At 33.2% G+C, this 144179-nt stretch overlaps 1 protein-coding gene across 2 annotated transcripts; it reads right to left on the reverse strand.

Moving 5' to 3' along the window:
* Positions 1-22113: 22113 nt before the first annotated feature.
* DTWD2 (DTW motif tRNA-uridine aminocarboxypropyltransferase 2) lies at positions 22114-115894 on the reverse strand. 2 transcript variants are annotated; one of them, XM_039848510.1, is made up of 6 exons: positions 115557-115890; positions 96085-96175; positions 92119-92213; positions 89732-89924; positions 26415-26543; positions 22114-22745 (listed from the first exon to the last, which is right to left on the reverse strand). In XM_039848510.1, the coding sequence occupies exons 1-6, from the start codon at positions 115772-115774 to the stop codon at positions 22575-22577; spliced, it is 897 nt and encodes a 298-aa protein (XP_039704444.1). In that variant the 5' UTR covers positions 115775-115890; the 3' UTR covers positions 22114-22574. The 2 variants fall into 2 exon arrangements, with proteins under 2 accessions (XP_039704444.1, XP_039704445.1); XM_039848511.1 differs by lacking the exon at positions 26415-26543 and having other exon boundaries at positions 115557-115894.
* Between the last annotated feature and the right edge of the window lie 28285 nt (positions 115895-144179).

Consider the following 144179-nt stretch of genomic DNA (forward strand, 5'->3'; position numbering starts at 1 on the left):
GGCTATAAAGGAGGATTTTCTCAAAAACCCTTCTGAAGGAGCAAGATATGGAAAAAGCCCAGAAAGAAATGGATATGTCTGCACCAGAGGAGATATTGAAAGCTGCCCTTCCTAAACCTACTGAACAATAGCCTGAAATTCTACTTTAGGATGATCATTCCTTTGACTTAAGTGTAAATGGTCTTTAAGTGTTTGTCAAAATGTCAGCATCCTTGGGAAAAATAATATATTAAGCATTATAATGCATTAATACTTTAATTAGGCTTAGTTCCAGTAGTGACAGCTAGCTGGGATCCAGCCTGCAAGATTAGGAATCTATTTTATTGAGTTTAGATTATTGCTTGGGAGATCTAAAAAAGGACTTGATGCACTGCCTGGGGTTAGAGGGCCTTAGCAGGCAGAGTAGGGAGGAACCCGGACTGCAGAGTGGCATGAGAGCCCTGCATATCTGGAGGCAAGAACAGGTAAAGAGTGAGGTTCAGAAAACAGAAGAGCAACTGCAAGGATATGTGAGGGCCCCTCGGGCAAACCTCATCTGTATCATAGTTCAGCGCAGGGCCAGGCTCATCTATTGCTGCTTTAGATCAGGTCTCTTTGCCAAGAGCGAAATAAACATGCATTCACTCAGTGAGTTTCTTCAATCATTTGAAAAATTACTCTTAACAGAATATCTGAAAGAAAACCAGTTGTTCATTCATAAAGTATGAAGTCACTAAGATTAGACTGTTTTATCTGAGGTCCTTCTAACTAAAATTTAGATATTTGCCTTTTGCAAAATGCAAAGACTCAATCTCTCTTCACCTTTTTTCCCACACCCAGAACCCAGAAAATAACTAGAAAATAAGGACAGGGGAAACACCCAGGAAGCCAACCTAACTGCCCCAAAATCAGTGCTGTAAACATATGCATTTGAATTCTGTGTGAGCTATTTCAATATTCCTTATCTTAGAAACAGAAAATAAGAGGGAAGTGCAGGAGCCTCCTAAAAGCAGATATACTGGTAGTTGTAAAAAGTGACAGTTATCAGAAATAGAGAAATACCATAAAACTGAGAAACCCTAATAACATAGGGTCATCTACACAGAGATAAAGAGCTCTAGTTGCCTAGAAATCCTTGAAAACGCTGGAATGTTAAAGTTCACAATTAAGGCAGAGTTATTAAGAAAAGATAGAATGGTATTAGATGACTTTAGGAATACTTACCTCCAATTGACCATCATAATCATTATTATCTGCATCCTATATTGGTGTCCTTCTAGTAATTGAAATTATTTAATATCTTAAATGTATCCCTAAGCATAATAGTTAATAAAAATTAAACAACCACTGAATGCTCAAGTCTTGAACTGATGAGTAGCAAGTAATCACTGGAAGGTGCTATGCTAGGAAAAAAAATATGGAAATGATTAGTATGTAACATAAGTCCAGACATGAATGGGACTCCAGTATCTCTCAACAAACATGAAGACAGAGAATTTGTTAAAGAAATAACATGATACAAAAAGATTCCAGATTATAGTTCAAAGGATTAGAGAATCACCAAGCTGACCTATCTGCAACAGTCCCTCACTTCTAAAGCCAAGAGGTGGAAGTAACAGCATGGAGGCTCCTAAATCAGGTGTTTGGGCCATTGAATAAGAGTCTTCATATTCTACTTCACCTTCCTAGATCTGACTCTAATTTAGGTACACTCTGATAGGTACTACACCTATAGAGCGTAATCTACCATCCATCTGAAAAAAGCTCATTCCATCCTACCCGGTGGGTTCACATAAAAAAGACACACTAGCTCATAGAGCGCTGTCTGTGAGAGGTGCACTGGGATTCCAAGGTCTGACAGGATACAAAGTGCATTTCCTATTTAGTCTACTCCATTTCAATAGTTTTAGAAAAGCCTGTATGCAAAAAATAGTAAATATGATTACCTTCACACAAGTCAGCAAAGAAATCTGAAAAGCTATCTAGTACTGAGAACAGTAAATTTTATTGATCCAGATAGAACTGTTATAAAATATTATTTCTTTTTTAATAAACTAAGAAAACAAGAAAATTATGTGTTTTTAAGATAAATTTTGGTACATGTGGTAGACATTTATCATTGCCCTTTCCAGCTTCCATTAAGCCTTCTTATACCCTTATTCTTCATTTGCAAACTTATCCCTTTCTCTATCTCAATTCATTGGACTATTTAGGGCTCCATAGGTCTCAAGGAAAGTCACTGACCCAGGCCTAAGTCAACCAGTGTATACAGTATATTTCCCAACATCACAGTCAAGGTTCGAAGGTAGGCATGTCATATAAATCAATTCAATCAGAGTGAATCCCAGAAACTCTACAGGATCAACTGTAACAGAGGCAAAGGGTAGTGCAGCTCTGAGACCGGAACAGCTGTTGCAATGCTGCGGACCACAGAGGGGAGACAATGTAGAGGAAGCAGCAATGAGAGACGGAGAGAAGTGGAGTCTTGATAATACCATAAAAGCCCCTTCATCAAATAGCCCTACTTTTCACTTTCGACGGCTATTCAATTCTCCTTTTCCTTTTGTAGAACAGAAAACATTTGTGTTAGTTTTCTGTTAATAACCACTAAAATCACTGGCTGTAGTGATTTCAGATAAATGAGATGCTACTATACAGAAATGAATATTTATACAGCCGATATAATTGTGCATCAGTTAATACTTTTCACTTGTATCTCTAGATCTTGTTTTCCTCTTATGCTAAACCTTAGGAATTAAGAATTCTTCCTAAATATAGGACTCCCAGTTTTTGCAGCTATAATCTAAAGCACATTGAAATATTTCTCTTGCTTTCTTATGACCTTGACATCAGGATTATTTTTTCTCACTGAATTTTCCTTTAAATTTCTCACTAAAATTTTTTTTCTTAAAATTTCCGTAACTTTTTTTAGTGAACTCTACTATGAAACATTTTCTCAAAAAAAAAAAACAAAAAAACAACTTCCCCCGAAAATTGCAATGACTGAAAACAGTGGGTTTGAAATGTCAGATTCATAAATTATTCTTAGGAATTTGTCTCAAAGATGAGTTTTACATCTGGCTTATACAACATTAAGTTGTGTATAAAATATAAAGAGTTTAAAAAAGCCTCAATCCAAAACAAATAAAAAAAAGAAAGAAAAAAAAAACCTGCCTGTGAGTGCAACAGTCAAACCTATTTCAGACATATCCTGCATCACCAATGTGAGTCTAACACAAAGAGTTGCTCTAAATTGACCAGGTATTAAGATGTCAACTTCAAATGCAAGTCACCCCATATCAACCTCAGAGCCAGTCCTGGGAGCTGTCAGCAAGGTTAGCCTAATTCCCCTTGGCTCAGCCCAGGCTGGCTCTGTCTCTGCACAGCAGTGCTCACTCACCCTAAAATGGAGAAATCCTTCAAAGTGTTTCTTATGAATGGTTTCTATTGAAACCAAGAAAGCCTCCTCATTGTGGAGCTGACCTCACTACTCTGCCCACATTCCCCAGAGGTATAGACAGTAGCTGGAGCTGAGGAAATGTCATTCAGCGGTTTTGCACAAATGAAATTTGAGAAATTTGCACGATACATGTGGAGCCCATTGTTCCTATCTAAGCTTATTAGCCATTTTCCTCCAGAGACCACAGAAGTGTTACTAAGAGTGAAAAAGAAATCCCATCAAATGAAGGGAAACCTGAGGGGTCTCCCTGAGGACCCTTTGCTGCAGGCCTCATTTCACTCCAAATGACTTCAGCTGAGGCCTACTGAAAAGAGGTCACAGGCATTTACCTTTCTTCCCCATCTGTTTCAATCTGTTTTATGAAGAAGGGGAGAAAATGCCAATGCTCTCCTCATTCTTGAGCCCTCAACACATTCATTCTGCAGATTTTTTATGCAAAGGTAGACTTAAAACAACAAAAGAAAATGTCACTGGAATAGACATAAGCTTTATCCACAAACTTACTTCTTACCTTAGCTACACTGGATTACGTCCACACAATCCTGTCATTTCTTACAAGTGATGCTTTGTCAGAACAGAAGAGTGGTGGCATTTATAGCCTAACGCATCCTTAAATAGTACCAGCCTCTAATAACACTGCAACAACGTTCACATAGAGAATTGTACAAGGGGTGAGATGATGATGGAATAATATCTTACAAATGCCGTTATTCAATTATTAGGCTGATGTATGTACAAATACAATATAAATACTCCAAAAGAGTGAATGTTCCAAAATTCATCTTGTATATTTGGTTAAATATGTCTGGTAATTAACTTCAATTCATGTATTTGTTTTCATTCAGTAAACATTAATTAAATGCATACTTTATGCCAGGCACTGTGCAGGGTGCTAAGTACACACAAAAATAAAAAAGGAGTATCTGCCTTCAAATGTTTCTCCCTCTAGTAAGAAAAAGAAGAAAATTAAGTAAATTACATAGAATATTGAGGAAAATTAACATATATTCAGCTACAAGTGTTAACAGAACAGGTCACATGGCTAACTGCCAAGAAGCTGCTCAGAATGGCCTACCTTGGTAAATTTCCACGTACCTGGCCTAACCGGCTCCCTGGAAAACTCAGAAATCTGATTTTGACAGCACATTAACATACATTAACTAAGCCATTACTAACATACATAACATACATTAACTAAATCAACACTAAGGTGTAACCTGGGATTCTAATGCTAATTAACTAGTTTACAATAAAACCTGCATTGTCTGCCAAAAAAAAAAAAAATGGTTTAGAAAAACAGACTCCTCCCTTGTTTCAGCTGTTAAGATAAAAGCTATGTTGGAAGAAGGAAGGAGAAGAAGGGAGGAGAGGGGAGAAACCTGCATTGTCTTGAGAATTATGGACAGAGGGCTTGAGATGACATGGCCAGCTCATTCCACTTCTGAAGACAGATCTACCTACACATTCTCAACCTCAGTTATATTCAGAAGAATGTTTAGATGAGTATAAAGCCAAAACTAGGGAAATTACTTGAATGCAACACCTGTTTGGTGACTTCAGGCTACTATGGCATAAAGAATCCATTTCTACACTAGTGAGACCTGCTGAGGATACCTGAATAGTTAAGACAACAGCTTTCACTAATCAATCTACTTTATTAACTCACTTTTTTTTAAGTTTTAATATATCTAATTTTAATGTATATGCATATTTTTCTGATTTAAGACAAATTAAAAACAAAATTAAGATTATCTATAATCACCTCCTAGCTTTTGGAATCCATTTTCCCTCCAATCCTTAATACATTTGCAAAGATATAGATAGACAGAATCATACACACACACACACACACACATCCTATGGTAAGGTGGGGGCTCTGAAATATTTAAGTCAGCATCTAAAATAATTGAAAAGTAACTTAAATATTTCTGATAGTCTTTTGCAAAAAAGGCAGAAATATATTTATCAAAATTCTTTAAAACCCTTTTACCTCATTTCACTTAGTCTCTCAATGTTTAACACCTAAAATTATCTCCCACCTACAAAAAAAAAAATTTACTCCTTTCAAATCTCATTCTTTCTTTTCAAACAAGATCGTTCGCTCACTGCATTTCTTCTTGGTCCTTTTCCAGTGTAAATTTGGCTACTACCCCATCAGCGCAAGCACTATTCAACATTTATTTTCCCCACTAATCTGTAAGCAGAGTGAGGGAAGTGAACATGTCTTTCCAACTGAGCCCCAGTGCCAAATAGAATGGGTTTAATACATGTGTTGATCACTGAATACACATACACACACAACTATACAAACAGGGATTTACAGAATTGAATTAATCCTCTATACCTATGAATCACTTACATTTTGCCTTGTGAACAATTTTTCAAGCCATAACAATGTATTCCTATAGACCACTTCTTATTGGTTGTGCAATATTCCATTACATAACTGTTCCGTAATGTCATCATTTCCCATTTTGGATTTTCCCTTTTGCTGCATAAATTATGAATTAATGAATATCTTTGCACAAAATCATCTCCAATTGCTCCCTTAGAATGGTTTTCTAGAAGAAGAATCATTGGACTTGACTCAATATGAACTTTCTAAGGTTTCTATACAGACTGCCAATTGCTTTGCAGAACAATTACAATTTCAATTTCAATCCCACAGCATGCGTGTGCCCTTCTCCCTGAACCCTTACCAGCAAAGAGTATTGGAGATATTTTGCTTTTATCTTTTCAAAATTGAAATTTCAAAAACCATATATTTCTTTTGAATATATTAATACCTTCAGTAAGGACTGACTTGACTTGGGAGACAATATGTGTTAAATCTTATGTGTTATACAGTTAAAATTTCCAAGGTGATCCTTGCCCTCTATTTCCAAGTTGATCCCTTAAATTTTTTTTGGAACAAGGTGAAATATAAATGAATACATTGTCCAAGTTCTGAATGAGCATCTCGCTGCTACTCCCAGAAGGAATAATTTAAGATTACCCCAAGTGCAATAGAAACATGTAAGAAAAGCGCTGAGGAGGACTTGGAAGGCCTTTTAGAGGACAATGATCAAAATGAGCTTTGAACAAAAGTTCTTTAACAGTTAGACAATAGAGATAAATGCACACGCTAGACTGTTACATTAGTAGCCCCCAAGGAAGCATGTATCTTGGCACTCAGGCCCTTACATAGTCCTTTCCCACACTGACTCTGAGCTGGACCACATGACCTGCTTTGGCCAAGGGAATATCAGCAAATATGACACTTCAAAGGCTTTTTAAGTACCTGTACATTAGGACTTACCACTATAATGTGAAGAAGCCCAGATGAAAGATCACAAAGAGAGGATCAGCCATTCTACATGAATAAGACCATATTAGACTCTCTATCTCCAGTCAAGCTGCCAGCCAACAGCAGCCACATGAGTGAGCTCAAGAGAGATCAACAGAAAAACTGCAGACAAATCTGTGTTGCTTTCATCCATAAATCTAGGGAGTTTTTTATGTAGCAATTGATAACTGATCCAAGGCATTCTAGGCATAAGAAACAGCATGCATGCAACATTTATGGAGTACTTACAGTACACAGTACTGAAAGAGAGACACGTGAGTTAATAAAAAAATAACTATATAGTTATTTTTAATAGTGTGACAACGGCAGTAATATTTGACAGGTAGTGGCACAAAGGAAAGAGTTCTCTATCTTGGTTAGTCAAAGGTTTCACAAAAAAGAAAAAAGGACTAGGCAGACTAAGAAGAAAAAGATTGTAAAAGGTAGAGGAAATGATGGTATAGAGACGAGAAATAAAACAGGATATTTAGGGACCTGCACATGATTTTATCCAGTAAAAGTACAGACAGATGTTGAAAAGAAGCAAAAGATGAAGTTCTTCAGACTCAGATGAGGACTAAATAAATTCTTAGTTCCTCCATTTTACAGATACTACGTAGGAGAGTCAGAAGTGAGTTATGTTCTTCAGCCTACACAGTCTTCCCTTTCTAAAATGTCCAACTTATTTGGATCTAAAATGCACCATGGTTTATAAATGTCTTCAATTTAACCTTAGTGTAAGGTATCAAGTTGGGAAGAAATATTCAGCAGTATAGAATTATACCCTATTTTGGACAGCTCATTCAGCAATAAATTCATTACAATGAATTCCTAATTCTATCTCTAAAATCTAACATCACATTCAGCTGGATTTTAGAAAATTTTTCTTAACATTATAATGGAAACTTGATATGACATAATCCAAGAAATAAACATTAGATGATCAGATGATAGAGATCCAAATAATATCCAACAAATACCATGAAACCAGCGGCATTAGACTTGTAAGCGTACTAATTGTTTATACTAATTAAAGAATTAAGTCCAAAGTTGTTTTAAACAAGCCGCTAAGTTTTCTGATACAAAGAAACTGAGAGTAAAATGAAACAGCACCAGCTAACCTTCAGTTGGCAAGAGTAATTTATTGTCTCTAAACTCCCTTTCTACATATAGACAGGATTTTACATTAGTAATAATATAACATAGAAAATTCAAGAATAAAGTGAAGATAAAATCAAATTTTAATTTGTAAACATCTGTAACGGTGTTGGCTGTCCAAAAAGTTGTTGTATGTGTAAAAGAGAGAGCCATAACTTATAATGTGGTCTTGGAAAATGTGCTAGCCACCAAGCTCCATACATGACCCTCGATGCAGACACACTATGAACAATGGCACCAGAATAGATGGAGACCCCTCTAACCTCAGCAGTTGTTGATATTTACAGAGGAGTCTCCCTCTCGTTCTAGATAAGGAATGACAGACCATGCAACAAAATTAGTGAGGGTCAATAGAACAAGAGTCAGCAGTTAATCGATTGCAGAAGGAAAGCAGGCTTCAGTGAAAGGAGCCAGACCTCTGTTTTCTCAGGGTAATCAAATGCCTGACTCACGCAGACTCATAAAATTGACTTGTTTTTTCTTAGTCTAATTGACTGATGACATAAACCTTAGGTGTCCCCAAGATAGGGCTATACTGTACTATACTACTAAAGCCAGACATCTAATTATTTTGTTCCACATGAAAGATAGCCTAGTGAAATGGATGGATGTCTTTCCCACTAAGACGAGCCTTTGCTTTGAAAGTGTCAAGGAGCTCTGTGTAAGCCCTACTGAGGAACACCTTCTGTAAGTCATGCCAATGAGATAAATCTTCATCTGTAAAACAGTAAAGATAAAGTTATAACTACAAAATACATTATATACACAACTATTACTCTGAATTCTGTTTTGCTTATTCAAAACTGACCCTAGTATGGCATTTTATAACTTTACATTTGACTTTAAATCTACAGAATATTAGACATAAGAGTGACTTTAGAATTTCTCTAGGCTAATATAGTACCCAAAAGAGAAACCTCATATACACTGTCTATGGAAATGAGACATAAATATACATAATGAAAGAAGAAAAAACAATTATTGAAGTAAAAATAAAACATCAAAGTGGCACATTTCATTTTTGAATAGTTCTAATTATAAGAAAATTCTCCTATAAACTGGGGCTATATAGGATTCTTGAAATTTCCACCCAATGACACCTTCTGGAAATGTATGTGATTAGTCTAGTACATTTGCTTTTGTGTAAATACAAAGCTATATAACTGAAATTTGTTATACTTTGCTCTTGCTAAATTTTTAGTATTTTTGATTTAATGAAACCTCAGTTCAACTTCTATATTTATATACAAATATTTTTCAAAAATTTAATTATGTATGTTTAAAATGAGTAGTTTCTACATGTGTTTTATCCAATATCCCCATCAGAAAATATTTTTAACACAACTTCAAATATAAATTTATGAACTATATACATGTTTCTTTACTATTACATTAGTATAAGACATGTCAATATAAATTTTTCATAAGATCATTTAGAAAATTGAACAGTTCTAGATTACCCATTAAACATAGTGGATTATACATACAAATTTATCACTACTCTCTTCCCAACCCCACAAAACTGACAGTAAAAGATTTAGAAATGAGAGAAAACTGCAATCTTGCAAGTAACAGAGGAAGGGGAGTGAGGGAAGTAAAGTTACTAGAAAAGTCAACTCGCAACACTGATTTCAGGACTTGGAAACTAGAGGCACTGTGTAGAAGTCTTAGCTGGAACATGAGGACTGGTTGGAGGATCCCATCTCCACTCTATGTGGCGAAATGACTTCCCTCACACCACACCCTAACCTAAACATTCTGGCAGAAGGCAGTAAGTTTACTTTCTAGAAAGCTGCGCATGGTTGAGTGAAGCACTGTACTGAGGGTGATTAAGTTAAATTCGACACACAGAAAGGTGAGACCTCCAGCCCCTTTTCTTTACTCAGCAACCGGAATACTAGAAGTCAAGTTTATTCTATCCATGCATGAGACTGGAGATTACTCTGAGGAAATTAAACTGCTAGAAGAATAGCTATGCTATTTGGCTATTCCAGAATGGGGGAAAAAAAAAACCTGCTCATTGCCTTATTACCCTATCATGAAGCTCACCAACACATAAGCCTCAATCATACACATAGAAATTTCACTAAGCTTTTTAGTGTCTCATTCTTTATAATATGAACAAAGAGCCAAGTATCACCAGGATTCAAGGAAGGCCTCTGATATGAAAAACAGAGATCAAAACTAAAAGAGAAAAAAGTCACTTAGAAAAAATAGAGCACAAGTTTAAAAAAACAAAAAAGGCAAACAAACCAAGAGCAATCTATAATCAGAGCTCTAAGAGAAGATATTCATAAAACAAGAATAATGTGTTATAATCAAAGAAAAGTTACAGAAAAAGAAAGACCTCTTGGAAATAAAAATGTTAGCCAAAAAATAGTTTAATATAAGGACCGGAAGATAAGGGTGACAAAATACACCTAAAAGTAGACTTAAAAATACAACTAAGAAATAAAGAGATAGAAAACAGGAAAGAAATAAGAAAATTACAGTCAATATGGAAGTTCCCATATCTAATTAACAGGAGTTTTAGAAAGAGAGAATAGAGAAAAAAGAGGGAACTAAAACAAACACGAAAAATTCTTTCAAAACTGAAAGAAATGAGCATCAAAATTGAAATAACCACCGAGTGCTCTGCACAATAAATGAAGAAAGACTTACAATAAGGCATATCATCCTAAAATTTCAGATCACAGGAGGAAAAAAGGAACATTTATAAAAGTTTCCAGAGAGTAAGAAAAGGATCGGGAATCAATATGGCATTGGATTTCTTGATAGCAACTCAGGAAGTTAGAGGTAAATGAAACAATGCCTTGTGAAGAAAAAAAAAAAAATTTCTAAACTACAATACTATCGACATCAAACTGTCAATCAAGGCATTTAGAGACATGTAAGTTCTTGAAAAGCTTCCCTCCCACATGCCTTTTATCAGGAAGCCATTGGAGAATGGGATCAACCAAAATGAGGGGAGGAAGTAAGAAAAAGGAAAACAATGAGAAATAACATAGCAGGAAACCAACAAAGAAAAGAGGCAAGATGGTGAAGAAAAGTCAAAGGATAATAGCTATGCAGCATATCTAGAACGCAACCAATTGCCTTAATAATGTAAACTCTAAAAATTAAATTAAACAAAATTTTTATATAATCATACTGAGACAATAAGGCAGTAAGGCAAGGGTATGAGTAGGCAGAATATAGGACAACAAAATCCTCATCTTTCATAACAGAAGTCAACAGATAATGTCTACAATAGAAAAATCAAGAAATAGTAATATGAGTGTACAATTTAGAAATATAGGGGTAAATGGCAAAGGAAATAGCTTCTAGGGAAAAGGAATGAGGATGGTAATGGGTGTAATTGGGAAATACTATTTTTTTGTTACAAATTTTTTAATTTTTAAGCTTTGTAAATGTATTTCATTCACAAAAAAAATAAGTGAGAGGAAAATTAATAGTTCTAATATTTTCTTCCTGGAAGTGAGAGGATTATGGACTCTGAGTATGCACATGTTACTTTGGAGACCATCATTTTGTACAATAAGACAAATAAGATCTTATTTCAATAGCAAGGCTTCCTAGGAGCTCTGCAAGTGGGAAGGAGTCACAGAAAAATGTAGAATTCAGAGAGAATGATCTAGCCCATCTCAATCCATAAATGACATTTCATATAGAATCAGGCAGTCTGCCTAGACTAAGTCAGTTAGTTATAGGAATCCAGAAGCCGTTTCTGCTTCCACAGTGCTCAGGAAAATCACCTGGAGCTCTAGTTGAAAATGCACACTCCACAGTCTGCGTGGCACCACAGATTTCTATTTAGTAGAAAATGTAGCACTGGGACCCAGGAATCTGTATCTGTTACAATTGCCACAGGAGATTTTATGTCAGCAATGCCCAAAACTTGAGAAAGAACACTGGGGTGTTTTTCCCAGGTTCCATGCTTTAAGGTCAGAGTTTGCCAAACTTTTTCTGTAAAGCGCCAGGTAATTAATATTTTAGGCTTCACCAATCATACAGTCTCTATTGCCAAGTACTCATTTCCACTGTTGTAGTGTGAAAGTTATGACAATATGTAAATAAAATAATGTGGCTATGTGGTAATAAAAATGTAGTTGTGAACACTGAAATTTGGATTTTATACAATTTTGACATGTTCCTAAATATTACTCTTCTTTTGATTTTTCTCAACCAGTTAAAAATGTGAAAACCATTCTTAATTCCAGGGCCTTATGGAAACAAGTGGGAGGCCTGATTTGGCCCTCGAACAGTAGTTTGCTAACCCTTGCTGCAGGGCACTTCACAACCATTGAATGAGCAGTAACCACAAGAGGAGTGCACAGGGAGAAGGAAGATCCAGAAACCAGAGCTAGACATAAATCAGGGCCATAAAAACCTCTGTTACAAACAAACTGAGCAAAATTGGAGCTTCCTCCATTCCATATGTATTCTATCAGGGAGAATGATTTATAACTTCCTCTCATTCCCTATAGTCTTACCCCATTCTTTCAGAGCTTTCCCTGTAATTATATTAATCTGATTTCACCCAAATGAAAATACTAGGTGGGAAAGGTGAAGTTCACAGACTTTCTCAAAGTCTTCTTTCCTTCTAAGATTAGGATTTTTCAAGAATCAGGCTTTCTAGAATTGTCTTAACTATATGAATTATCAGGTTATCTAAGTAAGTCAGAGTTTGGGGCATCCAATAATATGCTTAAATTCTAAATTTCTCTGAATTACTAGCTACCATCACACTGAACCAGATTCTAAGCATCTAAATGAATCACTCATTCTTCATGTCATTAGTTTGATAGTATTTATTGTGAGACTATATAGGACACAAGAGTTTATAAGATTTATATCATTACACTAGAATCTTGTTTAGAGAAATCAGTCCCTATAATTGAATATGAGTTCATCAACCATGATAATTTCTACATTATTTTATGAGGTGCCAGAAGCTTTTTTTGACTGGGACATTAGATGATTCTTCTCTCAGGTTTTAGGCTTCCATTAAGATGATCTGGCACCTGTAAGGTTTTCTCTACCTCGAATTTTTTTTCCTTTCATGAATCCACATTTAGGTTAACAACTAATTCAATTAAAAATTAGCTTCTAAACACCTTAATTAAGTTTTCTCCCCTTAAGGTTTAGTATAAAAATACACAGACCAGGCTGACGCATCATATTACACTGATTACCATTAATGTGCTGTCGTTATTTTAGATTGTTTTGTAACTAACCAAATAAGCTTATCACTATATTTTTATATCTTCAAGTCATAAATTGGAGTATTCTGCAGGAATATAATCATTTAAAACTATTTCATAAATAAAATTTGCATATCAAGAGCTCAAATTATATATTTTTGATTTCATCATGAAAGGCAATTGATGATTCCAAAATGTAGTGCAACTTAATGGTTTGTTAGAAGTTGAAAATAAAAAGGAAACGGATGCTTCTGTATAATGTTTACAGACTTCAGTCAACAGTGAAATAATTGCATGGCCTTGGATATGAACCGTTTACAATCTGTTAGCAGCTCTGCCCCATTTGCCTCTTAGACGCCACTTCACATTTAGTTAAACAGTTTTCAAAAAGTCAGTTAAACTGTGACTTGCCCCATCTTTTGAGTGATTCTTACTGATCTGATCAATTATTTTACCTTGAAATTCCAAATGTCAGTAGCAGCCAAGAGAGCAGATGTGTAAAAGAGAAGACACGTCTTTGGCATTTCAACCCTATACTCGGTTGCACCTCCCAGGTACCCTGAGTTATTTTCAATCCAGTCTGAATTCTTACACAACACACACACACAAACACACACACACACACATACCAGGGTCCCTCTCTCTCAACTTTTTACTCTCCTTTGTTTCTCCTTCTTTCTCTACCAACAATATTCTCTCTCTTATTTACGGCTCCACATCCACCATACTCTTGAGGCTCTCCACTTCAACACTTTTACATTCATCTTTCAAAATTAGAACACTTCCTCAGATGTTTACTCTGTAACATATGCTTTTAACACTTTGTCTCAACTTAGGAGTAAAAATAAAAATAAAACATCAAGATCTCATGTAAAAACTCAGATTTATAGAAAAGCAACAGAAACACAACCACTTTTGCTTTAGTCTCTGGCATGCATTTTTAATATCCTCTACTCCCCACCCCCAAGTATAAACATTCTAGGAAGGTATAAAGAACAATGGAAAGTAGTAAGCAGCCTCTGAACCTGGGATCAATTCAATCCAGTGCTTCATTGGGCTCCACTAATATGCTGCTTCTTTCTGTTGTTCCTTGTGATACAATTAACAAATCTCTAAAGAATTTGTTCATTCTTAAGTTGGTTACTATACATTCCTTGATTCAAGACAGACACTATTCCGTCAAAGCAATTTACTCATCATTCCTACATAATGAATTTTTTTCAAGGACTCTAGTTGGAATCAAAATTGTGTAACATGTTTCAAGTATAGACAGAAGCAGCAAGATATGTCCTCATTAACCCTGACTCAGCCCCAAGGAACAAAGATTTTGAGCCACCACCTCAGTTCATATTAAAATATTGAAATATGGTTCTTTTCCACCAAAAACGTATACTAATATTTCTGGCAAACTTCCATATCCACAGTAAAAGCTGAAAAAAATCTTAGAAACAATATTCTTATGACCGTTAATCCATTCCATTTTTGCACCATTAGATTAGACAGGATGATGTGATCAATGTATCAGCAGTTATGCCTACAATAAACAATTCAAAGATACTGCTGGGAGCATGAAACACTTTTCTTAGCATCCTCTTTGACTACAAAGATTTACATGTAAGCAATCAGTGGAATTCTAAAAAATTACAGGCCAAATGAAGACAGGAGCTAGGCAGGTAACACAAATGACTATGGAAGAAGTGGAAAGTGAAGAATGCCTGTCTACAGGGAGGCCAGCGACACTGACTGCCGTCTGACTGTTGCTATAAAAGAATATAGACTCAATGAGGTCAAATCTTTCAATTTTTCAAAAGAAGCCAGAAATATGAATTGTTAAGGAAGAGTCCCAATATGAAATGCTAACAATTTTCTTTAATTAAATAGTGGCAGGTTATAAAAAACATGTTAATTCATGGATCATCAGTCTGTCATATCTACATAGCTAAAAGAAATTGTTCATCAGAGCCCCTCCAACTCTACCATCAGGAAGCAACTCTTGTGAATGAGTCTATGACAAAACTGAGGCAAGAAGTACCACAGAATGATGTCCCATCGACCACTTTTCTTAGGACTAATGACTGAATACTTTGGTAAGAGGAATGTGGGGTCATGATTAGAAGTGGATAAAAGCAACATTCACTTTCTTCTTTCAATAGCCAACTTAGTGTATGAGAGATAATAGCGAACTAGGCCAAGTATGCAGGGAGGCTTATGGCAAAGTGGCTGGTCTCCGATAGATAGGTGATTTAGCAAACATCTGTATAGAATGCTAGGGTAAAACAAGGCTGGAGGCCAAAATTCTACCTTTCTACACAGCTATAAGGCTTACATGCCAGCTCCTGATTATGCCAGGGGAAGGGCTGATGCTTCCCCGCAATGATTAATCTTCAAAGTCTTATATTCCAAGGTCTGGGCCTCTCGCCCAGAGCATGGCATTCAACTCTGTTATATTTCTGTGCTCTGTTCCAGAAGGTGAAGGGCAATGAGGAGCTCACATCCCCTACTGCACCTGCCCACTCTAGGTTTTCTACTGGCTGTGCTGTCTAGTTATTTACTCTTGCAAGGCCTTCAAATGGACCTAGACAAGATTTTAGGGAGAAAACAAGGTCTAGGCTTTAGATGATAAGGATGAAAGGGGAGACTCTGACATTTAAACTTGGCCAAGCCCAACTCCCAAAGGTTGAAGGTAAATTGGAGGTTTATGCAGGACAGAAATCTAGCCACAAATGCATTTACTAACAACTTCCCTTGCTCAGAACTCTCAGTAACCAATGACAGAACAGGGTCCAGTGAAAGAAAGAGAAGTGGATTCACAACAATGGGAAGCTAATTATTTTTGTTATACGAAAGAAGACTGATTAAAGCAGAGAATGCTATAATATTATGACTTCCATCTACATCTTCAAGATCAGCCAAGATCAGTTAATCAAGTCTTGCATTTATACATTCCTACTGTTTCATGTCAGTGTAAAAGTGACTGGTTATAATACTGGTCAAAAAATAAGCTTTTCTTAAAAGATATCTTGATCTGTTCAAAGCTTATACGGATGAAGTTATGTTAAGGTAGAGCTCACTGACCTGTTCAGAAGTTTTAAAATAAGAAAAGATATCCACAATTACACATGAAGCAGTAAGTTGTCTAATTACCTGCAAGATCCATGAAAATTTTCAACATAAAAATGTTAGAAAGATAAGATTTAGCTCAATAAGACATATTAGATTATTGAGGAGTCAAATTTAGATGAAAGAAAATTGTAAAATAAAACATGAAAAAAGTTTAGCAATTATTTTGTCATAGACTTTGAGCAAAAAAAAAATGAAGACGGGGTTTTTTTGGCCAAAAAGTTTATTGTTACAGAATATATTAATTGGTAATTAAACCAATCAGAAGAAATAAATCCTCAATACTCTGAAAGCTTTACAATGTCTAAGTGAATGACTCATAAGTAATGTAAACGTTGACTTTTTCTTTCAAATCAGTGGAATTCTTCATGAAGAATTCATGCTACATGGGTAATTAGGCTTAATGTACAGAAAATGGTAAAAAGTTTGGGTTTTCTTTTTAATTCAAAAGAAACAAACTAATTTCTTTGCCATATTTTCACAATGAAACTAGTTTGATTTCTACTTCCTTCTTATTCTGAGCTAAAATTTTTGAATACTTTAATAAATCAAATCAACAATCAAGAGATAATTTTCCTTGAAGAATATGAAAAAAAATTTTGATTTGGGTTAGAGATGCAATTCCAGAAGGATTTCTAAAATATTGTGGAATGTATAACTCCTGATCTAATTATGACTCAGGGATAGGCTTAACATTCTCAAGACTGATGCTATACGTGCAGCATTTCAGAGGGCTTGTCTTCTACCTCCTTTTAACTACTTTTATCACTTCTCTCTTGCTACCTCCAATTTATGAGGGTCTTTGTAAACCAGTGAACACTTACTTTTTCTTTCTTAGTCATGTGTGTTTGGCCTTTTTAAGAGACCATATGTTTTTCCATCAGAGCTCCAAAGATACAATAAAGAAAACTCTGCATCTAGAAAGGCAATCCTGATACAGATCACAGGATGTTAGGATCCAGAGCACCCATTCTGCACAGGGAGGATCAGCATGAGTCAGCCTGCTGGAGGCTCCAACAGGGTTTTCTTTGGTGCTATAACTGTTAATGTAATCAAGTCCCAGGAAGGGCTCCTCTCTGCTAGTTCTGAGAGTATCACTCTCTAACAGTTTCCTCAGGTGGGGTTGAACTCTTCTGCACTCTAAAGCAATGACTAGCAATTAGCTGATCCATCTTCTGCACTCAGCTGGAGATAGTCACAATACAAAGTCAAGGGGGAGTAATTGGTGATTGAACAGAAAGGCTTTAAGAATAAAATCCTTAAACAATATTTAGCCTTTCCTTCAAAAGGCAGCACACACATTTTAAAATTCCACATACTGCAAGGACAAACGCTTCTCTGCTCTTTCTGACTTCTGAGTAAGTTAGTTTGAAAGCAGAATACTTGGTATTATGATATAGATTTTGTCATTATTTCCCTAATTAAAAAGAATGGGAAGATCTACAATTGACATGTTTGAGATGCTGCCACAAAATCTGTTACAGAATTTCTCTCAGAATTTTTAAATCTGGCAAACAGGATCTGGCTTATAACAAAATCAGGCTAAGTCACTCACTCTAAGAACTGAGAGAGAGAAAGAATTTTCTGAATTATTTTTATAAGCAAATAAGTTAAAGGAGGAGCAAGAAGTTGATGCAAGAACTATATCTTGTAAAATACTACAATTTTACATGGTTGATTGGTGGGATCCTAGCAATGCATGAAAATTTTGTGAATTAGGCAACTCACATTTCAGATGTTGATCATTTGAGAAAATGTTTTGCAGAAAGAGGAATTTAGAGATCTACAAGACATTTCTTACCTTACTTCGCTTACTCTATGCAGTCCTAAAATAAAAAATTAAAAGCAGTTTGGCCAAATGTATGATGTCCATTAATGAACAATTATCTTAAGATTCTTCACACATCACCCTATTTTATTTTCCATATAAGAAGAATGTATTTAAGGCCTCTTTATTCCATAAATTAATTTCAGAGATGTTTATCTACATGTTTCTTCATTTATATTTTTGGCTAAGCCTGCTTATTCATTAATATCTAAATATTTTTTTTTTAAATCTCATAATTAGCCTTGAAAAACATGTCGCTTTTTTTGGTGTATATCATATATAGTGCTGTACTTATAACCAGAAATTATTTTTTCCCCTCACCTTTTAGGGAAATTCTGTATTCACATCAAGTAATGCTGGTATAACTACAGACAACAAGCACTCAAGCTCCTTCTGGTTCTATTTTAAAAGAGATTGTTTTGACAGCTCTAATTGTAGCATACAGAAATGCCAGTCAGGTAGCTGAACTTGCATTTCAAAGACTATCCTTCAGGACTGGGTTTATTAAATATTAACTATGAGCATTAAGAATATCATACATTTTACATAGAGTATTTGGGTTCCAACAAGATTTCTTCACTGAAATCACTGGTCAGCCCAATCCCTTGCCACTATCTTACTTGAATTATGTACTAGGCAAGACATTTTCCTGTAGAAATCAGCAAGTTAACTGGAACAACCTCTCTACAGGAAGGCCCTGTCAACATATATTACAATCCTTTTTCTAAATTATATTCTGATGATAATAAAGTGAAGTACGTTAAGAAAAGAAAATTAATTTTCTTTATAAGAAACATCTAATAAAGCTTTTATTCATTTTTGACAGGGATTCACCACATGTTGAGAGCCACATCCTGGGCTCAAGAGGAAAAATCATTCCAGTCTCCATTCAAAAGGAAGTGCATGTGACATGATTTCTAAAGTGATAAATTAAGGAATTAATTACTAGATCACAAGGATTGAAACAAATATTTTAATCGAACAAGTACATATAAAATATTACTGTTGCTGTATCCTTCCTTATAAAGATCCAGACAGGATTAAAGAATTTACTAAAGACTAATGATGCCTACTACTGTGATTTAAAGTATTCTCTTTTTTTCTAGTAGACTTTTATAACTACAAAAACATAATTAATTGGACAGTCAAGTTGTATAATTGGCTTTTTCTTTTAGGAACAAGATTTTTTAGGAACAAGCATTTATTTGAAAATGTCCTAACACTATCAGATTTTCCTACCTAGAATCCAAAATATTGGAAAATCAAAATAGCTAGATTTTTTTTACATACTTAAAATAGTGCCTGGCAACCTACTAGGTGTTAAACATATATTTGTTTAATGATAAATAAGATAAATTTGAAAATGAAGAAAGTCAAGGTCTGTATGGCATATCTTTTTCCATTCTTTTACTTTTAACCTTGTCTTTGTATTTAAACTGCCTGGTGCTTCTTATAAAATGCATGCAGTTGGGTCAGGCTTCACTAATCATCACTAATCATCAGGGAAATGCAAATCAAAACCAGGAGCTACCACTTCACACCTGTAAGAATGGCTATCATCAAGAAGACAAGAGATAATAAGTATAGCCAAGTATGTTGAAAAGAGGAAACCTTTATACACTATAGGTAAAGTTGTAAAATGGTCCACCATTAGGAGAAGCAGTATGGCAGTTCGTCAAAAAATTAAAAATTGAACTACCGTATTATGCAGCAATTCCATTCTCGTGTATATATTTGAAGAAATGGAAATCACCATCTAGAAGAGATATCTCCACCCCCATGTTAATTGCAGTACTATTCACAATAGCTAAGATATGGAAAAAAAACTAAAATTCCTTCAATGAACTGAATAAAGAAAATCTGAATAAAGAAAAAGGAAATCCTGCCATTTGCAACAACATGGATGCCTCTGAAGGGCATTACGCTAAGTAGAATAAACCAGAAAAACAAAGACAAATACTATATGGTATCATTTATATGTGAAATCTGAAAAAAATAAAAAGCCAAGTTCAAAGAAACAGAATAGAACGGTGGTTACCAGGGACTGGGGGTTCGGAGAAACAGAGTGATGTAGATCAAAGGGCACAAACTTCCAATTATAAAAAGAATAAGTTCTGAGGTTCTAATGCATAACATTATGACTATAATTAATACTGTATCATATATTTGAAAGTTATTAAGAGTAAATCTTAAAAGTTTTAATCACAAGAAAAAATAATTTATAATTATGTATGGTGATGGATGTTAACTAGATTTATTGTGGTGATCATTTAGCAAAATATACAAATATCAAATCATTACATTAGATCTTAAGCATTCTCATCACACACACACACACACACATACACAGAGTTACCTATATCAACTATTTGAGATGATGGATATGTTAATTATCTTGATCCTGGTAATCATTCTACAACGTGTATGTCTATCAAATCATCACACTGTATACTTTAAATACATGATTATATTTGTTAATTATTCCTCTATAAAGTTAGAAAAAATCACCCTCAGGATTTAAAGATTTACTGCATGTTCTGACCTAAGGATGGATCCCATCATAACTTCATGTCTATACATCTCAGTGCAAACAGAAATGCAGACCTCCCAGATTATCTATCATCATATAGACTCATACTAGGCTTCCTTAATACATCTCATTTCCTACTCTTCCAATCCTTACAATTGTGATTTTGTGTCTTTTAACAAGAAATATACATAAACCTTTGAAATTTCCTAAGTGATAAGAATAATAAAGGTATCTTAATATTCATACAAACCCCTTTCAACCACACCTGAGTTTATGTTATAAAAGTGACTTTTGGAAAGCACTTCATGATGGCGGCTGTTACCAGAAGAACCAACCATGTGATTGGAGGATTATAACTTTCTATACACACACACCCCCATGCTATTGCAGCATTATTTACAATAACCAAGAAAACAATCTAAATGTCCTTTAATGGATGAATAAAGAAAATGTGTGTGTGAGAGAGAGAGAGAGAGAGAGATGACAGACTGATCTATGTAGAGAGAGATATAGATACATATAATGGAATATTATTCAGTCATAAAAAGAAGGAATTCCTGCTATTTGCAACAACAGGGATGAACTGGGCATTATGCTAAGTGAAATGAGCTAGAAAGGCAAAGACCAAGGGGAGAAGAAGGGCTTGAGGCTGAAATCAATAGCAAATGGCACTGATTTAACCAATCATACCTATGTAATAAAGCCTCCATAAAAATCCGAAAGGACATGGCTCGAAGAGAGATTGCAGGCTGGTGAACACAGGGAGATTCACGAAGAGTGGTGCACTCAAACAGCATGGAAGCTCCAAGCTCCTTCCCACATATCTTGCACTATGCATCTCTTCTATCTGGCTGTTACCGAGTTATATCCTTTTATAATACACCAGTAACCTAGTAAGTAAAATGTTTCTCTGAGTTCTGTGAATCACTCTAGCATATTAATCAAACCCAAGGTGGGGGAGGGTAAGTCATTGGAACTTCCAATCTATAGCCAGCTGTGACACCCTAAACTTAAATCTAGCATCTGAAGGGGAATAGGGTAGAGTCTGATAGGACTGGGCCCTGAACCTGTAAGATCTGACCCTATCTCCAGGGAGTATCAGAATTCAGTTAGATTTGTGACACACCAAGTCACAGTGTCAAAGGAGAATTGAGTTAACTGCTCGGTGTTGTGGAAAACATATACATAAATTGGACAAATCCTTCCACATTATCTTTTAAAATTCACAGTCGCTCATCGATAGGGTGACTATGTATTCCAGCTTGCACATAACTGTATCACATTACTATTTTCTGGTATGCCATCCAATAGATAAAAGTAACTTCATTTATATAATAAATTAGATGATTAACCTAATTATCAGTAAACTCTACTACCTAATTAAAAAAATAGGGGCATTAATATACATTTAATCACATTAGCTAAGTTCAAGTTTAGTCTCTAAAGAATACTTAGTTTCCTTATTCTATTACACTATTTTATGAAATAAATTCAATTTAAACCACCTGATTATCATTATTTTGTTATTTATTTCAAACTATAAAGTTCATGTACACTATTGCAAATTGGTGTAGGTATCCTCTATTATAGGTCTACACCTAATTATCTATAAAACATGAAAAGAAACAATACTGAATCAATCAGGCACAACAATTTCCTTCCATTTTATAAAAAAGAACTTCTAAACCGACTCAAGAGCTAACCACATTTCAAATTATGAATTGGAAAAAATATATTAGAGGCACATTTTAAAAATAAATACATTATAAAATCTTGCTTTTTACTGATTCAGTGTAATGTTTTTTGTTTGTTTTTATGGCTATTTGATTTATATCCTTCCTCGGGGCAACTTTAGTATGCAACTCTCATTTTTTTAGCAGTCAAAAAACCCACAAATTTAAATTGTATTAAAACTTAACCTGGTATTGTCAGCTGAAGACACCATAAATAGCACCATAAGAACATGTGCACTAAATTTTAACGCTGTTCATTAAGAGTTCCATTTTCCTAAGTTTGCGTTTGTTCTTTGGCATCGGCTTAGGATATAATCCATTTTTCAGAAGGTGTTCCTTGCTGTGGCGAATTTGAGCACCATGTTGAAGCTGGAAAGAGCATAAAGCTTGAAGAGGGCGAATCAATGTCTGTTGAAATAAAAAAAAAAAAAACTAAAAAAGGAGTCTGTGACAAGTCATGATATTCTATCTAGAATTTTTCTTCAGAAACAAGAATTATTATCATATTATTATTGGCTTTTAACTATGAAAAGCAATGTGTACCTTAATACATGTGAAAATTTCTAAATAAATAATTTATTTAAATTCATACCTTACATACCACTAAGTAACTCCAGTAAAAAGACACAAATCAATTTTCCATATGAGTGATAAAGTCTGAATTTAGTTTTATATATTCAAACACCACAAAAAGTTGTTGCCCTTGTAATAATTTAATCTGTAATGAGCGGACTATAAGAGACCATTAGATAAAGATTAGTTAATTCAGTTTCAATCACAGACTGATGTAAGCTTCCTGCTATCTGATAACGATTAGATAAATAGCAGTAATGGGTAAGTGGGTTACTAATCCACATTAGCCTATGGACCTCATACAAGTCAGATACCCAGGTTTTGGTACATATGAAATAATTCTAACTGAATATGTACCTGTGTAAATTCAACTATTTATAAGCTCAGCCATTTAACATAAACATGTGAACTGGGTGGACACATAAGATAACAGAGAATGCTAGAGGTTATAAAACAACTAGAGCATATATCTTTCCTAATGTTATTAAAATTTTAATGATTTTTGAAATAAAAACACTATACTAGTGTTTTAAACACATTTTTAGTCAATTCTTTCCTTGGGCCTAAGACCCCTGATTTAAACCTTTTAAAAAACAATAGCAATAATTTGATTGAGATTATTAAAGGAAAAAAAAAGAAACAAAAAGAAACAAACAAATGAAACCTAATAGATTTAACAACAAAAATTTTACACTATGTAAAAAGTTATTCCCCCACATATGCAACAAAATGATAGGAAGGGCTTAATAGCTTTAATTTACAATGAACTTTTACAAACTGTAGCAGCCACTGATAGCTACTTCTTTGTATCCATTCTTTTCCTCCTTATTAAAAAAAAATCCAAAATTTTATTCAAGGTGGAAATGTGTCCAGCTAGTAATATTACACTGACTAATGAATGACATAAGTCTATCCAATGAGATAGAAGTGGAAGTCTTTGGGTGGGGCTTCCAGGGATGCTCTTCAAAATGGAACAGACTTAGCAACCATAGGCTATTGCTCTTTCTTCTTGCCTGAAACATAATTGTTAAAGGTAGAATAACCCTAATGTGACTATAGGGCAATAAACATGAAGATTAAAACCAAATACACATGATGATGAAGAGAAAGACAAGAAAAATCTGGGTCTCCAATGTCCTTTTTAGGCTGCATCCCAGGCCTAGACTGCTCACCTCAGTATTTCTTATTTACAGGAGAAAAAGAAACTCCTTCATGATTCAACCACTGCAGTAAGTGCTTTGTTACATGCAACCAAATGTCATTCCTAACTGATATTCACCAACAAGATAAACATCTTCGAAAAGCTCTACTTGACATTATTGTAGAAAGCCCCTTAGGTATGTTCTCATAATTTCTTTTAATATCTTCATTTCTTTAAACGAGAGGAAATATGGAAATGACTACATATTACTTCACAGAATCAATACAGTGTACTGACTGGATTCTTAAACATTATACCTAGGAAACATCTAGGATTACATACAGACTGAGCCTTACTATTACTTTGGGACTTTATGTTGAATTTGATCCACAGACAATATAAGCTGAAGAGATAAAGGGTCCTGTTACCATTCTATATCTTAAACCTTGCCTGTTGTAAGATATTATACTCAGAACATAAGACAGGTTTCCTGCTATGATGGTATATTAATTATTTATTTCCAGAATAATATATCTTATAAAACTGGGAAAGGGGGAGCATTAGTAGCAGTATTAGTAGTAGTAGTATAAACCCTATCCCAAACCTTAGCCCTATTATATTACAACTATTATTAAACTACCACCACCACCACCACCATTAAAGCTTCCATTTAGGATTGTGGTAAAAATTCAATTAAAATTAAAATTGAATTTTAAATTTTGATAATAAAGGTTACAAGCCAAAGAAGATCCTTTTCAGAATCACCCCCCCCTCCCAAAAAAAAGGGAGGAAAGAAAGTTTTAAATGTATAGTCCATGAATATTACATTTTTCCCTAAAGGTTAGAACTTTTAATGAGTCCTAGGTCTGATGTTGGCTGATCCTATAGCTGTACATCAACGAAAAGGAAAATACAGAGACTGTACAGAAAGCAAGTTTAAACAATACTACTGGATTTCATATTTAAGACACTTAAAAATAGTGTAGTTTTGTTACTGTTGTTTTGCTCAAGAAAATACAGAAATTATGGTGAATAAATAAAATAGAAAGACAAGTACGGAAATATATTAAGTGTTATATTGATGGCCAGGTGCATGGAAATAGGCAATAAGGTTAGAGGGAAGGGAGAAAAGTCTGAGAACACTCCCTGGGCATTTGGGGTAAGGATCTGGGATCCCTCATGATTTTTTTTCCTCAAAAGAGAACAGAGAAAAAGAAATTGCCTGGATCCAAAACAAAGTCTACTCACACGGGCACAAATACACACACAGAAGCCTATTCATGAAATACTACTTCTTTCATCAAAAGAAGAAATGTCTCCAACTCTGACATTTTCCATGGCTTAGGGCAGGGGGGAGGAAAAGCCAATTCAGTGCTTGCTTCTGTTATTCTTTAACTCTCCTTGCTCTGGAGGCTTTTTTTTTTTTCCCTTGGTAACCAGTCCAGTTACTCTGGCCTGAGCTTTTATCCATTAGAGAAATTTCCTTCATGGCTAAGGCACACTCTTAAAATAGTAACCATAGTCTGTAACTAGAGAAAGAGAGGGAGAGGGAAAGTAGGGAGGGGAGGAAGAGAGGAAGGAGTTATAAACTTCATTTAGTTACGTTCGTTATCCTCTGACTTCTTGAGTTGTATTTATGAAAATTTTTCAGTGATTAAAACACCCTAATAACTTAAGATTTATTTTGCTATTTTTTCTTTTGCCATAAATGTAAAGTTTCTTACATGTTCCAAAAGACTGAGATGTTAATGAGCACAATGAACCATTATTGTTTACTGACGATTATTAATTATATATGAAATCATCAGGCTTTCATTGAAATTAAATAAAATGATGATTGTAGGTTATAACCTTTTCATATTCTGCAGGTGTTTTCTCAAAAAATTATATCTTTTTTTAACTCTAAATATGGTTAATAAGATAAACAGGAAGTTGGTATACTTCCTCAAATAAAAGAGTCCGTGCAAAAATAAGGTTGCTGTAAAATATTCTTTTAATTAAAAAGGCAAATTTAAGTAAAAAGAACACAAAATACTAAAAATACAAAATACTAAAAGAAAAATCTAGCCCCCTAAAAAACTATTTAATGTTGTGATACTTAAAAGCAATTTAGCATATTACAAATGCTGTTTGACAGGTTAGAATATTTAAATAATGCAATCTGGAATGCTAAACAGAGAAAAAAGCACCAGAGAGGGAAAGGTTGGTTATAAAAGTATACAAATTTCTATCATAGATACCATTCTCCTTGTCACTTGAACTACAAATTTAACCAGCTATATATACATTTCTAAATTTTCTAGATAAAATCTAACCAGACTCCTACTTTCTAAAACTACATAATGTTCTAAAAACATACATACCTCTTGTATGTCACTATTTTTCTCCAAGATGGAAAGAGCAACAGCTGCACACTCCAGTGTAGAAAGGCACCTATTAGTTGGCTGCGTTCGAATTACATACTGACTAGAAATGCTAGTTTTTAACTGTACCTGAAACCAAAAATGGAATAATAGAATGTAATTTTTGCTTTAAATTTAAAACTGTAAAGTCTCTTTTAAATATTACTTTAATTTCCTTCCGAAATTACCAGTTTAGTAATAGTAAATGTATCAATATCTTCTATACATATCCTTTTGATAGTATTGTTAACTAGAAGAGGATATTTGCACATATATCTGACAAAGAAAATATATCCAAAATATATATAAATTCTTACAAATCAAAAATAACAAGCCCCTCTCGGTGAGTGAAAAAGTAAATAGACTCTAACTTCACAAAGAAAAGAATGGCAAAAAGATAGGTGTAAAAGTGCTCAACACGGTTTAATACAAATTAAAATCACAACATTCCATACTCACCAGAACAGTTAAAATAAAAAAGACTAACACCATCCAAATAAGGAAGACATGGAGCAAATGAAACTCTCATACATTGCAGAGGAAGTGAAATAGTTTAATCGCTTTGGAGAACTGACAATTAGGATTTTTTATTTTACGGTTTATTCTTCCATTATTTCTTAATATAAACTGATAGCTGTATGTCAGTCTCAGTGTGAGTATGTATAAACACACAGACACACATACAAATACAGGCGCATATGTATATATGTGTCCTCTCTTTTTAGATAAAAAGCATATTATATATACTTTTATCATGAAGATAATATTTTAGTTGAAACCTAATGATAGTCAGACATGAAAAAGGCAATAAAATATCAAATGTCAACTAATTGGCCTTTTGATTCCTATTTTAATTAAACGAGATTCAAGTAATCTTACACTCATAGTCTTATCCCTAGCCCACACTCTGATCAGAATCACATTTAAACATGTGTGGGTAAATGAGTATTTCAGGTTTTTACTCACATAATACGTGAGCATAGGGATTGAAGGTAATAGTGTCTAAGTCTTAACAAACAGCAACTTATTAAAATCAGGTGTCCTTCTCTTAATTTCTAGCATCTTTAAAGTCCTATAACTCTCTCATTCCTTTATACCATCAAAGCTTTCTCATCCGTGGAATCTTGTTCCTCACTCAATCCCTTTCCTCCAATGTTTCTCATGCAGTACCTCCATGATGAGAAATATGGTTCTTCTACTCTGCTTTTTGTTCAGAAAATTCTCTACAACTTTTATCCTTTCTTTCCTCAGAAAAGGAAGAGAGGAGAGGAGGAGGGAGAAAAGGAAGAGAGAATAGGAGACCAGGAATGAGGGAGAGAGAAAAGGAAGGAAGGTAACAAAGTGGGCACATTAAAGATTCACTACAGAATGCATCTGATTTTGGAATACATCCTTTAAAGCATATTTGACTAATAATGTTTTAGATGTGATCATATTAAAATTACTCTGCATTTCTATCAATGGAAAAGATGGAAACTAAATGCAGGGAGGGAAAGAGATGAAAAAAAATGGCTGAGAGACATGTATAATGATAAAAGAAAGCCTATGATTAAATAACTGTAAGAATAATTCATAATGTTGATCAACTGTAATTAGCAATAGTTTTGATATTTCGTCAGGTGAACTAGGAGAAAAGAGTACAGCCAACTACTGCTTCAATACTCAATTCCAAGTCATCACTGGAGGAATTTATAATAGATATCTGATTACAACAAAATCTTTGGAAAACATGCAAATTCACAGTGAATTTTGTTTATTGGAATAAAATTGATTCTTAAAATAAGTTTCTTATTCCAGGACAGAGTTTTATTTCTTATTGTGAAAACTCAGAACTTGTAATTTATCATGTTACAAGACTTCAGAATAGCCTACACAAATAGTCTCTCCAAGAATCCAACAGTATACAAAATCTGTCATATTAATATATACGTTATTAGAGCATGTTAATGTGACGTCACAGTTCTTTTTATGTATATGTGCTATTTCACCTTCAACACACACTTGATTCAATGAGTAAATGAGCAAGTGCAAAAAGAAACACTGTTGATCCATCTTTTTGAGAAGTCACAGGCATCAAAACAAATAATTTCTAAGAAACTGCCTTGCCTTCCTGAATAAAAGTTCAAAACAATCCCAGGCAAAATTAATTATTCTAATAAAGGAAAAAATTAACATATGATGAAAGCATGGTAGCATGGTACATAGAAAGAGGATCTACTGAAAGACCAAGATTATTATATCAAACCTGACAATAATCAATCAATCTCAGTCAAGTCATTTCATTTCTCAGTTCTTCCTCACCTATAAAAGTCAAACAGCTGGACCTATGGGTGTTAGAACCCATCTTTTAGCAATCAATCCTAAGATTATATATAGCATGTATATTGTTATTTATTAATTCATTATATATAATACATTATATAATTATTATATTATATATAATATTAATTTCTAAATTTTGGAAGCCATGCTAACTCAAAGAATGCACAATAATTTCAAGCTTTTGGGAAACTAGTTCTCTATGGGTATAAGTTTTTCAAATGTTCTTAATGTAACTTCTTTAGAAAGAAGAAAATCACTGGTTAATTTAGAATTCTACTGTTATAGATTGTAAGCTTATAATATAACTTCCATTTTAGAAACAGCCAACTTTCCATGTCTTCTTTCTAGACAGCTTCAGATCTTTTCCATTGATTCTCTGAATTGACTAAAATTTGAATTCCTGGAAATTATTTTGTGTTTATAATGCCTTCCCCTTTCTTCTCTTCCATTAAATCTTAAATACATATTTAATATATAAGAATACCAGATAACAGTTTGATGACTATGATCACTGTTCAGATGGCTTCAAAAAGGACTTTTTCAAATGTCTCCTTCCTAGATATGCCTTTAGCTATTTTTGTAACCACAAGCAATTTGTGTCATTAAAAGTTAGGGTGATAGCATGTTCAGTGGTAACAGCTTTTAGAGCTAACAAATAAATATTCAGGAAATAATATGCCATGGCTTATGTTTGCATAACATGTTTTAAAATAATTTACTGTAAAATAAATTAGTTAATTCTTTTTGTCAAGCAAAATAAAGCTAAAAAAGACCTTGAAATTAAAATTTTAACTCATACCCTCCCAACACAAACACTGTACTTTTGTAATTTGATGGTGATTACTTGTTATCTGTACTCAGGCTATTTTAAGCCAAGTTTCATTACAACATAAAACTATTGATTGTGCTTCTCACGTAATAAAGGTCACAGACTTTCTAATCACTTGATCAGCTTCTTTAAAGGTTTCCAGGAAAATCTATTTTCCAGGCTTTCTGAAACAACCTAGTTCAGAAGTGAAATAAACTTTTTAAAGCAGTATCCTGAAGTCTTATCATTGGAAGATACATATAAAAACCCTTCTTTCTGTAACAGCCTTTCTTTTATGATCTTTAATAAGTAAAACTCATTATCTGAGCTTATGAGCTGCCCTTTGAAAGAAAGGCACTAAATCTGTTCTTCTAGACCCAATCTCTCATTTCACTTCACTCCTTTCATTCTCTCAGTTTAGTTCAACAACATGATCTAATAGTGATAGGAGTCCAGCTTTGGCATCAGACAGTCGTCAGTTCTACTACAGACATAGCCACTTACATGCAACGTTTCATACACTAATTGCAATACTAGATAATGTACATGTATTGTCTCATTTAATTCTCACAAAGACCTTATAAAGTAGATACTATTATTATCTCCATTTTACAGATGAGGGAACCAAAGAACAGAGAGGTGGAGTAACTTACTCAAGGTTCCAAACTCAGTCATGATAGAGCAGATATATGAATGTATAAAGTCTTATTTGAGAGCCTGAGCTCTTCATCACCAAGCTAATAATTAAATGGATGAACTCTTAGACAAATACCAACATATGAAACAAACAAATAAACAAAAACAGCTTTTCTTCTGAAAAGCAAGGCTGAGGCACCCCTGAAGAACTTTTGCGTTCTGCTGAACATAGTTTAAAAAATAATGGTATAAAGAAAGGGTGTTCTCTTACATAAGTATGAAAGTTATTCACAAATATCAGTATCTACGTCTTACTCCAGCCTTGCCACACTATGAAGTCCGCAAAGTTTTTACAGAAAATGGAGATTCTACAATTAATGTTAAAACTCAGAAAATCTGACAAAAATAAAGTTAAAGGGGGCATTAGTTATAGATAAAATAGTAATAACAGCACTACTTCCTAAACTCATTGTTTAAATTGTTTAAACTTTTTTCTGAGTTAGCCTGAGAAATTTCATTTATAACATACTTTCTATAGGTAAGCACATATCCAAAATTATATATATAAAAAAAAACTTATAGAGTACATTTGCTTTAAAATTTAGCACTTTCTTACACATTTAAATGAAAAATAAAGTTATAGGTTGCTTCTCCAACATACATAAACTTTGTTAAAAAATGCAAGTATATAATTTAGTAGCCTAAAAATTTACCACTTAACAAATTTCAAATTTGAGCAACTCTAAATAATGATACAAAATTTAAACTGTTAAGTGATATATTTAGCTACATATCTTGATTACTGGTTTTCTCCATTAATAAAAATACTTATTTAATCTTCCATTGTCTTTAACGAAATTCCAATATAGTCTATATCTGAAGTCACTGGGAGCCAGGAGTATGAAAATATATCCAGAAATAAAGTAAAAACACATAGATTCATGAGGTCACAGAATTTTAAGTAATCTTTAGCAGTCAAATAATCCACCTCCTTGTTCTTAGGCATAATTATTCTTTTAAAATTTCTGAATTCACAGAATTAATCTAATATTTAAAATAATATTGAAATATGATAATTTCTCGTAATTAAATAAAACAAGCTTTTATCTGAATTTCTAAGCTTAAAAATCCCCAAAGAATTAATGGAGGCATGAAAACAAAAATTCCTTAAGATTATTGGCTACAAGTTTCAAAACAGTCACAGGGATGTAAAGTACAGCATGGAGAATATAGTTAATAATATTGTAATAACTATGTATAGTGCCAGGTTGGTACTAGACTAATCAGAGGGAATCACTTCATAAATTATATAAATGTCTAACCACTATGTTGTACACCTGAAGCTAATATAAAATAATCTTGAATCTCAACTCTAACTGAATAATTAAAATTAAAAAAGAAACAGGATTATTGGCTACAATAATTTCAGAGTGATTTCAGTAAATTAAAAAACATTATGCTACTAAACAATCCTAGAGAGCAGAATGTCACTGTATATTACAAATCTTTACGTTACTTTCCCCTTTATTTCGATTCCCATTTTTTCCAACAGTTAATAAGGACAAGTCACTGTTGAACAATGTTATAGATTACAGTGTTTGTAATATCCACTGGAATTGAAATTGTCCACTTAAGTATGTTTACATATATCCATTTTTTCATATGGACCAACATCAATTTATACCCTTTATTAGGAAACTTAAATTAGAAACTGATTTACGATATTAGAAAGTGACTTACTAGTCTTACCAAAGTAATAACTAATGTTATAGTATCTTGCTAGCCATTTTTCACTAAAGATAAACTTTATTTGACAATTAGTAGTTCTATCCATTTCAAAAGCTGTCATGGCTCCATAAACAGTCACTGAGAAGTGAATCATAAATTGGCCTAGGTGTGAAATAAGGCACATATTATAAGTTTACTTGCCACGAAAAGTTTATTTTAAAATTTACTCTAAGTTAAATTGTATGCTATTTTATTTTATTAAAAACACGTCTCATCTATAACCCTGAATTAAAATAGTGTGTATGAACTGGGAGGCAGAAAAGCACAGTAACTAAAAGCATGAGATGTGAAGTTAGATACACCTAAATTTAGGTCTATATAAGAGTTGTATGACCTCAAACAAGTTTCTTTAACTCACAGAGCCTAAAACATTAGTACCTTAGACAATGATTGTGCTTTAAGGAACTAACATATGTGAAGTGCTAAGCAATGCCTGACCTACAGTAAGCACTCAATACAGACAAAGTGAATGAGGGTGGTACTGCTGCTAGTGATGTTAATGAGGATAGCAGTCCTGGTGGTGTGATTCACAATGCTTTCTTCATAATCTGATAAATAAGTGTGAAGCAACTCAGCTTTACTTAAATAAAGTCAGATGAATAGGGTGTGAGATGAGATGGAATTTAAGATAGAACCAGGAGAATATCAACTTATACAAGATGAAAGAAGAAAAGCTATGGAATAGGTAGGAAAAAAGGCAGTCTTAAAAGAAGGAACAAGAATAGAGAGGTTTTATGAATACCAGAGAACAGTCACTTTGCCACCAAGTAAATAAAATATTCTCAAAGTTAGAATCCTGTAAATAAAAAGCAGCAATATTTTCATTAAAATGTATTTATAGATAAGAAAAATATTAATTATTCTTTCATGCTACAAGTACATGATCTAAGCATCATTAAAATATATAATTGCCAAAGTAATTAGATCTTGTAGCTATCTTTAGATATTTCTTTAAAACATTCCCAAACAACACATATAACAGAAAAGACAGACCAAGATTTTGTAATAATTTTTGAAAATCACTTTTAAAATGAAAATTTTTCATTTCTTGCATGACTTTTATCTGCCTAACATTTTCAACGTATTTTCTCATTTTCCTTTACCTCTGCACATGTGCAACTTATCTGTAATGTTTAATTGATTTTATAACAGTGAAAGTGACAGATAGACAAAAAAGAGTTGGTTAATAACAGGTTGCTATCTTCTTCTGAATAATAGAGTATAGGATACCTAAATGATAAGAAATTATGGGTTACAGAGTATCATAACTTTTAAGACCTTCATTCATTTATAACTAAGTTTGACTGTATGTGTACAACAGAACCAAGTATATAAAATTATAAATGTCTATATACTAGTGTCTCAATAATTATATTGTCATATTATATTAAATAATATTGTAGAAAGCCTAAATAAAAGGAGACAAACACTATGTTCTTAGAATGGAAGACTAAATATTGTATAGATGTTAATTCTCAAAATTTAATTTATGAGTTAATGTAACCTCAATAAAAATCTAAAGAGGTTTTTGTGGGGTTTCATAAAGCTGATTCAGAAATTTTATGTTAACGCAAAGGCCAAAATTACCATGATATTCTTGAAGAACAACACTGTAGAAGGATTTGCCCTACCAGTCAGACTTACTATAAAGCAACATTTAAGTAAGACAGTGTGGAACTGGCACAGAAACAAACTGACCAATAGAGCAGAATTTAAAGCATAGAAATGTATCCTCACATATATGCACAAATGATATATGACAGTGAAAACACTCCAATGCAATGAGTTTAAAAACCGTGTTTTCAGTAAATGATGCTGGGACAATATATGTGCAATAATCCAGGCAGCCACACGTGGAAAAAAAAAAATGAAATTGGACCCATAATTCACATCTAATATAAAAATCAATTACAGGTAGATTAAAGGCAAATGTAAAAGGTAAAATCCTAAAGCTTTTAGAAGATATATAAGAGAATACGAGCTAGAGGTAAAATTGAACATCATAAAACACAGACAACACTAACCATGAAAAAAAAAGCTGAAAAATTCAACCACATTAAAATATAAAATTCCATTTATCAAAACACAGGATAAAAAGAGTAAAAAAGACAAGCACAGAGGGAATATATTTGCAACATATTTGTCAAATAGCTCAAATCCAGATACATATAGAACTTCTAAAAATCAGTAATAAATAAATGAATAAATAAGTAAAAAAGCTAAAAAAAGTTAAAAGATGTTAATAGGCACTTCAGAAAAAGAGAACATCTAGATGACTAATAAATATATTAAAAGGTGTTAAACTACATTAATAATCATGGAAAAGAAAATTAAAACCAAATGAGAAACTACTATAAACTCATCAGATTGGCAAAAAATTTAAAACATCTGACATTACCAAATGTTAGAGAGGACAACTCCCATACATTGCTGATGGGAATGTAAATAGTTACAATTACTTTATAACACTTCAATCAAACCTAGTAAAACTGAAATTATGCTTACCTCATGACCCATCTATTTCATTTATAGGTATATGCCTGAGAGAAACTCTTGCACATGTACATCAAAATATATGCACAAAAACATTCATTGCAACACTTATCATAGTAGCTCCAAGCTGAAACAACCTAAATGTCCATCAATAATAGAATAAATAAATTGTGATATATTCACATAATGGGATATTATACAGCAATGAAAATGAACTAAGTACAGGTATGTACAATAACATGGATGACTCTTATGGGTATAATATTGAAGAAAGATGAAATAAAGGGAGCTCATATGGTATAATTTGATTTATATAAAGTTCAAAAATAGGCAAAACTATCATTTAGAAATACATAAATCTAAAAATAAAAACAGAAATAATTACAATAAAGGTAAGTATATGGTTACCTCTGGAAGTAAGAAAGAGAATAGTGAAGGGGATAGTAATACATGGTGGAAAAGAGGCCTGGGCCTTTTGGGATGTCAATAATGTTCTATTTTTTCTACTTCAGTGGTGGTTATAAATGTTAAGTGTTTCTTACTCTACACATATATTTTATACACATCTCAAAATAAAACATGCTATTTAAAATTATCATAATAAGTATTAGCTCAATAAATGCTCCTTCCTATTAGAAGTTTTCTCTGCTATGCAAAACACTAAAATCAAATTGGAAAACAGGGGATAGTTGTCAGTAATTAGTTATGTAATCTTGTAAGGGTTACTTATGTTTCGAGGTCTCATTTTCCTAGTATATGAAATAATCAATTCGGATCTATTTCTAAGATACCTTCAGTTTCTAAAATTCTGGGATACTCTTTATCTCTCATCATCCAGGTTAACATTATCAGGGCCCTGATCAAATCTCATGTAGGTTCTTTCCACTCTTCATTGTATAGCAAAGTAAAAAAAAAAAAAATTGTATATACTATGTCAAACAGACATACATGCAAACATAATATTTCACTACTACTTAAAGAACAAAAATAAGCCAAATTATGACCCTGATTTATCATTTTATCATTCTAACAGAGTGGTAGGGATAGAAAAAGCTGCTGATTGATGAATACATTTTTAAAATTCAAATGTACAACAACTATTCTGTATGAGAGCCAAAAAAGGTGTTACAGGCTTATATTTTGTGGTTTTGTGAAATTTTATTGAGAGTATCGTCCATTCAAGTATAGTCAACATATTGAGATGTTAGATAATGCCTGTTCTGTTAATGATGTTCTGTTAATTATTTTCTTAGACTATTTAAGAGAGCTAGTAAAAGCCAAAAAGTGAATTAGTATTTCTTAAATGAATCCATTCAAGCACAATTTGGACAACATAAAGTCCCGTGTAATAGCCATTAATGATATAATATATTCTCCTCTGAAAGATGGCAAAATTCTGTCAATTTTGTAGCATGAAAAACATATGCATAAATGTCAGATACTGAACTAACAAATGAATGTTTTTAGTGATACATATAAAAGTGAAGAATTAAAGAACGAAGAATAAAAAGAACATGGAAAAAGAATAAGAGATGAAGAATTCTTATCAAATTACAGGGGTTTCTTTTCTATTTAGTACGGAAAAATTCTGATTTCAAATTAAAACTGAATTTTCCCGAAGCTTATCATCAATCATCTTTTCAAGTGATATAAATGAAAATTCTTTTAGATGGTTAATCAAAACAGTGGCATGTTAATTCCACACTTCTTTGTGAAAAGGCATAATTATAATAAAAGTATCACTACGATGATATACAATATTTAACAAATTGTGTTTATTGTTATGTTGTTTTTTACCATCTGCTTAATGAAAGTTTCTCCTGTAGTTTAACTTACTATTATCTTAAGATTCTCATCACTTCTTTAATCCATATAAAATATGTTTGTGTATATTTAATTTATTGGCAATATCTAGAACCTAATTTCATCTATATTAATTAGTTATTTTTCTTGCATGACTTTTATCTGCCTAATGTTTTCGTTATTTTCTCATCTTCCTCTACCTCTGCATATGTGTAACTTATCTGTAATGTTTAACTGACATTATAACAGTAAAAGTGGCTGACAAAAAAAGAGTTGGTTAACAACAGGTTGCCATGTTTCTTTGTCGACATTCTAAGCCAGAGACACAAACACACAAAATGTTTGTAACTATTAGCATGACTTTTAAAAGAAAAGCTATTTTCAATTACAGTTGAGACAGCATAACTTTTATTTTTAAATAACTTTCTCTCCAGTAACAGGACTCAATTCCAAGTCACCATCATTTCTAGCCTGAATCTCTGCAAATGCCTATCTGGACACCTTATTTCCATTTTAGTCTTCTTATAAATCATTCTCTATGCATCAGCCAAGTGATTAAAAAACAAACTGATCACACCATTACGCAGATTAAAATCCTTAGCTTGCTACTAAGCAAAATCCTTAACATGGTCTATAAATCACTCATTGTATCGATACTGCTCTCTTCTCACCTCTCTTACTACAAACCAGCCAGACTTATTAGTATGGAAATTTCTTTATCCTTCGCTTTGCCTAAGTGCTACTTGTCCTTTAGTTCTTAAATACTAGAGAGGTCTTCGTGAACCGCAGTTTCAATCAAATCCCCATTTTAAAGTACCCCTTATATTCCACTCATGGAATTTACTTTACAATTATTTACTGAACTAAGTGGCTGTTTATTTCCACATGATATAAGCTCCATTAGGACCTAAACTGTCTATTTTACTTACCATTTTATTCTGGTGTCAAGAACAGTGCCCAACTCAGCAGCTGGTGTTCAACAAGTCTAGATAAACACTATCACAGTCATGAGAAAATAAACTATAGCTATGAATTCAAACCCAGTAGTTAATAGTTAAATTTAGTTTTTTTGTGTGGAAATCAGAAGTGGAAAAAGGATCTATATAAAGAAGTTAGGGATTTCTGTCTGAATTTAAAATATGGAATTGATAAACCACTGCCTTGGTCAATTATTAATTTCTACACAGAAAAGTTGGAAGTGAGAAGTAAACTATTAGTCATAATTTATCTCTTTTGAGGGATTTTAGTAAGTTTATAAAGCAGAAAGTACCCACTGATGGCACACAAATCCTACAAAAACTAAAAATTTAGCCAATTGATCACATTATAGAAAAAAGGAGTATATCAACATTTAAGGTGAGAAATCTATAAAAAGCACTTAGACTTTATGAAGTATGAACTGTTTAATTATAAATATGTAGTATTTATCCAATCATTTTCTAAGAATATTAAAAGAATTCCTTTTTATTCTATGCAATTCTAACATTGTTTTCTATAATGCAAAATTTGAAAACCTTATATCTAAATATTTTCAGCAATTTCTTCTGGGATACAGGAAAAATACAACTAGAGCAAAACTCAGCATGTTATTGAAATCTACATCAAGAACATAAATAAGTTATCTTTTCCAAATGTTATACTTTAATTCAAAGTGACATTTTCAGAGCACTCATTTCAAGAAAAAAACTCTAGAGGGAATAAATGTCATGCAATTTTTTAAAATTGTATAGTCAAATAAAGATGTCACAAAAAACTTTTCAACAACTGTTGTATTTGTCTAAACACATATATATGTACACATACATATTTTCCTACCATAAAAATGCAGATGCCTAAAACTTCTAAACTGCCAACCCAAAAAATATGTATAAACTTGATATCATAGGAAGTGTGTGTTTCATGATCAATCATATCATTCACATGTTTCTAAGACATTTAATATTCCATATAAAATTAGAATTTTTAAAAGATTTTAAAATAATCATAGAGACTTTTAATAACCCCAGAATTACCCTAACTTCTAACATATTTACATTTAGCTATATGTTCTAAAAAAGATGAAGTGTTATGCAGACAGAAGATATTTGTTGCACAACTTACATAAACTTTTACTTAGAGTAGTGTTGGAATTGTTTAATAATATTACATAGGAGTGGGTAAGTAAGTACTATATCTGTAACAATACTGCATGTATTGTCTTAACCACTCAAAGGTCAGCTTTAGTTTTAAATTTAGCTATACATTATACCAGTGTAGAAAATGCTAACCCAAATTTAGACTTACTAAAATTCTGATAAATAATAAAGATGCTTATCTGAAAGTCTGAAAGGAGAGTAAATACTAGGCCTAGTGATTTTCAAAAACAAATAAATATCTGACATAACAGATTAACAGGATAGTGTATAACTCAAGGTTACCATATTCATTTGCAAAATATTAGAAAAATTTTGCATTTGTGCTTTTACTTTCTATAATCATCAATGTCTTTTCTAGATTTAAAAAACTGCATGAGAATTATTAAAGACTTATAAGATTTAGAAATAAAAGTGAAAGTGCCTGTAATGTCTCCATCCAAAGACAATAACTACTTACTATATGGTATTTAGTCTTTTAACACTTTAATTTTAATATGTGATTATGAAAATTTTAATATCTACAAAAGAAAATATGTAATATTTGAGTTATGAAGTATAAGACTAAAAATGACATCCCTGAATCTTCTAATAACTAAGAGATAGAATACAACCAAAATGATTGATAGTCTCAAGATACTCCTCCCAGTAAGCGCCACATATTCACAGAAATGTAGAAAGATAAGCAGATCAATCGATTTGATTGATAGATCCATACATCCAATTTCACTTAAGAATGTCCTTAGTAAAACAATAAAAGTTCTCCTAATAAACTCAACCTCCTCTGAGATAACCACTACTCTAAATTTTTCTAATTCTCCTACTTCTAGGTATCCTAAATAATACGTTTTTCAATTTTGCCTATTGTTGAAGTTTATTTAAAAGGTATATATTCTTCCGTGACTTGTCTTTTTAACAGTATGTTTCAAGGTTGCATCCATATTGATTCTATAGCAGCAGCTCATTCATTTTCAATTCTACCAGCAACCCTGTATGTAAATATATCACAATTAACATATTAATTGAAATATTTGAGTTATTTAAAGTTATTTGCTATTTTTTAAAAAGTAATAAAAATTCATATGTACTGGTACAGAAGTACAGGAATTTCACCAGAGTATACATCTAGCAGTAAAACTATTATCAACATATTGGGTTATGCTTTCTCTATGAAACAATGACAAATTGTGTTCTAAAGCGGTTATATTTCATGTACCCTTCAGCAGTAAATAAGAGTTCCATTTGCTCCATATAATCGCCAACATTTGATATTATCAGACTTTTTAAATGTTTGTCAATCTAGTGGTTGTAAAATTGTTTCTCATTGTGGATATTTTGTATTTTTCCTTTCTTCTATTTAATTCATCAGTTTATAAAGCTCTCCTTTATCCTCTACCTTCATTCCAATGAGGAGAGATTTTTATCATCAACTTTACAAACTAAGAAATGTGGACGTATGCTTTTTTTAATTTAATAAAAATTTTTAAAAGTTCCAACAGAAATACCTGCATATAAGAGGCTTGGAAACCTTTGAAAGAAAAATAAAAATCTATCTGAAAATAAAAAAAATAGGCACAAGCTTGGTCCAGAAACAATACTTCAGACTTGTAAGAAAGGAGTGATTCTGGGTAGCTGATTAAACTGTTTGGGGAGTTCATATAGGACACCACTGAGGATTTTCAGCAACTGTAAGTGGTGGAAGATCTGCTGGCGACTGCAGTCAGATCTTATTAAGTAAGAGCATGAACCAGTGAAACAAAGGTAATTATTCAAAGAATGACCTCATTTTGGACCTCAGCCTAGGATACCAGAGGAATCTTAGTTTACTCCATTCTACTGCTGGTTTACTACTCACTCGCCTCTTGAACTATGAAGGTAGGCTGATTTGTACCTCTTAGCATCCTAAGAACCTAACATTAACTTGAACATAACAGGTTTATGAATGTTTTTGGAAAGATATCCACGTGCGAATGTTTTTGGAAAGATATCCACATGCACTGGAAAAGGCATTACATTGGGAATGAGAAGATAAAAGTTCTAATCCCAGGTTCACCAAATACATCTTTTTGACTCTGGCCAAGCCAAATAACTTCTCTCAGTTTTCTGTAATACCTGTTGTGCTTAGTAGAGTTATGAAAAATATCAATGGCAAAACACTCTATAAACTGTAAAATGCTTTACAAATGTAAAGAGCTAATACTATTATTAACGTTGATAATGTCCAAACTTGCACATCTATGTTGTGCAATTTATAATTTTAAAAGTTTGAAAGATGACTGAAGCTGCAAGTGAAAAGAAGTTTTAAAAAATTTAAGAGATCTCAATAGTAGTCTCTACTCTGCCACTAAATGAGTGATCTTTCCTATTTGTGTGTAAGTTTTTTTTTTTTTACTTAAGTATATGTGTGTGTGCATTCCCATTGTTACAATATTGGGTTTTCTGCCTCTTACTGATTTCTTTATATTTTATATAAATATTATATATTTCAAACATATTAACTGAATTACATATTTTATATTGAAAATATCTTCTCACTGTGAATTATTTCACTCCCCTAATGTCTTTTGATGACTAGAAGTTCTTAATTTTAATAAAGTATAATTTATCAATTTTATTTTATGGGAACTACTTTTCATATAGTTTTTAATTAATAGTTAAAAACCAAAGTCACCTAAAAGGAAGAGTGATAATGATACCTGGCAGACACACAGGTATGTGCCTGTTACCACCAGCCAGACTAGAAAATCTGATGACTCACAGGGTATTGAGTAGAGTACACAGAAGGATCTTTCCTTCATAGTGGAGACTAAGTAGCACTAGATTGAGCACTTAAAAAGTGTTACTTGCTTCCTCTAACACATCTACCATCAAGAGAATACGCTTGAGATAGCCTACAAGAGGATGAGAAGCAAATGGAATAGAACTTAATCACACCAGTGACCTACACAAGAGCCACTCTATCTATGCCAGTCATAAGACTGAGCCCAGCCAAAACCAGCAGAGCTGCCTAAGTGACACTAAGCTGACCCTATGAGCAATACATTTATTATTATACATTATTAGCATTTTTATGGTTGTTTGCTACAGAGAATTATTATGGCAATATATAATCAAAACACTGTAAACTTTCGTATGACAAAAAAGATTTTTGGTCTTAAAGTGATCAAAGAACTTTGCAGTATTTCAAAATGAGATCTGCCATCTAAAGTAAGACGGTTGAACGCTTTAAAATGTAATTACTTTCAAATGGTTAGAATGGTAAATGTTACGTGTATTTTAACACAAAAAATGAAAAGAATCTTTCCATTATACAATGTCAGGTATTAATACCAAAGATGGCATTAAAAAGCCCTCCCCAACCTAGGCCCTATCCTACTTTCTGGCATCTTTTCTTGTCATTTTCTTACTTGCATCTTATATTCCAAGGACTTTGATCTGCCTACAGTTCCTTATATACATGATTCTCCTTCTCTTCTCTGATACTGTGCTCCCATTTTCCCCTCTTTATAGAAGTGTCCATCCCTCTCTTTGTAGCACTTCTCCTGGGCGACAACATATTCTTTAGATGGGTAACATCCCTTCTATGGGAAACATTCCATGATTTCCCCTAGCAGGATGTATGAAATTTCCCTCCTCCCAAAAACCTACTATCATTTTTCTTGGCACACTGTACTGTAATTATATTTATGTATTTGTCTCCTCCAACTTGACTGCGCTCATTGAAGAAAGAAATCTTGCTCTCTCCTTATCTTAGTGTTTATAGAGCCTAACAAAGGGCCTGTCACATAAAATATGCTGACTAAAATTATGCCTTGTAAATACATGTACAAGCAAACAAGTAGATAAGCCAATCAGTTACATTCCTTTCCCAGGGCAGGGAGAAGCTTTATCTTCTAATTCTTTCTACCTTTTTTCCCTCGCCACTGAGGAAAATACCCTGGAATATGACCTCAGTGACTATCGGAAAAATGAGATTTATGAAGAAGACAACAAATAGAGAAGTGGTTTCTGTACTACGATACTTAGTGATAGCTACGAAAAAAATATATACAACAGCACAGCTCTGCAGAAATGGTCTGAAGCACAAAACATTACATAATTCCAATACACTTCCTGTCTTTGTTATGCGAATTACTATTAAAAGAAAAGGACAAGGAATCTGGTCTTCTAATATCCATTTAGTAAATATTAAAATGTAACTTCAGCAAGATTTGCTATAAATGATTTAGTATGACAATAAATGAATTTTAAGTAAAAGTACTATACAAGTTAAAGAAAGAACTGCTTCCCACATTGATACTATATTCAATAATATACTAGAGTTTATATTTCATGTGCAAATTTTTATTTGCTGTTGAAAGGACCACTTTGCATTAACAGAAATATATGAAATAGAAAAAAAAATCTATTTGATTTGGTTAAGAAACTGATGAAACAATAAATACTGTGACTTATTTACATTTAGGTCATTTTTTAAATAAACCTTTAGCAGAAGAACTATGAGATGTTCAAAACTATAGAGCAATGAAGCTAAACAAAATTCCCTAACTGGATCAGGAAATGACTTCCCATTAATTAAAAATATGTACAAACAGAGCACTGTTTTTCCTCATAATGCTCCTAATTCATTTCCCTTATCCTTAGACTTTAACAATTACAGTCCCTCATTCATGATAGACTAGCTAAGATTAAACAAGGTGAAATTGACAAATAAATAAACGAATAGATTTCTTCATCCTTAAAGTTCTATAAATCTAGGATATAATAATCTGAGAATAACATTGTTTTCCTATTTTAGAAAAATAATTATTAGAATTGGTAATATCTTTCAGATTAGTTGTTTAATACATTTAAACGTTATATCTGGACGTTTAAATGTATTAAAGATGGAACTATGAGAAAATAATTCTATTTTAAAGATATATACTTGGAAAAACAAAATGAATACTCATATTTCCTAAAAATCTTATAATGGATCCACAATGAAATATCATTTGAAATAGAAGCTACAAAAGACATCTTATATTTTTTTTATGCAATGTATCATTATTTTATGCAGCGCCATACTTTTAATAATTAATAATTAAATGTGATATAAAATAATCTCCCTGAAAATGATGAGCTAAAATGGACCTGACCTAAGTAACTTTGAAAAACAGTATTTTAACTTGATACTGTTAGGCTAAAGACAAAAAGAACTGTATATAAACACAGCACTCTAGTTGGTAGATATGTTTCTTATGGGGATAGGAGTTAATCCTGAAACTAGTACACATGTATATTCAAGTGGGATGAATAAATAAATTATAGCTAATAGACCCAGACTTCTCAAGGACAAAGAAAGAATTTACAAAAAAAAAAGCAAGGAGGAAAGGCTGTTTGGTGCTGGATTAGAGATGAAAATAACAAATGAGAACTTATTTGTTTTAACTATATGAAGATAGTCTGATACAGAAATAATTAGAGATGTGTGTATACATGGGATGGTATACAGAAATATATTTTCTAAGGCTGTCAACTGAGATGACCTAGAAAAGTGACAACTCAGTAGCAACAAGCATACCTACAGCCAACACCCTAGTTTCTAAATAGAATTTATAAAGAAAAGGAACGAGAGATCCCTGGAGAAACGGCTGATTTGGAGAAACTTTAGGACTGGGGCAGGAAAAATACAAGATGAGCCTGGAGTGCCTTATAATAAGAGAATTAAAGGAAGCGATTTAAGAGAAAGAGAGACTTTGTGAAGAGTGCATTTGAGGACTAGAATTCCACATATAAGTTTTAACATTTCTGTTTCAGGAAAAACATCCTGACTCCTGGGCTTATGTTTAAATGTCCAAAAACTGAAGAAAAAAAAAAAAAAAAAAGGATAAGTGTTCAACGCTTTAATTGCCTAGGTCTTTTAAGTTCATTATAGATCTATTAGGCAAAAGATTTAAACCTCTGACAATTTTACTTATGTCAAATATAACCAACAGGGATAAAGGACAAAAATAACAATACAGAACATTCTCAAATTATTACAAAACTGAGAGTTGTGGTTTTAAATTTCCTATCAACAAGCATTTTTAATTCTTTATGTTTACTGAGTAATCAGTCCAATAGGACAGACAATTCAATGCCTATGTTATTTAATATGTACCACATATTAAGGTACATATTAATATGAGGAAGAATATAAGAAAAGTATATTATAAGTTTAAAATCATGTGAAGAAAAAAAAATCATGAAAGCAAGAAGAATATAAATAGTGGTTGTTAGGGGAATGCCTCTAAGAACTAGGGAAATAACACAAAAGAACTAGTTCAAATCTTAAGCACGTTTCTTAAATACATATTTGATTTTACTGTCAACCACTTATCACTAAGAGGACTGAGAGATTATTAAGGTCCATTCTTCTTGATTATTTTCTCTAGTTTTTTTGTTTGTTTTTTACTGAAGCCAAAAGAAAGGACAAGATCCACCCAAGTCACACAGATGCAGCAATCTATTTACACAGGTGTGGGGCACCTGTTTCCATACTGTTCCCACCTTGGGGGCCATGACTTTTTAATCCATGCGCAAGTGCAACAGTTCTCAAAATGGGTGCCTGCAGCTCAGTATCACCTGAGAACCTGCTAAAAATCCAAATTCTCTTGGGTCCCACCCCAGACCTATTGAATCAGAAACTCTGAAGTGGGCCCAGCAATCTTTGTTTTATTAAGACCTCCAGATGACGTTGATGCATGCTCAAGCTTAAGAACCACTATTCTAGAACAGTGGCTCTCAAATCTTAATGTACATACAAATTATCTAGAGATCTTATTAAAATGCCAATTCAAATTTAGTAGGTCTCTGGTAGGGCCCAAGAATCTTCATTTCTTTTTTTATTTTTATTTTTCACCCATTCCCCCACCTCCCTCCCCTTTGGCAACCATCAGCTTTACCTATGAGTCTGTTTCTGTTTTTTCTCTTTACCTATGAGTCTGTTTCTGTTTTGTTTTAGATTCTACATCTAAGTGAATTCTGTGGTATTTGTCTTTCTCTATCTGACTTATTTCACTTAGCATAATACCTTCTAGATCTACCCATGTTGTCACTAATGACAAGATTTCATTCTTTATCGCTGAGTAATATTTCATTGTGTGTGCACACACGCACATGTGCTCACACACGTGTGTCTGTATCACATCTTCTTTATTCATACATCTACTGATGGACACTCAGGTTGCTTCCATATCTTGGCTATCGTAAATAATGCTGCAATGAACATAGGGGTGTATATATCTTTTCAAATTGGTGTTTTGTTTTCTTCAAATAAATACCTAGAAGTGGGTATTTTTTTTTAATTGAACTTATTGTGGTGACATTGGTTAATAACATTATATCAGTTTCAAGTGTACAATTCAATAATACAGCATCAGTATATTGCATTGCATGGTCGCTATCCAAAGGCTAGTCTCCTTCTGTCACCACACATTTGACCTAGAAGTTGGTATTCTTGATTATTCACACTAGTCATTAGGTTATACAAGTTTGAACCATCATTTGAGAGGGGAATGAATCACAGCTTTGCCTCTTATACCAGAATTATTTGTAAATTCAAGAACCAAAAATAACATTTAAAACTTAGGGGAAATTATAATTTAAAAGAAAGAAATTCTTTTAAATTATATGGAATCTTTTAACTGCCAAAATTGTTTTTAACATAAAAACAATAATTTAAGAACCACTTAAAATATCAGTAGCAAAATATAAACATACGTTATTTATTTTTATTTTTTATTTTTTATTAAATTTATTGGGGGGACACTGGTTAATAAAATTATATAGGTTTCAAATGTAAAATTCAATAATACATCATATGTGTATCGCATTGCATGTGCACCACCCAAAGTCAAATTTTCTTCTGTCACCATATACCAGAGAGAAAGGAGAGAAGGAGGAGGTAGATAAAGGTAAACGTATGCTATTTAAAAAATCACAGAAGATAAAGCTACGTAATCACCCATTCCTGACTATAAAATTCTAGCAGATTTACTATGTGTAAAAATGTCATAGTAGTGTGGTCCCAGATGTCATAATGCTCACTTATAAATACTCTCTTAATTGTTTGGATGCCAAATTATATGCCCCTTTTGCCTACAGAAATACGTATTATCTGAGAAGTCATTCGGTGACAATAAATTATTACAATGCTGATGCTAATTAAAACACACCTCAGAGAGCATAGAATGTACATGCTTTTTCACCATGATGACCAATTGTTCATCTAATAATCTTAAGATGGATCCACACTTGATTACTTATAATTTCTTAAATACATTTGAATTTGAATTTGAGAGCAAACATTCCTTCACAACCAGAAGCCCTCAGTCTAGGCTGATTCTAGCTTTACTAATGGTCACTTCAAAATAAGATACAAAGGCAATGTAAAATACATCATAAATGACAATAAGACTACTTTATACCATATTCAAATACAGCAGGAAAGAATAAAGCATTTACTGACTGAAAAACCACTGCTTTAGAATCATGACTATAAAAATGTGCTACTTTATCTTTACTTCCTCTTCAGTTTGTTTATAGACTATATAGCAAATATTTACTTATGTAAATAAATATAAAACTAAAATATTAGACAAACCAAATTATATGTATAATTATATACATACGTAGAAGATCAGAGAATATAAAACATAAAATTTGAAATGGCCATGTTTTTTCAAACTTCCTTTAAAGCCATTGAAAACTTTCCAAATACATACAAACGACAAATTTAAGTAAGAAACATAACAGTATTTGAGACCCCTTACATCTCAAGGAAAAAATATGCTCATAATTTTGCCTTATTTTGTAAAATGTAACAAAGGTCTGAAAGTGGGGTGTGTGCATATTGAGATAGAGAAGGACTGACCTTCAAAGCAAAATCAAAAGCATCCAAAATAAACTGTTTCTACAAAGACAGCAAACAGTGATAAAATCATATACAAACTGACTATTCCCCAAGAGAAAGCAACATATCGATTACATATATAATAATACTGATGCAAATTTTCCGGATTACTCTTTAACAAATCAAAATAGTGGTATATCAAAAATGAGATTCAAGAGGTGGGTAAGACATACATAAAAATGCTACAATGGAACATAAAAGAAGACCTGAAATAAACAAAGGTAAAATTTGTAAGGCGAGATTTTATGTTGTAAAAGTATAAATTATTCTTAAGTTATAAATTCAAGGGGATTTCAAAAAACCAATGAATATGTTATTACTGTTGATATTATTGAGTTGAAAAATATTTTTAGTCAAAAGAAAAGAAAAATTCTGAATATAAAAAGTACTAGCTCTACGAGATGTTAAAATATGTTAAAAACCTGCACTTAAAAAAAAAAATTTATTATGACCCAAAATAGACAAGCAGGTCAACAAAAATAGAATAAAGCTCATGAGGTAATTATTTATATACTTTACAGGAAAAGTGTGCCCTTTAGTTCAAAACTGAACAGCATATATAATCTAATATCCCTCAAAATAACTGATCAAAAAGAAAAATAATTCTCTCCAAAAGTCCATGACAGAATTATTTTGAAAGATCTTAAAGAATTCTATAGAAAAAAAATATTTTACAACAACAAGCCACTTAACATCTGTTTTTCAATCGATTGTATTTGCCTTTTACAAAGATAATTTTTCAGGAAAGCAGAGTGACTAAGAACTCTCTTGCACCAGACTGGCTCAAAACCAGGCCTGCCAATTTCTAATAGCACGTTCTTGAGCAAGTTACCTAACCTCTCTGGTCTTCTATTTTCTTAATGAAATATTATGTCATATAAACCCAAGTTCTTATTCAGCCTTGGACTTACTCATTACTGAGTTCTCCCTCTTGTATGCATTGATGCACCTGTTAATATAGTTGAGCTTGTTCTTGTTAATTTGTCTTTTGTCAGTATAACTGCCAGGGCCCGGCCAGAATAGGAAGGTTAAAAAAGAAAGTTAAGTTATTCCTTTCCTACAATGGATTTGAAGACTTAATCTTGTTGAGATGTCAATACTATCCAAAGCAATCTACAGATACAATGCAATCTCTCAAAATCCCAATGACTTTTTTTGTAGAAATAGAAAAATCCTAAAATTCATATAGAATCTCAAGAAGTTCCAAGTAGCCAAAATAACCTTTAAAAAAGAACAAAGTTGGAGGTCTCATACTACCTGGTAGATATGACACCAAAAGCACAGGTAATAAGAAAAAGATAAACCGGACTATATCAAAATTTAAAACTCTGCATCAAAGGTCACATTAACAGAGTAAAAAAATAGCTCACAGAATGGGAGAAAATATCTGCAGATCATTTATCTGATAAAACATATATCCAGAATACATAAAGAACTCCTGCAACTGAATGACAATTAAATAAAAAATCTGATTAAATATAGGCAAAGGTGGCTTCCAGTTAAGATGTCGAAGGAGATAAACACTGTGCTCGCCACCTCTAAACACTATATCAAAATTATGAATAAACTACAGAACAACCACCATTGAGAATTGCCTGATATCTAACTGGGGACACAGAGAAGAGGCCACCACAAGACTGGTAAAAGGGCGGAGGAACAGAATGGGCTAGTCTCACACTTGTGTGTGGCGGTTAAAAATTGAAAGGGATATCTCTCAGCTGTGGAGGTCACCACAGAGGAATGAGAGGTCCCAGCCCCACACCGGACTCCCCAGCCCAGGGTTCCAGTGCTGGGAAGAAAAATCCCCATAACATCTGGCTGTGAAAATCAGGAGAAATTGTGGCTGAGTGAGACAGAGGACAGCTGAAATTCCTCTTAAAGAACCTGAGCGTGGACTCACTACTAATGGACTCATTTGCTCTGAGGTCTGGCTCTGGGGCAGCTACTCAAAGAATGCCAGGGACACAAGGAGGAACTGAGTTGTTTAGCTTCAGGATGAGGGCTAGAGGGGCAGCCTTTTCCAGGACAGACATGCTGGTAGAATTCATTTTTCTTTTGTTGAGCCCATCCTGCTCCCAGAGTGTAGATGCAGGCAGCCACCAAATTTGAGTCTGGATCAACCCGGTCACTCCACCCAACATGCAGGCCCACCCAAGCTGCTTCCAGTGGTCTTTCCATACAAACAGCCTGTCTTGGCTCATGCTGCGGACTTTCCTAAAATCTCTCAAAGATTCACAAAACCTAAATAAACAGCATCTGGCCTCAGTATGCCCTGTACTTATACCTGCTGAGCAGTCTCAAGCCCAGCACTAGTGGCAACCAGCCTCGGTTTGCAACTTGACCCCTTGAGGCACATCAAAGCCCAGCGTGAGTAATGGCCACCTGCAGATTTCTTGGTGGCTTATGCCAGGTATCCCGAGTCAGGGCACAGGCTAAGGCTGAACTTGTCCTGCGGCAGCAGGGTCCATCCAAGGAGGCCCCAACCTGCAAGCCTGGTGGTCGGCTTTGGTCTCAGCCAGAGCACCAGCCCAGGCCACAACTGAGGACAACACACCCAAAGGGAAGACTGGGCAGGCACTAGAGTTCTACTAAAGTGATTCCTACTCCACAGTAACAGCCCCTGCACTATAGCTCCTCCACTGTAGTCACTAGCCAGTCCTCACAACAAATCAGCCTGAGGGTCAATCCCCCGCAATGATGTGGAAAAAGTAACCAAGGCTCAACTACAACAGGCGAGCACACACAACCCATACAAGAGACACACCTGCTTAGGTGACTAGGGATATTGTGCCACTGGGCCCCCAGGACACCTACTAAGACCGGAAGCCACAGCGGCCAGCAGCCCTACCTAATACATACAAAAAGAACATACACACACACACACACAAAGAGACAGCCAAAGTGAGGAGACAAAGAAACATGTCCCAAATGAAAGCAAAGAACAAAGCTCTAGAAAAAGAACTCAACAAAATGAAGACAAGCAATCTACCAGATACAAAATTCAAAACACTGGTTATAAGGATGCTCAGTGAACTCAGGGGAAGAGTAGATGAACTCAGTGAGAACTTTAAGAGATAGAAAATATAAGTGGAGATAGAAAAAAAAAAATTCAGAAATGAAGACTACGTAACTGAAATGAAGACTACCTTAGGAGGAATCAACAGTAGATTAGATGAAGCAGAGGGTCAAATCAGCGATTTAGAAGATATGGTAGCAGAAAACACTCAATGAGAACAGCAACAAGGAAAAATAATAAAAAAAAAATTAAAAAAAAATGAGGATAGTTTAAGGGCCTCTGAGACATCAGGCGTACTAACATTCTTCTCATAGAGTTATCAGGAGAAGAGAAAAAGCAAGTAATTGAAAACCTATTTTAAGAAATAATGACTGAAAACTTCCCTAACCTGGTGAAGGAAATAGATATACAAACCCAGGAAGCATAAAAAGTCCCAAACAAGATGAATCCAAAGAGGCACACATCAAGACACATCATAATTAAAATGCCAACGGTTAAAGACAAAGAGAGAATCTTAAAAGTCGCAAGAGAAACGCAATTAGTTACCTACAAGGGAGCTCCCATAACAATGTCAGCTCATTTCTCTATAGAAACATTGCAGGCCAGAAGGGACTGGCACAAAATGTTCACAATGATGAAAAGCCAAAGGACCTTCGACCAAGATCACTCTACCCAACAAGGCTATCATTTAGAATTGAAGGGCAGATAAAGAGCTTCCTAGAAAAGACAAAGCTAAAGGAGTTCATCACCACCAAGCCAGTGTTACAGAAAATGTTGGAGGGACTTCTTTCTTTAAGAAAAAGAAGAAAAAAGAAAAAAGAAAAAAATATGAATAATAAAATAGCAATAACTACATATCTATCATACTTTAAATGTAAACATATTAAATGCTCTAATCAAAAGAAAGAGTAGCTAAATGGATAAGAAAAAAAAATACCCTTACATATGCTGCCTACAAGGGATTCACTTCAGATCAAAAGACAAAGACTGAAAGTAAAGGGATGGAAAAGATGTTTCATGAAAATGAAAACAAACAAAAAATCTGAGGTAGCAATATTTATACCAGACAAAATAGACTTTAAAACAAAGCCTATAACAAGAGACACAGAAGGACCCAGTAATCCCACTTCTGAGTAATCCCAAAATGCTACTTTGAAGGGACATATGAAATCATATGTTCATTGCAGCATTATTTACAATAGTCAAGATATGGAGGCAACCTGGATGTCCATGAATGGATGGATGGATAAAGAAGAGACAGTACATATATACAATGAAATATTACTCAGCCATAAAAAATAAAGAAATCCTGCCATCTGCAACAACATGGATGGACCTAGAGGGTATTGTGCTGAGTATAGCAAGTCAGAGAGAGAAAGACAAATGCCATATAATTGCATTTACATGTGGAATCTAAAAAAAAAAGTAAACAAAACAGAAACAAACAATTAGATACAGAGACCACTTTGATGGTTGTCAGATAGGAGGGGGTTGGAGGAGATGGGTTAAAAAGGAGAATGGATTAAGAAGTACAAATTGGTAGTTACAAAATAGTTATGAGGATGTAAATTATAGCAATAGTCAATAATATTGTAATAACTAATACATGGTGTCAAATGGGTACTAGATATATCAGAGTGATCACTTTGTAAGTAGCATAAATGTCTTATCACTATGTTGTACAACTGAAACGAATATAATATTGTATGCCAACTGTAATTAACATAATAAATTATTTTTTAAAAATACACACATACACACACACACACACACACACACATACAGGCAAAGGATTTAGACATTTCTCCAAGGAAGATATACAAGTGGTCAATAAGCACATGAAAAGATGCTCAACCTCACTTTTCATTAGAGAAATGCAAATCAAAACCATAATGAGATACCATTTCACACCCATTAGGATGGCTACTATCAAAAAAATAATAAAATAAATAGCAAGTGTTGGTAAAAATGTGGAAAAACTGGTACATCTGTTCACTGTTGGTGAGAACATAAAATGGTGCAGCCACTATGGAAACGGCGTGGTGGTTCTTCAAAAAAAAATTAAAGGTAGAACTACCATATGATCTAGCAATTCCACTTGCGGTTATATAGCCAAAATAACTGAAAGCAGGTCTCTAGATATTTGTGCATCCATGTTCATAGCAGCATATTCAAAATAGCCAAAAGGAAGAATCAACTCAAGTGTCCTTTGATGAATTAATGGTAAATAAAATGTGTTACATACACAATGGGATATTATTTAGCCTTATGAAGAAAAGAAAATCTACAACATGAATGCTGCAACATCAAACATGCTACGACACAGGAATAATCAAATTCATAGACAGAAAGTAGAACAGTGTTTGCCAGGGGTTGAGGGAGAAGGGAATGGGAAGCTATTGTTTAATGGGTACAGAATTTAGTTTCAAAGATTAAAAGATTATCTATCTGCAGATGGATAGTCATGGTGATTGTACACAGTATAAATGTACAATAATATAAGGCAAATGAAGTGTACACTTAAACATGGTTAAGATGGCAAATTTTATGTTTTGTGTTTTTTACCACAAATTTTTAAAAACCATAAAAAGTGTTATCGGTTGATCAGAAATTTTTAAGATAGACAACAGCTAAAAAGTGGATGACATCTGATTGGTAGAAATAAAGTCAACCACATTCCAAAATTGCTGGAGAAAATTACTGCAAATCCACAAAAACTCAAAACTCAGAAGTAATACAAAAATCAATGAGGTATTTCTAGAGCAATCTTTATGAGCGTAGGCCACTCATATTCATAGTAGCACCCTCTCCCATGTCCTAATCTCTAGGGATGCACAGGCATTTTCATCCATAAGCTAAAAACCAAGAGCTGCTCTCTTTAAAAAAAAACAGTAATAATGATTATAATAATAATAAACATAAAGAATATTCACTCTCCACAGTAAATTAGGAAATGCAAATCCAAACAGGGAGAGATCATTTTTCCACAATTAGCTTTGTCAGAATTTAATCATTAATTCAGTGGATGTCGAAAAACAGCTCCTCCAACATACTAGCATAGCCTTGATGTGGCAACTTCATAGCATCTATCAAAATTTAAAACAGAATACTCTTTGACTCAGCCATTTTACTTCTAGTTATTGACCACAGATAAATATTCACATATACACATGCATTAGTATGTTTACTGTAGCACCGCTTATATAATAGCAAAGAGCTATACACTAAATTCACAGCAGTAAGAAAATGAATAAATAAGCTACAATACATTTATTAAATGGAATGCCATGAAGCAGGTTGTTTTAAACTGCATATCTCATGTACTGACATACAAAGATGTCTATAACTGAGGTTAAAAGAAAGAATTCTAAAGCCAACTACAGCAATCAATTCATATCCAGACTTTCAATCACTTTTTGTAACTTTGGACGTTTCTTTTACCTTTTTCTTCTTGTGAACAATAATCTTGTATTTTACTGATTCTTAATACACATTTCTTCTAAGATTAGGACATGTCTTATAATAAACAGAATTTTAGATTCCCAAATATCAGTAATGACCTGTTTTAAAAAATCAATGAACTCAAAATCACTTATAATGAAATGGTAACAGCTGGGATTCTCTTTGGAATCAAAAAAAAAAAATCTCTTAAAGCATGCTACCTAATTTTCAAGTGTAATGGGTTTTTTCATTGGTTCTGAATACAACTAAACTGGTGTCATTTTTCCTTATTTCCTTTTTTAAAATATATCTTTTTTTTCCATTCACATATTATTCTCATATATTTGTTGGGCTTTGAGATCTACAAACTCACACTACTGGTAAATATCATGTACTAAAATGCATTCAAATGGTACTATGCTTTAAAAGGTACTCATTATTTGAAAAGAAAATTCTATCTAGTTATTTCTGAGTACATATTAAAAAAAGTAGTATCTTCCTCATATATTTTGTGCTCTTTTCTAACATAGGCTAGTCTAAAACTATAAGACACTGAAATAAGCGACAAAAGTCACAGTTAAACTTATATATCAACCAAGACCTTTAAACTCTCTAATTTGTATAAGTATTTTACTTTGTGATCTTCCTTAACAATTAAAACAAGTATGTGTTTCAGTATTGTGGCTTACTGGAGCACACTGAAAATTATTTCAATCACTTTAAAGTTCTGATGCTATCAGCAAAACATATTACATGCAAATGATTTGGTCATCTTATCTGATTAGTAACTTTGTACAACAGAATCTCATAGTTTTAGCTTTAATGTGATATATTAGATTTTGAAAGCATTCTAATATACAACTATTTTGGAATAAACATTTTATTTCTATAATAAAAAATTTAACATGAAAACTATCTTGTGTTTTTGTATGTTCAAATTCACACAGAAAAAGAGAATAGTAAAGGCCAAAATACCAATTTTTAACATATCTATTAAGTGACATGAATTTTACAATGATTCCATTCTATCTTTGTTTCCCTTTTTACCATAGATTCCAAAGACTCTAAACACCATGACCTAAAATATTTTTTTTAATCTTTATTACTTACTTGAAAAAATGAGATTTGAGTTTTTGAAAGTTCATACACCCAAGAAATAACATGGTTCATAACAATTTGAAAATACTATTTCTTTCTAATAATCACCAACATTTGAAACTCATATTTTACTAGGATCTCAATATTTATTTTAAAAAGGAAAATCGAACACTACTGGTCATAAAGTAAAAAACTATTTCAAAATCTTTTTATAAAAAAACAGAAAAAAAACTGACAAAAATGACACTTAAAAACGGTGATGCTATGAGTTTGACCAATATTTATAGTTCCATACCTGATGAGCAGAAGAGACAGAATAGTATAGTTTAAGATTATACATCAGATTTTCATAAATTTATAAGGGTTCTTTTTCTGTAGATACAACTTTGCAGTCAGCAAATGAGAAAGCAATAGGCAGAGAGAAACCGGAGACTATGATAAACATTCCTCGTCTGTTTTATCGAATCTAGAATATTCTTAACAAAATTTCCCAGAAGCACTAAAATTTTAGAAAAATTTACATATCTCATTTCACTAACAGATCTGTGTGTGTATATACATATACACACACATATATATATATATATGTAATATATATTACATACAGTTCCCTTTGTAGGTATTTCAAAAACTCACCCACAGAATCAGAAGAATACTACATCCAACTAAAATGTTTCTGCACAGCAAAGAAAATTATCTCCATAAGAAGAGATGAAATACTGCCATTTGGAACAACGTGAATGAACCTCGAGATAATCATGCTAAGTGAAAAAAGCCAGACGGGAAAAGTTTAAAACAACATATCACTTATATGTGGGATATAAACCTAAAAGCAACAAATGAACAAGACAAACAAGCAGAGACTCATGGACATGGACAAAAGACTAGTTGTTATCAGAGGGTAGGAAGAAGAGGGGAGTGGGGAGGTAGATGGGGTAAAAGGGGTCAAATATGTGGTGACAGAAAGAAATCTAACTATGGGTGGTGAACACACAATGCAACATATATATATATATGCCTTACTGTTGAATTGTATGCCTGAAACTTACTTGATTTTATTAACCAATGTCACCATAAAAAAATTTAAAAACATTTTTTTTTTGCTATCAAACAAAGTAAAAACTATCAAACAAAGATAATCTACTGAATGGGAGATGATATTTGCCAATGATATATCTGATAAGGGGTTAATATCCAAAATTTATAAAGAATTCATACAACTCAACACCAAAAAAAAAAAAAAAAAAATCCAATTAAAAAAGAAAAGGCAGAGGACCTAAATAGACATTTCTCCAAAGAGGGCATACAGATGGCCAATAGATATATGAAAAGATGCTCAACATCACTAATCATCAGAGAAATGCAAATTAAAACCCCAATGAGAGATCACCTCACACCCGTCAGAATGGCTATCATCAATAAATCAAAAAACAAGTGTTGGCAAGGATGTGGAGAAGAGGGAACCCTCATGCACTGTTGGTGGGACTGTAAATGGGTATAGCCAGGCACTGTGGAAAACAGTTTGGAGGTTTCTCAAAAAATTAAAAACGGAACTACTTTATGACCCAGCAATTCCACTTTTGGGTACTTATCCAAAGAAATGCAAAACACTGATTCAAAAAACACTATGCTCACTGCAGCACTATTTACTATAGCCAAGATATGGAAGCAAATTAAGTGCCCGTCAATAGACAATTGGATAAAGAAAAAGGGGTACACAGAATTTCACTTATATGTGGAATCTAAAGAACAAACTAAATAAAAATAGACTCACAGACACAGACAAAAATCTGGTGACAGCCAGAGGAGAAGAGGAGTGGGAGGCTAAGAGAAAAAGGAGAAATACAAACTAGTAGTTACAAAATAGTGTTGGAGTTGTAGAGGAAGGACAGCATAAGGAAATAGTCAACAGTATTGTAATGGCTATGTGCAGAGCCAGATGGGTGATAGAGTAATCACTTCATAAACTATATAAATGTCTAACCAATGTACTGTATACCTGAAAAAAAGATCTTGAAGAATCAAATTTTTAACAAAAAAAAGTACTTATCTGCAATGGAATATTACTCAGCAATAAAAAAGAATAAAAATCTTAAGCAATTGTGACAACACAGATGGGCTTACAGAATATTATGCTAAGTGAAATGGGTCAGACAGAGAGACAAATACCATATGATTTTACTCATATGTGTAATCTAAAGAACAAAATAAATAAACAAACAAAACAAACAGAATCATAGATACAGAGAACAAACTATGGCCTGTGGGGAAGGGGGTTAAAGGGCTGGCTGAAAAAAGTAATGGGATTAAGAAGTACAAATGGGTAGTTGTAAAATAGTCATGGGGATGTAAAGTACAACATAGGGAATATAGTCAATAATATTAATAACTATGTATATAGTTCCAGGTGGGTACTAAACTAATTGGGAAGGATCATTTTGTAAATTATATAAATGTCTAACCACTGTGTTTTACATTTGAAACATAAAAAAAATTGAATGTTACCTCTAATAAAAATTTTAAAAAATAAAATATTATGCTGTTTTTCTTACTACGAGGTCTAGAAATGTTAATTATGCAACATTATCACTCTCTTACTCTTCTTCAGAAATCAGAATCAACTAATCTCTACTCTAGCCAACTAAAACTTTTTAAAAAATCATATGCATAGCTTTTTCCTTTCATAAAAGTTATTTCTTCAAATAGTCTTTAACACTTCCTATACCATTTCTCTGGACAGTTAAAATAACTTTTAAAAACAAAGGCTTTATACCCAGTCCACATGGCAGCAACTACACATTCTAGTCTGGTTTCTGTTTTACTTTACTATAAACTATGTTTATTTGGTGGAATTACTATTCAATTGAAATATCTATTTATCTCTGCTTCCTATTTTCTCATTCATCCCCTAATATTTCCTGAGCTCTTGCATGTATGTAACAGGCACTGTTCTGGGCACTAGAGAAATTAAATAGAATATTTGCCTTCAAAAAATTAACAGCCACTGGGGATACAAGGATGAACAAGAGACAATCTCTCAATTACCATGCAGTCTACAAAAACAAAGGCAAATAAATGGGCAATTATTACAGCATGTAGTAAGTCCTTGTGGTAGAAGTAAGTTGTGGGTGCTATGGAAATACCTGGAAAAAAAACTAATCTTCCAGAGGCATGTCAAGGAAAGCAATTAGAGAAAAGGAAGTTGAAAGCTGAACCTGCAGAACAAATGTAAGTTAGAGAAATATATGTGGTATGAACAAGAATGTCATGTAAAACCAAAAGGTAAGAGAATTCATGCAGAAGTCAGAGAAAGACAAGAATCTATTATTAGTGGACAGAGTTCAGAGGGCAACTGAAGAGAGATGATGCTGTATACTACAAGTTCTACATGCAATATTAGTTCAGCTATATTCCATTTACACTGAAATAATAAGGTTTAAAAAACTGAATGGTTCTCAAGTATTTTTTACAACTGCATATGAATCTACAATTATCCCAACATAAAAAGTTTAATTTTAAAAAGCTGGGTGATAAGTTTGTTCTTTTTGTTCCTTAGATTCCACATATAAGTCCCAGGGATGGAGAGCACAGCATAGGGAATGCACTTAGCATTAACGTATTGGCTAGGTAGAGAGCTAGAAGAGAGAAACAACAATTAGAGAGAATCGCTTTACAAACTATTTAAATGTCTAATCAATGTGCTATATATTTGAAACTAATAAAATAAAATCTAATAAGTAAATAAATAAATAAATACTAGGTGATACATTTTTAAAGTAGATTAGGATTAAATTTTTGAACATATCAGTAAAAAATACTTCGACTTCCTGATTCCAATAATTTTACAAGGGTAGGAAACTTAGGTAAGAAATTAATATTCATAAAGAAATTTAATTTAACAATAGAAAATATATAGTGTTTATATTTAAAATGTGTTAATCTATTCCAGATTTTCGACACAAAAGGAAAGAGTTAGGGAAAACTAATTTGAAATTGCTATTGTTAGCAAAAATTTCTTCTGACAGGTTGAATAGCCAGCTAGATGGTATAAAGAATGAGGGCTCCCGGATCTGCCACTTACTTAACCTCCTAAGAGGCTTGAAACTTAAAATTTGTAATAACAACATTTAATCTTCTAAAAATTTGTGTCAGAATGTGAGATACAATGATGAACTCTAAATAAAGTTGATCCAAAGGCCTAGTAAAACAAGTCACAGAGATTTCTTGTTCTGGATAACTGGCACAAAGTTTGGGGCTACTATAAATAAAACTGTTATGAACATTCATATACAAGTGTTTGTGACATTAACTTTCATCTCTTGGGTAAATACCTAGGAGTGGAATGGCTATATCCCATGTCAGATGTAGGTTTAACTTTTTAAGAAACTGACAAACTATTTTCCAAGGTGGTTGTATCATTTTACATTGCCACTAGGAGTATATGAATGTTTCAGTCACTCTAGAGCTTGGCCAATACATGATGTGGACAATCCTTTTCATTTTAACCATTCTAATAGGTGTGTAATGTATCACACTGTGGTTTTATTTGCATTTCTCTAATGACATAATTTTAGGCATATTTTCATGTGCATATTTGCCATTCGTCTATCTTTGGTGAAGTGTTCAAAACTTTTACTCATTTTTTAATTGAGATGTTTGTTTTCTTATTATTGAGTTTTTGAAAGTTCTTTGTACATCCCAAATACAAGTTCTTTATATATCCCAAATACAAGTTCTGTATGTATCCCAAATATAAGTCCCAAATACAAATCTATTCTTTGCAAATATTTTTTCTCAATCTGTGTTTTGTATTTTCATTCTCTTAAGAGTGTCTTTTGAAGAGCAGAAGTTTCTAATTTTGATGAAAGTCCAAATCAATTTTTTTTTTAATGGATGATGTTTTTGGTGAAATCTTAAACGAACCTAAGATAACAAAGAAAATTCCTCCCAGGGCTCTGGCCTTTCTCTCACAGGTACCTCCTACAAATGACAAGCCAAGAAAAATTCACCTCATATAAGGTTAAGTAAATAAAAAAAGAAAAAAGAAAAAAAGAAACCAGCACAGAATCCATACAAAGCTATTACCAGAAAATTAAGGAGAAAAATGAATAGGAAAAACAAACGACAAGGGAATAATTTAACATCAAGCAATAAATCACAGTATATTCATATATGAAATAAATACAAGGCAACTAAAAACGAATGAGGGAGCTCTTTATATACAGATACAGAACAGGTCCTAAAACACATTGTTGAATGAAATACCAAGTATCTATCCTATCTGCAAGAACTATAGTGGGGCTGACTAATTGTTTCCCAATTTTTACATGTGGAATTACACTCCAATCTGGTATAGTAAAGAGACAAGGACAGGAGTAAAATGACCAGAGAGTGGGCAGTAAGGGATTTAATTTCTTCATTTTAAGTGGAGACATATCTTGAAGATAGCATAGATACTTGTTAAATGAAAAAAAGCAAAGAGGAGAAAAGCAGGTATCTACCACCAATCTAAGAAAGGGGAGAATATGTATATATTTAGTTGCATATAAAAATATCTAGAAAAATTCACAAGAATCTTGATAATACCGGTAACCTCTGAGAAGGGAAACAGTATATGGGCATAAGACTTTTCACGGTATACTCTCATATCTTGACTTTTCAGCCACATGAATATATATTACTTTTATAAAATACTAAATTACAAAAAAAGAATATGATAGTTTTTTCAGTAATTATTTATAGTGATGCAAGAAAGTGATTAAATCATGGTTTTCTGAGATTAAAATGAATCCCTTAAAAAATACAATTTTTCAGGAAATGAAGAACTTTACTCAGCTTTCTATTAAAATTCAAGATCCTCTAGCTTCAAAAATAAATGCTTCATTCTGTTACTAATTGATAATAGCATGATGCAAAGTACAATCTATTAACTAAGAAAAAGTTAATTGAAATAGGCAAGTGCCAGTTAACAAAAGTAATTACATGCTATTATATACATTATCATAAATAATACTTGGTAGGTATTCACTTTAAGCCAGGAGCTATGCTAAATGCTTTACATGTATTATCTCATTTAAATCTCACAACTATCCAGTAAGTAAATGCTATCATTATTTCTAGTTGAAATGGCCATTTTCCAAATGAGAAATCTAAGAGCAGAAAAGTAACTTGCCATGTCAAACAGCAAGAAAGTTGTGGAAGCAGGTATAAAGCCAGCCAGTCAGACAATAGGGCCTGGACTCGGACACATTATGCTGCACACCTTGTCCTCCACATTTCATTACACTAAGTATAATAAAGTTCTAAGCAGATAGTCTTCTATATACTCTTCAGTAATTTATATTTTATAAAGTCTCAAATTCTTAGACTTTGAATTCATTCAAGTTTCTATATATCTTTGAAAACTGGTGGACTTTACTTTTTAGACAGAATGCAATCCTAAGAATGTAAATTAAAGCAAGTCAACAAAATGTAAAATCCTGATTTCACAAGTTTTGTGCCCAAATTACATGAATTACTCTTTAATTCAGAAGTTGAATAAATGCATAGGTAAAAAATTGTTTTCAAAATGTGTATAGTTTACTATTAAGTAGGTAAAAAAAAAAAAAAGCAAAAATATGCAGAGGGCTAAATGTGAAATTCAGGTTAAAAAATTTCTTATATATTTAGATAACAATTTTATTAATGATGAGATCTCATTAGTAATGTCTAGGTGCAATAAAAGAGATTTTTTAAATCTGTCATCTTTCTTTTGACTAAATATGGCTAAAATTTTTCATTTGTATTCAGGATATTTTCCAAGTTTATACAAAATTATCCTAATTTTTAAAAATTATTTTTATTGGTATGCTAAGATATTAGAAGGTCAACTATTTCTTAGCCATCTGTTTCCACCCCACAACCCACATTATTTCATACAGAGAGGCAGTTTTACCCACCATGCCCGGTAATTGAGTCACATAATCATACCAGTTGCCAAACTATACCAAGCATATCTGCTATGAAAATAGCTCTTCTTTCTCTGAATTAATTGTGTCCACTGGGCCAATTTAATGTAGTATTTCTCCAATGTTACCTTTGCCAACTGTGACAGCTGTTGCAAGAAAGTCTATGATACATACACTGATGCTCACAATATGTATCTACTCTCAATTGTGGCAATGCAAAACATTTCTGAATAATGTACTCCTCTGAAGGAATGCAAGCAATTAGAGGCTTAAACACCATCAATATCATAATATGGCTCACTAGAAGTTACAGTAATTATTATATACAAACACATTTTTATTTCATGTCAGTAGATGCTTACACATATGACCACAACCCTGTAAAGCATTGGATCAAGGCATTAGTATTCAATAAATAAAATGCATTACAAACCTTACTCCAAAGTGGCTGAAGTAAACAGGATGACTAAAAACTTACTAATGATTGAATTAAGACCAAACTATCCTCCGCTCAAACTTCTCTTAAACTCAAGCATCCAGACAATAAAACAATCTAGCTCAGTACTATCTAATATAAATATATTTCAACCTACATAGAGAACATTAAATTTTCTAATAGTGATATTTTAAAAGAAAAACAAAAAAGGTATAATTAATTTTAATAATTTAACCAAAAAGATCCAAAATAAAAATTATTTTAACATGTAATCAGCATAAAATTATTGAGATTTTATATTATTTTCTTAAAACTAAGTCTTTAGAAGCCACTGTATATTTTATATTTACAGAACATATTAATTAGGAGGCTAAATTTTAATCGTAAATATGTAATCGGTAGATTTTACCAGTTAAGAGTTTGAAAAGTAATTCACATATCTAAGTTGTTCTAAACATACTTCAAAGTTTTCCAATAATATATTCATGTACCACATAAATACATTTCTTGACAAAACTGGTCATCTTTTAAAATCATAGCTTTAATTCAGAAGCAAAAGCACATTAGTTTATAAAAACTATGTTTATTGAGTAAATTCACTAAATCTTGTGTCGACTCAGTTTTATTAATGTCAAATTCAAGAGATATTGCATAAATTGAAAAATAACTTTAAATTTATCAATATCAACAAAGCATCCTTCAATTGTTTCTTGTAGTTTCCTTTACACGAGCTTCAAATTTACCTAATTCGTATAAATGGTGATAATGGTGAAAAAACTTAAATCACAATGACATTATGTGTTGTTTTTGATTGCTGAACACTGGCAAACATTTTGACCTAGAGTTAACAGTACAGAAAATTCTCTGTAAAATTCTTCTCCTATGCAAACAACAAGACTGACAAATAACACAAAATGATTTCATTCATTGTCCTATACTTCTATCGAAAGTTCCACCATTAGCTAGTATTAACTCATAACATTTGTATATATATACAGAATTGGTTTTAACAATTGTATACAAGAAAATTTTTAGAGACTATTTTAGAAAACCAAGACACAAATATTTTCAATATATATCATATGCTGAAATGAAGCAATAAAGAAAATATTATTTTTCCTGAAAATTCCAATAAATCTTAATTTTTGATCTACCATAGCTGAGGCACTGTCCACATGAAATAAACTAATTTTTTCAAATTTAGTTGAAATTCTTCTTTCACAGATTTGAAAGTATCAAAAAACATCTATACTGAGTTCAATTTTTTAGGTTACAAATTGACAAATTTTCTTCCTTTATTTGAGCTTACTTAGTTAATTGGGTAAAAAATATACATATTACATGACATCTAAAAATAAATAAAAGTACCTAAAATTTTTCAAAATTTGAATCAACTGATATTTGATATTGTGGGAAAGGTGTTATATCCTATGAGCAACTGTAGGGTGGCTGAACTGAAAATCTTTCATTTTTCTGTAAAATACCTTTTTCTAACAAAATATCCACAACAAAAATAATAATTTCTTTTACCATCTCACCATCTGAAAATGACTTACAAAGGATCATGTAAGTTTTTAAAAACCTAAGAAATCTAATAGAAACTTACTGCAAATAAGTTAATTTAGAAAGGTCTCTGGAAAATAGGGTTAATATACAAAACTGAATTGTATTTCTATATATCAGCAACAAACAATTAGAAAATTAATAAAAAAATATCATTATAATAGCATCAAAAAAATGAAATATTTATAGGTTTAACAAAATGTGTATAAGACCTAAACACTGAAAACCATGAACTTGCTAAAAACAAATTAAGGAAGAAAAATAAATAGAAAGATATAGCACATTGTATTGGAAGACTCAATTTTGTCAAGAGGTCAATTCCTCCAAAATTGACCTACATATGTAATGCATCCAAATCAAAATTACAGCAGGTGTTTTGATATAAATTGACAAGAGGATTCTAAAACTTACATGAAATGCAAAAGACTGGGAATCAATTTTTAAAAAGAACAAAGCTGAATGATTTAAACACCAGATTTCAAGATGGCTCTTAAAGCTACTGTATTCAGGACACTGTGTCAGTGTAAGGAAAAACATAGACCAATCGAACTGAATATAGCATCCAGAAATTGGCCTACACATACAGGTTTAACTGATTTTTTTAAGGATGCTAAGGTAATTTAGTGGGAAAAAAAAAAGATAATCTTTTCAACACATGGTGCTGGAATAAGTGGTAGGTTTTCATATGGAAAAAAATGAACCTCAACTCTTACCTCACACTTACGAAAATTAATTCAAAATTGACCATCGTAAAGGCAAAACTACCTGGAATTAGAATGGTCACCTTTAGGTTCCTTGTTTATAACTTGGGACTGTTAATACTTATTCAACCACCTTACAATGTGTTCAGACAGTGAAATTATACAATGCATGCTAAATTACTTTCTACCATGCAATAATATCTATAAAGATGTCAATGATTATTAATATTAAAAAATAAGAATGATTGTTAAATATAAATAAATTAGGATTGAGTAACATTCATTCAGGAGTTCTAAAGGGACTTATATGTGAAAATATCCAACTATAAGCTAAAATATTTAACAGCCACTAAGAGGATTCAAGAATTTTTCATGTTATTCAAAAAGAAGGCTCCAAGGGTGTTCTAGGAACTACAAACCAGTGAGAAAACAAGAAACATTTCTCATCACAGGTTGGAAATATTTCCATATTAAGTAAGAATAATTTCTAGTCATAAAAAGCAATAATATTTCTACAAAGGGAATTCATGCTTCCCTAGTTCTTCTAGAAAGCAAACATTATGTTGCATGTGAGCTTATCATATTGCATGTAGGTCAGATCTTTCATTTTCAAATGGAAAACATGAACCCAGAAGTGGTTAAAGATAAAAACATCTAGAAAAATAAGAGCCAACAGAAGATGTTACCTGCTAATAAAAATCACATAGGATATAGATAATATGAACACAAAATGATTCAGTAGAACGAAAAGAAATTCTTTAACACTCAGAGATGGTCTGAGGAAAAAATAAAAGGAATTAATGTTATAAAATATATGGTAACATAGGAAGTTCATTATTCCAATTATTCTGTCTAAAAATAAAAGTATAAGCCATGTCAGAAGCATAAAATAAATGAATTAATTATCTGTATATTCAGGGTAGTCTGATTTCTTAATTGGCATTTCAGGGCTCATATACAGGAGAGGCTACATTCCAGACAACAGGTCAGATGAGCACAGCCTTCTACCCATTGCTGCCAAAGTGCCAGTTATGTACAAAAAGCTCTTGGACCCTCCAGTCCAAACCAACTATTAGATGAAAACCACCAAGTGACTTCTGTCAACACCAAGTCAAACTATGATTGAATTCTTGACCAACAAAATCATAAAATACAATAAAATGGTTGTTCTTCTAAGATATTAAGTTTCGTGAGATTTTGTTATGTAGTATATGAGGGATCCTCAAGATTACCCACAGAATCAGTGATTTCCTAAGACTGGAAGAACTCAGCACATAGACAAACTTATGGCTAAGACTTATTACAGCAAAGAATACAAAACAAAATCAGCAAAAGGAAAAGACAGGTGATACAGTCAAGAGGAAACCAAGTGGAAGCTTCTGAGTCCTCAACTAGTGAAGTTGCATAGGATGCACTGAAAACCTCCAGCACTGAACTGTGACAACCAGTGTGAAGTGCTGTCTACCACAGAAGCTCATTAGAGACACAGTGCCCAAGGTATTTATTTATTGGAGCTAAATCCTACAGGCACCCTCTGCCCTGCGCATTCCAAATTTCAGACTCTCAGAGAAAAGCAGGTGTTCACTACATATATACCGTTTGCACAAATAATTTAAGCACAATGAGCCTCTCTTATTACTTAGAAGTTTTATATCTGTGTAGGAAACTGCTTACCATTCACATTCCCAGATGCTAGCAATTTTATAAGTATTCTTGTTTCTAAGGCTAACAGTCTCAACCCTATGTTAATTGCATTCTGTGCATGTAGCAACAGATAACTGGAGCAACAGCCACATGTCACTGTCAAAAATATATTAGGCTATACAAACCATTGGCCTGACCTGAACTGAAGTGATATATCTCCTGTTCCTTTGAAATTTTTAAATTAAGTAGTTAAAAGGAATCAGTATGTAAAACAAAATGAATTATTTCTTTTTTGAAATATGCATCATTGAAAAAAACGATTAAAATTACTATTTAAAATTTTTTTTATTTTTTAATAAAACATTCAATATTATTTTATATTGGTTCCAGGTGTAAGCACAGTGGTTGGACATTTATATAATTTACAAAATGATCCTCCTCAATTAGTTTAGTACTCATCTGGAACTGTACATAGTTATTAATATTACTGACTATATTCCCTATGCTGTACTTTATACATCCCCATGACTATTTTGTAACTACTCATTTGTATTTTTTAATCCCGTTACCTTTTTCAGCCAGCCCTTTAACCCACTTCCCAACTGGCCATCAGTTTGTTCTCTGTATCTGAGTCTGTTTGTTTTGTTTGTTCATTTATTTTGTTCTTTAGAGTCCACATATGAGTAAAATCATATGGCATTTGTCTGACCCATTTTACTTAGTATACTATCCTGTAGGCCCATCTGTGTTGTCACAATTGCTTAAGATTTTTATTCTTTTTTATTGCTGAGTAATATTCCATTGCATATAAGCACTTTTTTTGTTAAAAATTTGATTCCTAGATTTTTTTCATTAGTTTTTTAAATTAGTTTGAGGTATACAGTACATTGGTTAGACATTTATATAGTTTATAAAGTGATTACTCTATCACTTATCTGGCTCTACACATAGCCATTACAGTACTGTTGACTATATTCCCTATGCTGTCCTCTACATCCTCATGATTATTTTGTAACTACTGGTTTGTACTTCCTTATCCTTTCACCTTTTTCTCTCAGCCTCCCAACCCTCCTCCCCTCTGGCGGTCACCAGATTTTCCTCTGTATTTTTGAGTCTGTTTTCATAGTTTGTTCCTTTTGTTCCTTAGATTCTGCATATAAGTAAAATCCTATGTTGCCTTTCTTCTTTATCCAATTGTCTGTTAATGGGCACTTAAGTTGTTTCCAAATCTTGGTTATTGTAAATAGTACTGCAGTGAACACAGAGTTGCATGTATCTTTTTGAATCAGTGTTTTGGGTTTCTTTGGATAAATACAGAGAAGTGGAATTGTTGGGTCATAAAGGAGTTCCGTTTTTGATTTTTTGAGAAACTTCCAAACTGTTTTCCACAGTGCCTGGCTATACCCATTTGCAGACTCACCAACAGTGCACGAGGGTTCCCTCTTCTCCACATCCTTGCCAACACTTGTTTTTTGATTTATTGATGATAGCCATTCTGACGGGTGTGAGGTGATCTCTCATTGGGGTTTTAATTTGCATTTCTCTGATGATTAGTGATGTTGAGCATCTTTTCACATGTCTATTGGCCATCTAAGTCCTCTTTGGAGAAATCCCTATTTGGGTCCTCTGCCCATTTTTTAATTGGATTTTTTTTGGTGTTGAGTTGTAAGAATTCTTTATAAATTTTGGATATTAACCCTTTATCAGATGTATCATTGGCAAATATCTTCTACCATTCAGTAGGTTATCTTGTTTTGTTGATGATTTCCTTTGCTGTGCAAAAGCTTTCCAGTTTTATATAGTCCCATTTATTTTTACTTTAGTTTCCCTGGCCTGAGAAGATATATTAGAAAAAAAAAAAATAGTACTATGAGGAATGTCGGAGAGTTTACTGCCTATGTTTTCTTCTAGGAATTTTATGGTTTCAGGTCTTATATTTAAATCTTTAATTCATTTTGAGTTTATTCTTGCATATGGAGTAAGAAGGTGGTCCAGTTTAATTTTTTGCATTTATCTGTCTAGTTTTCCAGAACCATTACCCCACTGTATATTCTTTCCTCCTTTATCATAGATTAAATTACCATATAGGCATGGATTTATTTCTGGGGTCCTTATTTTGTTCCATTGATCTATATGTCTATTTAAATGCTAGTATCATGCTGTTTTATTATAGCCTTGTAGTATAGTTTGATATCAGGTAGCATAATACTTCCCATTTTCTTCTTTCTCAAGATTGCAATAGCTATTTGAGGTCTTTTATGGTTCCACATAAATTTTAGGATTACCCGTTCTAGTTCTGCAAAAAATGCCATTGGCATTTTGATAGGGAATGCATTAAATCTATAGATTGCTTTGAGTAGTATGGACATACTAACAATGTTACTTCTTCCTATCCATGAGCACGGTATATGTTTCCATTTACTTGTATCTTCTTCAATTTCTTTCCTCAATGACATAATTTTCCAAGGTCTTTTACCTCCTTGATAAAATATATTTGTAGGTACTTTATTTTGATGCAACTCTAAATGAGATTGTTTTCTTAATTTCTCTAATAATCATTTGTGTATAAAAATGCAACAGATTTCTGAATATTAATTTTGTATCCTGCCACTTTACTGAATTTATCAATTCTAAGTTTTTTTAGTGGAATCTTTAGGGTTCTCTATATTTGTATCATGCCATCTGCAAATAATAACCGTTTAGGGGTAGAAAAAAGATGGCGTAGATAATAGAGGCTCTGTTCATCTCTCTGGCAACCAAATCAAAGTTGTGATGGTATAAGGAGCAGCAACAAGGGAAAATCACCTGGATTCTAGATGAACAAGCCATACAACTAGGGAGAAATCCAGGAAATCACCCTGCAATGGCAGAAGGTAGGATGAGGCGAGGACATGGGGCTGCCCAGTCTCAAGCAGCTGAGTGAGATAGAGGCTGCTACAGTGGCCGAAGCCTCTTTAAGGGGTTGTGTTCGCGAGCAGATTTTTGTAGTGACCTGCTTGCTCTGAGGTGCCGATTCGGCTTCGCACAGGGGGCACCACGGATTTACAGGGAGCATATTGATCCCCACCCTACCAGTACCATACAGAGCCACTACAGTTTAGAGGTTTGCAAAACTTGATAACAGAGATCAGCCCACAAGCATTCTGAAACCCTGCTTCAACTATCGGCTCCACCCAAGCCACATCCAGGTATATCCTCAGCGAATCAGGTGCTCCTTGCTGAGCAGTGCCTAGACTCACACTGGAAGCAACTGGCCTCAGTTTCTCGCATGGCCTTTGAAGCAACTATAAGCACAGCATCTGTGGATTGCTCGCTGAATCTTAAGAGGTGGCCCTGGAGGGGTAGAGGCTTGGGCTAAGTTTGGCCTGCAGCTGAACCCCTCTCAGGACTGTGCCACTGGACACCTACTTCACAAATCCATACTAATAAGACTGAGAGACTGAGGAGCTTTGCTTAGTACATAGAAACAGACACGGAAAGGCAGCCAAAATGGGAAGACAAAGAAGCAGAAACTATATGAGAGAAGAGAACAGAGATTCAGATATAATGGAGTCAAGTAATCTAACAGATGCAGAGTTCAAAACACTGGTTATAAAGATGCTCAAAGAACTTTTGGGAAGTGTAGATAAATTCAGTGAGAACTTCAACAGAGATTAAAAAAAAGCATAAAAATGGAAATGGAAATTATAAAAGGGAACCAGTCTGAAATGAAGAACACATTATCTGAGATGAGAAGTATATGAAATGGAAAAAACAAAATGAATAAAGAAGAGGATCAAATGCCCTATCTAGAGGACAGGGAAGCCAAGGACACTCAATCAGAATGGCAAGAAAAAAGATGCCAAGACTATAAAAATAATTTAAGGAGCATATGGGACACTATTAAGGCTCCAAATATTCATCTGATCAGCATAACTGAAGAAAATCAAAATGTCGAACAGCTGTTTAAAGAAATAATGATGGAAAACGTCCCTAATTTGGTGAAGGAAATGGACATAAAACACCAGGAAGTTCAGAGAATTCCAAAAATCAGGGATCCAAAGAGGCCCACACCAAGACATATCCTAATTAAAATGCCAAAGGTTAAATACAAAGAAAGAATATTAAAAGCAGCAAGAGAAAAACAAATAATTACATATAAGGGAAAACTCATAAGACTGGTAGCTGATTTCTCAAAAGAAACTTTGCAGGACAGAAGAGCTTGGCAAAAAATATTTGACAGGATGAAGACTCACGTTATACAACCAAGAATAATTTATCCAGAAAAGCTATCATTTAGATTTGAAGGACAGATAAAGAGTTTCCCAGAAAAAAATAAGCTAAAAGAATTTGTCAGCACCAAGACAGTATTACAGGAAATGTTGGAAAGACTTTTTTAAGGAAAAAAACATGTATCCAAAACAGGAATAAAGAATGGTAACAACTACATTCCTATCAATAAGTACCGCAAATGGAAAAGAATTAAGTGCTCCAACTAAAAGATAGAGTGGATGACTGGAAAGGAAAACAAGACCCCTACATGTTGCCTACAAGAGATTCACTTCAGCTTAAAAGACACAGACTAAAAGGAAGGGGATGGAAAAAGATATTGCTTTGATGGACCTAGAAAGTATTTAAGTCAGACAAAGAAAGATAAACACTATGATTTCACTTACATGAGGAATCTAAGGAATAAAAAAAAACAAACTAATCAAAAACAGACTCACAAATATAGTGGACAATTTGGTGGCAAAGAGAAGGAAGGAGGGTTTGGGGGGCTGGGAGAATGGGGTGAAAGGTTAAAGAAGTTCAAATTAGAGCTGATGGATGGTCACAGGAATGGGGAGCATAGCATAGGAAATGCAGTTAGCATTAATACATTGGCTAGGTGGAGGGTCAAGGGAGTGAGGGTGCAATTGAAGGGATCGTTTTATGAACTATATAAATGTCTAACCAATGTACTGTATACTTAAAACTAAATAATAAAAAAAAACTAAATTAAAAAAATGACAGTTTTACTTCTTCCTTTCCAATTTGGATGCCTTTTCTCTTTCTTGTCTGGTTACTGTGGCTAGGACTTCCAATACTATGTTGAATAAGAGTAGTAAAAGTAGACATCCTTGTCTTATTTCTGATCTTAAGGAAAATGCCTTTAGCTTTTTCCCATTGAGTACGATGTTAGCTGTGGGTTTGTCATATGTGGCCTTTATTATGTTGAGGTATGTTCTCTCTACTCCCACTTTGCTGAGAGATCTTATCACAAATAGATACTGGATTTTGTCAAATGCTTTTTCTGCATCTATTGATATGATCATATGATTTTTATCTTTCAATTTGTTAATGTGGTGTATCACAATTTATTTGCTGAAAATTAACTCTTAATTTCAGTCTTATAATGGTACATTTGAAGTCTCCCAAAGGTTGGCCCTGATATGAATTTATTCTGAAGAATATACATTATGCCATTTGAAAAGTAACAATTGAATGGTAAGTGTTACTGGGTAAAAGAAAACTAATGTGCAATGTTACAATGAATCCTGATCAGTAAAGAACCAGAAGATAAATTTTTAAATCTAGTAAAGCCTGTCACCAAAACTTATGGTTATCATGAAAACCTGTAATCTGATTCAAAAAAATTTACAAATTGGTACTCAATTGCTCTAATTTTAATCACAAAAATTATCATTAAAAACAGTTTATAGTGTGAAAAGTTATCCTTATCCCCATCGCATACTTGATCTAGAAATATTTACTCAGTGAATTACACATACAGACACACACGCTCAATTTTCATTATTTAGATTCTATATTTGTCAATTCACTTACTCAGTAAAATTAATTTTTAACTTCAAGATCAGGACTCTAGGTTTCAGGGTCAATTGCAAACATGCTCACACAACAGAAGAGTGAAAATTCTGAGTTGCCCAAAGCATACATTCCCAGCTGAGGTAGAACACAGTGACACTCTGCCTTCTAGCTTCAGCTCTCATATTGTAAACAAGTATCTCTTCCTCAGTGTATTTAGTGCCACATTTTGCATATTTTTGTGTTGGTTCTTGGTGATTTCACTATTTAAATAGGTCCCAAGCATAATGTTGAAGTGCTGTCTAGTATTCTTAAGCACAAGATGGCTGCAATGTGCCTAATGGAGAAAATATGTATGCTAGATAACCTTCACTCAGGCATGAGTTATATAGTGCTGTTGACCATGAGTTCAGTTAATGAATCAATGATATATGTTAAATAAGGTATCTGTAAACAGAAACACACATAAAACAAGGTTATGTACTGACTGACAAAACTGTTGCAAGAAACTAATTCTATATTTCCCCTAGGGGCAATGACTCAATATTCACTAATTTATTGTTAATAGCAATTTTATATAATCTAACTATCACAATAACAAGAATCAAATGTATATGAACTTCTTGAAATATATATATGTATATGTGTGTATATATATATGTATATATACACACACACATATATATACAGAAAGTTGACCCAAATCATAAGTGTATAGCTCCATGAATATGCACAAAGTAAAAACACCCATGTAACTAGTATCCAAATCAAGAAACAAAATAAAACCAGAATCCCCATAAACATCCCATGCCCTTTTTCTGCCATTCTGCCCTCCCACCCCCACAAACAAAACTGACCTTTATCCTGACCTCTAAAACCATAGTTTTGCCAGTTTTAAACTTTACATAAATGGAATCACATAGACATACTTTTATGTCTGGTTTCTTTCATCAACATTATTTTATGAAACTCACTCATGCATATTACTCATGGTTGAGTTTTATTAGCACTGTAGACCATTCTATTGAATATACCACAATTTATCTATTCAATTGTTGATGAGACTCAGAGCTATTACAATTAGCATTAATATGAACATTCTTGTACTTGTTACCTAATATTTTTCAAATGGTTCCACTTAAATTATATTAAATGCAAATATAAGAAGAGTTACTTATTGTCATATGAACATCCCTAAATCATTAAATGTAAACAAAATAATGCTGTAAAATTTCATGCAAGTTTAGCAGACATGGTATTATTATGAAGATAATGAGGGCAAAATTGTGGCAATGAACTGAATAAAGGACAGCTCAGTTTGTTGAAAAGAAAAATTTATCCTTCCAGAAACTATAGTCAAAATCTTGACATATAAAAAATATTAAGGATTTTGTTTTAAGATAGGCTGGATAACAGAGTTAATAGATTAAACAAAAATCAATGATAAAATAACTACTTAAATTTATTTTCTGCTGTACTTAGTAGCAGATGGTCTCAAAATCATTATCACTACCTAAGAATTTATATATTCACATATATTTCATATTCTCTCAGGATTTAACTATATTATAAAATATAATATATATAAATAAATTTATAATTATTTATAATAAAGATTATTAAAACTTCTAGTAACAACAGTTTATATATTTTCTCCATAATTTTTTGCCTGTATTTTTTGGCAGTCACAAAACAATCAACAACCCTATAATCTCCCATTAAATCCCAAAATTCAAAACACTGAAAAAAAGGCAGAAGGATTCCAAGTGCATGTAAGTATATACATTACACGGTTAAGAGTGTTTGACAATCTAACATTGTGAAATGTTAAAGTATGTTAAAAAAAACATAATAAAGCAGCATTAAAACATTCAAATTTGGGGAAAAACAGATACTAGTTTCACAATCCTGACCAGTTTAGTTTTTAATAGTTTGATTTTTACTGAAAATCAAATTAAAACACAGAGACCAGAATGCCTGATATTTTCTCTAAAGCATATTATATTGCCTAAGACACATCTTTCATGTAATTGAAGAAAATGCTATATAATGGTATACAATACACTGGTGTATACCATGTGAATTTAAGCAAAGGAGATCTATTGCAACTAGTTAAATATTACAATGGGCTGCAGGTTGTGTCTGAGACCTGTCAACATAAATTAGAAAAGTTTTTAAGTGTGTCCTAACTGTCCATAAAGTAGATTATCAACTCAGATCATCAGGAGAGCAAACGACTTAATTATGAATTTTTATTTTTAGCACAAGCTAACTCAATTAAATCAGATGGTTCACTGTAATCTTAAATTTTTCTGAATGATGCACACTTAATTCTTTTCTATTGTTTCTATGTTTGGGGCAATTTACCATAAAACATTTTAATAATGTGTCTATATTATCATATAACAATACCTTTTCTCAGTTTATGCCATATCAATATATTATCACTGTGTCTAGTGATCCTCTGAGAAACAAAATAATTTATGAAAATATAATTATTTAACTTGCTGATATACTGAACAGTGGAGAACTTCAAATGTGCTTATAACCACTTATCAAATGTTCAAAGGCAAAAAGAAAAAGTAGTATGTCCTTTGTGTTGAACAGTACTTAAAACATAGTAGGGATCCAATAAATATTTATTAAATAAATGAAACAGAAGTAGGTACATATATGAGAATGTATAGTTAAAATTATAAAGTACATGAATATGTACTTTATATACATATAAAGTACAAATAATATATAATAAACTGGTAAGAGCACCCAGATTTCTATAAACCAAAGGATGACATCTTCGGGTGAAACTGAATATTTACAGTTAAATTTACAGTTACCTCTAAACATTTATCATAATTTTTCTTCAACATAATTATCTCAATGAGTCTTATTCACGCTTACAGAATATACATATTTAAAATGTTCCTAATCAGTGCAAAGTGTAAAAATAAGAAATATATTTTTTTCCTATCACAATCACTTCTGCAAGCATACATTTGAGAAAAGTAGACTTTATATCTGCTAGAACCTATAAATCTATAATAATTTTTGAGATATCTTCTATCATGTATACAAAAATGATTGCCATAAGAAACTTAAGATTTGGACTGCATGCAAAATTGTTAATATCAAAGGACCAGATGCTGTAAGCTTATAAATCATTAAAAAGTCACTGATACCCTTTTATGCCACATAAATAGATTATTGTATTACTGTATGATCTTTCTATATATTGACATTATATCCTTCAGGTACATATATATATATTATATCATATAATCAAAACCAGATTTTATTACTAATTAATCTTTGTTTTAACTTAGTCATTAATACATATTCAATATTATTAATTATAGTGAAAACAATACATCTCAAAACTGCAACTTTTTCACAAAAAATTTGGTTATTAATGTTCACTGTGCTAAGTGATAAAAACTTCAGTCAATATTCCTCCAACACAGTGACAACAATATTACCTAAAAGGTTTTTCTAGGAAGCAAATAAATTATAAATAGTTTTGAAAACTATAAATTGCTACACAAATAGTAAGGATTATCAGTGTATTTTCATAGGTACAAAGAATGTCAATAATAACTGAATTGGAGAAGATATTTGCAAACGACACCTCCAGTAAGGGGCTAATATCCAAAATATACAAAGAACTCATACAACAACTCAGCAACAAAATAACAAACAATCCAATTTAAAAATGGGCAAAGGAACTGAACAGACACTTCTCCCAAGAAGACATACAAATGGCCAATAGACATATGAAAAGATGCTCAACCTCACTAGCTATTAGGGAAATGCAAATCAAAACCATAATGAGATACCACCTCACACCAGTTAGAATGGCTATCATCAACAGGATAAGTAATAACAAGTGTTGCAAAAGTTGTGGGGGAAAAGGCACCCTCATATACTACTGATGGGAATGTAAACTGGTACAGCCACAATGGAAAATAGCATGGAGAGTTCTCAAAAATTAAGACTAGAATTACCATATGACCAAGCAATCACTCTTCTGGGTATTTACTCAAAAAATTTGAAAACATTTATCCATAAAGATATATGCAACCCAGTGTTCATATCACTATTACTCACGGTGGCCAAGACATGGAAACAACCAAAGTGCCCTTCAACAGATGATTGGATAAAGAAGCTTGTTACATATATACAGTGGAATATTACTCAGCCATAAGAAAAAAGGAAATACTGCCATTTGCGACAACATGGATGGATCTTGAGATTATCATGCTAAGTGATATAAGTCATTCAGAAAAAATTGAGAACCATATGATTTCACTCATATGTGGGATATAAAACTGAAAGCAACAAATGAACAAGACAAACAGAATCATGGACACAGACAACAGTTTAGTAGTTACCAGAGGGAAGAGGGTTAGGGAAGAGATAGATAAGGGTAAAAGGGGGTCCAATATATGGTGACTTTGGGTGGTGAACACACAATGCAATATACATATGATGTATTATTGAACTGTACACTTGAAAACTAATTTGATTAACCAATGTCACCCCAATAAATTAAATAAAAATAAAAATATATAACTGAACTTATGAGAAATGGACATTGTACACCATATTTACTAAGGAGAACTAAATAGCCTCCTGCTTGTTTTGCTTTAATTTCCTTAAAACAATAATTATATACTGCAATTTAGAAGGAATACTAATCACTGTTATGGGGTTAATAGGATTCTAAACAGTAACACTCAGTAATACTTGAGACTGCTTCAAAAAACTTTGAGAATACAGGTATGATCTGGTCCTCTGAAGCCTATTAGAATTATAAAGAAGAGAGTTAAGACTTCCAAATCTCTAGCTAACTCCCTAAAGCAGATTCTTACCACCTATATATTCTTTAAAAGTTGAGTACTAAAAATATATGTACCGTCATTATAAAGATGAAATCTCATCAAAAATAAAATTGAATTCCCCAGAAATGTAAAAGGTATAATGTACCAAAAAAAAAAATAGAATGTCTACCATCTCTAGCATAACCATAATCCTATCTATTAATGCATATCTTAAAATTAAGTAAAATAAAATAGTTAAGGATAAATAACATTTTGCCTTAAAATATAATTTATATTAGATAATTTAACATACATATTAGTATGAAATTATGTCACAAAGAACAGAGAATCAAAATCTCTAGATCTCCTTATTTAAGATTATAACCAACGTCTTTTAATGCACACTAGTGTCTATATTAAATTTAGGGTTACAGCAAAAATAGGATATTTGATTAAAAAGACATTTAAAACAATAATCAGATATCAATTTATACAATCACATTAGCAAAAATTAAAATGATAATATCCAGGACTGTTGAGAGTATGAGACCACAGATACTTCCATAATTGCTAGCAGAGACTAATCCGGCAATATCCTTCAAAATATAAAATGTACATACCTTTTGACCCAAAATTTGCTTCTAGAAATCAAATAAAAATTCTCAAATGTTCAAAAAGCTAATGTGTTCAAAGATGTTCATTCAAATATAGAAATAACACACCAAACATCCAATAAAAGTAAAGGTAAATAAATTACAATATTTATGTACTGTGCTCACATAGAAAAAAATCCACAATGTCAAGCAACCTCCACAGTAATATGTATAACACATGGATTTTTTAACACATGCATTTATGTAACATTAATGAAACATTTTTGTTTTTTAACCAGCTGCCATTAAGGGTTCTGCCTGCATTTAGGAAAATTCCTTACACAAAATAAGATATATAAAGAGGCAGTGAATCAAAAACATACCTAAATCTCTCTTGAATTTGGAAGTAGTGGCAAGTTGAAAAGCTAAAGAGAAGAAAATAGAGGATAAAAAGATAAACACACATGATGAGAGGAAGGAGGAAGGAAGGAGGAAAAAATATGGCAAAAGACAAAAACTGGGAGTGTGTGGAGAAAGAAAAGAATTATTAAACATTTAATTTTAAATAGTTCAACTTGTTACAACCCTTCCCCAGCCCCACAACTTCATCTACATATTCATTAGAATCTACTACATACACACATGAATGCTTTGTGTAAGTGATGTAAATTGCAGGAAAGGAGCAAAATTCCACATCTGGATAGACAGAAAGCTGAGAAAAGAGAATAAACATCCATGGGAGATAAGAGTACAGCAGATTTTCTTGCAGAAAACTTCCACAACATATTTGATAAGGAACATGAAACAACTTTATTTAAATCTCAAAAGATAAAGCAACCTCTGTTAACAATTGCATTTTATGTGTGTTTATAAATATTTGAGTAGATAATATGTATATACATGTTATGTACTTGAGTATATACATATATGTTTTCCAAAAAAATTCATTACCCACATTTGATTTGTTAAAATAAGTTTTCTTTTTTTTATTTCACATTGTAAATATCTAAGTTTCTCAGTCTTGCCCTTTTCTCTAAGGAGCTACTAACCACTGGAATTTCTGGTTTGTCTTTGAGAACACAGGCCCTCCTAATTAGCAATTGCTAGTGAAAGGAATCTCAGAAAGATAAGAAGAGATACTCAGGCTCTTTCTCCTATAGCTGCAGAGGACAGAATGTTCTGAGTCAAAAGGTCTGTCCAGATAGCATTCACAAGAACATCCTAGTCTAGCAGAGAGGTTGTGTATTAAGATACAGCTGTAATCATCCTTTTTCATTTTCCATGATAAAACTATCCTTACAAATGTTTACTTGAAACAAAGGAGTCTCTCAAGTCATCTGGATTCAAAGAATCTTAGTATGTCCTGTGACTCTAATCTGATTTTTAAAATCTGGTGTTTTAATTGGCTGTCTTGCTGAACCATAAAAACTTTAGCTCTTTCCATCCTTCACGCATAAAAGTAAAATAAGCTGACTTATCTGGTAGATTCTTTATCTTAAAAATAATGTATGTAAATTTTAAAATGAATTAATTGACTTTCATCAAAATTAAGAAATTCTGCACTTCTAAAGAGAATGCTAAAAGGATGAAATGATAAGACACAGAAGAAGATAAAATATTTGCAAATCATATATATGATAAAGGACTTGTATCTAAAACATATAAAGAACTCTGACTCAGTAAGAAAACAAAGAAGCCAATATAAAAATGAGCAGATCTGATGTATACACTTTACCAAAAAAGGTATATGGATGACAAGCCCATGAAAAGGTGCTCAGCATCATTAATTAGTAGGTAAATGCAAATTAAAGCCACAAGAGATATCCCTATACAACTATTAGAATGGCTAAAATGAGAAACACTGCCCATACCAAGTGTTAAGAATATGAAGAAACAAGATCTCTCATAAACTACTGATGGAAACGTAAAATGGTACAACTATTTTGGAAAACAGTTTGACAGTTTTCCAACACTGGCCCCACCCAAAAAAATTCAACATACACCTATCATATGATTCCAGGCATTCCACTTTTCAGAGAAAAGTATTAATACTTCTTGGTAAAAAGCAAGAAAAGTGAAAGCAAGGGAAAAGAAAGCATACAACCATACAAAGATTTGTAATGAATGTTCATGGCCACTTTATTTGTAATAGCCAAAACCTAATTGGTCATCAACAGATACCCAGATAAACAAAGTGTAGTATATCCACATAATGGACTACTACTAAGCAATAATAAGGAATGAATTTCTGATACACACAACAAGAATGAATTGCAAAATAATTATGCTGATTGAAAGAAGTTATACCCCTCAAAAAGCATATGACATATGGTTTTATTTACATAAAATTCTAGAAAATGCAAACTAATTGATAGTGACAGAAAGATCACTGGTTGCCCGAAAATGGGGAAAAGGAATTGTAAAGCTCAAGAAAATTTGGTAAGTGATGGTTATATATTATCTTCATTGTAGCGATGGTTTTTCACAGCTACATACATATGTCAAAACTTGGCAAACTGTACACTTTAAACGTGTAGATTATTGCATGAGTTAAAAAAATAAATCAGTGAAAAGAATTATACATTCTCAAAATAAATACAAGTCAATGATATATGAAATTTTTAAGAGGCTTTATGGGAAAAAAAGATAAGCATGTGGGGATTCATATAGGCATCTACGTACCAGAATGATCCGGACAATGGAACTGTGGTAATAATGTGTTTATTGGGCTACTTAATGACAAGTCAAAGATGTCAAAATAGACCAATTCACTATCCTGTGGGTAGGATAATGCAAATGATAAAGGACAATTCAAAATTATCATTGAACACTATGTATCTACCATTAAATAAGAGATACTTCAACATAGTGCAAAAAGCGAATGTGAAAAAATAAGGACAGCTAGATGTCACGTGAACTTCTAGATGTCACGTGAACTTCTACATCATTCTCTCCTTTGGTATCTACAGAAGGTACTATAACAAATCTTCATGGAAAGTCACCTTGTTATGTATTTCTAAAAACAAGAAACTCCAGAGAAATCAAAATTTCAATTTCCTTTACTACTGTCAAGGAAAATGTCATTCATTTCTCAGGAAAATTTCTGTGCATCAAAAGACACGATCAACAGAGTAAAAAGGCAACATACTACTCTTCTTCTCATTTCCAGTTCTGTATGTAAGGAGCTTACATAAGAAAGGTATAAAAAATATATAAAACACTTGAAAAACATACTAGTATGGCATTAGATGCTTAAGCAAATTACAGCAGAATTTTCCAAACCAGCCCTAACCCATTATCAACATTCTTTCACACAATATCTTCTCTATCCTTCTCTGTAATTAAGATTAGGGATTACTCTTTCATCTTCTTAATATCAAAATCGTATTTGATATAGAAACTTTAAAAATATATATTAGAACTCTTTACTAGTTCTACTACCACTTATTAGCTATGTGACCTTGGGCAAGTTATTTATCTCTCTGCCTTGGTTTCTGCTTCTACAAAATGGAAATCATAAAAATACCTATCTTATGAAATTGTTGTGACAAATGACATAATATTTGTATTTAGAAAAGTGACTGGCATATAATAACCACTATAAGAAAGTTTGAAAAATTAGTTTAAATTAATAAAGAATAGAATAACGAGTTTTTCACGTCTGAAACTGTTTCTAGTATTTGGTACCCAGGGAATTTTAAGCAATTCTCCCAAATCTGAACTTTCTTTTGACTTTATATTCAGGGCCTCCAAGAATTTCTCCTCACTTCATTTTCTCTGAGCATTAAAACATCTAGTATTCAAGAACGAAAGAAAAAAATAGGTAAATTGGACTTCATCAAAATTAAAAGCACATCAAAGAACTCAGGAAAGAAAAAAGACAACCCACAGAACGGAAGAAAATATTTGCAAGTCATAAATCTGATTAAGGGCTATTCTACAGATCACTTACGACTCAACAATAAAAGGAAAAATAACTAGATTTAAAAATCAGCAAAAGATTTGAAAGCTATTTCTCCAAAGAAAATATACAAATGACTAATAACCACATAAAAAGATGCTCAACGCCATTAGTAACTAGAGAAACACAAATCGAAATCACAATGAGATACCACTTCATACCCACCAGAATGGCCACAATTAAAAAAATAATAATAAAATTTTTTTTTAAAAAAGAAACATAACTAGTGTTGTTCAGGACATGGAGAAACTGGAACATTCACACATTACTAGAAGAAATGTAAATGTGAAACAGTGTAGCTGCTTTGGGCAGTTCTCCAAAAAGTTAAATGTAGGTTAATAAATGACCCAACAATTCCACTACTAGGTATATAACCAAAAGAATTAAAAACAGGTATTCACACAACTTGTACACAAATATTTATAAAACCATTATTCACAATAGCCGAAAAGTGGAAACGAATCAAAGGTCCATCAATGGATGAATGAGAAACAAAATGCAGTATATGCATATAACAATATATTGTTCAACCATAAAATATAGTGAAGTACTGATACATGCTACAACATGGATAGACTTTGAAACAAAGGTCAAAAGAGTTGATCACTGAAATAGTAAGCCTTGGGCATTCCGCATTTAACATTCAACTGTTCTACATGCCACAGGACACTGAAGTTTCATGACATGAAACAGTAATTTTGCTGTGGCACTAATTTAAAACATATTTACTAGAAGGTACAGTACAGAAGGCGCTTAACAAAAGTAGAACAGGCTATTCAGAATCTATATTTCAGTGAAGCCGTATTGTTCCCTAGTTTTCCAGAATCTTTTATATATCCTAAATGTAAAAAATAAACTTCAAAGGGGATAAGGGCATTAAAAAGTAAGCCAATTCCTAATGCTTGCAATAGAAGTAAACAAATCCGAAGTTTTAGATAAAATTAAAAGATTAATCCAAAGAAAATGAAAACACTAACTCAAAAAGATATCTCACTCCGTTTACTGCAGCATTACTTACAATAGCCAAAATATGGAAACAACCTAAGTGTCCACAGATGAATGAATGTGACACCACACATACACACACACGAACACACACAATGAAATATTATTCAACAATAAAATAGAAATCTGCCATTTGCTACAACATGTAGGGACTTTGGGGGCACTGTGCTAAGTGAAATAAGTCAAAGCAAGATAAATACCATGTGATATCACTTACATTTGGAATCTAAAAACAAACAAACAAAAATGAGCTCACACATACAGAAAAGATTGGTAGGGGGTAGGAAAAGTAGGTGAAGAATGTCAAAAGGGACAAACTTCCAGTTTTAAAATAAGTCATATGGATGTAATGTACTAATGGTGATTATAGTTAATAATGTATTACATATTTGAAAGTTGTTAAAAGAACAGATTTTAAATATTCTCATCACAAGCAAAAAACTGTAACTTTGTATGGTAGCGAATGTCAACTAGACTTACTGTGCAGACTATTTTGCAATATATACAAATATCGAATCATTATGCTGTACAACTGAAACCAATATGTTGTATGTCAATTATAGTTCAATAAAAATAATTAAAAGAATGATAAACGTCAGTTTCTCAACAGATTAGATATGTAACATTAACTAGTCTATAATAGCTCTAGTAGACAGGAGAAAACGTTTTCATTAAAATGTCTTAACCAGTAAGAGTTCCCAGCAGTGCTCTGCAATCGAGCTAGAAATTGAGCATTAAGTGGAAATTTTAAAGGCAGTAGAACAAGGATACAAAAATATTCACTGAAAATAAATTTATAAAGAAAGCCAGAAGCTTCTACCAACATTTCCATATTCACCTTGGATTTATTCCTAACACATGTCAAGAGTCTCCTGTGTAAAATTCCTCTGAGATAAGAGATTCACTGCCAAGTGGTCTGGATATATTAGAAATCCAGATTAAAAGGAGGTCAAGTTAATGAGTTTGCATTACAATTCTTTCATTCCTCAATTAGGTAAGTATGAAGTTCACATATGGTTACTTGCTTATTTGGAAAACAAAAACCTACATATTTTTTCTGTAAAGAAAAGCAATAATTTAGATTTTAATTCTGGTTTTTGTTTTCTGTCTGACATTATCTCTCATACATAAGGAGCAAAATTTTTATAATACTAGAGAAATTGAATGGATCAACTAAACTAAGAGTAACAACTAAAATATATGCAAAAAGCAGGTATGTGGGTTTATGTATATTAAGGGGAGGTAAAAAAAAAATGACTACATTCAGAAATAAAACCTAGTTAACTTAAAATACATTATTTATAGATTTGGGAAACTTGGACAAGAACTGACCTAAATTTTCCTTTTACATTTTTATTTTGTACTTGATGAACAAGACTATAATAGAGAACTACTGAAATATTTATATAGAGCACTAACTTTGAATGAACCAAGAAATGTATAAAACAAGCATGCTTTTACAAGTAAACGACTGCTCTGCTGTAGACTATAGTTATCTATGGGTTTTTGGTTTGCCCATCCATACTTTTATTTTTTATTTTTTAAATTTTTTTGAGTCATTGAGAGTTTTTATTTATTTTTTTAACATTTTATTTCATTTTTCCCCTCCCAACTCCCCCCTCCTATCTGGTAACCACTAATCCATTGTCCATTTCCATGAGTCTCTGTTTGTTTGTCCTGTTCCTTTGTTGCTTTTAGGTTTATACTCCACATATAAGTGATACCATATGACTTTCAACTTTTTCTGTCTGGCTTATTTCGCTTAGCATGATTATTTCAACGTACATCCATGTTGTTGCAAATTTTAGTATTTCATCTCTTCTTATGGCTGAGTAATATCCCATTGTATATATGTACCACAGCTTCTTTAGCCAATCGTCTATTGTAGGATACTTCCATTGCTTCCATGTCCTGGTCACCGTGAATAATGCTGCTATGAACGTCAGTGTGTAAATATCTTTCTGGATATGAGTTTTCAAGTTTTGGGGGTAAATTCCCAGTAGAGGGATTGCTGGATCATATGGTAGATCAATTCTTAGTTTTTTGAGGAACCTCCATACTGTTTTCCATAGTGACTGTACCAATTTGCAGTCCCATCAACAGTGTATGAGGATTCCTGTTTCTCCACATCCTCTCCAACATTTGTTATTACTTGTCCTATTGATTGTAGCCATTCTAACAAATGTGAGATGGCATCTCATTGCAGTTTTGACTTGCATTTCCCTAATAGCTAGCGATGTTGAGCATCTTTTCAAATAGTTGTTGGCCATTTGTATGTCCTCTGGGGAGAAGTCTTAAGTTCAGGTCCTTAATCCATTTTGAGTTAATTTTGGTGTGTGGTGATAGACAATAGTCCAGTTTCATTCTTTTGCAGTTGGCTTTCCAGTTTTCCCAGCACCATTTATTGAAGAGGCTTTCCTTTCTCCACTGTATGTTTTTGGCTTTTTTGTTGAAACTTATTCGCCCATATAAATATAGGTTTACTTTTGGACTCTCGATTCTATTCCACTGGTCCGTGTGTCTGTTTTGCTGCCAATACAATGCCATTTTGATTACTGTCGCTTTACACGATAATTTGAAGTTGGGCAGAGTGATGCCTCCAGCCTCGTTCTTTTTTCTCGGGACGGCTTTGACAATTCAGGATTTTTTGTGCTTCCATACAAATCTGATGATTTTTTGTTCCATTTTTTTAAAAAATGCCAGTAGGATTTTGATGAAGATTGCATTAAATCTGTATAATGCTTTAGGTAATATGTCATTTTAACTATGTTGATTCTTCCAATCCAAGAACACAGAATATCTTTCCATTTCTTTGTATCTTCTTCAATTTCTTTTAATAGGGTCTTATAGTTTTCATTATGTAGGTCCTTCACATGTTTTGTTAATTTTATTCCTAGGTATTTTTTGTTGTTGTTGCAAAAGGAATTATTTTTTCCACTTTTTCTGACACTTCATTATTAGAGTATAGGAACACTATGGATTTTTGAACATTGATATTGTATCCGGAAACTTTACTGTATTTGCTTATTGTTTCTAGTAGTGTTCTTGTGGAGTCTTTAGGGTTTTCCATATAGAGAATCATGTCATCCGCAAATAGCCATCCATACTTTTAAATCATCCTTCTGATAACAATAGACCATGTCCTCTAAGGAATTACTTCCTAATTCATGTGGTTCTGCTGTCAATAATGGTACCACCATCCACTCCAACTCCAACGATAAGATGATCCAGGATTCTACTTTAGGCAGGAGAAATCATCTTTCTACTAAGATAAATAAAACCAAGGAGACTAATCTCTGCTTCCTACAGACATCTTCTAGTATCAAAGAGGAAGGCCAATCATAAGAGAAAATTAGATCAATACAAAGTGATGCAAACCCCCAAAACAGGGAGCTACTGGAGAACCACACCCAGCCAAGGCTGAAATTATTCCTATCCATTCTGAGCTTCTCAGTTACATGAACTATATACTACTTTCTTCATTTGAGTTATAGAGTTGGATTTCTGTCATTACACATGAAAGAGGCATGTTATTTATAACTTATTTATATCCATTTATTAAAGCAAGGTCTCTAGAAAAGTCTATTATATAATAACTTTTTTCTAGAAAAGTTGAGGAATAGGGTTACTAATTAACTAAAAATTATTACATATAAATGGGAAATCTTTCAATAAATCAAAAAGATATTAAAAATAAGCAAATCTTTTTAGTTTTGTAGAAGGTAGTCAAAACTATAATTATCAATAATTTTATTATTTTATAGATGTCTAAAGATATGTCTATAGATATCTAACCAATGTACTGTATACTTGAAACTAACTTAAATACATTTTTAAAAATAAAAATAATAAAATAAATAATAAAATAAAAATCAATCCTTTTCGACCTAACTTATCTCTCTCTCTCTCTCACACACACACACACACACACACACACACACCTTTTTAAAAGGAGTAAATATACAAATTTCATTGTTTTTTTTGCAACAACTTCTAGAAACATATTTTATCTAACCAAGCCATATTCATACTTGGGTTGGATATTGTATGATACTCTAAAAGCCATACTTATAATTATTTCTAAGGTTATCTGTACCTCCCAAGTATACGAAGATGAAACTGTCTCGAGATATACATGAGTTTTTATAAATTGTTTGGTTTTAAATTACTATGTATATATTTTTTAACTTCAGGCAAAAAGAATTTAGGAAAAGAAGATCTTGAAAGGCTAGACCTAGTAAAATTTCCATTTTAAAAAGTAAAATTTTGATATCTATTCCTTACTCTCAAAAAGTGCAGAAAAAGAGAGAGGGAGAGAAAGACACTGATAATGCAAATGACATAATATTAACACTTGAGGATATCTGAGGAACCTTTGTATTATATTATTCTTGAAACCTTTCTGTAAGTTTGAAGCTATTTCAACATAAATGTTTATAACTTAGTATCTGTTGACATATAATTACAAGGGTAAATGATGATTTTTATAACTACATTAACTTGTATTTTGTGAACTTTGTTTTCATATCTATGGTCCATTTTTTAATTGAGATTTTCACTTTACCTTATTCATTTCTAAGAACTCTAAGCTTATTATGCCTTTATCTGAGTCATAGTTGTCCGGAAAGACATTTGCCTTTTCACTTTAGTTTATGGCGCTATCCTGCCCCATGTAGTCTAACCTATCTGATGTTTTTTTAAGTATTTTTTTATTTTATAGTTGAAAGATACCCATTTCAAGGTTAAACAAATATCCACTTATATTTGCTTCTGATTTGGAAATACAAAAAAAAGATGAAAAAAATGTATGGCATAAAAGGACTAGGGAAATTTTAATTTATTTATTTTCTTATCTGCTACTCAATTTAAAGGAGAAAAATAATTTGGGTGATTATATTTTTTAAAATACCTTTTAATCTTTTTAATGTGACTATGTACTTCATCTCTGTGGTAGTCATGAAGATAACATAAAATGAAAGATCAGAGATGCAAACATAGTATATCCAAACAAAATAGAAATATTTACACTAAAATATTTTATAGAGATAACACTTTAGTTAAACTTTTTTTTTATATTGGACAATATTTAAATGCAATGTGAACATAAAATTTTACCTGGAATGCACCACAATCTGACGGTATCCATGTCTTTTATGGACTGGTTCTTAAGTAACACAAGGATTATTTAAGAAGTTAGATAAACCTACAGAAGCTACTATATGTAAACATCCTAAATGAAATTTTTCCATTTTAGAAACGGGTTTATTTTGATTAAGACAATAGGCTTTGGCTCTAAACCAGATGGGTTCAAATCTCAGCTCTGCTGTGAAATAGTGATCTAAAGCAAACTATTTAACATCTCTGTGCCTCAGTTTCCTCATATCTAAGATAATAACAAGACTTACCTCATGGGATTTGTGGAAGATTAAAATAAGTTAACACATGTAAAGCACTTGGAATTGGGACTCGCCCATTCAAAGCACTCAACACATTAGCTACTTTTTAGAACTGTTTTGCATATTTGAGTCTCATCTGAAAACCATGACTGCATTTCAGTCAAAGGGAATTAAACTACAAAGAACTGAGTTTTAAATTTCAGAATCAAGGTTCACTATTATTTTTCACTAAGTGCATGGCTTATATTCACCAAAAAACAAAGCAGATAAATATACAACACAAAACTATTGGAAATGCAGGGATAACTTCATTAAAAATACATAAACAGAAGCTTTTAATATACCTTTTGCGGCATCAAATAGCCCAAGTATGCCAAAAATAAAAATATACAGAAAAATGCAAATAACAAACTTTAAAAAAATGTAAACGCTTTCTTCGCCAAACAGACAATGTGAATTTTCTACATCATAGTACAGGTACTTATCCATAAACAATCATAAAATTATTCAAAATATTACAGGCAATGTTCTTTTATCACAATCTAACAGAATCAGAAATAAAAATAAAAGTGACCAAAAATGTTATAAGAACTCAATAATCCATGGATAGAAAGAAATCAAAACAAATTATAAATTATATCGATGCTATAGATATAAGAACACAGGAACCCAAAACTATGGGATATAATTAAAGTTATACTAAGAAATACTGCAGTCTTCTCTCCCTTTATTATTAAAGAAGAAACTCGCAAATCTTAACAAAGGAAGGTAGTACTTAGTACGAATGTTACAAAACCAGAAAAAGGAAGCTGAAAAAAGTGAAAGAAATTGATCAAGATACAAGCTCAAATTAATGAAATAAGAATAAAATATAATAGCCATTAAAATAATCTAAAGGCTATTAGTATTAAAAGCACAATAGAAAAACCTCTATTGAGTGGTGTGTTCACAGGAAAAAAAAAATATGTGTGTGTGTCTATGTATGATTAAAAAGGAGAAAGGACACATTCGAAAGAAATTTAAGTAATTATGTAAAAATATTTCCAAGTATACAGCAATCAATTTAACTCAGAGGAAAGAAATAATTCCCAAGAAAAACTAAAAGTTCTTAAAAAGTGAACCAAATAGAATTAGAAAGCTTGAATAATGTCCATTAAAAGAGTCTGAAAGAAAGATTTAAAAGTTACCATTTTTAAAGAGACCAGGGGCAGGTGGTTTTGCCAATGAAATCCATCTAATTTTTAAGGAGCAAGGAATTTTAATATTATTTAAACTATTCCAGGCCATAGAAAAATGTTAAAATCTTTCCTATTTATTTGGCGAAGTTAACATTATCTTAGTACCCAAGCCTGATACTAAAAGTAAAAAAATTATATAAATTATAATTCAACACCACTAAACAAAATATAAGCTTCAGCAATATATCAAAAGGATAATATGACCAAGTTCATTCCAGGAACACAAGAATGGTTTAGTACTAGGAAATGTATCATCATCATTAATTACATCAATAAATTGAAGGATAAATCATATGGTTATAATAATGAATCACAAAAAAGTATTTCATAAAAATTCAGTCGTTCCTAATAAGAACAAGGTAATTTAGTTACCAAATGAAAATTTTTAAACATAACACTTCTTAATGAAAAATTAATACTCATAGAAATAATTAATCCTTAGACTTCTCTGATTAAATGTCTGAGAAACCCTTAATATAGTAAAATGTCGAAACTATGGTGAAGTTTGACAGTGGGAACTGAGAAAGACAAATTTGAAATTTTCTATACATATATCTCAAACACATACACACACATAAACATATACACATCTATGTATACATTCACATATGTAAATACCATCAAATTCATATATAAAATGTATGTGTATCCCCTCACAGACAACATATACAACATAATTATACATTTGTATTTATTCTACTATGTTAAAATATTAGTTTACCTGTTTGGGCAGTCTGAACAAGGAATTCTTATAGAAAATGTCCTTAGCCTGGCTCCATGTACCATCAATGATGATGATTGTAGAAGGATATATAGGAGAATCTAATATAAATTCTTCTAAATTAGCAGCTTCATCCCCTGGATATAATATTAATGTACCAGACTTCCGACAAACAGTTGAAAGTTCAGGATCTCTAAAAGTATTTTTTTAAAAAAATCTTTATTAGCTTGTGTGGGAACAAAAAGTTTTATTACTCTTAGTGAATTTCATTCAAAAATACATGTTAAAGCATTTCAGCACTAGAGGTGTAATAAAATGAGATGGCCCCTATCTGCAGGAAACAAAACCTTGAGGGGGAAACAGACAAGTTAAAGCATCAATTAAAAACAATAAATGGCATCTTCTTCAAACCAATAAATAGCATCTACAAAAATGTACAGGTAATATCATATTTAACAATGTTCCTTGAGATGTGGATCAAGGCAGAGACGTTGGCTTTCACCACTTCTAATACACAATGTACTAAAGGTCTCAATTATTGCAATAAGACAAGAAAAAGAAATAAAATACATAAAGATCAGAAAAGAAGATATATAAATGACCCTATTCGACTGGATAATGCTACTTACCCAGAAAGTCCTAGGGAATCTAAAAAACAATTTATAAAACTAACATATGAATTTAGAAAGTCAATGGATACAGGGTTGATATGCAAAACCCAATTGTTTTCTTATATACTAGAGGCAAAAAACTGTAGGTAAGTATTTAAATTCCATTTACAAAGGATACTAAAAGTAATGTCTTGTAATCATTACCCCATGGCTACATCATATACTCTAACAAAAGCCTAGCTTAATCATTCAATTATAAGATTAATATTAAATTAATAATCATAATCAGCTTTAGTTTAAAATCTATCAGTGAATAATAATTTACTGAGTAAGGACTATATCAGGCAAAAAAACTAAACTACTTAATATAATAGACTCAAAGTGGGTGGACTATTTGGCAAGTGTCAAGCTTGTCATCCCCAAGCACATTCATGGAGGGGTTAGATGGCCAAATATCAGGAATGACCTAGATAGTTTCCATTTCTATCACCACAGATGCTCATCACTTTGCAACAAAATAACCTAGATCAAGCTGGCAGATCAAGTGGATCCACTTGTACATATGCATCCACCCAAGAATTATAGAGAAACTATCATAATAAAGAGCATCTGTGTGAAAAAAGGGTCACCGTGTAAATGACGTGGCTGCTCCCCATGAGCAGAGCTCTGGATCTCACTTCTATTCCTCAACAAAATGGCAAAATTCCTAACAGCAGCACCAAACCCTAAGCAAATCTCTCCTCTGAGAGGGCAAGGTAATGCAAAATTTGAAACATAAAATTCTATATGAGAAAAGTGTGCCTAGCCAACAGTTTCATTAGAGAAGGAAAATAAAAAAGATTATATAAAGCTCTAACATGATTTTATTTTCACAATATGAAGCTAAATAATAAAGGAAGCTAAAATAATAAAGGAAGGAAAATGTTTGCTCATTTCCCTAGGCTTAGTGCTAGTACTGGTCTAGAATGTTCATAAGTGAACTGAAAAATAAATTTCCATATTTTCAAAAGAATTTAAATTTTGCATCTAAAAATATATTTAACTGTGCAGACAAAATCAAAGTAATTTGTGAAGACTTTGTGAATGGGCAGAAAAGCAACAAATGTGCTTCAAAGGTAAGAAAAGACTTATAGAAAATGTAAATGTATATACAGTATATATTTTTATGAAAATGGGTGAAATAAGATCTTAATGTGAAATAAGATCCAAGAATATCACAGAACTGTCAGTGAAGATATCAACTAATGGGCCACTGCACATAAAAATACTAGACCTCATCAAAAAGAATACAACAGGAGAAGACATATATATGAGATGCCTATAACTAGAATACTAAATATAGTTCTTTAGTCACTACCTTAGGAAAGCCTTAATGGGCTAGAAATGGATAGATGTTTATTTATATAAATGTACGACATATGTAATTATTAAAAAAGAAAAGAAAACTGAACTAAATCGACTACAAGCACCCTACCATCTTGGACTAAAATGAAATAAACAGTAAATATATATACCTTTTAGGCCCAATAATATATTAATATGGGATTCAGATAATGCTATCATTCCTTTGTTTATTCCATTTTGGCCTGTTTTGAGGGCAGGGTGTTTTTCTTTGTTTTGCTTTGTCTTGTATTATTTTGAGAGAAGGCACAAACTGAATGTGTTGACCACTTCCAATATACCATGTTCTAGGTCTAATGAATAAGTTGAAGGAAACCATTTTTAAAGATCTATGTAGAAGAAAATTATTTTAAATTGCCCTAAAAGTTAATTTACCTTTCTTCACTGAAGCGACGACCAATTTTCACTTTACATTTGTCCTGGGGTAGGCATGCTGTTAGTAAAGGAACTGTCCGCAACACTTTGTTTTCCTTTAATTAAAAAAATAATTAAAATGTAGGCTTTTAATTAGACATACTTTTTAAAACTTTATGATGAATATCTGATTTATAACATTATATAAAATTTTACTACAGAACACAATTTAATAAAAAGACTATAGTTTCTCTAATTTATCAATATTAAATAATACAAGTGTATATTTTTATCCTATTTGGGTATGTTTAGAGGTTTAGAGATCAAATAAGATAACATTAAATAATGGTTAAGATTATGAAAAAAGTAAATTTGTGTTTAATTAAATTGAAATCATTTATTCTAATCAACTCTTTATTTCAATAGTAATTACATTTTGTAGTATGTCAACTTGAAGAAAAGTGCCTAGATCTTTATGCCCGGAAAGCAAAGAAGTGTTCAAAAAAACAAAACATGGGGCACATCAAAGGAACACAGAAGTCAATCTTAAAGAGCTCCCAATGGCCAAACTGGAACAACCTGAGCAACAAAATAAGTAAGAGTACTTGGATTATAACCCAAAGTATAAAATATAGAGTCCAGATTGATATAAATAAATGACTGAATAAATAAATGGGAAGGAAGAGACAAATCTCTATAGAAGAATTCCAAGTAATAAATGTAAATACTCCTCACTCCAGGAGATGGAGCTTAATCTCTTCCTGACATTGAGTGTGGGCTGGATTTACATCCTTACTACCAAAGAATAAACAGCATGGAAATGGAAAAACATAAAAACTTTAGAGTGAAAAAATCTGGTGACCATTTCTGTAAATTCCATTAACTATCATAAGTGGTTTTTTCAATGCTCTATCTTCCAACACTAAAAACGACTTTTCTTATTGTCACAAGAATTCTATCCTTAATCTCAGTAGAGCCAGGTGATTAGCTATTCTGCATTAGCCTCACATTTTTCTTGGTTATTTTGGTCTACAGGGCTCACCCTGGCTCTTCTCTGCTGGGAATGTCTTTCTTGATCAAATAAGTAATAGAGCCCCTCTCTAATCAGTTTACCTATACACAGTCCAATGTTATCTTTATCAATTTATATAATCCTGCTCGTATATATACTCATAGTGATAATTTGACTATTTTTTGTGTCTGCAGAAAAATGACAAAGTCTTTAATGAATATCAATATTACTTTCCTTTAGAAGTATCAGTTCCTTAGCAAATTAATATACAAAACAATAATGTTACATATGAATTTACTAGATTAAAAATAAATTTATAATTACACTGTGTTTATAACAGAAAAAAATTATACTAACAGTATTCAAACATCACAAACACATACACACACACCATTATTTAGGGATATTTCTGTGTTTACTTCTTTTGCTTTTGAGTCCCTGAAGTATTGATTAAAATAATATGTAAAAAATAAATTTAAAGATGCTGAGAGTAGTTAAATTGACCTTTCTAATGAAAAGTTGGAAAAGAAAATAGAAGAGTAAGAATTTGCTAAAATTTCAACTTTGAACATGCAGCAGGCTGAGGCACTGAGAGAACGTGAAAATAATGATTTGGAGCAGCTAATATATAAATGCGACTAGGAGGAGACAGGTAAGAAAGGAGTTTTAGGACATTTTACAATGTTTCATACTGTTTTCTTCTTTCTTGACCATCACCATAAGACTTTGACACATACTTAAATAGCTTTCCAAACTTTTATCAAAGTAACACATGGATATATGTTTTGTTTTGTTTTTTACACAAAAGTGTATGATGTTCCCAGATACTTCCTCCTATACCACTTATCAGAAGCAATCATTCTAACTCTTTTATCTGTATCTATTGGTAGTTATCTTCGTATTTCTAAATATGTGTTTTGCTATTTGATTTATCGATTTTAAATACTGTCTACAAACTACCATTTATTATCACCATAATAACTAACTTTAAACGTACATAATTCAAAGTATATTCTAGATAGATGGTAGATGGATGGATGGATGGATGGATGGCAAGGCAGGCAAGTAGACAGATAAATTTACTATTCACAATAAACCAGTAAAGAAGTACCTTTTATCATATCCATTTTACTAAAGATGAAAGTGAAGCACAGAGAATTTAACTTGCCCAGAGTTAGAGTTTACAGAGCCATTAAGGATTTAAACTCAAGCAATCTGGCTTCTGAGCCTTTACTCTTAACTACTGTACTTTATAGACACAGCCTCTCATAATAAATGAGGATTCAGCTTTCTTACATCACTCCTTACCCTCACATCTTCTAATATTTTTAGTTAAATCAATAAACAGTGTTTACCTCATAATGGCTACATATATATTGTTTAACATAACCTTTCTTGTAAAGTTTTTTGTTATTTTTGAGATAACTGGTTTGTTTTCATCTTTAAGGAATTTTCTACATACATATAACTACTCTTTGAAATGTTCCATCATATCGCCACCACATCATCCATTCCATCAAGTTTTCTTTTTCCAAAGTCACCTCCTAGAGCCTATCCAAATAGTTTTCAATTACTTTTTAGAGGCAGTCATCAAATCAGCATAGTCTGTTATTGAAAACAGTGTACTGAGATTAAGAACAAGGCAGCTCAGTATTACTGAGCTAGATTAAGATTGGAAAATTCCTTGGGTGATAAGGAAAAACAAAATGGACATACTTGTATATACATAAAATATAACTGTATCATACACAATTATAAACTGATCACCTAAATTGTGAATTAACCATGGATGGATGAATGGAAGAAAGGAAGGATTTGACATTAAAACTGCCAAAAATCAATTGAAACACCTATATTTTAAAAGCTATCTTATGTCTGGAGGCACACAATAAAAAAAAAGGCACCATGCCATGTATACCACAAAATGAAAAGATCATTCACCATCCAAAGTTGAGTTTTAGCCAAAACTGTTATGGCCAGTAAACTATCATTTTATGCAAATCTGAGCTGCACAGTGTTGTCAGTTTAAATGCAATAGCATAATGCTAGTGACCAAACTGTCATAATCCTGACCAAAGCATGTTGTTGTTAACGTTGAAAAAAAAGGGTGCCCAACAAATGAAATAGTTAACAATTTGTAATAAAATAATAAGTGTTTCATCATTTGAAAAAGAAGAAAAACAGATTAATACCTTTTACATTTTGTTAAAGTCTTCAAGAGGTATAGGCTTCAGAAAGTTTAAAAAAAATTAGTCCTTCAAAAACCTCATTCAATCTAGGATGTCCTAAGTGCCTAAATGCTGGAATAGTTTTAACTTCAGTTTACACTGAACCCATTTTGTACTATGCACTGACTAGTTCTGTTTTAATTATAATCTGTGGTTCTCTATGACTTCCTTCACTCCCGTCTTCATTACTAAATCAAGAGTTATAAACACACATACATACCTACACATGCGTAACTGTCACTAATATAGGACAGTATTAATTAAAAACTCTTTCTATACAACATATATACTATAAAATATACATATTTGTTTTATTCATTTAAAAGACAAAAAAAATTTATATATTCATTTTATAACACTAAAATACTGAGCTACTTCTGTTTTAACAAGACATTAATGAACGTAAGCTATAATTAAAATTTTAAAAGCAATGATTTCTTAGTTCTTTACTCACAAAAATCTCAGTTTTTCTTCAGACAAAATTGTTGGAGTTATAAATTTCTACACTATTCAACAACATAGTTTTTTATGAAATAACACCATTTTATGAAATAATATAGTTTTTATGTCTCTCCAAAGCATATGATACTATACTATCATATATTATGTAAAAGAGAAAGCATTTACCATCAATTTATTTTCAGAAATGCTAAAGAGCTGAGAGGGATGAGTATGTTCATCTATGTGTTTCCTCTTGTATACTAATATTCTGTTTGAAATTGTGTACTTTACAAAAATTTTACTCACCTCTGCTGGATGCTGAATTATGTACAAGTGGGTAGAGACATGTAGAGGATACACTGGTAGAAATGGACACAAACACACTTTCTGAGGTCGGCTAAAGAGCAGAAAGAAAAAGAATGTCTGTAAATGTTTAAAATATAATGATATGACAATAACCTAAAACTTGAACATAATCCAACATCATTATATAAAGAGATTTGCTAAAGCTGCATTCTTTTCAAATGAAACACCAAGTATGAATTTAATCACTCAGACTTTACATATGAGAATTTGGAAAAAGATTCAAGTAAATTCTTTACCATCTATGTAGATCAAAGTATCGCAAATAATCTTGTCTTAGTTATCTTTAGTGGAAGAATACTCATAAGTCACCACCATGATCTTTTTATTCATGAAGCAACACTTCTACTAACTTGCATTCCAAATCGAGAACAGATCTTATGTCAAAGAGAAACCGGGCAACTTTTGTAAAATCCTCTGAAGCTGAAGGAAACAAGATAATGATAAAATATTAGAATATAATTGCCACCTAGAAGAGAGTTCTAATCAAACCTAGCCATCGAGCAATATGGAGAGCTTACCAATTGAGAGAAGAAACCCAAATGGGGGCCATCAAATTATATTTGGCTAGAATTATATCCACAGAGTATCTGCCTTATCCACAGTATATCTGCCTTTTTCCCTTTTGTTATTGTTTACTGTTGTTTTTGTTTTACTTCCTTTTTAGTGTTTTACTATTGTTCCAGTAACACTTATGTTCATTACAAAATTCAGATGGAATAAAAAGGTATACTTCCCATCTCAGTACTCCAACGTAGGGCACTCTTTTCCCTAGAGGCAACCAATGACCAGTTTCTTGTATGTCCTGAACTTTACCGTTAAATCTTATATTTGATATGTGTATTTGTAACAGGAAATTTATCAAGCAGCCAGATATAGTATATATGGGAGTAAATTTTCACAACAGGTCACTATTACAGGCAAACGTTATATGCCATTACAATGGTATACAAGTGAATGTTACATTAAAGGGAATTCCCAACAGCATACTTACTACTACAAAACTGACTGCTATCAAGTCCTTCAATTTTACATATGCAGTTATAGCCTGAGGTAAGAAATGCTTATATAAATAAACCAAGGAGTGAGTAAATTGGTTCAATTATATTTACCACCTCACTCTGCAAGAAACTATCAAATCTATGCTTCTGCTGAAGAAATTCACTAGATAACATCTTAGGAAGAGGTAGAAATGTGTTGTACAACATGACTCCACGCCCCTCTCCTCCACCAAACCTAGAGTAAATGATTGACCCAAAGAAAACCAACGCACTCATTTTCCAGTGACATCTGAAATGATTCGGTGACATTACGCTGCCCTACACTGGACTCCCTCTCAGGAGTGTTAGGGAGAGTCATTCATTGGTCACAAGAGGAATAAATACAAGTAAACAGAGAAGAGCACACACTGATTGATGGAACGAGATGTACTGACAAAGAGATCATGGGCTGAAATTGGAAAGGATTCCTCATTTAGTATAAGAATAAGGAGGATGAGGTACACTCAAATTCTAAAATTTTAAGTTTTGGCCTTTTTTTAATATGAAACTCTGTATATGACTGAAATGCACGATCAGATGCCAGTAAAATTATTTTTATAAAATGTAATTTAAGATCAGATGAAGACATTTAAAAAAATTCAGAATTTAGACTTTAATATCTATAAATTGCATGATTCTAAGAATATAAAAGAAGGCAAAAAAAAAAAATCAATGCACTAAGCAAGAAATAGCCACATGTCAACAGAACCAAAGAACTGCAAAATTCGACAAAGGAAACAAGCTGAGTGGAAGCTGCAGACTTCTGTGGGTAGCAGAAAACTAGGTAAGTAAACCCTGAAAATAACATCTTTAGCTCACAACATATGTAGTGATCATAAAAGTCCTTAGTATGACAGGATAGTGCAAAGAACTGCTCTGAATACTGCTAGCTCTGAGTTTCATGTATGATCAAATCTTCTGTTCATCTGGGGAGGGGGAACCCTCAGTTACCTAGGATGGTAATTTTCTTACTGGAAAGACACCTTTGAACCTTAGGAATATTCAGAATTAAGTAATTTGGAGAATTGCACTTCCAGGATGATAGGAAAAGCTGCTTCACAGATCTACTCTACAGTGAAACAAGCAAAACTGACAAAACTATTTAAAAAAAATAACCTTTAAAGTCTCTGAAAATTGTCCTAAGGGCATATCCAAATAAAGAAACATTATTCAACAAAATCTACTAAAATTTGGTATTGGGACAGTTTGTGGCATTTGAGCCATAGCCCATTTCCTAGCTTGCCCCAACTCAGGTTGACAGAAGCTCCACTGCAGGTAGGTGTGGCCTAGGGAATGGAAGTCTCTCTCAACTCTTAATCAAGGCTTACGTATGCCACAGAGAAAGGTAGGTCATCAGCATTTCTCGATCTCTCCACCTTCAAGGTAAAGAGGCTAAATTCCTGGTAGTGTGGCTAAGAGAGCAGAGGCTCCCTTATCCCACCTATAAAACAAAAAGCAGAGGCTCCCTTAGCCTCCATCTATAAAACAAAAGCTTCATCACATCGCAATAGGCTGAGAATACTGGGGTCCCAAATGCCCTCACCCCAGTTCAGTGATAGGACACCAGAAAAAGCAAGCTAGTCTACAGTCATGCTACCCTGAACAAGCCCGATCCTATCTGATCTCGGAAGCTAAGCAAGGTCAGGCCTGGTTAGTACCTGGATGGAGGAGACCACCTAGGAAGACCACCTGCTGTAGGTGTAAAAAATTTTTAAAAAATAAAGGATTGTAAACTGACCGGGTCTTTGCAATCTGTGAGGTCGACCAAGGGTTGCCTCGCCTAAAATAAATAAATAAATAAAATAAAAATTTTAAAGGAAAAAAAAGAAAAAGAAAAAGTAAGCTAGCGGCAACTGCCCCAGCCTGTGCCTAGAACAGTGGCTCAAAGAGTTTATCCTGAAGAAGAGGCAAAGTATAAGAAAAGAGAGCTCTGAAGCTCTCCCCAAAGTAACTATCTGAAATATAATGTGAGGAAGTTCAAGCCTAAGGGTGCCCTCAAAAACAATAACTCCTCTTAATTTAATTAAGAACAACAAGCTAAATCATGGGTTATCTAGTTCATCAGAAAGAACCAGAGAAAAAGACAGTTAAGAAGAGCCTACCAGCAGTTAGAACAATCCTTAAAGAGGCTTGTTTTGACTTCAAAAATTATCCCTACCAAAATTTAATATCAGACCTATGAACAATTTATGCCTTGGGGCACAGTATCAAAACACGGAACAATCAGCTGGTAATTAGTGGAGCTTAAGAGGCAGGACACAATACCAAAAGAAGTCATTTTTAAGAAAAAGATCTAGAGAAGAGACAAAGAGAACCCTGCTAAAACCATTAGAATATTGGTGATGTTTGCACAATTCAATATAACAAAAACCTCTAAATTATACATTTTAAAAGGATGAATGTCATGCTATGTGAATTGTATCTTAATAGTTATTTTGAAAAATGTAAAATGCAATGGAAAAAGAATGTTCAACCTAATTAGAGGCATTTTATCACTATTTGACATATTTTGCTATTTGAAAGTGGGTTTCCCACCTACAATGTAAGCTACATGAGGTCTAGAACTTTGTCTACTTTTTTCACTTTTATATCCCAGCCTCTAGCACAGTAAGCTATCAATAAATACTGTTGAATACAAGAAGAAATACCTAAATGTCTTTTTCCTTCTAAGTAATTTCTTATCTCATTCCTTCATTTTCTTACATATCAAATATTGATCTCCACTTCCTCTCTAATACTCAAGCAATTAGTTTCTATTATAAATGAAATTCAGAATCTCACATATTTCTTTGTTATAATTTGTAATCATTCCAGTAAGTGACAGCAAATAAGAGGTGAAAATATTTAATTAAAAAAGCAGCTAAGCACTTTATGTGTAAAAACTGTAACTGTGACTCAAGCTAAAACTAATTGTTTTGGCTTATGCTTTGACATGCACATAAAACATCATTACCTATTTATTTTAAAGCACATCTCCTTTATTAACCTATGTCAAATTATAATTCCCTCAAACTAATAAAACCATAGTTCTTTAAAGTATTTTGCATTCCAATTGATCAAATTTATATTTAGCAAGTTAGTTTACAATATGAATTAGCACTTGTTACTTTAATAGCAATTTTTTCATACTTTCCTTCTCCACAATGGTCAGCATGCACTGCACTGGTAACTAGCTGTCCAAATGTCAAACCACCTTACCAAACTAGTGGATAGGTTCACAGTAAATGCTCTCCTCATACTAAAATCTTTCTCCAAAGAACAAAAAATCTCCCTACATCCAAACTTAACACTTAAATACTTAAATATTTCAAATCGATAATGAATTAAACTGTTTATAAATTCAGTAAAGTTCTATGCAAATATTTACTGTATACCTAACTATGTGCCAGACATTAGGCACTTGAGACAATAAAACGAAGGTTCCTGCTCTCATGGAGCTTATTTGTGCTCGCTGTGCCAGAAAGAATTTCTTAAAAGTTCCTTACTTTATATGAACTATTAAGGTTGACAGGGGGAAAAAATATCAGATAACTTATTATTTATAAATAATAAACATTCATTTTTAAGCAAAAATTAAACTACTTCTTGAATTTATATAGATCTGAAGAAGAAAAATTAGTATCTGAAAAAATATCAACTAGTCAATTGGGTATAGGTCAATTGGGTATGACTATTAAGATATGTCACTGACAATATGTCATTGTCTTGCTACGTGATCTTGAGCCCATAACAGGTTTTCAATTGCCTCTTTCATAAAACTAGTAACAAAGCACCCAGAAAGTTCTCGGGATAACTACTGAGTCACAGGCAAATGTTATAAAAATATAATCATTTATGACTATATTTTTCAGCTAATATATAACAGAATGTCAAAGTAAAAGCTGAGATTTTTCCCTTGTCCACATTCAAGATGCACTGCAAATGTATGATAAATACTGTTTTCCATCACTGGGGTTTATCTTCTTTAAAATCTATACAACCAAATTAATATTAATTATGTTCTTAAAATATATATATGGAACTTTCAAATAATTTCCCTCAGGGAATGTTATAAGTTTTTTCTTCTTTTCTTATTAAGGATTATATGAATAAATATGTAGGCTTCCTGTCAGACTAAGATTAACTGGCTTCTGAAGTGAATGGTACAGTACAAGAATAATCTGTCACTCTGGGCATGCTATCTCTGACAGCCTATAAGCAAATGGAATTATATCTGACATATGACTAGAGATGCTAGGACCTACAAAAAAATCTTTCAAAAGTTTAATTAATATCCTATGTAATAGTCACTGAATGTGATTTTTCTCATAGTACTAATTTTAACCAAGAAAATCTCACACAGGCAAACTTTAAAGATTAGTAAACAGATTTACAAGAATTACTATTTTCAAAAGATTTCTTTTACCCACTAAAATAACGCAAATGTAGAACCCAGAAAAAAATAGTGCACTTCAAATACTCCAATACTCCACAAAATTTAGTCCCAGTATAGTGAAAAAGCAAAGAACAAAGAGTTTCACAGCCTTCAGTAGGTTAATTGAATAGAGACACTGCATAACACATAAAAATGCCAACAACTAATTTCAAAACAGGCTTTGAAAAACTACCACAGTGCCCTCTACTGTCACTTTAAATAAATAATCGGTAAAATAAACCTTAATTCTTAAATTTCTGAAACTATATTTGATATAACCAATTACAGAAGAAACAGCTCGTTGTTATTAATATAGTATAAGAAACTTTCATCTCATAAAGAAAAATAGCATCTATCCTGTCTGATGGCTTCAAGTATAAATAACAATAATATTCTCATATCCCCTAAAACTGTTGTTATCAATACACTATTCTAGTATATAACTACCTTTGGGAGTAGGGGAAGGATAGGTTTAGGAGGGTAAAAAAAAAAAAATCACTGTTATAGAAGAGGAAGTAACTCTATAAAGAGAATAAATATCTTTAGATTAGATTTTCAGAGACCTGTGCCCCAGAAGACATGCCTAAAGCAGTGGTCTCCAAAATGGATTAGGAAAAATGACCCAATGGGGCACAAAAGGAAAATATTATCACTTCTATTTATAACTAAGCATTACTAATAATTCGTATACAGAATAACAATCCCTCCTAGGCGTGGTATATGAAATGATTATGCATCAGGATATGTGGTATCCTGATAAAAAAAGAGAAGTTCCATAACATGGAATGTTAACAATGGCACCCGCAAAGAAACTATATACAACCACCAAGAATCTATATTGATGAAAATATAATTACACAATCACAATGAACCTCAATGAATCACAATAAAGCGTATGACAGAGCTGTTTCTTACTCCTAGTTCAAACTTTTTATTAGTTTAAAAAATCTAATCAGATATGACAATAACTTTAAAAAGTAGAAATTATAAAGATTATTTGTATTGTGGATTCACATTTTACCATCATTAACAATGAACTTCACCATAAGTATATATCATGCCTCAAAATAATGGATAATGATAATGACTCCATCACAATTAGCAAGACTTTTTTTTTTTTTTTTTGACAGATCCTGCCTCAGGTTTATTTATACACATAGCACAGGAGGACACCAGACCCATGTAGACAGCAAGGGTCACACCATTCCTTCCATCCTCACATCAGCAGCCAGAGGGGGCATGACATTTTTAAATAGTTTATTTCACCATTATCTCTTCCTTTTTAATATCAATTTTTGTGTATGTTTTATGAGGTACATCATATATTAATATATAATGTATATAAGTAAATGTGTATTATATCTATTAGAATTATTACATCCTATATTTTTTAACCAACTATAGTACGTAATCAAAATAACAGAGATCTCTGGCCTAGAGATAAACTTGTTTCTACTATCAGATCTATAATTAAGAAAATTTTTAGTATTATTATAATTAAAGAAGCCTTCAGAAGACTCAGACGCCTGGAAAACGAAAGCCTTGTGTACAGAGAGATGACTATATATGGCAACTATATAAAGTCCCTACAAAAACTGCAATGAGAAAGCGACAGATCAGCTAAGACTGAGGTGAGCAACTATACTGTTATGCTATTTACTTCTTTCTGTTCTATAAAAATGTAAGCAAACATTAAAAATAGCAAACATCTTTCTTAATAGCAAATTAAGTTAATCACTCTTCTGCAAACTTATACTTTTAGAATTTGTCTTAAATATTAGTTGCTTAGCTATGTTCTCTCTCATGCTCAATTCACTATAAATTCTAGAGAAAACAATTTCTTAGTTATTTTTCTATGACCCAAGTTGTATACTTATTGGTTATTGGATACTGCAAAAATAATGATTGAATGAAGAAAGAATACCTACCCAATTTATCAAAGTGAGACTCTAGGTCCATGTGTAGCAGAATTCTATGCTCCTTATTCACTGGCCAACTAAAGGGAACAGGATGAATGTACATCCTGACAAGCAAGGAGTCAAAGGTTTAAGTTGTTCCAAGGACTAGTTATCCCTCAGTAGAAATATTTTACAAAGAATAGCATAGATTAAAGGGACCATGTTACTAAGAAACATTTTCATTTTGTGTATTCTTTCCTTTTTCCCTTACCTGTATTTTAAAATATAAACTTTGTATAGCTGATATTTTTAAAAAGTATTTCTCCTAATTTTATATAAATGTCCATTTACATAAAAGAGCAAAGAAGAATTAAGAATTTTCTTTGTTATGATAAAGAAAATATGATAAGGTTTAAGTTAGTGTTACTTTACCACATAAGAGAATACAATAATGCTGTGAATAAGCCATTAATTTTGATGACCCTGAAAAAAATGTTTTTCATCAATGTAACATTTACTTGTATCAGAAAAGTGAGTACTTTTGAAAGCCCCAGGATGAAAATCTCCATCATGAAGCAATTTATATATAGTGACTTGTAGCATTAACACACACAAAATTATTTACTATAAAGAAGGCTAAAAAATGTCCTTAATCTCTGAATCTAGAAAAACTACCCCAATACGGGAGAAGCTAACAGCAAAATAGACCAATTTCATTAATAATAATGGTGATACTTCATGGGGGGAAATAAAAGAGGAAAGAGGGAGGAAAAAGAGGAAAAGAAGGGAAGGAGAAGGGAAAGGAGGAGAGAGGAAGAAAAAGAAGAGAATGAAGGAAAAAAGGTAAAGAGAAAGAAATTAACATTAACTGCACACTTTTTGTGTTAGAGGCACTATCCTAAACACTTTACCTTCATTTAATTCTCATAAAACCTGTCAAAGAGAGGGGTATTATTGCCTTAATTTATAGATGAAAAAAACCAAGGCTTAGCGGGGTTAAGTTTCTCAAGAGAAAACAGAGTTGGGGCTAGAACCCAGTTCTATCTAATTCCAAAATGTATGTCCTTAATCAAAACATATTGTTGATTCCACATAAGCATTTAATGTTCAATGAAAAGTTTTAACACATATTTCTAACTAGTTGCCCTTGGTCCCAAAAGGCCTAGCACTAGAATTAAAACATTTAGTGACAAATAAATTTAAGAGTCTGAAAGAGATAACCAAACAGCAAAAGGTCAAAGCCAAAACGTTCATAAAATTCTCCAGTATATACTCTATAAGAAATTAAGAATACGTGGTTAAAGACACAAGAAGAAATATGAAAAGGCCAACGCATAGGAATCTAATAGTATCACAGAGAACAGAGACAAAGTCAGAAGTTAGATGAAGAAACCATTCAAATTTGGAAGACAGCAGGAAGGATGAGAAATGGTTTGATGTAAAACATAGTATTTGACATGAACCTTGAAATAGAATTTTACACAGCAGAGATAAGAAGCATTTGTTACACAGAGAATAAAAGAACAAAGTCAGACAGTAAAACATAAAAAAAACACCCTGTCTGGGGGAATGGTTGGGGTAGCTGGATAAAGGGTTTGTGAAGGGTAGGGTAGAGAAAGAGACAAGCAGAACAGGCGGAGGTCTGATCTTCAGGGCTATCGATGCCACACTAGAGTCTGGACTCCATCCTTTACCTAAAATATAAGCATGGAAGGTCTCCAGGAAAGAAATAAAATACGCAGACCCAGGTGTTACAATTTAATTCACTTTGTTGAAAAGGAATTGGGTAGATGACAAAATGGAGGCTGGAAAACTACTTCAATTAGTACAGGGATATAAAAATTCAGGATAGAGCAATGGCATTGAGAAAAGCCAGGTACTAGTGAGTAGTTTAAATACCCACCTCACTGTGAAACTCCAGGTAGTGGTTCCCTTCCACCTCTCTTCCTAAAACACACTATTCATATTATAATTACAATTGTCTTATATGTGTTTCTCCCTTTAAAGTTCCTTAATGGCAATAGCCAAGTTTCATTCATTTTAATACCCCCAGTACCTAACTTGGTGAAAGGCTCTAGTCACTGGTACCCTGGCCACAAAGCTATCTTAATATCCTTAAAATCTCACAATGAGTCCTAACATCTTCATAATATTCTTTGGTACCCTGGCCACAAAGCTATCTTAATATCCTTAAAATCTCACAATGAGTCCTAACATCTTCATCAGTTTCCTAGACATACAGTTAGGTCTAGGCGTATGTGGTAAATGTGGGTAGATGGTAGTTGTCATAAGGGGTTATGAGGAATTTCCACATGCTCCATTATATATTTCTGTAATGTATAATTTTTTATACTGATTATATACCACTTTTGTATTAAGAATATTTTCAAAAAGCTTTGAATAGATGCCACTTCAAAGTTTCTCCAGTAATTTGTGCTTTTCAAATCTTTTCACCAGTTTCTTATGACCATACTCACATAAGTTAGCTGATGATATGCTACAATGCCAGTCTTATCTCTTTAGTACATATAAGACAAAGTCAAAAATAATTATGAAAAGAAAAGATCAGGCGTTATACTGGTTAATTAAATTAATAAATTAAATTAATGCTTTCCCTAATAGTTCTCCAGAATTACAAATTAAAATTAAATCAGTAACAGTGGTATGGGTTAGCAATTCTGACCCTAGTATACAGCTTTATGTGTATACTAGGCCTGAGCCAATAATATGCTATATTATGCTATAGATAATGCAATATGCTATATGCCATTGATAATGCTATAAATAGATATGTTACAGATAATGACAGCCAGGTCTCTCACTGCCAAAGAAAGAAGTTACAAAATAAAGAAAGGAGAAAGGCCAGAATGAACTGTGTTATTGAATGGAACTCATGGTATGCATGTACATATACTAGGCTATGTGTACACAGAGAGAGAGGAGAGAGACAGAGAGAAAGAGAAAGAGAGAAAAAGAGAGAGAGAGAGAGAGACTCAGAAATACACATAGATGTAGACATATGCATGGGTTAGTATATATATATAAATGTCCTATTTCTGTCCACTGATAAGATGGACATCTCAGTAACAATGAACACACCTAGAGCCCAGATTTTAGTTTCTAATATCATTTTCCAATAAACCATAGCTTCTTGGAGAAGTGGATAGGGAAAATACAGGGTGAGCCTGGACCATCTTATGGTACCAGAAAGTAAGTTCTCAAAAGAAGAACAAGCCTCTCAAAAGGGTCCAGGAGCCAACCTGAAAAGTTCCAAAGAGCCCAGAGGAACAATCTCAGCAACAAAATAAAAAACAATACTATTGGATTATATTCCAGAGAATAAAATAAATGTCCATAATTCCATAGACATAAATAAAATAAACAGGAAGAAACAGCTCTTCCATATAGAAAAATTCCAATCGATAATTGTAAAAATAATAGTCTAAATAGAAAAACACTATTAGAATACCACAGCAATAACAGTTATAGGCAAGATCGATCCACTGATGGATGCAAAACTTAGTAGGCAGAAATTTGAGAGAAAAAAGGATATCTTCATAATCTCAAAGTTACCCCACCCCAAGATATTTATTAATTGCAAAGGGGAAAAGAGTAACTTTACAATAGAAACACCCAGCAGACATCACTTTCACCAAGAGATCAGGGTTAATCTCACCAGGAATAAAGCATATCAACATCATGGACCTCTGTGCCAAGAAGGACACATCTTACTGTAGTTTCCACCAAAAATGAATAATCTCATTCTAATCATGGAGAAAACATGAGTCAAGCCCAAATTGAGAGACATTCTATAAAAATAAATGACCAGTACTCTTCAAAATTATCAAGACCATGAAAAATAAGAAAGTCCTGAGGAGCCATCACAAACTAGAGGAGACTAAGGAGATATAATAATTTATAAGGCCCTTGGTTAGATACTAGACCAGAGAAGGACATGAGAGGGAAAACTGATGAATTCTGAAACAGTTAATAGTGTTGTACCAATGTTCATTTCTTAATTTAGATTAACAGAATTTGTTGGGAGATAATTCTCCACAGGTCTTTTGCATTTCTGTATGTCATATGAGTGAGGCACTAACTACCCATTCTGGGCTACCTTTTCGAAGATGTTTGTATGGTGAAATACGTTTGAAAACAGAGATAAATTCTCCTTTTGGAGCAAAGGGCAGGTTTGCTTGCAACTCATTATAAAAGATTCAAGAACCCTATACTCAGGGTTCTTGAGCGAAGACGTAAACCCACTGGGTGCACGGCATCCACCTAGGCTCCTCTGTGAAACTGCCACAGGACTTGGGGAAGAAGAGGAGAGCAAGGGAAAGCACAAAACATGAAGCTCACACCAGATGCTATGTCATGAGTAAAAAGTCTTTTAAAAGTCTTTGACCCAAGAACCTCACGTCTTTTGCCAGCATCCATGAAATTATATAGCAGGCTAACTTATCCATTTGCAAACAAGATAAAATCTCAGACCCTTTACATTTCATGATAGTAGTATTGTTATGTACAATAACCATATCGGTTTATTGGGTGAAGGGTATACGAGAACTCTCAGTACTATTTTTACAACTTTTGAGTAAATCTAAAATTAGTTTTAAATTCTATGAGAGGTAAACACACAATGTAAATATATATATATATGCCTTACTGTTAAAACGTACAACTGAAACTTACCGGATTTCATTAACCAATGTCACCATTAAAAAAATTTAATTAATTAATTAATTAGATTAGTGTTAAATAAAAATTAAACCAATCAATAGCCACATACCAACTCCTCCATTCCAAGAGAAAACAGTAGTAGTAGTAATAATAATAATGGAGTCATCATTGCCACTGTGTAATTTGTATGTATTACATTAGGTTGTCCTCTCAAAGAATTCATGATTTGTTGGGGGGGTGGCATGGGAGAAATGGGTGAAGGGAGTCAAAAGGTACAAACTTTCAGTTATAAAATAAATAAGTCATGAGGAATTAATGTACAGCAAGACAACCATACTTAATATTACTGTATTGCATATTTGAAAGTTGCTGAGATCTTAGAAGTTCTCATTATAAGAAGAAAATATATTTTGTAACTATGCAAGGTAAAGAATGTTAACTAGACTTATTGTGGTGATCATTCTTCAATGTACACAAATATCAAATCATATTGTACACCTTAAACTAATAAAAGGTTGCATGTCAATTACAACTCAATTTTTAAAAATTCATGATTTGCTAGAGCAATAATCATCACTGCGTTTTATCAGTGATTTCATCTCTTTGGGGGTTTGCATTAAATGTTCAATTTCAAGTACATTAAGTTTTATATACATGTCTTGTCTGTTAACTACTTAAGTGACTTGTGCATCAGCAATTTGGTGGAGATACTAGAACTCTTGTATATTGCTGGTGGAAATGTAAAATGATTGCAGCTTCTATGGAAAACAGTTTGGCAATTCCAGAAAAAGTTAAAAATAAAACTACCACATGACCAAGCAATCCTACTCCTAGGTTTAGATCCAAAAGAGTTCAAAGCAGAACCTAGAATAAATATTTGTATACCAATGTTCATAGCAACACTATTCACAATAGCCAAAAGGTAGAAACAAACCAAGTGTCCATCAACAAATGGATGGATAATGGATAAACAACAGAACAGATAATGGATAAACAAAAATACTATATACATACAATTCAGCCACAAAAAGGAATGAAATTTTGATACACACTTTAACACGTATGGACTTTGAAAACATTCTAAGTGAAATGATAAGAAAGATAAATACTGTATGATTATACAAAGTATCTGGAATAGGAAAATTCATAGAAACAAAAAGTAGAATAGAAATTACCAGGGGATGGGGTAAAGGGAAAGGGAAGTTATTATTTAAAGGGTACAGAGTTTATGTTGGGAATGTTTAAAAAGTTTTGGGTATAGACAGTAGTAATGATTACACAACATTATGAATGTATTTAATACCACTGAATTCCACACTTATAAATAGTGAAAATAATATTACGTTATGTATATAGTAACACATTTAAAAAAAAAGTTAGCCTGCCAAGTAACATGTTCACGTAAACAAATGGATTAGACACATTTCTATCAGGTGAATCTCTCTAACCCTTAGCGAGGAGACTCATTCAATCCCTTTGCATTTTTTTTTGAGTAATCATGTAAAATATCTACTTATTTCACTACTTTCTCTTTCCTCACAACCTTTCCACTAGGCTTCTAAACAAAGAAAAATTAAAAAAACGAGCAAACAAAAAACTCAATGGAGGTAAAAAAATAATAAATTCCTGCCAGTAATAGCTTCAAATTTGCCTTTCAACAAAAAAGTGAGGAGCCGCTAATAGAAATGAAAAGCTGACTATAGGCAAATAAAGAATTCAGGAGATAAAAGCTTGATCTTAAAAAAAAGACAATAATTAAAATTGTTCATCCCAAAATAATTAAAAGTAGCCCTGAACAAAGGAAAATGAAAAAAATCTATGGACTAAAAGAAGGCAAAGAAAGACCTCATTGGAGGTATTTATTATATGCAATAGGAAAACAAAGGCAGTCATACTGTTCATTTCATATAATTCATTATTATGTGGTGTACTAATAAAATATGAAAGCTAAAGCAGCTCTACCTCTTACTAGTCACGTGACCTTGAGAGTCTATTAAAAAGGGAATAACTATTTAAATCACAAAGCTGTCTTACGTATTGAATAAAAATATCTTATAAAAGCACTTTGTAACCTGTAAACTTTTTAAGTAATACCAAATTTTAGAATATACTGTCTCTAAATATGTTTTCTCACTACATAAGCACTAACAGAACTATGAATTATTAATTTTGGGCAAATGCACTTTAAAGAATTAACATGCTTTGATGTCCTTTGAAGAAAACTTCTATCAGAGGGTAATAATATAATTCTTGTTTTTCTTGGGGAAAATAAATCAAACATTTAGAAAGCTCTAATGTGGTTTTTAAAATTGGCCACTCTTCTTTGGAGACTTAATTAAGATTAAAAAATTCCCTTTGCTCAACTTTGAACATACGATTAGCTTGCAAAGCAATTTGTAAATCAGTTAGCTTTCCACATATATTACAAATGAACTACTTCAAAGAATAAACATATTTTCTATACTAACAGGGAAGAACAAATTAACTTAATAATTTTCTCTTGGGAATATAATACTTTTGATATCCACAGAGAATTTGTAGATTATCTAAGTTTTTACCCTAAAAATTATCATCAATAATCTAGTTGATTTTAAATTTACTAAAACAGTTTGTTTTCTAATTTTAAACGTTGATGCCAATTCGACAATCTTAATTATTCTAAACTACCCTAGGAATTACCATTTTTCACTTTTACCTACCAAACTTGCAGATTTATTTACCCTCCTGCTCAGGCAAGCTAGTCACAGCGACATACATGGGATCCAGAATCTAAAACAAATGCCTACAAGGGGCAGGAAGTTAATCACAGATTAATTAAGCAAGAATTACTGGGAACTATGGTGATCTGGGCAGATCATGCCCAATCTAAAAGGTACAGCCAATACACAGCTCAGCCAACTATTGCTCAGAAAGGTGACTCCCAAGCTGCTAGTATTCCTGTTCTCACAAAAGCCACAAATCTAGATTTTTATATAAAACATCTTGATTTTTAACTGCTACCAACTATTTTAAAAACTGATGAAATACAGTTCGAAACATCTATGGGCTGTCATTTTGTGGCATCTGCATTCTTCCTAAACACCCACAGTCTTCCTTCCTTCCCTCTCTCATGATTTCATCCCCATCACTTTTTTCTCCAGAATATCCAAGCCTAAAGAATAAGGAAAAGGTTCAGATGTGGAATAAAGGCACTAGATATTGTTAAAGGGTGCAAACTTGGAACTAGAAGACGAGTTAAGTTCTGGAGACTTAGTGCACAGGCCAGTGATTATAGTCAATAATACTGTATTATATACTTCCAAATTGCCAAGAGACTAGATCTTAAATCTCACCACAAAAAAAAAAAAAAATTGGTAATTACATAAAGATAACTAATATTACTAGTGGTAATCATATCGCAATATATGTGTATCAAAGCAACAAGTTGTATACCTTAAACTTACATAGTTACATGTTAATTATATCTCATTTTTTTTAGAGATAAAGAGCTAGAGAATATTAAAGTTCAGGCAACCGGTTAGTAAGCTTGAAGTAAACATACATCAGCTTTAAAAAGTATGAAAATCAGAGCTACTCTTGCAGCCTAATGGCTCTAGTTTAAATGGTGACTACAGCAACTCTGCAAACAAAATTATAAGTCTTCTTCAGCATGGAGCAAGGTCAAGTGCTTGCATGAGCTGGAAGCCAAGTTGACTAGAGCTGGAGACCCAATTCTGCTACTTATTTGTCACCTCTACCTTTTCATCACTCAACAATATCATCAACTCTAGAATGCTGCTATAAGAAATATCATATATAACATACCCAGGTTTCGTAGGTAAGCTGCAGATGACTGGTACTTAATAAACGGGTGTTAAATACTTTGGTGTGGTTTATTATAATCCTTACAACTTTGTACTTTTGCAGAAGAAAGCACTAGAGAAAAATTTCTGTCTCAGGGTCTAGCTCTGTCAGTTTATATGCATGTTCTCCCTACTAAAACCCTCCCTCAGACAGATTAAAAAATATATATATATTCTATATTATGACCAGTAATTTGCAAGTAGCTCTTACATTTTGTCCTTAGGCTGAGAGTAATATCCATAGAAGATATAAAAGTATAATTAAGATGTCTAGCATCTTTACTGGAATGAGGCCCTAGTTCGTCTTAAAAGTCAAGCCTTTTATCACTGTATCACCATCCAGTTTGGATTTTGTTTAATAAAATAAAGTATAAATTATGATAGCTAAAAGACACCTATTGGAGTCAAACTTGTCACCAACATTCAAATATAAAAATACTTCAGTAGCATGTTCATTGGGTTCTAGTGCATTAGGCTCAAACTCTCTACAAAGCTTATCTGGCCTTTCCCAATGCAACCACCACTAATCTCTGCAGCCTCATCTCTCATTCCTTCTGCCAAGCTCTCCAAATACATTATATTCTATACACTGTACTCTGTATATGCTGTTCCCTCTAACAGAAACATGCTTTTTATAAAATCTATAACTTGCAATAACAAATTAGTTTGGGATCTTTTAAAGAATATTCCATTCATGTTTAAGATGTCGTATTTCTAAAGAACAAGATTCTGCTGAGAAGTTAAATAACTTTGTAATTCCTGAACAAAACTAATTTTTGGAACTCCCTAGGCTCCCTAGACAACTATAGTAATGTGTTTAGAGAAATGAATATTGTTTTAAATAAACAGTCAAATAATTGTGACTTACTGATAATTCAAATCTAAAATTATTATAAGCATAAATGTAAAGAAGTTGACCCAGAAAACTAATAAAACACTAAGAGCCTAATGAAATAAAATATAAGGAACATCAATTAGTTTATATTTTGATAACACCTAGTCTCCATATTTTGATAACACCTAGTCTCCATATTTCTAAAGTTATATTCTAACCAATTAAAATAAATAAACTGCATACCACACCAAATGGAAGAAGAGCTTTTAAAAGGTAGAAAATTTCACTAGAAAAAGAAAGGTGCAAAAATGTTAGAATGAATTATAACCCTAAAGTATTAACTAACTATAACTGAAAATAAGCTAAAATCCATCAGGTCACTTTTATTTATTAAAAAGCAAATCAGGTTAGGTGGTATGGGGAGCAAAAAGCATTTTTAGGGCATGAAAATTCTTGGTATAATCCTATAATGGTGGATATATATTAGAAATTTGTCCAAACTCAAAATATGTACATCACCAAGAGTGAATTCTAATGTAAACTATGGACTTTGAGTGATAATGATGTGTCAATGTAGTTCATCAGTTTTAACAAATGTACCACTCTAGTGGGGAATATATTGATAATAGGGGAAACTATGCACGTGTGAGCCCAAGGAATATGTGGGAAATTTCTGTACCTTCCATTTCAATTTTTCTATAAATCTAAAACTGCTCTAAAAAATAAAGTCAATTAAAGAGGGAAAGCAAATCAGAAAAATTATAAACCTCTGCTAAGCATAGGAGACTAACTTTTTAAAATATATATGCCATTTATAATTAGCAATTCTAGAAAGACTAAAAACTACATGATAACGCTAGCATGATATGTAGCGCTGGATTTATATTTGAAACACTTTTCTTTCAGCATCCCATTAAGACCCCTTCACAGAATTTTTAAGTGTTCTCTCCTAACACCTTTAGACAACTTGTTTAAATAAACTGTATTCAACACCCATTCAGTTCATATATGCAGTCCCTTCTGAACACAAATTATTCATTCTCCACAAAGGTCTATTGAGTGTCTACTACACATAGAACATTTAGAGAATATAAAAAGTCCCTTACATTCAAGATCCCGTCTTAAGTTTTACAACCAGCCCTGGTAAAAATTCAAAATGTCCAAGGTAGTATACTCCAAGTACTCAAGTAGTAAAGACATTCAAACAGTCTGTCCTATTCTTCTTGGAATACTTTTCTCCTGGCTGGATCCTTCTCATCTTTCAATTCTCAATATAAATGCTATCTCCTCAGAAATCTTTCCTGACACCATCTAGCTATTTTCTATCATAGCATTCCATTCTTTTCCTTCATTGCTATAGTTACATATTTGGTTTCTTGTTTCTAGTTTATTATCTGTATGCAATAAAAGACTGAATATTCCACATGCATACAGACTCCACTATATTACCAGTGATGAACAAAGCACATCAAACACTAGTTAAATGAATGCATAAATCTGGTACTCAGGAGAAAGGTATGAAAGGTATGAAAACTGGTGAGATCACTGGTGGGAGGTATGTGAGGTTAGAAGAGAATCTAGACTCAAGACCTAAAGAAGCTCAATATTTAGAGTTCAAGTAGAAAAGGCAAAGAAGAGTAGGGCAGATAAGTCAGATAAACCAAAGGGAAGCTAAAGAAAGAGTGTGTTTCAAGAAGTATTCAACGACAGAACACTGCCAAGAGTTCTAGAAAAAAGTGAACAGAAATAGATTCATTGGAGTTTATCTCATGGAGATTACTGATGACTTTAGTGAAAGCCATGTCAGGGTAGTGTAGAATCTGATGACAATTTTCATAGTGATTCCGAGATGATGAAGTAGAAGCACTATGTAATAGTTTAAATTGGGAAGGGCAAGAGATATGTGACAGATGGAGATCTTCAGTAACCAAGGAAAATGATCCTGAACACTCAAGAGGTAAAGAGAATAGCGTATCTGAATCGCATGAGATTCAAACAAGCAGGGAAAGCAATTCTCACAATCCTCAAGTACACCAGCGTGATGAGGTAATCCTGAAAAGTACTTAAATGACTGGGCACTGTGAGCATTCAATAGTGTTAGTTGTTGTTAGATAACTAACTTTAAGTGTCCCAAGGAGGGCAGAGACAATGTCTGTTTTATCTATGCCTGCATTCCCAGGACCTAACACAGTACCTGGCACACAGCAGGTGCTGAATAAAAATTTCTAAGAGAATTCAGAATTCTGAATACAATCTTACCTATTGTAATAGTCACCTTGATTGTCTCTCTCCTCTAATCCATTTTTTTATTTATGAGATGGTTATGTCACGTAAGCATAAAAGTGTTAACTGCTACAAGTATTACTGTCATTAAGCCTCACTCCATTAGACTCAAGTTCCTTGACAGAACTGTCTGCTCATCACATGACACGCTGAGTGCAGGAAGTAAGGCTAAATAATCATGAATCTGGATAAACGGCTTCTAACTAAAGAACTGTGACAAATATTTCACAGTAACTCCAAGGTCAACCAGCGTACCAGCCACCCTAAGCACGGAGATGCCAAGAAAGCGCTCCCCAGGGACAGGGGTCACAGCAGCCGCCTCCCCGGCAGGGGTCGCTGCAGCCTCCTCCGAAGGCCGTCCCCCGTCTCAGTCTATGTCAGTCCCGCCCCACCCCACCCCAACCCACCCCGCCCGCGGTCCACCTGCAACGGCTGCATTCGGGCCTCCGCTCGGCGGGCTCCACTGGCAGCTCCCATAGCCCGTCCGCACCGGCGCCGTCCACCTCTTCGCCCAAGACTGCTGCCGGCGGCGCTGCGCCTCCCTCCCGCCGCTCCTCCCCGTTAGGCGTCTGAGAACTCGCGGCCCCAAGCGGCCGCGCCACGGGGTCGCTGAGTGTTCCCGCCTCTTTCGGTGGCTCCATGGCAGGCGCTCAAGTTGGCTGTCACATTGAGGCCCCGCTGCCGCCGGGGGGCGCCACACACTGGAGGAAACGGCTCGCGCCGCGCGGCCCCACGCACGCACACCACGTACGGGGGCGGGTCTTCGAAGCTTATGTGCGAGGTCCCGCCCCTCGGCAAAGAAGAAACGAACCCATTGGTCAATGGACGTACTTTCACCTAGAACCTGATAGGAAAGTGTGGGTCGTCCTGGGGAGCCGGTGAGATTAGGTTTGTATCACAGGGACAAGTAAAGGAACCCCCTCTGAAAACACCTGAAGTAGCAAAGTGGAAAGAACCTTCTTTAGTTTCATGTATTTAAAAATGAAAATAAGATGGAATGCTGGATTTTCCACCTTACCGTGGCAGTTTTTCATTTATTAATACTTTGTTACTTCTATCAATAGATTTACCACTAAGAGTAGTAGGGCGATACTTAAAGTGTTTATTTCACTATTAGGTTTTTGGTTATCTTAAAATCTAGTTTGTGAATAGAATACAGGGCTCTTGTTTTCAACTATCTTTCATACTTTTCTCCTGCAAATAGCACCCATCATTTCTTTGGGAGTACTCTAAGGGAGGGATAGGAAAAGGCTGAGGCATCCACCTGGTGATGGATGTAGGATAGGAGGAAGAACTGGCACTTATGACTGTTGGAGTTGAGAGATAATCAAAACCCAGAGGCTGTAGATAGGAAAGTGAATCAAAATAAATACTGGCTGTAGATTTAGTGTAGAGAACCAACTCTATAACTACCAAAATTAAATTCTCATATGATAGCCTTTAAACTCTTGTCTCTAGTTTCAATATATGAAATTTTCTTTAAGTCATTTAAGGTTCCTCCGGACTCCCAACTATGAGGTATGTGAAGGCAGATGAGTCCCGACAAGCCTACTTATATTTGACTTTCTCTTTAACATCTCGTTTCAGATCATGGGCTTTACCTTTCAAAATCCAACCATTTATCTCTCCTACTACTTCTGCCCTGGGTCAAGCCTCTATGATCTCTTGCCTAGGATTTTGCCATAAGCACATAAGGGGCTCCCTGCTCCATCCCTGCTCCTCCCATTCTCCCAGAGGTTGACCAGAATCAAAGAAAATTCCCATGCAGTGTGCTGGCTGAAAAATTACTGCTTCGCTATCGCCCATGGGAACATAACGCTCTAACAATAAGCTTTCTGCTTCTGTACCCCCACTTGCACAACTGACCTATGGGTTGACAGTAAAAAGAAGAAAAATAGACTTGTGTGTTCAAACAGGATGAAGAATAGGGGTTTAGGGCTTAAAAACCTTGTACCTCTACATTTCGGGGCTGCTTAATTTGAGGTCTGTGTACCCCTGGCAGACCCAGCTGGCTGAATAAAGAGTGTGTTTCCTATAACTCACTGATTTCTGGTGGTCCGTGTGTCTATCAGGGGCTGGCAGCTACAATAGCAGGAGGGATACAGCCTGAGTTGGGAGAAAAAAAGAGCTATTTCCTCCTCTGGAAAGCAAGAAATTCATTCACCATCCAGGTCTATGAACCCTGACTCTGAAAGTGTGAGAAAATGTATCCCCTACCCAGCCAGCTGCTACTTCATGTGAGATTATCAGCCTGGGATGGACTCTGGTAGCAGAATGAAGACCATCAGTGCCCCAATCTTTGCGAAATGCTGTGACATCACGAAGGGGAACAGAAGTTCCTTTAAGAAATACAACTATTTACCAGTGCAGGAATATTACAAGACAATCTATTGAGATGTTAATGTGTTTTGTTTTTCTCAACTCCTAGTAAGTAACCAGACCATTATGATTCTTAGCCTTGGGGGAATTTGGGTGGTAAAAACTGTTTAGAATATCACACCTTGTGTGTGTTGGGGGGTAAGTGGGGCTGTCTGCAGATGAATAAGTGCCTTTGGAGTAAATATGAAAACTGCTAGAGGGAAGATTCTCCTAACTGCCAAGGAGACAAAGGACAACTGAAACCCCACCCTCATGCCTTAGACGCCAAGTTTCCCAGACTTGTGAAGATCCTGCTGTTACTACCAGAATACAAGGGACCAGGATGGCAGAGACAATGGTATCTTATTGGTAGCAAATGATGACAGAAAGTCCAAGGGGCCTCCCTGATGTTTTTGCTGTGAAACAATATAAACAGAGTCACTTTTAAATGGAGTTGGAGGTGCCATCCAGAGGTTCCCAGAGGAACTGCCTTGTGTGCCTTACTCCTCAAACATTTGGAATGTTAAAACTGGGTAAAATAATCCTTGGACTGGACCTAAAATAGCTTGTATCTTGAACAAATGTTTGCAAAAATAACAAGAAAAAAGACATTCTGAAAGCCAAACTGAAAACTAAAGACAGTCTTTTGAATTAGCATCATTGTGTTATTTTATCTGTACCTATATAAATTTCTTCTATTCATGTAATTGTTCCCCTTTCCTTTCTCCTAACTACTCTCCTTATTGGTACACTATTTATCTAAATCAGTGCTTCCCTAAAACCTATTTTGGATCTCAAACTCTTGCTGCCTCTCACTTCGGCCTTTTATTTTTAGGTTAACCTGGCACATGGTAAGATCTTTGGGAACTTTCATGTCACTGGTAGAGAAAAGGCTTTAATAGTGTTTGGGATTGAAGACCCTGCCAGCCCAATAGAATAAGGATTCAGCATTGGATAAATTTGGTTTAAATGAAATAAAGATAAACATCTCTTCCTGTATTAGTTTTCTATTGCCCCTCTAACAAACTACCACAAATTTAGTGGCTTAAAACAATACACATTTATTATGTTACAGTTCTGCATGTCAGCAATCTAACATAGATCTCTAAGAGCTAAAATCCAGGTAGTAGCAAGCTGCATTCTTTTGGAGGCTCTGAGGGAGAATCCATTTCCTTGTTCATCATTTAAGTTGTTGGCCAAATTCAGTCCCTTGTGGTTGTCATTTTCTTGCTAGCTATCAGCAGAGGGCTGTTCTCAGCTTCTAGAAGGCACTCATGTTCCTTCACTTGTAGGGAAGGGAAACCATTACCTCTACTAAACCTCTTAGGGTTCTTTTTGGAATTAAATTGACATAAGAAAAATCAACAGAAGAAAAGCATACAACTTTATTTAACACAAGTTCTTTTGTGACATGGGAGCCTTCATAAGGCATGAAGACCCAAATAAATTATGAAACCAATTTGCTTTTACATTAGGTAGAACAAAGAAAGGCAATTGCTGTACCCTCTAACTCCAGTGAAGAAGTTGAGATTCCTTTTTTTAGGGCAGGGCCTTTCTTCACAGCTTCATTCCTTTCACCTGGCTTGTCTCCCAAGTCACCTGCATCATTTCTTCATTAGTTATACTTTTGTTATAATGCTTGTCTTTTTTTCTCTTAACTTTCCTGAGACTGATTCCATATAAAAATGTCCTTGTTTTTTCTGCATGGGTGTGCAGTTTTCCTTTCATACTTTCTTAAAATTCTAGGTTTAATTAACTTGGAAGTTTATTATCCCTCATCTACACATATAATTTTGATCTTCTGCTTACAAGATTATTTTTTAAAGCATTTTGTTTGCTTAGATTTGTTTGTTTTACTAATTAGTTTTATAAAAGGAGAAACTCACTTTTACATTTTGAATTAAATACCCCTACTGAGAGTCAAATAATTAAAATTTAAAAATCCAATTCAGACAATTGGAAAATTTTTTAATTAAACTGTTGAATGCAACAAAATTAACTCTGTTATTAGAAACAACTGATTTTAGAGCAAGACAGGAAATTAAAGATCATCTGACATAGTATTTCTCCAGCTTGGTTTACATTAGAATCACCTTAAGAGACCCAAGGTAAACCAATTAAATCAGAACCTGGGCAGATGGTAAGGCCCCCAGGAATCATTCCTTGTTAAAGCTCGCTACAATTCTATTTTGCAGCTTGAGTCGAAAGCCACTAATCCATTTAAGATCCTACTTTTTACAGATGAGGAACCTGAGACCCAAAGAGAGAAAAACGGCCAGATAGGAAATTCAAGCCTCCTGACTTTAAATCTAGTGAGTTTTTTATATTTGCATTGTTCTCAATCATTGAGATGATTAGAACCCTCTTTGGAACATTAACAGTTATTTGATAAAGCCCTAAATCCTACTTCAAAACTACTGAAACACAATCTGCCACTCCCTAGATAGTCAAGAAGAGCACCAAAGTTGAAAATCCTTGCAATTTACCCTAGAGTAGTGATTTTTATCATAAGAGAAGAATATAATCAAGATTTCTCTCCTACATCTCTTTTAATTGATCAGTCTTTGTTTTCGTTAGCTTATACATAGATAAATATAGATTTTTCAAAATATACTACAATCTCATTTGGGGGGCCATTTTCACTTTGTTTTTCTTTATTTTTTTAAAATTCTAAATTCTATAAGATGTTGAGATGAGGCAATATGTAAGTATTAAAACTGAATAATAAATATGTGATTAAAACTAGAACATCTAAATACCTGCAAAGAACTTGGCAAATATAATAGCTTAGTTAGTCTAGAAAAATATAATTTAATTTGTTCATTAATAGTTTGGTTTTAGAAAAATGTACATTTATTGAAAACTTTCAGTTTGTCAGGCATAATACTAATAAGAACTTTACATGCACTATCTCATATAATCTTAGCAATAATCCTATGAGGTAATCATTATTGTTATCTCTACTTTACAAAGGAAAAAACAGGCATAGAGAAATTAAGTAATTCAGCCAATGTCACATAATAATTGTTTGAGAATTTATAAATTAGAATGATTAAAAAAGATATTTGTCCATCTCCTTATCCATAGCACTAAACTGACATAAGTAGTTGTAGAAGTCAGACATTAGGTGCAGAGAAGACCAACCGAGAAGGTACAAGGCTTTCGAATCCTATATTTTATATTAATTCAGTCTATCAAGACTGCTGACTGTCCTAATGATTTTCTAAAAATTTTTAAATTTCAAAATCTGACACAAGAAAAAAATAGATGACCCAGATAGACCAATATCATGAAACAGTTATCATGAGATTACCTCCAGTATACTCTAGGCTCAAATGAGTCTACAAGTACATAATTTCAAACATCAAAGAATGTATTATTTCGGTGCTTAAAACTGTTACAGAAAAAAAGAAAAACATGGAAAGCTATTCAATTTATTTTATGAAACTAGCAAAATCCCAGTGCCAAAACTTGACAAAAAATAGTACACAAAAGAAAAGACCATTACCATTTATAACATAACAAAATGTTAAAACAAAACATAAACTTAACAAAAACCTAAGTAATATATTAGCAAACTGTCTTTAGTAGTACTTAATTGAATCATCAACTATGAGCAGAGTGTATCAGGGAAACAGGAGATTGATTTCTATTAGGAAATCTATATATAAAATTCATTGTACAATAGTTTCAATAAGAACATTCATATGATAATCTCGATAAATGCTAAAAAAAAAAAAGTGCATCAGAAAAAATAAACAGCCACTATTGTTTTAAATAGAACAGTTCTCTTTTTTAAAAAGCTTAGAAAACTAGGGATAAAAGGATACAACTAGTACCTACCTATCTTTAAGTTAAACAATAATACAGGAAGCATTACCAACAGTGTCCAACTTAAAAGTGTAACATATCCCATTTTGCATAAAACTAAAGCCAGATTACTGTCACCATTATTTGACACTATTCTCTTATTTTTCTAGCAAATGCAACTTAAAACTTATAAATTGTTTATTTCTGGACTTTTCCATTTAATATTTTCAGACAGTGGTTGACCCAGGTAACTGAAACCACAGAAAGCGAAACCGTGGATAAGAGCGGGACTACTGTAGTATATAATGTTAATGCAAATCCCAATGGGGCTTATTCACCACTCTCAAAAATTTTAAATGGTAGAACTACAATGATGGTTTCTTAAAAGTTAAATATATACCTACATTCGAACCCAGCCCTTTTTTTCCTTCCCAAAAGAAATGAAAACGTGTGTTCACACAAGAATTTGTATTTGAATGTTCATAGTAGCTTTATTTGCAATATCCAAAAAATGAGGAAAAAAATGTGAGTGTTCATCAATAAAATACTGAATAAACAAAATGTGGTACATCTATATTAATGGAATAATCCAAAACAACAACAGAAAAAGAGGAATAAACTACATGCAACGATGTGGTTGAATCTAAAAATCATTATGCTGAGTGAAAGAAGCCAAACAGTATATGATTCCACAAAATTAAATTCTAAAAAATGCAAACCAATCTATAGTGACAGAAAACAGATCGATATTTGCGTAGGGCCAAGGGTAGAAAAAGGATTATATGCAAACTGGCTCAAGCAAACTTTTAGGGTGGATAGAAATGTTCCATATAATGGTTGTAGTGGAAGTTTCATGGGGTTATACAAATGTCAAATTGAATCAAACTGTGTCCTTTAAATGAATGGATATAGTTATCCTATATAAATTATGCCCCAATAATATTTTTTTAAAACTTAAATTGTACATGGGTCAGATTTAACAAAATAATTTTTTCTTATAAATACATGAGAATAGGAAAGAAAAAAATGTTAATAAGAGGTTCCTTTCAAATAAAAAACAAATCCAGATTTAGCAAGGAGATATTTTATTGAACGGATTATTGCCAGTAGGGAAAAGGTCTACTTAATAGCGAGAACTCTTACCATAAGATCTGCAAGTTTCTTCTTTGTAGAAGGAATAAACAAGGCTAGTAAGAACCCAGTATGGAGTAGTAAAGTAAGAGAGTGGAATTAGAACATTTTTTTTTTTATCCTGAGGCCAGTCTACTCTCTAGATGGGCTGTTAAGGAGGGGTTTTAAGCTGGCTCAGGTTGAGAATGGGTCAAGGTTCAGGGACCTGGAGGAAGGAAAGAATCTTAACCAAACTATGACTAACAAGCATTTGTTCCCCTTGATCAGTTAATCATTTATGTATGGGAATCTGGGGGATCTGCATGTAGCCTTGTTATAGGTAAATGAGGGAGGCATACTTGAGTCATATCTAAGGTATATGGGAAAAATTGCTTTTGCTGCAAGCCATTTCTGGAACACAAAGAGTAGACAATTTTTTAACCTTGGCTCTTCTCCAGGAGCACACGTTCAAGTAAATTCAATACCGTCAATCTTTTCTAGAGGAGGCTGCCCTGTTATACAATTCCAGGGGGCATTTTATTCTGCTCCTAGATAGGAATGCACGTGAATCAATGGTAATTAAGACCAATTAATGGGACAAAAGAAATAACTCTTGAACTCATAACTCTTACAGTATATAGAAAAACTTAAAACATAATAAATAATATAATACCAATCAATGGGAAAAATCACATATTTTCAAAGTATTATGTTAAGACTGAATTTTTGGATAAAAAGCAGATTAAAGCTACACATAATATCAAAAACTAAAACAGGTAGCAAATAAAGAGTTGAATTTTACCCTCTTTAATAAACTCAGAGAAAATATAGCTTAATATTTAGCTGGTATCTATATGAGGAAGGTCTTTACATCATAAGGGCAATGCAATAAAAGTGTAAAGGAAAACTGTTTATATGGTTACATAAAACTACAAAAACATTTGCATGCCAAAACCAATATAATGAAATTTTAAAACACCTAATAAAATCCACCACTCCCCTCTCACTATAAAGAAGAGTTATTTGCTTTGACTTGGAAATAATTATTGATATAGAGGAAGGAAGGATTTGGAGAGATTATATCATGGAGTCATTGAGTGCAGATCTGATTATCAACCAATGTGCATAGATATGGCCATATGCTTTATCAAAAGGCTGGTTTGTAATATCTGCTGCTGGAGCTGTACTTTTCCTACTCTTGGTTCAGCAAACAGAGATACATTTGGCACAGCAGGAGGCCTCTAGGATCCTGATTCAGCCCTGTTATTTGCACCATTCTTATTGAACAATTGGGCCCTATATGGTATCTACTATTAAATACTTCTCAGTATCATCTTTGATTATATAGATATCATCCTAGAGCATTTTTAGTACCAGTAAAAAGAACCATCTCTTTCTTTCCTTCCTTCCTCTCCCCGCCACCCCGAATGATATAAAGCTATGTTAAATAAGTTTATTTCTACAATTGCCTGAAAGGTTGACAGAGAAAATCATTAACTAAAATTTTTCAACATAAGAAGATTGAGATAGTACCCAAGAAAATTATATTTGTAATGCTAAATAAAACACTTGTAAATGGGGATGGGGAGTTGAAAGAAAGAATGAGAGAAAAGCAAAGTTCAAAGAAGATGTATGGGGAGAACCCACGAAAAAATGATAAATTTCCATCTGCCTGTGGGAACTCCCACTACCCAAATCAGGGATTCCATGGCTGATACCTATGGTCTAGGCTTATGGATTCCATTCTATATATTAACCTATCTATCTAAACAGATAAAAATCTCAAACTTGTAATTCTTAGAAGAACAAACATCTCCCTCCTGACAGCCTTGAGCCCAGAGAACATCTTGGTCTAACAAGTCATCTGTTGGCAATTCCTCATTTGAGCTAACAACTAAGTCATAATTTGAAGATGTGTTTTGAATTTAAGTACTATATATAGAGAAATATGAATTTTGCTTAAAAGCAGACTACCAATTATCTTTTGTTCTTCATCCTTAAATATCTTTGGGGAGACTGTTGCAAAAGTAAATATTAAGTAACTTAGTTTTTAAAGTTGAAGTTTCATAATCAGTATGTAGAGTCAAAATCCTTGAGCAGAGAGAAAGGATACGTTTTGTTTATCTGCTTCCTCCAAAGCAGCAACCCTGCATGTGAGCCCCATAATAACCTGCAAAGACCTTGAGCTCAAAGACTGTATCTTTCATCACTCTATCTTTGGTGTAATGAACCCAGCTATTAATAAGGATCCTCAAAATGGCTCTAGAATTCAGGCTGATACAAAAATTTGGAAGCAGAAACCATCGTCATAGAATTATAGAATTCTAGAAACACTGGGCCCACTCATTTTATAGGTAAGAAAACTGAGGGCTAGCCATTTTAAGTTACCAGTTAAAGATCTGACAGCAAGGCAGTGCTAGATAAAGCCAAGTCCCCATCTCCTTTCATATTTTTTCTTAAAGGTACCATATAAATAATTAAGAGAGGTAAGGCTGTAATAGTGCTATCTATAGACCAATCATTCTGTGCTAGGCAGAGCACAGTACTGACACTTCTGAGAACTTAGGGCAGTTGAAAGCAAATATCTTTTATTTAGACAATTTGGGAGATTTAAATAAAGTCTGTGGATTAGATAACAGTATTAAATCAATGTTAATTTCCTTGTTTTAAAAATTGTATGTGGTCGTATAAGAAAATATCCTTGTATTGGGGAATAATACCCATAAGTAGTTAGGGGTAACGAGGCATCATGTCTGGAGGTAACTTTTAGATGGCTCCAAAAAATTGTGTGTGTATGTAGAAGGGCAGGGTGCGGGATGGAGAGGATGGGGGTGTGGCTTGGACTAGAATGATAAGAGAGATGAAAACAAATGTAGCAAATGAAGGATGTGTTCTAAAAGTAAAGTCAAAAGATTGGCTAATAGCTTAGATATAGCAGACAATAGCGGGGGAAATCATGGAAAACTCACAGATTTTTAGCTGGAGTAAATGAGTGATAATGGTGTCACCAATTGAGATAGGGAAGACTGGGGTGATGAATATCTTTGGGGGAAAGGGGTACCAAAACAGCATACCAAGAATTCTATTTTGTCCATGCTATGCTTCATGTACCAACACTGTAAATATGTAGAGATAGCCAATGTGCAGTTGGATATAAGAATCTGAAATATTAAGGAGAATACAGGGATGGAAATAAAGATTTGAAACATATGCTCATCATATTAAAGATGCTTTTGATTTCAAAAACAACAGAGATTCAGCTGTACCCTAGAAATACCTGGGGGTTAGCTGATTTCAGAAGGGGCAGCAAATAAAATGAGCCATCATTGTACTATGTGCAGCTTTTACTACAGCTAGCTTCATCTTTTCAAATGAATTTGATTGTATTGTAGGCTTCCAAGAGGTGTAGAACATGAAGGTGACCATTGGTGCTTCTATGTCTGTTTTTAGTTTATTGTCATGGGAATAGGACTGGTAGTGAAAGGAATGGAGAACATATGAACAGGGAAAACCTGGTATTTCTCAAAATAAATATAAATCATTGAAATAGCATATATATTATAGAGAGAGAGACATACACATATATTAACAGAAATAGAATTCTAAAATAAACATCCTTTGAATTTCATTATAAATACCAACATCAAAATTCCTGCAAAGATGAACATGATGTAGCCTTGCCACTGACATACCCCTTTGAATAGTTTGAAATAGAGCACCATTTTATTGAATTCCATGGTGAAGCAGATGGAACTATAGCAAAGCCCTGGTGTTATTTCTGAAATTATAACTTACATTTTATAGCACTTTATAATTTATAAAGTCTTTTTACCAACATTATTTCATTTTGTTCTTCCCTTTAGCCACAAGGTAAATAAGATATATATTATTATCTCTATTAGACAGATAAGGAAAAATGACAGCCTCTGAAAATAAAGTGGCTTGTCTAAATTAATATGACTATTTTAAGTGACATGAATATGCTTAAAAGTTAGATCATCTAACTTCGGAGCTACTGCTCTTTCTGTGATACCATAAAGCTTCTTTCATTTCATTTTTTCCCACACCATTAAGTGGATATTAATTAATAGTTTCTCCAATTTCATAATACACAAAATTGAGATTACTTAGAGTGAAACGAATGCCTTGACACCATGAAATTATGTATATCAGAAAGAGATAAGATTAGAATTTATATTTCCTGAGTTGCTGTTTCTTAACTAATTCATTAAACATCTACTGATGACTTAGCTAGAGATGTTTACCACTGTAAATCATTGTTTCTACTACATAAATAGCTTAAGCTAAAACCTATGAGCAAAATATGCTCATATGAATGCTTGTAATTCAATTTCTTACTATATTTACTACATTTTTTTTAAGTTTCCAAGGAGATAATGGTTATATTATAAAAGCAACATGCATGTTTTTAAACTCCTTTTGCAGAGGAAGTTTAAAAAGCACAAAATTGCTGAAGCAGATGTGGCTGCTGCCAAAAAAAGAGGAAGTTTACAGAAAAACTAAATATACACATAATATTAGACTATCAGATGTTAGAATGCTTGAGTGGATGCATTGTGGCAGTCACACGTGCGAAATCTTATATTTTACATTTTGGGGACATGTTATACACAAAGCCCCTAGTCAGTAAAAATGCTATTATATGGGTATATATAGATGATTTATTTCATTTATTTTAGAAGAGGTATGAGCAGCCCAGAGAATTGCAAGTTGAAATTTTCTCCACTGAGTATAATGTTTCTCTTCTAAAATACCTCTCTTTTTTTGTAAAAAATCATTCATTCTTACATTCAAATAATAGTTTTTGAATATAAATTCCAGAGTTAGAATTTAATATGGTAACATATCAGCTGACAATTAATTTTGGCCCAAGGCATATAGTTATAGTCTCAATCAACTTGTTACTTGCCCTGGAAATACTCCTATACTAAAAACACATATAGTGGCCCACGACTATTACATAAAGCATGTCAATAGTTGAAGACCCAAAAGATTCATGCTCTTCTATACATAATTTAGTCAAATCGAAATTATTCTAAGATAATATAATCCATGATGTAAAAGATCAGTGGTATATATATTCCAAAATAGTCCATAATCTCCAAAAACGAATTTAGGACATGCATTTTGGTGAGGTATAAATATTTAATATCTTGAGAGTTCACAATTTCTAAAAAAGAGTGTTATATTATGAAAGCTGGAAATCTAATTAGATGAGAGGTAGGTTTTATGTCCTGGTTCCTAACTACAATATTTTCAAACCAAAAATCATGATCAATAATCTGAAGTCATCTGAAATCGGTCCTGCTCTCGATAATTTATGAAGCCTGGCCAGCCCACTTCTAGTTCTTACCCCAGTTTCCTGCCCCCAGATCTCCAAGTCTTCTTTCCAGAGACAGAAAGAAGCTCTTGATTCCCTGCCTGACCCCAAGCTTTGAAAACAGTGCTGTCTTCCCTCCAGTAGAACAGTTCAGTTCTTTTTTATTATGCTTTTCTGTATTTTCTAAATTCTCTACAATAAGCAATTTTTAAAATTGATGTTTAAGATGCAATAAAAAATATTTTAAAGGGATTTAAGGATCACTAGTTTAACACGTAAATGATTCAGTAATACGCGATACCTGTTTTTGCCATTCGTTGCATCCTAGTTCTGATTCCCAGTCATGATTACTCCTCTCATACCCTAGGCTGGGAACTCTGTCTTATTCTCTCTACAGTCACAGAGGAATTGGAGACTTTTACTGAGACTGACTCTTGCCACTTTCATCCCTAGAACTGGGACCGTGTTAACTTCTGGTTTGCTTCCTTCATACTGCATGCCACTTTTCTGGCTCACCACTATTATCTATTGCTGCATTCCTTTGAGTCCAAGTTCTGTAAGTCTGGAGGAGATTACAAACTGATGGCCTATAGGGCAAATTTGGCCCACTAACATAGTTGGTTTGGCACACTCAATATTTGAAATTTTAAAATATGAATGTCCATGAGCCAAAAATATGTTCTCCTGTTGGCTAGTCTCTGACACTGCCTGTTTTATTATACCTGATCCTTTATTACTTTGCTTATCTACCTGGGTCGTTAAGCCATTTGAGTTAGAAATCTAGAGATAGAGCACATCCACTATCCTAACAAAGCTCTATCATCACTCAACTGGATTCTATTTACTTAGTGCTCAGCAGAATGTCTAATTCCAAGTCTCAATTTCTCCTAGACTTTCTGGCTCCATTGATGTTAGCAAGATCATTGTCTGAAATGGCTACACTATCTCAGATACAGAGGAAGTCGGGGAGGGTGGGGAGATATTTGGATGCTAAGCTAGAATTACTGACTTATTTACTACATCCCTCTAAATTACAGCTGCACTCTGCAGAAATGCAAAAAGAAATGAACCAGAAGAGGGAAGCAAAGAACAGCCCAGATATACACGAAGATAAAAATCTGATAGCTACTGATGTGAAAGTCAAATGCACTTTTTGATGAGTTACAAATGAGTATCACAAAGATGAATGTCCATTGACCAACCTCTCCATGTGTAGTAGGGTCAGGGGTCCCTCCAGAAAGTGCATGTGGCTCTAAGCCCACACCAACTAAAGATTCACTCCTGCATTTCATGCAGCATATCAGGAATTTAGGAAAGCATTTCATAACAGTTTGGGGAATATTTGCAGGCGGAAAGCATCAGGAGAGGTGGAACAAAGAAGACAGAATGGCATAAGAAGCAAACAAGCAGGCATGAGTGAAAGTAAGCACTAAGGGAGAAACAGAAGCAGGGAAGCAGGAAGACAAGTTAACAATTTATTGAGTATGTACTAGGTGCCAAGCATGTTCTCAATCCTTTTATAGACATTGTCTCATTTAGTACTCATACTTTCTCTTAAGTTCAAAATTAAGGATGTACTCAGGCTCACAGGGGCACAAAGCAACAAAGTGTTTTGTGCATGGGTTGAATGAATAGATAAATTTAGCTTTTGCAACAATCCTGTGAGATAAGTATTGTTTTCTCCTTTTTCACAGATAAGGAAAAGAAGTGTCAAAGAAGTTAAATATCACACCAAAAGCCAAGAGAGTTGCAAACGTCAGTATTATCACTAAGTGTATGCCACAGGCAGAAGGGTCCCCCACTCTCTGGGCATCTTGCAAAGAGGTAGGTAGGCAGGGCCAGGGTGTAGCTGGATGCATAACAAGGCTGTCCTTCAAGAGAGGGATCCCATGCCCTGTTGCTCTCCATTTTATAGGGCAAGATAAGAGCAGACTTAAAAGTTAGAGACTGAGAGAAGAGGAGTCCTCTGCCCCTAGTTCATCCAGACAACCCAGAGAGAACTTCTAGGGTCATTTATTGGATGATCCAGCTTCTCTTTCCTCATTCACTAAAAATAGTGGCAGAGCAAGGACATGAATCCAGATCTTTTGATTTTAGAACCCAGGTAGAAGTTGGAAGTTAGCCCCTGTTGAGTGAAGACAACAGCCAAATCCAATGGCTATGGTAAATTCCAGGTTGTTTCACATGACTTATTTGGGATTTCAGGTGATCAAATAACAGGTGATAGTCAAATAGGTAAATGCTAGCATCCCGGTTCCAGGTGATGGATCTACTCATAGCACCTCAGACACAGCTAAGAACTTGAGGAGGAAGATGTCTCCAACTAGGGGAGGAAGGGTACCTCAGAGACTGACAAAGGGAGTCATAGGAAATCTTTCTCATTAAACTCATTGGTTGAATTAAAGGACAACTTCATAACCATATTCTTTGTTTTTCACCAATAACTCTCTTTTTGAAGAAATTTTCTGTACAAATACAGAAGATCAAAGGGAATGTTTATTTAAGAAGTGTGGATCTTTCTCACTAATTTACAATATCATTTTTGTTTCCAAAATTAAGTAGACTATATGTAAGGAGTCCTACTGTGAATACTTTTGTGAATAACTACCCCATGATTTTTTTAATTTTCCAGTTAATTTTTTTCCAGTTAATTTTTAACTATAATAATTTTTAAATACAGGTTTCCTTATACTAAGTTCACAGTTTTCTCTATTACGTTTTTGTTTTATCTCTATATTACATTTAGAGCAAAGACTTGCATTTTTCTTTATTATCTAAAAGGTTGAGAAATGTTTTGTCATATCACGTGAAAAACCACTGTTATTAAACTGGTATTAGTCTGAGAATGCTCCTGTTTTTATTCCTTTCTATGCTAAAACTGAACCAGAGATGACAGGCAAAAAAAAAAAAAAAAATGAGTCTTTTTTTTTCAGTCAAACTTTTTTTTCACAAATAGCTCATTTGATGAAGTGATATTACCTCTTTTTTACTTGAGATCAAAATCAGGGCTCTAGTGTTCATTTATTCCTACATTTGATCCTTGGAGGTATGATTCTGTGGGTCAAATGACACATTGCTAATATACATGATTCAAAAAGATTATTTACAGATATTCATGCTGATATATATTTATTTTCTATGTTTTCTTAAGTTTTATTTCTTCCTTCTTTGCTGTCTTTCCTTTTTCCTTCTTTCCTTTAGCTGTATAGCCTATAATTTAACTCTATGTTAATAAATAAACATAGTGTTAATAAAGTTCTATTTTATGATAAAAATGGGAGAATCGAATATAAATCTGAGAAAGTAAACTTTTACTGGATTTGTACTATATTGTACTACATACAGTTTACTATGTTGTCAATGTAAAGTTGTGCTTTGAATCTGTATATCGGTAGTTTTTGCAAGACCATTTTTTGGTACTTGGGATCAGTGAATAGGTGGGTGAAGTGTGTCTTAGATTGGGTTTCCCCAGAAGCATATCCTGAGACACGGTGAATCGCAGAAGCTCCAGCAGAAGAATGGGGAAGTGAGACAGGAAAGGGAAAAAGAAAGGCAAGGAAGTGAGATTTTATTAAACAGATTATAGCTGTGGGCAACTGAGGCTCAATTCTGCTGGCTAACTCTGGCAGATAGGTAAAATTAGCTACTGAGTCATCCCAATAAGAGCCAAGGCTCTTCCTGAGGCAAAAAGGAGCTATAAATATGGAATGAGAGAAGATAAGAAAGACTCTGTGACATTTGATTGAAACTATCTGCATTAGAACTCACAATTTATAAAAAGTGTATTGGGTACATACACACAGAGCAACAGCATATTTAAAGGGAGATTGAAGTTTTTGTGCATTTGGGTGGACTAGACATTTTAAAGGCAAGAACCTATATCTGAGAGCTAAGATAGGTGGTATTGGCCCAAAACAATTGAGACATTCCCAAAAGGGAAACCCAGAGGAAAGAGTTTTCTTTTACTTTGTGGACAATATCTTTCTAGAGCTCTTCCTGCTCTAAACTGGATATATTTTGCATTTGTATTTAATAAGGAGGTTGTCTGAGCAGTTAGTTTTCCCTTAATCAGTTCAAGAAAGCAGGATAACATTTTCCATAAAATAAGCTTTTCTTCATTTTTATAAAATAAACATGAGACTATGAAAATTCAATATTTGGTAAATAAGAGGGTTCTAGTAGTAGTAGTAGTTCTAAGTAGTAATAGTTCTAGTAGTAGTAGTAGTAGTAAGTAAAAGATTTGATCTTTTGTTTACAAAACAGAGGCCATCTGATTCTAATAGTGGCAGATAAGATAATTCATATGGGTGTTTTCACTGAAGACAACTACAACTCTGCAAGAAATGTAAAACATCTAATCATGAGCATCAGTAAGCTAAGGAGTGAATGAAGAAGTACTGGGTCAAGATGTAGGCTAAGACAGAACTCCAGAAAATACACCTGAACTTTGAGAATTCTTCTGTTCTGGATATGTTTATCAGTTCCTAAAGAGATATCTGAGAGTCTGAATATATTGATATTCACAAATATATACTTGCTTTCCTTTTTCCTCCTAGCTTCTTTAAAGACATAAAATTATGTCAAGTAACGATTATAACAATGTCTTATTGAGTTTATGACATTGATAGATGTTCTAGATATAATATGTATAACAACAATACCATGAAGGGAGGAGAAATGATCTATAAAAGGAGTAATGTTTCTATATCTCACTGAAATTAAGTTAGACTAAATCTGAAGCTGATGCTGATAAATTAAGATATATATAGTAAGCCCTGGAGTAACTGCTAAGGAAATAAGAACAAAAATAGTGGAAAAGCATCATTAATAAAATTTAAATGATACATTAGAAAATATTTGCTCAATGAAAGTAAAGCAGTAAGGAAAGTAGAGCATAAAAAAACATGAGCTATATAGAAAACAAAAAGTAAAATAGAAGCTGTAAACTCAACTATATCAATAATGACATTAAATTTGAATGGATCGAACAATCTAATCAAAGGCAGAGATGGTCAAACTGGATTTTAAAAATAGAAGATCCAATTATATGATGACTACAGGAGACACACTTAGATTCAAATACACGAAGGAGATTGAAAGTAAAAAGATAGAAATGCCATACCATGCAAAACAGCAACCACAGAAACCTGGAGTACTTATACTAACATCAGACAAAATAGATTTAAAAAACAACAACAACAACAACAAAAGCGCCTAGATCATTAAAACTGTTCACCTATGTTCAGACTGACTTTCAAAACTCATCCCAGTTCCCCTAAATAAGTTTGGAACAAATTTTTTTGCCTATGGAAATTCCTTTGCCATTCTTCAAAGTTCATTTTAAGTTCAACTTCCTCTGTAAAGACTTCCTTGACCATCTTGCAAAGCCTTCTCACCCACTTCTGAATATCTCCAGTCAATATTGTCTAGACCATTTTTAGTAAAGATTATTTCCTATCCATAAATTAGGATCTAAAAACAAACAAAATTATCTTATCTGTTTTTGCTTCTGGTGCTCTGCCCAGATCTCCTCCCATCACACTTTAATGTTTCTGTGCCCCGGCCCCCTTCCCTCTTCCATAACCCTTTCTGCAGCACCTTTACCTCAACCTATACTACTATGCCTTAAGTGACTTCTTTTTGTACATGAACTGAAAAACTATTTCCTTTTGAACATATCACAAGGCCTAAGTTTTATATATGTGTGTGATTTGAGATTTTTTTACTTTGGTAAGAAAAAATGATCAAGCAATGCAGCTTTGGTGCATCATCCAGACCTCCCCTTCAGGACAGAGGTACTCACTCCCCGCAACTACCGGGTGTGTGAGCTACTGATGGCTCACAGCTGAGTCCCTCACCTGAAACTGTCCACCGCTGAAGAGAAGCACCTTGCCCAAGGTTAGATACCCTTCCTAGGGATGAACAGCTTCCAGCGACCTGTCCATGTGGGTATACAAATGCTCGTCCCCCAACTTCGATTTAGTACAACTCAGATTTAGTACACCCAGACCCAGTCTCACACAAATTCTGTAGGAGGCCTCTGTTGCAACTACATTGAAGTTCATCTTTTCTCACTAACCAATCTAGCTCCCCTCACTCTTACCAGTATTGTTCCCAAGAGCATTCTTGAGTGAATATCTTGGTCTTATAGTCTGTTTCCAGAAGAACTGATCTAAAACAAACAATGCATGTTTGGCATATGTATCAGTTTCCTAGGGCTACCATCAGAAAGTACCACAAACTGAGTGCCTAAAACAACAGAAATGTATTGTGTCAAAGTTCTAGATCTAGAAATCTGAGACCAAGGTGCCAGTAGAGCCGTGCTCCCTCTGAAAGCACTAGGAGAAGATCCGTTCCAGGCTTCTCTCCTAGCTCCCAATGGTTCTTTGGACTGTGGCAACATAACACCAATCTTCACCTGGCATTCTCTCTTTGTCTCTGTGTCCAAATTTCCCCTTTCTACAAGGCTGCATTGTCTTAGGGCCCACCCTAATGACCTCATCTTAACTGGATCATCTGCAAAGACTCTATTTCCAAATAAGATCATATTCATAGTACCGAGGGTTAAGATTTTAACATATTTTGAGGGGAATACGATTCAACCCATAGCAGCATATTACAAGAATTAACTTATGTAAAACAATCTCCTCATATTTAAGGGCCTATTAAAAACATAAAACATAAAAATTTACATAATCCATACAATCTCATTCTCAACAGTCTGGGACTAGAAGAGAGTCATAGTCCAACAACAGTATTTCTCTGATTTTGGCTCTAACAAATTTGCAATAACCAGCTCCTCAAGTTGTTCCCAGATTGTTTTGGGGGTTCTCAGGGAGTGACTACTCTGTACTGTGCGGACTACTCTGTTATCTTGTATGCACAATGGTATCCATCACTTTCTTGAGCTACGGCTTCAACCGACTGAGACAATGTAATCTGTCCTGGCTGATACCTAAAGCCCCTGCCACTTTTCTTCTCAAAGTGTCACCACTGCTAGTAGATATCGAATCCATCTTTTTTGCACCATTAGGCAATTGCAACATAGTTCTCACATATTGCTATTGAGTCTCATTGGTATATTTATTTCTCTACATGCCAATTCTACATAGTCTTAATAAATATAGCTGTATAAGAAGTCTTATTATGTGATGGGACAAGTGCTTCCACTACCACCACTTCTCTTTTTTATCTTCTTCTTCAAGAACATCTTGGCTGATTTTAGACCTTTGCTCTTCTACATTACATACATGTTAGAATCGGTTTGTCAGTTATAAGAAAAAGGTTCTGATTGAAATGTCATTGAATCTATTGACTTTTTCACATATTGAAATTCCCTGCCATGTGGGAAATGCTCAAATCATATGGTTTATTGAATCACTTTAAAACACACAGTGAGAAATAGGGGTAAGAGAGGGCTAAGTTAATACATTTGGCATAGGGTCCAAGCTGGGCGGAAGGTCCACAATATCCAGCTCCTGTTCTCTCTATACCAAATGAGCCTTCCCCACTGATGGTGTAATTACGAGGACTGGATTTAAGTTTTGAGCAAAGCAGCTCAGACAGGTGCCCTAGACCAGGGGTCCCCAAACTCCGGGCTGTGGACCAGAACTAGCACATGCCCTGTTAGGAACCGGGCCACACAACAGGAGGTGAGCCGCAGAAGAGGGAGCAAAGTTTCATCTGTATTTGCAGCCACTCCCCAGCACTAGCATCACTGTCTAAGCTCCATCTCAGATCATCAGGCATTAGAGTCTCATCATAGGAGCACCAGTCCCTTGTGCCAAAAAGGTTGAGAACTGCTGCCTTAGACCAATAATATATAATTGCCCCATTGGAGAAATTCAGGGGCAAGTATACTTGGGCTAAGCTGTAGCTTTTCAATTAACTTGTAGAACAATCTTGAGTTTTATTTGTGTTTATTGGATAGAGGATACATAGGGCAAGAATGGGTGTCAAAAATGAGTGACTGAATTAAGGCCTAATAAATTTTGGGTGCTTTCACATACTATGTGAATAATATATCCTCAATATTAATAAGTCCTCAATATTAAGCATCTCTTGCATATTTAGTATATCATGAATATTTAGGTATTTAGTGCCTCATGAATAGTAAGTATGTCTTGGTCTTTCCTTTCTTTTCTATTTACACACACGTGCTACATACTAACTCCTTATCTATACTAAACACACTTAAAGATTTTCATTGATCTCATTTGTTTTATTTTATAGAAGAATTGAATATTCTCAAACAATACAACATTATACTAACTACCCAAGAATATTTTATATTTCATTTGGTTTAATTTATTTAAATCTCCTTTAATATCTTTCAATAGTTTTTTCTCCCCCGTATTGTAAAGGACTTATACAACATTTTTAATGATTTATTCCCAACTACCTTTTATCTTTTGTAGATATTGTAAATAGATCTTATAAAATTTTAATAATGTTTTACTGACGTACTCACTCTATTCAAACAACACACTATAGTTGAAAGAGCATGATCTTTTGAATCAGATAAAATCAGGTACTCACTAGCTATGTGATCTTTGGCTTCTCAACCTCTTGGAAGGTCAATATCCTCATTTATAAAGTAAAGGTAATATCTACCCATAGCATTACTGGACAATTTAAGATATTTTGTTTTGTGGAGCTATATTGTGCACTGTAGGATGTTTAGCAGCATTCCTAACTTTATCCACTGATACCAGAAACATGCTCCCACCATCAAGTTTAAAAAAAATGAATAAAAAAATTTATATAATGTACATAGAACTAGTAAGTTCTCAAGTATTGGCAGTTATTATTATTAATGAGCCATCTGGGCATCTGAATAACTGAGTTTTTATATTTTATGAACCCAGAATCTCTTAATTTAATCATATTTGACAAAAATATTTCCAATACATATTAAATATCTGCTTCTAAACAGAAAATACAGAATAAAATTTAACATTTTATTGATGACTTAGAATCATTATTAGGAAATATAATTTCAATAAATGAGGAAAAGAATATACACTCAAATGCACAGTGTTCTAGACAATTTACATACATGATAGGATTTAATCCTCATAATAGCTTTAGAAGTAGGCACCATTATTGCTATCTTAGAAAGGAGGAAGTTGAATTGCAGAGTAGTTTCTCTAATGTTAAGTCACTGCTAAGTAACCAGGTCTGTCTGATGTGTAAGTCAATGTCCAACTCGCCACCCCAGGCGGCCACATGATAAATCTTTTGGAATGAATAATGCATTAGCCTTTACATTAAATGGCCCAGACCAGTGTGTTTTTTGAGTTTGTGTATTTGTTTTGCTCTGCTGTAGACTTGTATAGCAGACCCTATTGATTCCCTAGTCCATCTTTCTCTTTATAGACATCCTTCTCTACAGCCATTCTCCAAATTTATTCCCTTCTAAGAGAAGCCCTGCTTGCTCAGGTCTAGAGTAGCCTTATGACTTAAAAGAAGCTAGTCTCCTCCCCAACTCCAGTGGTCTCGATTGGTGCCAATTATTCCCCTTGACAATGACTGGTTTAGGTGTGGGCATGTGAAACAATTTTGGCCAATGATACATGACAGGCAGCCTAGTAGGGAGTTTCCAGCAGAAGTTTCTCCCAGCTGATAATAATAGACTCATGGAAGAAAATGACTCCTCTTCTTTAACTTGATGACATAACATCTTATATCACTTTGTGGTCATAGGGGAACAACCCTCTGAGCAAGAACCAACATGCCAAAAACGAATGTGAAAAACAGAAAACCTCAGCCTTTAATGATACCATCAAAATTAATACATTGTACATTCCTAGAAGGTACAGTCTGAATCACACAGCTGGTGTTTTTGTTTTGCTTTGTTTTGATCTCCTGTATGCCATGCAATAAGCTGAACATCATGTAATACCTTACACTCCTTCTTTCTAATAGGTGAAAAACATTTGAAAAATAAAATCAAAGTTAAGAAGGTAATAAAATGATTAAGAGAACCCTGCATCTGTTTCTTTGTTTTGCTCTATAAAGCTATGTAGGAAATAGTCCCATCTCAAGACTATTCTACACTTTAAAAAAAATGTTAGGGCTGACTGCTTCATTACTATAGGAAAAGCAGTAAGGAATGAGATAAGATGCCAGGCATGTGTTCATTATTATGCCAATTTCGTAGGACACTGAGAAACCATTCCCCTGTCCTTAGAGAAGTGTGTCACACAGGAGGCAGGTGGCAAACATGTTCATCATGGCTCTGACTCTCCTTTGTAGAGGAGAGTACCTCTGGTGTACCACTATGATCAAGTCTGGTTGGCCAAACTGAATTAATATGAGACAATATGAGAGCTTTTGTCTTAGCTGTAATAGTTTGGGATACACTCATGGGTAAAGTACAGGACCTATCCATTCTTAAAAACTATTTACCTGTACCCCCCTTATAAATTGACATAGGTCAGGCTCCAGATGCGCCAGGTCCTGGATGCTCCAGGCCCTCGAGTGGGCCAGGGGTGCCAGGCCACAGGTGCCAGGCCACGGATGCACGCCGGGAGCATGTGAGAGGAGATGCCCCGCCTTCAAAAGATCCAGTTCTTAAGGGGGAAATGGCAACATCCATAGGTCAGGGTGTAAGTGGGAGGGGCAGTGGAGGGGGGAATTAAAGAGGAGGAAAATAAATAAATAAATTGGCATAAGTACTCAATATATTATGGTATGAGTGAATAAATTTGTGCTATTATAAAATAAATGTAAATAAAATTTGACCAATGTATTCATTCATTCATTCATTCATTCTCCTTGCTATTGAAAAGCTTGTTATATAGTCATGACAAAGTAAATAGATAATTGCAATGAGGAATTATAGGTATTATGCAAAAGGTATACACAAGGTATTGTGGGAGAACAGAAGAGTGACTTTTTAAAGCTGTGTATTTCAAGCAGAGGGAATAGCATGTTCAAAGGGACAGAGAATTGTGCATCATCTATTTTTACAGTGAAGAGCTAATGAAGAGCTAATCTTCACAACTATCCTCTCCATCCCTTATTCCCAGAACCACTACGCTGGTTTTGTCAATCTTTGTGCATTTCAATTTAGCTCTAGGAAGAAAGACGGAAAGGTCACAAGGTATAAAAGGGACAGATGGGTAAATAATGAGCCACGAATAAGCCGAAATGTTGACTTAATCTATGGGGTAAAGAAAACACATGGCATAAAACAGTAAAAAGTATGCAAACCAATTGGTAAGTGGAGAAGCAAATAGACATCCTGAAACATTTGCAATGAAAGTAAAGCATATTAAGAGGGAGCCCATAATTGTTCCAGACTTGAATTCCTACGGTATCACTATTTTCCTGATAATTATCATCTTAAGAAAATTTGTCTGAATGAGTTTCTGTTCTTTACAATTCAAAGAGCCTAATGAAAACCAATCTCTCCAATATGCATTCTCTTTGTTCCTATTGAGTAGGATTCTTTCTTCATTTTCCCACAAACATGTCATTTTCATTTCTGCCTGTCTTCTACCTTTTATGTCATTTACCTTAGACGAATTTCCTTTTCCTCTGTCCAATTACTCATTCAGGCAACAACTTGAGCCTGAACAAAGGTGCCAGACACTTTGCTAGATGCTGGGGCCACAGAAATGACTCAGACATGGTCCTTGTCTTCAAAGTTGGAAGCAACCTAAATGTCCAAAGAGACGTAATTAAGGTAATTATGGTGTTCCTGACAAAATAGATCACTTTACAGCCTTTAAAATTATTTTATGAAAAATACTTAATGATATGGGAAAATTCACATGTCACATGATGGTAAATGACAAAAGCCGGTCAGGGTAATAGAGAATATAGGCTTTAGGCTTTGTAGTCAGATCAGCCTACATTCTAGAGTTGGCTCAGATACTTTCTAAATGTGTGACTTTGAACAAGTTACTAAAACTTCTGAGCCTCTTTCCTTATCTCTAAAAGAGGAATAATAATTATACTTACTTTTATAAGGTCATGGTGATAATTAAATTAGGAAAAGTATGTACTTAGCTTGGTGCCAGCTCATAGTAAGTGGTCAATAAATGCTGTCCATTATTAGTATATCCTAGTATACTAACAATCTGAAATAAAAAATATACATTAAATGTATACATGAAAACTGGAAGGAAATATCGTAAAATGTAAATAGTGATATCTCTGAGTGATATAAATACAGGTGACTTTTATTTTATTTTTACTTTTAGACGTTTTTTATATTTCCTACAATGGCAATGTTTTACTTCATAATAAAAAAAGGTATTTGAAACAATGATTAAAGTTCTAAAATAGGTTAAATATTTTCCGGTTTGACTTTTTTTTTTTTGAGCAAGTCAAATAGTACAAATTTTTAATTAGTAGAGTTAGATTTAGATTCTATTGTGGCTTAAATTGTGATGTCATTCTAAACAACATGTTTAAGTATTTTAATTCTATTTCACAGTTTAACAAATACTAGGAGATTAAGGAGGATGCTGAATTTCCCTTAGAAAACAAAATACACTAAATGTATACTTAAATAGAAAGCCCTGCTTTATATGAACAGTTTTAGATTTAATTTTTTTTCTTTTATTTATTTTTTTAAAATTTTATTTTTTTTTATTTTCCCCCTTCCCCTTCCACCCTCCCTTCTGGTTTAGATTTAAATTGAATGGGTGTGTGTGTATGTGTGTGTGTGTGTGTGTGTGACCACAGCAGCAGAATCTGACTTAGCATAAAATAAAACAAAATAAATAAAATAAAATAAATATTGTGAACACTGTAGGTGAAGAGTCAAGAGAAAAGCCTTGCCAGGAACTTGGGGAGATTATGTAACTACACTAATGCCTGTATTGAGGAATAATATAATATCTATTCGAAATTGAAGCTAGACTCAAAGATAAAAAGATACAGTCTCAAAAAATGTAGAATACTGAAGATATTTATGAATCTGAAGACATGCCTCTTAATTTCATACTACATTACAAAGCTATAGTAATCAAACCAGTATGATACTGGCATAAAACACACACACACACACACACACCCCAAAGGAACGGAATCATGAGCCCATACAAAAACCCACACATATATATTTCCAGCACCTAGCATAGTAACATAACAGGTGTAAGTCATGTGCAAGCAGAAGTTAGAAGGGAATAGAAACTGTAAGCAGAAGTTAACTGCCATGCAGAGGATGAGCAGAAATATGGAGGGAAGTAGAAACTATAACCCATGAGAGAGAGTTGTAAGTTCATAAGTATCTTTATACCAAACTTCTTTACTCTTTTTCTTAATTTGGGTGAGTTTTTTTTAATTTTTTTGAAACTCATGCTACTTAAATAGCAGATGAATGACATACCTTGATCAATCAGAGCAAACAATCCAAATACTTCAGTAAAATGAATATTAATAGTTTATAAATTTCAAATGGGTATTGATGAATAAATGGAAGAATTACTTTAAAGCCTAAAAATCAGCTCCAATCAGCCCTCCATATCCTTTTACTACCTAGCCAATTTCCTTTTTGTTTTCCTGCATGGCAATGACAGATTTAACCATGAAGCTAACCTTAAGCTTCAGTGCTTCTCATTTGCATCCGTCCCTTCTAAGAAATGAACCTAATTTTATCTATTCTTTTGAAGTGCCTCCAAAAATATATAATCTTCATGTCCCCATAAAAAATCTGGATCTACCCGTGCCTTCAGGGATGTTATTGGTAGTATCAGTTGATTAAGGGTAGAGTTATGTGTTTTAGGAACTCCGGTCTGCCAGGTAGCCCTGGCTCTGAGGAGCCCTGAAAGCTGTTTTGGAAGTTGAGGAGTTGCTGCTGAGATGACTGTCTTCTTAACCACTGAGGTGGTTAAATCAGGCTCATAGAAAAATATAAACAGAGATGAGAGACCATAGCTTAGTAAATGTGTATAAAAGGAAGTGCCAATATTGTCTAAGTAAATTCTGAATAAAAATATATTTTATAATCTTTATTTGACTTGTAATTCATATAGATCTTTAGTTAATCTTGAATGAAATATTAGAAATAAACTGGAGATCTGGATAATAGGTATAAGACAAAACGATGTTCACATAGTTTTCAAAATCATTGTTATTAAAGATAACATAAGAAATATTTTTTTAAAAATAAAGATGAATCTAGAGTGAACAGGAAAATATCTTTGATATATTTTTCCCTTTTAACCATGAGGCAAAGGAAATATCCCCAAATGACTTGGGGCCTACATAGATTTGCTAGAGAAAGGGCCCCATTCTAACAAGCCCTCAGGAATCATATAGGGTTGACATCTCAAATTCTCCATTTTAAAAAACTGCTTTATAAGGTGGAAAATTGATTAAGATGAATTTTTGACTCAGAGAAAATTAGAACTAAAAAAACTCTCACACTCAGCCTTCAAAGTCATGTTAGGTATCCTTGAGAAAATAAAACACATCTAGGCTAGCATCTGCCACGAGGCTTCATATTTATCTCTGGCCCACTTTAGCCTGAATATTAAGGTTCAAATAAATGTATCAAACACTTTGCTATATACTTTTGTTTATATTTATACATTTAATATCAATCTTGCCATTTAAGAGAACCTTAATGTTGTCTGGTTCTAAGTTATGAATGTGCCTTAAATCCTAACAAATGTTCAGATTTACCCACATTCTTATAAACAAATTATTCCACTTCCCTGGGTAAAATTTCAATTATCTGTGATGGTTGGACATTGGAGTGTTTTATGTATGACATTTTGAATTTTTATTTTTTAAAAAAAGTAAAATGTAATATACAGTATTCATATTATCTTTATATGTTTAAATCTTTAATTCAGACAAATCTTGAGGTTCTAACCCTATATTAATCATTATTATAAATTCTATTATAATTGTGATATATTGCAGCTATAAAAAGTATGAAAACAAAATTGAATTCATACTAATCTCATGATTATTTCTTATTATATTAAATGCAGAAAAAATAGTTATTTGGATTCTCTGACAGTTTGGCTGGGAGATAAATAAATATGAGTTTATTATAATTGTCAGTTCTAACTGGCAAGAAAGTGTAATTTTTAAAAAGTTTTCAGCTATGCCTAGACAAGCCTGAAGCATCTTATAGTGCCAGAAAGTAAGGAAATGCTTAAACAAACAAACAAAAACAGTGGTGTAGTATATCAAAGTAACATAGGAGCCAACTGAAAGCACTACTAATGGCTAACGTGGGAACAACTTAAGCCACAAAATACAGTAGTATGAGATTATAAACCAACATATAAAGTAAACATCCATGAGTCCATACTGATATAAACAAATGATTGAGTAAATAAATAAATAGGGGAGAAGAGATAAATTTCCTGTGCAAAAGAATAACAAGTAATTTATGTAGCTACTCTACCTCAAGGAGAGGGAGCATAACTCTTGACTTACAGAGTTATGGGAACTCCATAAGTGTGGTCTGTGCATAGTGACCTCCTTCAAAGAGTACAGTATTGGAAAGGGGGGAAAAGAATAACTCTACACTAGAGAAACCTGAGAAACACTACCAGGTGATCAAGTAACAAATCAGGTAGATATAAGTAGCCTTAATATGATGTGACAAAAATGGTTCTTCACCTCAGTGTTCTTCTCCCCAAAACCCATGGCCCCAGTTCAACCACGAGAAAAAGAAATCACGCAAATCCCAAGAGGAACATCTTACAAACTACCTGACCAGTATTCCTCAAAACTGTAAAAGTCATTGAAAATAAGGAAATGTCTGAGGAAGTGTCACAGCCTAAGGACATATAATGACTAAATGTAATGTGGTATTTTAATGAGATCTTGGGGCAGAAACAGGACATCAGGTAAAACTAAGAAATTTGAGTAAAAACATGGACTTTAGTTAATAATGTGTCAATATTGGTTCATTAATTTTAACAAATGTACTATAATAATGTAAGATGTTAATAATAAGGGAAACTAAGTGTGGGGTATATGGGAACACTCTGAATTATTGTCTCAAATTTGATGTAAATCTGAAAAATAAAGTATTATTAAAAAGTTGTCAGTTATTCTAACAAAAGCATATTATTTACATATTGTATCATGCTTCCTGTTTAATGGAAATAGTTTTAAGAGGCTGACATTTGTTCATCTTTAAAAAATTATACTGCAGACAGGTTTAATTCTACTTAACCGAAGTGGAATTAGCAACTGATTTAATTAATCTAATTATGGCAGGATCTGGATATTGTGTGGATTTTTTAACTTAATTAGGAAAAAAATTTAAATTAAATCCAGTACTGAATGTTTGTTTCTTTCAATTTATTTTATTTAACCTAATGACTGGAAGAATACGGAAACCATAAAATTTTTTAATGAGGTATTTCATTTGGAGGGGAGGTAGATTTCCCCCCACACACATAAGTAAGTTATTCCAAAATTGATCTACTAATGAACTAAAA

Source organism: Pteropus medius, unplaced genomic scaffold (genome assembly GCF_902729225.1).
Source record: "Pteropus medius unplaced genomic scaffold, Ma_sr-lr_union100, whole genome shotgun sequence".
In the NCBI taxonomy this organism is placed as follows: domain Eukaryota; kingdom Metazoa; phylum Chordata; class Mammalia; order Chiroptera; family Pteropodidae; genus Pteropus; species Pteropus medius.

Excerpts from the sequence above, each read along its gene's own strand:
- DTWD2 (XM_039848510.1), bottom strand. The coding sequence starts at position 115,774 with ATGGAGCCACCGAAAGAGGCGGGAACACTCAGCGACCCCGTGGCGCGG. Across the intron at positions 89,925-92,118 it reads CGTCGCTTCAGTGAAGAAAG|AGATCCTGAACTTTCAACTG; the intron begins GTAAATTAACTT and ends AAATACTTTTAG. Across the intron at positions 22,746-26,414 it reads AAAATAGTGACATACAAGAG|ACATTGATTCGCCCTCTTCA; the intron begins GTATGTATGTTT and ends TTATTTCAACAG.